This window comes from Oncorhynchus kisutch, linkage group LG2, assembly GCF_002021735.2.
Source record: "Oncorhynchus kisutch isolate 150728-3 linkage group LG2, Okis_V2, whole genome shotgun sequence".
In the NCBI taxonomy this organism is placed as follows: domain Eukaryota; kingdom Metazoa; phylum Chordata; class Actinopteri; order Salmoniformes; family Salmonidae; genus Oncorhynchus; species Oncorhynchus kisutch.
This window is the reverse complement of record NC_034175.2, coordinates 61672259-61816437: the sequence shown is the minus strand read 5'-3', so window position 1 is coordinate 61816437 and position 144179 is coordinate 61672259. Positions and strand designations below refer to the sequence as shown.

Genomic DNA, 144179 nt, shown 5'->3' with positions numbered 1-144179 from the left:
GGATGGCTATGGAGGGGAGGAGAGACATTGTCAGGGCTGAGGATGCTGCTGTTTTTCCTTCTGCTCAGAGCTCCAGGCACTCTCTCCGTGACCCGCCTTGCTCCCTGGTTGCACCCTGTCCTCCTACTCTTCTCTCTGGGCTTATGCTGGGCTCTCCCAGCCTCTTTCATGCCACTCCGCTCCGGCTTGGCTTTGGCCAACAGACGCCCGCTGTTGTAGCGGAGCACCCTGACAGTCTCCATGGTAACCTTGTTCCTGGGGTGGGCCCTGGGAGGGGGGATGTGTGTGTTTGGGCGTTGGCCATGTGAGGGGAGTTGCAGGGCTGAGATGGCGTAGTCGGCATGTTCCGGTTTGATCCTGAGAGCAGAGATGTTCCTCTTGGGATTTGGAACTCTGGCATTCCCAGAGCGGGGCGGGAGGTGCGGAGGGGGATGGCTGACTTCTTCACCCCTGACAGAACGCCTGAGATCCCTGCCGCCATAGGCCGGCCTGGACACGGGCTGCAGCAGGTCCGGTAATGCCACTTTACTGCGCATGCTCCTGTCGCTGGGTGGAAAAGGACGGGGCTGTCTGGATCTCTTCAGTCTCCTGTCCTCCATGCTGATTGGATACACAGGCTCCTTCTTTATGATCCTGTTCAAGAAGTGGGCATTGGCAGGGGTGCAGAGAGGGAGGGACAGGGGCAGCCCCCCGAACACCAGCCCCCCCAACCCCTGGGGGCGGGGTTTCCTCCGCTTAGTCAGCGAATAATTATTGACTTTCAGCTTCCGGAGCCGTTTCTTCTGCCTCCAGCCAATCAGATCCTCCGGTCTGGGGAGGAGGGACGTCCTCTGTAACCCGAGCACGCTCATCAGCCGGTACTTCTCCAGCGCTCTGAAATTATCTTTCTCATCTTCCTCCTCCACCCTCACTATGTTGGCCTCAGAGCAAGTCCTCTGTCTGGAGGAGGTGGAGGCAGGACAGGGGACTGGGGGTGGCTTTCGGCCATGAGGAGGGCTCTCTGTCCTGGGCAGCATACTCTGGACCTCCTTGGCGGCCCTGGGAGTGGAGCGGAGGAGACGGGTACATGTGTGGGGCAAGGAGGAAGAGGGGACATTTCGGGAGCGGGGGTTGGAGGGGACATTTTTTGGGGGGGAAGAGGTTATTTTACAGGAGGGGGATTTGAAGTCCATGAGCTTCATCCTGTGCATGGGGCTGAGGGGGAGTCCGTTCCGCCCTGGAGGGTGGGCGCTGGGTCTGAGGGGGCGACGGGGCGACCGTCTGGTGGGGCTCTCCTCCCCCGACTCATCGGACTGATCCAGAATCAGTCTGAAGCCATCACCCAAACCCCTCAACACTCTTCCCCCAGCCACCCTCTCCCTGCCCTCTCCAGCCAATCCCTTCTTCCTGTCCTTCTGGTGGTGGCGGAGCTCCATGGGAGACCCATGGCACTGCGATGGGAAGCCCAGGGCAGAGTGCTCCGTGTTGGGGTAGCGGGAGGTGTGATCCGCCTGCTCCCTCTGGAGGGCCGTGCAGGCCTCCACGGCAGGCCACATGCCCAGATGACGGGCCATAGTGCTGACCTCTGACAGGTCCTCCTCAGACACACACAGAGTAGAGGAGTAGGAGAAGTCCAGCAGAGATACCAGGCTAGACTCACTGAAACCTACAGGGCAGGGAGAGGGAGGTGATTAGACAGGAAGTGAAAGCTAAAAAGTTGAGAGATTGAATTTTTATCTGAGAGAGTGAGAAAGAGAGCGGGAAAGAAAGAGAGAGAGCGAGAAAAATAGATTAAATTGAGAGAATAAATATAGGCACAAACATCAGCCCTAGCCCCAAAAACAGATGCTGAGAAGATCAGAGAGATAATGAAACTGTGGAGGGAGAGGCCCAACATGGAGTGGAAAAGTGGAAAAGAAAGTGAGGTAGAAAGTGGTGTGGAGTTCATTTCAGAGGAGTAGTCGTCATGTCCCTGCCAAAACAACATGAACATTCTCAAAATGAGAGAGCAGAGCAGATAGAAGATAAAGAAACAGATGGATAAAGAAACAACCCCGTTCAGAGAGGCGTGTGTGTGTGACCGTTTCATACCTGTGAGATCAATGTCAGACCTGGCGCTAGGGGCGGAGTCCATCTCAGTGAATACTTCCTGGAAGTACTCGCTCACTGCCACCAGCACTGCCTTGTGGGCAGAGTAAGAGCGTCCGTCTGTCCTCAGAGTGATGTCACAGAACAGTCCAGCCTCTCGCTGGCTCCTCAGCTTATTCAACACGTCACGGCTGTGTGACATCATTGTCTGAGAGAGACGGCTCTCGCCCACACCCTTCTGTTGGAGAGAGTTAGCATGAGCGAGAGGAGGAAAAGAGACACCAATAATTGTGAGAACGCGATTGAAGAAAAGAGAACGTGAGAGACAGAAGTATGAAATGATTGAACATGTGAGTGAGAGAACATCACAATTCAGTATCAGTGCTGTCATGAGAATGTAAGTGGAGTTGAGCAGTCGGAAATTCCGCTCATCGCTCCAGCACTCCACATCCTTTCCAACCGCTCCTCGCTCACAGGAAAAATAAATGCCGCTCCGAATTCACTCCATTCATTCAAATCACAATGTAACCAACACCCATCTATTTCTGTGACTACCTGGACCTACCATTTGGTATTGAAACCAAACCATATGATTTCAATTAAAATGATTTGAATAATGATGAAAAGGTGAATGTAAGAAGCGCTCATCATTTCAAATAGGCCATATGTCATGTTAAACAGCATATAAACACTGTAAATAGGTCAGGAGCCAGACAGGGAGCCTAAGAAGGAACGGAAATGAATTATTTAGGCAATATTATTTCAATGCTATAGCCTACAATGAAATACCTTGTGAGGCTGGGAGCTACATAAAGCGCTCAGCATTTAAACAACATTGTATTAAATCATTATAGTCTGTAAATTGCTCATATAGGCTGTGACTTACTTAGAATTAAATAGAAAAAGTGCTCTTGGTTCTCATCTTTGTTACCTTGATTTGGCACCTGTGCGTTTTATCAGTTTCTTTATGGAAATATTTAGCCAACTCCACGACAGCAGCTAAAGCAAGGGGCTAAAGCAGCACACAAGTAGATTACAAATGCATGCTGGGCCAGGCATGCCCTGAGCTCATGAAGTGAGCGCTACTGGAGCGAAATTGTAACAGCGACGTTCCAGTCTTTGGGAATCTCGCTCCACGCTCCAGTCAAATTGAGCAGGCTCCGCTCCAGCTCCGCTCCAGCTCCGCTCCCATACTCTGGTGATGATCACCTGATGTTCTACTATTCCATCTCTTACCTCAAGTCTCTTGTTCCTCTGCTCAAGGCACTCTGGACATCCCAGGACAAAGTCTCGGATCTGAAAATACATCCCTGAGGATGAATCAATAATGTATGTTATTTCAATGATCATCATATCCAATATTTTATTCACAAAACAAACCATATTACACAAGCAGTGTTTGACCACCAAAAGGGTCCTAATGTTTTTGAACAGCAAAACAAGACATTCTTAAATGTAGTTCAACATTATCTTTCTGACTAAAAGTAGCCTTGGGGTTAAGAGTGTTGGGCCAGTAACCAAAAGGTCCCTGATTTGAATCTCCAAGCAGAATAGTTGGGGGAAAATCTGTTGACATGGCCTTGAGCAAGGCACTTACTCCTAATTGCGCCTGAAAATCACCCTGGATAAGAGCATCTGCTAAATGCCTCAAAATGTAAATGACAAATGGCCATTATAATAACACCTCTGTCTAAAGCCTGCACTTGTGATGAGAATAGAGAAATGCATTGTTTACACTAGATTATACAGAAGCAACATAGGGGAAGTCAGCCACAATAGAGAGAGAGCTTTAGATGTGTTTAAATTACAGCCTATACCAAGCCTCACAATAACATTATACTGACATATTTTGGTCTATAGGCCAGTTTGAGGAACATCCCAAGTGGTTTTTATCATTGTCCTGTGTATCAATGCCACGGAAGATCGATAATAACGAACCATCCCACGAGTCCACACTCACCCTCCCACCAGTAGTTCTCGGCCACAGATCTGTACGTGTCCTCCAGGGAGTGGTGGCGCGTGCCTGGCCGTCGCCGGTGGAAAGTGGCGATTGCCCCGAACCGTCGGTCCTCGTCAAGCACCTCCCGGTAATGGATGAAGCCTCTCTCCAACTTCTTACGGTACAGCAGTCCGTCAATCAATTCGAAGTTTGGCGAGCAACCCAAGGATTTACGCCCCGTCTGAGCACGGGCGGTGTCGGGCTCCCCCGCGAGCATCCGCACTCGGTCGGATAATTTGGATGGAGAAAATGTGTCATCATTCTCGTATTGTGTTTTATAGTTGCATTCGCCGGCCATTTTAGCCGGACTTCTTTTTTTGTATCTGCTGTAAGCTACTTTTTCCTTATTGTGTCTATCCCTCTTCCTCTCCGCCGTCCGAAAGCAAAAACAAAAGCTATGTCCCCTTGTACCGTTCTGGGGATTACGGCAGAGGGAGCCGTCTGTGCGTCACGGTTGCAAGTTTCCTCGACCCAAAAGTTGTCAAGTGTCAGGTGTTGTCAACTCCACGTGGATGCGGTGACAGCAGTGGACAGTAACAAAGGATTAAAGACGGGCCAGGAAAACATAGGATGAAATAGACCTATGAAACTTTCAAATGAACATATTGGCAACCTATTTGGAGAATCTATATATGTTGCATTCCATCGTGGTTAAAAACATTTACTGAGACAATGTGGCACGCTTAGCCACTATAATCAAAAAGTATCCAATAACAGTCTGCAGCACAATAACTATGTAGCTGATTTGTTTGAATAGGAGAAATGTCACCAGCATATTTCCATGAAGTCAGCATTTCTGGCGATCATCCATACATTCCTGGGTCATGATCATAACTCGAACAGAGCAGTCTCATCCAGAGTCAAAGTGGATATCCTACACAAACCTGGGTAATCCAACAGAGACTAAACGTGCACTTCCTTGATAAATCCAATATATTATATGATGACGATGGAGCCAATAAAAAAGTAAATACTATATTCCAGATTTTTACAATGTAGGTCTGGATAGACTATATTTCAGTGGCAAAGTTTATTTGAAAGAAAATGCATTTTGATTCTTCATTATCCCAAATGCCCATAATGAAGATGTTGGCTAATTACAATCGCGCCCACCCAATAACAAATGAGAAATATCGCATCAACCCCAGGAATAAACAAGTGATACAATGTAACCAGCTATTTATCTTCTTATTTCACATCACTGGGCGCGACAATGTATCATCGAAGTGCCAACAAGCGAAATCAACAGATGTATCCATCCTTTTCTGTTCACAATTGCAATTGTCGTGTAGCTAAATGACGACGACTCACTATTCCCCTGGTGTAACTTGTGATTTGTTTCGCTAACTCGGAAGCAACATGATGATGCAGCGATCTGTCCAGCATCGCGAGTTGGACGACCAATTCGTGAATCGAGGTGTTTCGCCGATCACCACAAATATAAAAAATGTCAAAATAATGTCTCTAAAATCAACACAAGACAAACGTATGTGCTATCCGACTCATTCCATATCTCTTCCCTTTACGCAAAACAAGTCAGATGATCAAATAATCCTTTTTAAACAAATGTTTTACTCATAACCTTCTGTTGGTTACCACATGACAACCTAACATCCTTCTAACCCTCACAGGATCTTCCCCCTCCTTCAGTCAATGCCTATTAGTAGACACTTTAAAGAGCCCCGACCATAGACAATGCGATTGGCCATTAGAACTGTCAGTCAGGGGGTGTTTTTCATGCATCAAGATAGGTTGTTGACGTCAGTATTGCCTCACTTAGTGCCCACCGTCAAATTGATTACTGAGAAATAGAATTGATACAATAATCAATTCCGCTACTTCTCTTATATCAACCAATGCCTCTGTAGGGAATTCATATTCATAGGCAAATGCTTAGATTAATCTTCTTTTGCATTCAGACCGAGAAATGCGATCAGAGGACAAAACGTCCAGGCAGTCTTCTGCAACATGCTATAAATATAAACATGTTTAGAAATGCACCCACAATGTTGGCATCTAAATTTATTCATGTGAATGCATAACGTGTTGTAGGCTGGATATGTGCCCCCAAACTGGAATGGCAGGAGTGGCAGTAATTGGTTGAATTTTATATTATTGAATGTAGAGCAGTCCCTTTCTTATAAGGATGATGGGTTTTACAATCAAATGAGTAACATGCTTCCAGTTGTATGTAGTTTAGGTAAGTCATTATCCATACTGACTGTTTGATGTAAGGCCAAAGTGAACCACCCAAGCCCTCAACCCTGCACCTGACTGTATAAACATAATCAACATCATCATCTTCATCCAAGGCATGACATGCAGCATGCAATAAAGTGATGGAGACAAAGTATACATCACTGCTCTGTCAGATTATGCCCTAAATGTACTTGTGTACATTCAACTGTGGTTGGAAAGACGATGGGATCTGTTCTAGTGGTAATTAAGGCTCTTACGGCTCTTAATTTCCCACAGGACACTGGTCTAGTGTTATGATGCTGCAAGGGGCAGTGCATTCGCACCTTTCTGCCTTATTATTGCTATTCAGATTTGTAAGTTGTCCCCTCACATATACAGTTGAAGTCGGAAGTTTACATAAAGTGGGGCAAAAAAGTATTTAGTCAGCCACCAATTGTGCAAGTTCTCCCACTTAAAAAGATGAGAGAGGCCTGTAATTTTCATCATAGGTACACTTCAACTATGACAGACAAAATGAGAAAAAAAATCCAGAAAATCACATTGTAGGATTTTTAATTAATTTATTTGCAAATTATGGTGGAAAATAAGTATTTGGTCACCAACAAACAAGCAAGATTTCTGGCTCTCACAGACCTGTAACTTCTTCTTTAAGAGGCTCCTCTGTCCTCCACTCGTTACCTGTATTAATGGCACCTGTTTGAACTTGTTATCGGTATAAAAGACACCTGTCCACAACCTCAAACAGTCACACTCCAAACTCCACTATGGCCAAGACCAAAGAGCTGTCAAAGGTCACCAGAAACAAAATTGTAGACCTGCACCAGGCTGGGAAGACTGAATCTGCAATAGGTAAGCAGCTTGGTTTGAAGAAATCAACTGTGGGAGCAATTATTAGGAAATGGAAGACATACAAGACCACTGATAATCTCCCTCGATCTGGGGCTCCACACAAGATCTCACCCCGTGGGGACAAAATGATCACAAGAACGGTGAGCAAAAATCCCAGAAATACACACGGGGGGGATCTAGTGAATGACCTGCAGAGAGCTGGGACCAAAGTAACAAAGCCTACCATCAGTAACACACTACGCCGCCAGGGACTCAAATCCTGCAGTGCCAGACGTGTCACCCTGCTTAAGCCAGTACATGTCCAGGCCCGTCTGAAGTTTGCTAGAGAGCATTTGAATGATCCAGAAGAAGATTGGGAGAATGTCATATGGTCAGATGAAACCAAAATATAACTTTTTGGTAAAAACTCAACTCGTCATGTTTGGAGGACAAAGAATGCTGAGTTGCATCCAAAGAACACCATACCTACTGTGAAGCATGGGGGTGAAAACCTCATGCTTTGGGGCTGTTTTTCTGCGAAGGGACCAGGACGACTGATCCGTGGTAAGGAAAGAATGACTGAGGCCATGTATCGTGAGATTTTGAGTGAAAACCTCCTTCCATCAGCAAGGGCATTGAAGATGAAACGTGACTGGGTCTTTCAGCATGACAATGATCCCAAACACACCGCCCGGGCAACAAAGGAGTGGCTTCGTAAGAAGCATTTCAAGGTCCTGAAGTGGCCTAGCCAGTCTCCAGATCTCAACCCCATAGAAAATCTTTGGAGGGAGTTGAAAGTCCGTGTTGCCCAGCAACAGCCCCAAAACATCACTGCTCTAGAGTAGATCTGCATGGAGGAATGGGCCAAAATACCAGAAACAGTGTGTGAAAACCTTGTGAAGACTTACAGAAAACGTTTGACATCTGTCATTGCCAACAAAGGGTATATAACAAAGTATTGAGAGAAACTTTTGTTATTGACCAAATACTTATTTTCAACCATCATTTGCAAATAAATTCATAAAAAATCCTACAATGTGATTTTCTGGATTTTTTTTCTCATTTTGTCTGTCATAGTTGAAGTGTACCTATGATGAAAATTACAGGCCTCTCTCATATTTTTAAGTGGGAGAACATGCACAATTGGTGGCTGCCTAAATACATTTTTGCCCCACTGTACACCATTTAAACTCAGTTTTTCCACAATTCCTGACATTTAATCCTAGTAAAAATCCCTGTCTTGTGCTTGTTCATGAAGGTTTGTGAATAGTTTTTCTAGGAGGCAGGTTTTTCTGGGTGGCAGGTTTTTTTTAGGTGGCAGGGTTTTCTAGGAGGCAGGTTTTTCTAGGAGGCAGGTTTTTCTAGGTGGCAGGTTTTTCTAGGTGGCAGGTTTTTCTAGGTGGCAGGCTTTTCTAGGTGGCAGGCTTTTCTAGGTGGCAGGCTTTTCCTCTGTCTGAAGTATCACCTCCAAGTGTTTCTGGGTCAACCTCTCTTTTCCCCCTGTTGGTTCCATTTCAAGGACCGCCGATTGATATTGGTGGCTGGTTTTCTTAGGGTGTGTCCAATCAAACTCCACTTTCTTCTTTTAATTTGTAGAACAACATGTATAAATTACAGTAAGTCAATTATGGTGTCATGCTAGAGCCATTCCCATCAATCTGTATATCTGGACAGTCTCGTCTCCAAAGGATGGTTACTTTGTCTCAAAGCAGTTGAGACATGCTTTCTCCATGTAAAGACTCATGTTCATGGCTAGCTTGTGTGCTTGAATTTAAAAACAGCATCCAATGAAAGTTCATAGTTGTTTAACGCTGGCAGTAGTATGATGTGTCCCTTACTGCTGGGAGTAGTAGTATAATGGGTCCCTAACCCCAAGAAGTGGTAGTATGATGGGTCCCTAACCTTGGGGAGTAGTATGATGTGGCGGCAGGTAGCATAGTGGTTAGAGCGTTGGACTAGTAACCGAAAGGTTGCAAGATCAAATCCCCGGGCTGACAAGTTAAAAATCTGTCGTTCAGCCCCTGAAAAAGGCAGTTAACCCACTATTCCTAGGCTGTCATTGAAAATAAGAATTTGTTCATAACTGAATTGCCAAGTTAAAAAAGGTAAAAAAATAAATAAAATGATGATGGGTCCCTAACCCCTGGAAGAAGAATGATGGGTCCCTAACCCCTGGGAGTAGTAGTATGATGGGTCCCTAACCCCTGGGAGTAGTAGTATGATGGGTCCTAAACCCCTGGGAGTAGCAGTATGATGGGTCCCTAACCCCTGGGAGTAGTAGTATGATGGGTCCCTAACCCCTGGGAGTAGTAGTATGATGGGTCCTTAACCCCTGGGAGTAGCAGTATGATGGGTCCCTAACCCCTGGGAGTAGTAGTATGATGGGTCCCTAACCCCTGGAAGAAGAATGATGGGTCCCTAACCCCTGGGAGTAGTAGTATGATGGGTCCCTAACCCCTGGAAGAAGAATGATGGGTCCCTAACCCCTGGGAGTAGTAGTATGATGGGTCCCTAACCCCTGGGAGTAGTAGTATGATGGGTCCTTAACCCCTGGGAAGTAGCAGTATTATGGGTCCCTAACCCCTGGGAGTAGTAGTATGATGGGTCCTTAACCCCTGGGAGTAGTAGTATGATGGGTCCCTAACCCCTGGGAGTAGTAGTATGATGGGTCCTTAACCCCTGGAAGAAGAATGATGGGTCCCTAACCCCTGGGAGTAGTAGTATGATGGGTCCCTAACCCCTGGGCTTAGTAGTTTGATGGGTCCCTAACCCCTGTGAGTAGTGTGATTAGTCCCTAACCCCTGGGAGTAGTAGTATGATGGGTCCTTAACCCCTGGGAGTAGTAGTATGATGGGTCCTTAACCCTTGGGAGTGGTAGTATGATGGGTCCTTTACCCCTGGGAGTGGTAGTATGATGGGTCCCTAACCGTGGTAGCAGTATGATGGGTCCCTAACCCCTGGGAGTAGTAGTATGATGGGTCCTTAAACACTGGGAGTAGCAGTATGATGGGTCCCTAACCCCTGGGAGTAGCAGTATGATGGGTCCTTAACCCCTGGGAGTAGTAGTATGATGGGTCCTTAACCCCTGGGAGTAGTAGTATGATGGGTCCCTAACCCCTGGGAGTAGTAGTATGATGGGTCCCTAACCCCTGGGAGTAGTAGTATGATGGCTCCCTAACCGCAGGTGGTGGTGGTAGTAGTATGATGGGTCCCTTACCGTGGTAGCAATAGTAGTATGATGGGTCCCTAACCACAGGTGGTGGTAGTAGTATGATGGGTCCCTAACCACAGGTGGTGGTAGTAGTAGTATGATGGGTCCCTAACGGCAGGTGGTGGTAGTAGTATGATGGGTCCCTAACCACAGGTGGTGGTAGTAGTATGATGGGTCCCTATCCGCAGGTGGTGGTGGTAGTAGTATGATGGGTCCCTAACCACAGGTGGTGGTAGTAGTATGATGGGTCCCTAACCACAGGTGGTGGTAGTAGTAGTATGATGGGTCCCTAACCGCAGGTGGTAGTAGTAGTACTATGATGGGTCCCTAACCACAGGTGGTGGTAGTAGTAGTATGATGGGTCCCTAACCACAGGTGGTGGTAGTAGTATGATGGGTCCCTAACCACAGGTGGTAGTAGTAGTATGATGGGTCCCTAACCACAGGTGGTAGTAGTAGTAGTATGATGGGTCCCTAACCGCAGGTGGTAGTAGTAGTAGTAGTATGATGGGTCCCTAACCACAGGTGGTAGTAGTAGTATGATGGGTCCCTAACCACAGGTGGTAGTAGTAGAAGTATGATGGGTCCCTAACCGCAGGTGGTAGTAGTAGTAGTAGTATGATGGGTCCCTAACCACAGGTGGTAGTAGTAGTATGATGGGTCCCTAACCACAGGTGGTAGTAGTAGAAGTATGATGGGTCCCTAACCGCAGGTGGTAGTAGTAGTAGTATGATGGGTCCCTAACCACAGGTGGTAGTAGTAGTATGATGGGTCCCTAACCACAGGTGGTAGTAGTAGAAGTATGATGGGTCCCTAACCGCAGGTGGTAGTAGTAGTAGTAGTATGATGGGTCCCTAACCACAGGTGGTAGTAGTAGTATGATGGGTCCCTAACCACAGGTGGTAGTAGTAGTATGATGGGTCCCTAACCACAGGTGGTAGTAGTAGTATGATGGGTCCCTAACCACAGGTGGTAGTAGTAGTATGATGGGTCCCTAACCACAGGTGGTAGTAGTAGTAGTATGATGGGTCCCTAACCACAGGTGGTGGTAGTAGTAGTATGATGGGTCCCTAACCACAGGCGGTAGTAGTAGTAGTATGGGTCCCTAACCACAGGTGGTAGTAGTAGTATGATGGGTCCCTAACCACAGGTGGTGGTAGTAGTAGTATGATGGGTCCCTAACCACAGGTGGTAGTAGTAGTAGTATGGGTCCCTAACCACAGGTGGTAGTAGTAGTATGATGGGTCCCTAACCACAGGTGGTAGTAGTAGTAGTATGATTGGTCCCTAACCACAGGTGGTAGTAGTAGTATGATGGGTCCCTAACCACAGGTGGTAGTAGTAGTAGTATGATGGGTCCCTAACCACAGGTGGTGGTAGTAGTATGATGGGTCCCTAACCACAGGTGGTAGTAGTAGTATGATGGGTCCCTAACCACAGGTGGTAGTAGTAGTAGTATGATGGGTCCCTAACCACAGGTGGTAGTAGTAGTATGATGGGTCCCTAACCGCAGGTGGTGGTAGTAGTAGTATGATTGGTCCCTAACCACAGGTGGTAGTAGTAGTATGATGGGTCCCTAACCGCAGGTGGTGGTAGTAGTAGTATGATTGGTCCCTAACCACAGGTGGTAGTAGTAGTATGATGGGTCCCTAACCGCAGGTGGTAGTAGTAGTAGTATGGGTCCCTAACCACAGGTGGTAGTAGTAGTATGATGGGTCCCTAACCACAGGTGGTAGTAGTAGTAGTATGATGGGTCCCTAACTACAGGTGGTAGTAGTAGTATGATGGGTCCCTAACCGCAGGTGGTGGTAGTAGTAGTATGATTGGTCCCTAACCACAGGTGGTAGTAGTAGTATGATGGGTCCCTAACCGCAGGTGGTGGTAGTAGTAGTATGATTGGTCCCTAACCACAGGTGGTAGTAGTAGTATGATGGGTCCCTAACCGCAGGTGGTGGTAGTAGTAGTATGATTGGTCCCTAACCACAGGTGGTAGTAGTAGTATGATGGGTCCCTAACCGCAGGTGGTAGTAGTAGTATGATGGGTCCCTAACCGCAGGTGGTAGTAGTAGTATGATGGGTCCCTAACCACAGGTGGTAGTAGTAGTATGATGGGTCCCTAACCACAGGTGGTAGTAGTAGTATGATGGGTCCCTAACCACAGGTGGTAGTAGTAGTATGATGGGTCCCTAACCACAGGTGGTGGTAGTAGTAGTATGATGGGTCCCTTACCACAGGTGGTAGTAGTAGTATGATGGGTCCCTAACCACAGGTGGTAGTAGTAGTATGATGGGTCCCTAACCACAGGTGGTAGTAGTAGTATGATGGGTCCCTAACCACAGGTGGTGGTAGTAGTAGTATGATGGGTCCCTAACCACAGGTGGTGGTAGTAGTAGTATGATGGGTCCCTAACCACAGGTGGTAGTAGTATGATGGGTCCCTAACCACAGGTGGTAGTAGTAGTATGATGGGTCCCTAACCACAGGTGGTGGTAGTAGTAGTATGATGGGTCCCTAACCACAGGTGGTAGTAGTAGTAGTATGATGGGTCCCTAACCACAGGTGGTGGTAGTAGTATGATGGGTCCCTAACCACAGGTGGTAGTAGTAGTATGATGGGTCCCTAACCACAGGTGGTGGTAGTAGTAGTATGATGGGTCCCTAACCACAGGTGGTGGTAGTAGTATGATGGGTCCCTAACCACAGGTGGTAGTAGTAGTATGATGGGCCCCTAACCACAGGTGGTGGTAGTAGTATGATGGGTCCCTAACCACAGGTGGTAGTAGTAGTATGATTGGTCCCTAACCGCAGGTGGTGGTAGTAGTAGTATGATGGGTCCCTAACCACAGGTGGTAGTAGTAGTATGATGGGTCCCTAACCACAGGTGGTAGTAGTAGTATGATGGGTCCCTAACCACAGGTGGTAGTAGTAGTATGATGGGTCCCTAACCACAGGTGGTGGTAGTAGTAGTATGATTGGTCCCTAACCGCAGGTGGTGGTAGTAGTATGATGGGTCCCTAACCACAGGTGGTAGTAGTAGTATGATGGGTCCCTAACCACAGGTGGTGGTAGTAGTAGTATGATTGGTCCCTAACCGCAGGTGGTGGTAGTAGTAGTATGATGGGTCCCTAACCACAGGTGGTAGTAGTAGTATGATGGGTCCCTAACCGCAGGTGGTGGTAGTAGTAGTATGATTGGTCCCTAACCACAGGTGGTAGTAGTAGTATGATTGGTCCCTAACCACAGGTGGTAGTAGTAGTATGATGGGTCCCTAACCACAGGTGGTAGTAGTAGTATGATGGGTCCCTAACCACAGGTGGTAGTAGTAGTATGATGGGTCCCTAACCACAGGTGGTAGTAGTAGTATGATGGGTCCCTAACCACAGGTGGTGGTAGTAGTAGTATGATGGGTCCCTAACCACAGGTGGTAGTAGTAGTATGATGGGTCCCTAACCGCAGGTGGTGGTAGTAGTAGTATGATTGGTCCCTAACCACAGGTGGTAGTAGTAGTATGATTGGTCCCTAACCACAGGTGGTAGTAGTAGTATGATGGGTCCCTAACCACAGGTGGTAGTAGTAGTATGATGGGTCCCTAACCACAGGTGGTAGTAGTAGTATGATGGGTCCCTAACCACAGGTGGTAGTAGTAGTATGATTGGTCCCTAACCACAGGTGGTAGTAGTAGTATGATTGGTCCCTAACCACAGGTGGTAGTAGTAGTATGATTGGTCCCTAACCACAGGTGGTAGTAGTAGTATGATGGGTCCCTAACCACAGGTGGTGGTAGTAGTAGTATGATGGGTCCCTAACCACAGGTGGTAGTAGTAGTATGATTGGTCCCTAACCACAGGTGGTAGTAGTAGTATGATGGGTCCCTAACCGCAGGTGGTGGTAGTAGTAGTATGATGGGTCCCTAACCACAGGTGGTGGTAGTAGTAGTATGATGGGTCCCTAACCGCAGGTGGTGGTAGTAGTAGTATGATGGGTCCCTAACCGCAGGTGGTGGTAGTAGTAGTATGATGGGTCCCTAACCACAGGTGGTGGTAGTAGTAGTATGATGGGTCCCTAACCGCAGGTGGTGGTAGTAGTAGTATGATGGGTCCCTAACCGCAGGTGGTGGTAGTAGTAGTATGATGGGTCCCTAACCGCAGGTGGTGGTAGTAGTAGTATGATGGGTCCCTAACCGCAGGTGGTGGTAGTAGTAGTATGATGGGTCCCTAACCGCAGGTGGTGGTAGTAGTAGTATGATGGGTCCCTAACCACAGGTGGTAGTAGTAGTATGATTGGTCCCTAACCGCAGGTGGTAGTAGTAGTAGTAGACTGCTTTTCATGGGAATGTTTTTAGAAAGACGCAGCCAATGTTTTATTTTTTTTAGACAAACATTGAATTGAAATGTTACCAAAATCCACAGCATTATACAGACATTCATATATAAATACATACACTACATGACCAAAAGTATGTGGACACCTGCTTGTCAAATATCTCATTCCAAAATCATGGGCATTAACATGGAGTTGGTCCCCACTTTGCTGCTATAACAGCCTTCTCTCTTCTGGGAAGGCTTTCCACTAAGATGTTGGAACATTGCTGCAGGGACTTGATTCCATTCAGCCACAAGAGCACTGATGTTGGGCTATTACGCCAGGCTCGCATTCGGCGTTCCAATTCATCCAAAAGTGTTTGATGGGGTTGAGGTCAGGGCTCTGTGCAGGCACAATGAGACGGCACACAATTGGCCAAGCGTTGTCCGGGTTAGGGGAGGGTTTGGCTGGCTGGGATGTCCTTGTCCCATCGCGCTCTAGCGACTCCTGTGGCGGGCCGGGCGCATGCACGCTGACATGGTAGCCAGTTGGATGGTGTTTCCTTCTGACACATTGGTGCTGCTGGCTTCTGGGTTGAGCGAGCAGTGTGTCAAGAAGCAGTGCGGCTTGGCAGGGTCGTGTTTCGGAGGACGCATGGCTCTCGACCTTCGCCTCTCCATACGGGAGTTGCAGCAATGGGACAAGACTAAAACTACCAATTGGATAACACAAAATTTGGGAGAAAAAGGTGGTAAAAAGTACCCCCCCCCAAAAAAAAATACAAGAAGTTATTCAACACCAATCTCAACAAACCATTTCTGTATGTCTCTTGATGTGCGCATGGGGCATTGTCATGTTGAAACATGAAAGGGCCTTCTCCAAACTGTTGCAACAGAATCGTCTAGAATGTCATTGTATGCTGTAGCGTCAACATTTCCCTTCACTGTAACTAAGGGGCCTAGTCCGAACCATGAAAAACAGCCCCAGACCATTATTCCACCACCACCAAACTTTACAGATGGCACTATGCATTCGGGCAGGTAGAGTTCTACTGGCATCTACCAAACCCAGATTTGTCTGTCGGACTGCCAGATGGTGAAGCGTGATTCATCACTCCTGAGAACGCGTTTCCACTGCTCCAGAGTCCAATGGTGGCGAACTTTACACCACTCCATTGCGCATGGTGATCTTAGGCTTGGGTGCTGCTGGTTGGCCATGGAAATCCATTTCATGAAGCGCCCAACGAACAGTTCTTCTGCTGACATTGCTTCCAGAGGCAGTTTGGAACTCTGTAGTGAGTGTTGCAACCGAGGACAGGCGATTTTTAAGCTCTTCAGCACTCCCATTCTGTTAGCTTTTGTAGCCTACCACTTCGTGGCTGAACAGTTGTTGCTCCTAGACGTTTCCACTTAACAATAACAGCACTTACAGTTGACCGAGGCAGCTCTAGCAGGGCAGAAATTTGACAAACTGACTTATTGGAAAGGTGGCATTCTATGACGGTGCCACTTTGACAGTCACTGAGCTCTTCAGTAAGGCCATTCTACTGCTAAAGTTTGTCTGTGGAATTTGCATGGCTGTGTGCTCGATTTTATACACCTATCAGCAAATGGGTGTGGCTGAAATAGCAGAAGGCATTTTACATACTTTTGTACAGTGCCTTCGGAAAGTATTCAGACCCCTTGACTTCAACATTTTGTTATGTTACAGCCTTATTCTAAAATGGCTTAAATGGTTCCCCCCCCCCTCAATCTACACACAATAGCCCATAATAACAAAGCAAAAACTGTTTCAGAAATGTTTGCTAATTTATAAAATAAAAAACTGAAATATTACATTTACATAAGTATTCAGATCCTTTACTCAGTACTTTGTTGAAGCACCTTTGGCAGTGATTACAGCCTCGAGTCGTCGTGTGTGTGATACTACAAGCTTGACACACCAGTATTTGGGGACTGACTCCCATTCTTCTCTGCAGAACCTCTCAAGCTGTCAGGTTGGATGGGGAGCGTTGCTGCATGGCTATTTTCAGGTCTCTCCAGAGATGTTTGATCGGGTTCAAGTCCGGGCTCTGGCTGGGCCACTCAAGGACATTGAGACTTATCTCGAAGCCTCTTCTACGTTGTCTTGGCTGTGTGCTTAGGGTTGTTGGAAGGTGAACCTTCAACCCAGTCTGAGGTCCTGAGTGCTCTGGAGCAGGTTTTCATCAAGGATCTCTCTGTACTTTGCTCCATTCACCTTTGCCTCAATCCTGACAAGTTTCCCAGTCCCTGCTGCTGAAAAACATCCCCACAGCATGACGTTACCACCACCATGCTTCAACGTAGGGATGGTGCCAGGTTTCCTCCAGACGTGACTCTTAGCTTTCAGGCCAAAGAGTTATTGGTTTCATCAGACCAGATAATCTTGCTTCTCATGGTCTGAGAGTTCTTTAGATGCCTTTTGGCAAACTCAGAGTGGGCTGTCATGTGCATTTTACTGAGTGGCTTCCGTCTGGCCACTCTACCATAAAGGCCTAATTGGTGAAGTGCTGCAGAGATGGTAGTCCTGGAAGGTTCTCCCATCTCCAGAGAAACTCTGGAGCTCTGTCAGTGACCATCGGGTTCTTGGTCACCTCCCTGACAAAGGCCCTTCTCCCTCAATTGCTCTGTTTGGCCAGGCAGCCAGCTATAGAAAGAGTCTTGGTGGTTCCAAACTTATTCCATTTAAGAATGAGGGACCTTCAGTGCTGCAGAATGTTTTGGTAGCCTTCTCCAGATTTGTGCCTCGACACAATCCATTCTCATAGCTCTACAGATAATTCCTTCGACCTCATGGCTTGGTTTTTTCTCTGACATGCACTGTCAACTGTGGGACCTTATCGACATGCGTGTGCCTTTCCAAATCATGTCCAATCAATTGAATTGACCACAGACTGCAATTGAGATGTAGAAACAGCTCAAGGATGATCAATGAAAACAGGATGCCCCTGAGATTGAGTCTCATAGCAAAGAGTCTGAATACTTATGTAGAAAAGGTTTGTTTTTAATAACTTTGCAAAAATATCTAAAAACATGTTTTCACTTTGTCATTATGGGGTATTGTGTGTAGATTGCTGAGGGAAATGTTTTATGTAATCCATTTTAGAATAAGACTGTCGCATAAGAAAATGTGTAACAAGTCAAGTGGTCTGAATACTTTCCAAAAGGCACTGTATATATAGTGTACTAATATAATACTTATACAGACAATAATTAATGACCATTGAGTTTCATACGTGATCTAGGCTTCTTTTAGACTGAGGTGATTATCTTAAACTTTTTGTTTCATATCCTTTATTTAAATTTCACAATAACCTGGTTATCCACCAAAAAGAGCTACAGATTGAGAACGTGAAGTTACAAAAACATACATAATAATGTTAGAAGGAAAATGCCAGTCTTCGCTCTGTGAACTTGTGTGTTTTAGCTGACAACACCAGTCTATGCAGTTCAGTAGGCTAAACTCAAAAAGTGTGTGTGTGAGTGTAGGAGGATTATATGTGAGTTGCATGTTGACACCACTCTCTGTGCTGCTCTGTACTCGTGCTTCAGTGTTCTTAGTAACGTGGGGTCCTTAGGGTTTGGGTGTTGACCCTGAGGCTGGAGCCACCCCTGTCTTGCCTGCCAGGGTGTTGGTTTTGGTCCGCTTGGACTCTGGGGGCTGGCACACAGGGTCAGTGGGGGGAGAGGGCCGTTCTGGGGAAATAAGTTGAACCAAAAGAGATGCATCAATCATAGGCAGAACACTGGACTGGATAAAACAAACAGTTCTTAGGAATAAGATTTCACATAATTTAGTATACTCAAATGATGTTTCATTAGTTGGGCTCTCAGAGGCAGACCCCATTACAAAGACCAGTAATGATAACTGTCCATAGCCAATCGCTGGTCTTGTTGTAAAGTGCTTGGCCAATCGCGTCATAAGTTGTTGCAGGATATACTGACCATGTTTGGCTTTCTCTGTGGAGGAGGGTGTGCTGAAGGTAGCTGGAGATCTGGAGATGACAGGAGTCAGAGATATCCGTCTGTAAACAAAAGGTAGAGAGAGAGAACAGTCACTTAGAAGGGGATTCTACCCGACTTGAGTAGGTGGCTGAGGAATTAGTCCTAAGACAACAGCAGAACTCAACATACAGCTACTATTCTATCAGTACAGGCCTACATAAGAAACACTTCCACCCAATTTAGGATTCATAGAGAAAAGGTAGACCTGCAAATAATAACAAATATAACTTCACTTCTGCCCATTCAATCTGTGTTCATATAGACTGATAATGTCTTACACACACAGTCCATCTATTATCTGCCGGCAGCTTCTCAGGATAATCAGTACTTGATTAACAGTGGGGAGGTCCAACAAACCCTGAATACCAGACAGGGTTTGTTCTGACAGACAGTAGCTAATGACCAAAGATGCCACAAGCACGCTCATCATTTTGTCACACAACAAATGACAAATCATCTGCAACATCTGAAAATCTAAGTTTACAAAATAATTCACAACCATTTGCAATAAATGGAAACATTAGTGGGGAAATGGCTGAATGTCCTTCCCTCCACTAGACATGCTGCCTGGCTGGTGCTCCCATCTCCCACCAGCCTCTCCCAGTCTAACTGCTCCTGTCCACCCAGTGATGTGGCAGTTATGTAGGCACCAGTCAGGCTGTCTGGCTCCACTCACCACAGGCCATTTGAATGAGAGTTTGCATACATTTACATACCGTAGTCTTGCGAGAGATAGCGAAGCAGTCCGGCTACCTCGTTTTAGCATCTAGGCTATAGCATCAAGCAGCATTACATTTACATTTTGGTCATTTAGCAGATACTCTTATCCAGGACAACTTACAGTTAGTGCATTCATCTTAAGACAGCTAGGTGGGACAACCACTTCAAAATAAGTACATCTTTCCTCAATAAAGTAGTTATCAGAAAAGTAAGTTCCAGTAGGAACAGTGAGAGCAGGATAGTTCTGAGCTTATGGACCAGGGGTAGACATTACAGCGAGAAGGGTTTCATCTATCCCTTTATGTAGTGGTGGCTCACATGATGAGTGATTCAACCAGGATCAAGATACATCAGCGTGCAAAAGCTACTCACACATGCAGACACACACTCTCATGGAATACACACACCAACTCTGACTCACAGGCAAGCATATAAACAGAGACAGGCAAAAACACAGACACACAATCTTGTATTTGTGCTCTTACCTGGGGGCAGGCCCTTTAGGGGTGGTGCTAGCTTTAGGGGTGCTGGGGCCCAGGGTTTTACCGCTGCTGCATTGGGCTTTTGGCGTGAGGCAGGGCTGGGCTATAGAGGGGGCGAGGGGGGTGTTGGGGGTAGAGAGGGTGAGGCGAGGCTGCTGAGGGGTGGAGGGTGTGCTGGTGCTGGCCGTGGTGGGGGTTTTGGGGGCACTAGCAGCAGGCGCTTTGGGGGTGCTGGGCTTGCCCCACCCCTCCAGGGTGTTGAGGGTGATCCTACGGGGCTGGGTCTTGGCCCTACCAGGGTTCTTCTTCTCCTCTCCCCCAGGGGTCAGGGGGGTGCCAGGGGAGGTGAGGGAGGAGATGGGGGTGCTTGGGGCCTCTTTAGGGGTGGGGTGAATAGGGGCGGTGCTCTCTGTTGTTTTGGGGACGGGGGACACCGTGCGAGCCGTTGCAACCTTCTTGCCCTTCTTTTCGAGCCCGTTGCCAGGGGTGACGACCTCCAGGACAGGGGGCTCCTTGAGGGGCGTGCCCAGCTCGCCAGGGGAGAAGGACAGGAAGGAGCAGTAGCCATCTGTAGACGACACCGCCAGGAAGGAACCATCCCGAGACCTACAAAAGGATATGACATCACTAAAGAGACTGGGTGAAAACACCACAGACGGGAACAATGCCACACAACAGAAGAATGCCACACAACAACTAATGAAACAGTACTTAGAGGTTACCCCTAAACACTGACACAGGATCAGATATTTTTCAGTGCAGTTTAGGATTGGGAGTAGTGGGGTCATCGGATCCTAGATCTGTGGTTAAGGCATCTTCTACCTCAAGCTCATCAAAAACAGAGCGGAATGTTTTGCTCTTAATTGTAATCAGAGGGCTGATATAAATGCTATGCTGCCAGTCTCTCTTGGCTTAGAGTTGAAGAGAGACTGACTGCATCACGTATTTTTATAAGAAACATCAATGTGTTGAAAATCCCAAATTATTTTCAGTCAACTTACACACAGCTCTGACACACACTTACCCCACCAGACATGCCACCAGGGGTCTTTCACAGTCCCCAAATCCAGAACAAATTCAAGAAAGCGTACAGTATTATATAGAGCCCTTATTGGATGGAACTTCCTCCCATCTCATATTGTTCAAATAAACAGAAAACCTGGTTTTAAAAAACAGGTAAAGCAACCTCGCGGGCACCACACCTCTCCCCGATCTGACCTAGATAGTTTGTGTGTATGCATTGATATGTAGGCTACGTGGCCATTTAAAATAAATGTATGTCGTTCTGTCCTTGAGCTGTTCTTATCTAATGATGTTCTGTATTGTGTCATTCTGTATTATGTTGCATGTTTTGTGTGGACTACCAGGTGAGGTCGCTGAGTGTGTGGTAGTGGATGTTGGAGACGTAGCCGAAAGGTAGGGTCTGCTGAGTGTCATAGAGGAAGATGGAATCCTCAGAGGCCACAGCAAACACCAGTCTGTAGGGCAAGCCAAACGTGTTGGGCAGGGGCTGGGCACTGCCATCTGGGGAGCAGAGAGGGAGTTAGCTATCCTTTTATATATTGGGTAATAGAGTTTGGTGAATAAATGAAATATATAAATGAGTAATAATCAATAGAAGAGCTGTGTCTTTACCCTCTCCCTTCTTGGTCCTCAGCTCAAAGTAGACAGGGCAACAGCGTACAGCCAGGGTGGCTTTAGCAGGGCAGGGCAGGTGAGCTATGGGCCTAGAATACAGAAAGGCAGATGAATCCAGTTTCACCCTTACTCTGATACAGCTACACACTAAGAGAGCCAGACTTATTAGAGCTGGGATGATAAACTGAAAATGATCCACACTGATCACTTATTGCAGGTATTTGGCCGATATCGTTCATTATGATAGCCTATATTAGAGAAAAGTTCTACATTTAAAAAAGTTTGCTAATATGGGTGATTGTTAATGGGACAATTAATGGGTACAACCATCAAACTAGTAGTAGTAGTTTAAGAATCAATTATTTAAAAAAAATGGTGCACATTAGTGTTATAAACCTTTCGTTCTCTCATCAATTCAGGCAATTTACCGCAATATGGATTTTTGTCCATATCCAGCTCTAAGACATACAGTAGAGCAGTGGTTCCCAACTCCAGTCCCTGGACAAGCATGCCTGATTCTACTTGTCAACTAATCATCAAGCTATCCAACAAAATGTGTGTTTGCTGGGGGTACTGTAGGATTGGAGTTGGGAAATAATGACCTAGATCAACAGACCCAGAGACAACAGCTAACTCCAGACCTGGAGAGTCTCAGTTCAATTAATCTTTATTGTCCACAAAGGGCTATTCGTTGGCAGCAGTTACCTCTTGAGGCTCTTCCTGGAGAAGACGTAGGTGGTGTTGGTGATGTTCTCCCCCGCCTCCACACACCCTGCTACAGAGACAGACACAAACAGACAGAGAGGAGAGGGACACAGAGAGGGAAAAAAGAGATGGGTTAAACAGGATGTCACCCATGACCTCTACACCATCACAGGATATGACAGCAGCACAGGACACAATTACTTCCTGTTTCAAATCACCAGATGGATGTACAGAATAAAACCTTGTTCACAATGCAGGCCTCCACGCTCAAATCAGTTTTATTTTCCATGTGTGTGTGTGTTCAGACAGCAGCCATTTGCCTACATGGCTATGCTAGTTGTCATAATAACGACAGGTGTGTGCGGTGGTGGTGCTCGTGCTTCCCATCACTCAGAAGTTATGTAACAAGCTAAGGTGACAATGCCTGCCATGGATGTTTCTCAGTAAACTCAAAATCATTGTGTAAGAACACCTTTAAAGGATAAAATGATCCAACTTTCAAAACTAGTCTTTTATGTCTAGCTACAGCAGTCAACTAGTTAGGTAACTGTTTACCTTGCTTGCACATTCACTCATTTGTTTGTAAATAATTAACAAACCAGTTAGCTAGCACATGTTCTTGTCAAACTGTCAACAGAGTAGCTAGCAACCAACAAGATACGCCAAATAACTGTCTAAATAAATCAGATTTGAACATTCACACAGGTTGCACGGGAAAGAATCCGTTTTGTATCGGACTTCAAACCACCTATGAAGGTGGTTTAAAATGTGGCTTGAGACATCTGAAGAATCCATTTGCTTTTTGGCTGTTCAGACGGCAGGAAATGAAACAGATTCGTATCAGATACGCAAAAATATTGTATTTGAATCACTTCAAACTACCAATGTGAACAAGGCGTAGCTGTTTCTGTGTGAGTGCGTGTGTGCGTTTACCTGGGGCGAGCAGGAAGGAGCCGTCCGGTGTGAAGGTGAGGCGTCTGAAGAAAGACCTCATGCTGTCGTCATGGAACATTCGGTACTGTTTCACCTGCACACAAATAAACAGACAAACACCATCACATTAAAGAGTGTTTGGTGTGTGTATGATTGTGTTTAGTGTGAGTGTAAAGTATGTGTGTGTGTATAGATAGCTGTTTAGCAACAAAACTGACACATATGGGGCAAAACAGACAGAGTTGGCTTAGTGTTGACATCATCTAAGCTATAGTTTGTCTCCTGTCAAAACACCTCAAAACAAGACATGGTATCAAGAAAAAGACAAAACTAGCTGAAACAAGTTACTTACAATTCCCCAATGGTAGCTTATTGTCATAGTTGGCAGCTTTCTGGCTATGCAGAATCAAAACACAGACTTCTACACCATTGAAGTGTGCACATTGTTTTCTTTACGTTGTCAGCTAACCCATCTATGGGAGAACATTTGTCCACTCAGCTCATACTGACCTCTCCCTCCGCAGCTGATCCAGAGCTCATCTTACTGACACTGTAGACTTTCCTCCTGCTCTGAGTACTGTACACACGCATCACCCTGAGGGAGGGGGGTGAAGACAGATCATCAATCATATAACACTGTTTAAGAAGGTTCAGATCTACAAGTCCATGTTGGTTCTTTGTTTATGTATCATGTTAGTCCCACTGATCACTGATAAAAGGAGACTAAATGTCTTCTTACAGGGGACCAGAGGCTGGGTGTGTTCCTACCTGTCACAGCTGAGTGTGGCCACATACTGGCCCAGCGGGTCCCAGGTCACTCCCTGCACATAGCTCTTATGGTCGTTAAAGATGCACAGCTTCTGACCTGAGAAAAACAACACTTATTACCGGTGTTATAACTAATTATAAACTGGGTGGTTTGAGCCCTGAATGTTGATTGGCTGGCAGCCATAGTATATCAGACCGTATACCACTGGTATGACAAAACATTTATTTTACTGCTCTAATTACATTGGTAACCAGTTTATTATAGCAATAAGGCACCTCTGGAGTTTGTCATATATGTCCAATATACCACGGCTAAGGGCTGTATCCAGGTATAAAAAGATCAAGGACATCAACCACCTGAGCCTCAGCCTGTTCACCCTGTTACCATCCAGAAGGTCAGTACAGGTGCATGAAAGCTGGGACCGAGAGACTGAAAAACAGCTTCTATCTAATCCTGAACGTTGATTGGTTAAAATCGCATTCCAGACAGTGTCTAGTACACAAGTTACCACTGGCTAAATCTATGATGTTAAAATGCCTATTTACTCTGTTCCATTTGAGTGCGCAATTCACTATCTCATCAGCCCAGACAGGGAAGTTATAAACTTGATCTCCACTATAAAAAGCAACTAGACATTATCTCACATTTCTTTAAGACTAACATTTAGTTTTCAACAGCAGAGATTTATATCAACCTTGCTGTCTGTCTCTCTGACATGTGCAACATTGTTTCAATACTCAAATTTGATCTCGATCTCCAACTGTCCCATAGTAATGATCGTGTTGGGGTATTATCCCTTACTGAATAACATCCACACACACACACACACACAGAATATAGACAACACAGAGGTATACAGTTGTGGCCAAATATATTGGCACCCTTGCAGATTTATTAAATAATTCACCCTTTTTCCCTAAAATAAGTTGAAATAAAAAAAGAACAACTTTTGGCCACCAACACCTTATTGGATTTTCAACATTACAGAAACAAATGTATTTAGCTCCAAGGTGGCAATCATTTTGTCCATGCCATGTCTTTATTTTCTAAATTAAAATAGTTTTAAAAAGTTGACAAAATACTATTTATTCCACAATGTTGAAAAGCCAATAAGGTGAGGTGACCAAATGTTTTTCTTCCATTTGAATGATTTTAGAAGACCTAGAGAATTAAAGTCCAAGGGGGCCAATATACAGTATTTGGCCGCAAATGTAACTGAATAGACATATTTAGACACACAAGCTATATGTAATCTCACACACGTCTTACCCTTTGTTACATCCCACATAATGGCAGTGTTGTCCACAGAACCAGAGACCATGAAGTTCCCATCCCGGGTCCAGCTGATATCATACACATCCTCAATATGTCCCCTACAAAACACAACACCATTTAAAACAGTGCACACACAAACAGTCACAAATGTGATTATGAAGTAATACACAGGGAAGGGACAATGTATTGTAGATAAGGGGAGTGATTAAAGGGTGTCACCGCAGGGTCTTGACCACGCTCCAGCTCTCCTTGTTGAGCTGACTATCCTCCTCCTCCTGGAACGACGGGGCCTGCTCAGGCTCCTTATTGTCATTCAGCTTCCATAGCAGGATGGCTGAATCTGTTACACAGAGTCATCAACACACAGTCATTAACACACACACTGAATATTTGTTATCAAAGCAGTCTACAACCAGCTAAATTGGCCAATGAAGTCACCAGCGATGGATTTAGTCGCACATATTTTGGGCAGCAGATACATGTCGTTTTCTCAATGTCTATCGGTGTGTGCGTCTGTGTCTGCCCAAGACAGCTCGCGAATAGATTTAAAATATTGATAAGTGACATTTGGATGTCGAGTGTGCATCGTCTCAATGCTCATTTTGACCAAAACACTTGCAGACTCGAGTAATCACTATCGAACACATCAGTAAGTGGCCAATCGATAAAGGGCTTAGGGTCCAAGTGTTCGGTTAGAGATTCTGCCTAGCTATGACTTGAACATAGTAAAGTACAAAAAAATGTATGCTCTGGATAAGTGTCCGCTAAATGACTGAAATGTAAATAGCGTATTTTTCTTCAGTCTTGGCATCAATGGGTTACAATTGGAGACACTGATCATCCTTGTTCCATTTTATTTCATATATATATATATATATTTATGGCAAAACATTTGTCATACAGATGCAGTCAAATATACTGGCACCAATGATGAATATAAACCCTGAGTTGCTGATGCTATGTATTGGCCATTGAAAGGCTTTGAAGTCACCGGTTAGCCATATTGGGACTCCTCAGTAGGAGCAGTCCTCCACAGGAATAAATATAATTCTACAGTATTTCAATTAAATGTTGCAAGGACAAAATTACATGGATTTTAATATTCTTTAGGTGTAGTGGGGACAGTAACATGAATAATGTCAAAAAATTATACATAAAAAATATATAAAACAATTTCCTTTATGTTTAGCTCACATAATATAATGTAAAAGTATGCATTAAGGTGTCTGTAATAGAACGAATGTGGCAAAGACAAATGCAGACATTAATAAATGCATTTCTATAGCTTCCAAAATATATATTTTTTTACAATGGTGGGGGAGTACCAAGATGGGGGCATGGTGGCTTCAACACAGCACCCTCGATCAGTTATCTAGTGTATACCGTATATAAATCATTTATTGGCACCCTTGCACTTTACAATGGAGAAGATTGTTTCGTTTTTTTCTTTTTAAAACTGGTTGAATGGCAATGTTTACTATGTAAGCACCTGCAAAGTATCACAGATTAGATTAATTACACAGTAAATGAGAATAATTGCCTCTAAACAAATTATTTGGAATTTTGAATAATTGTGAACAATCTCAATTTCAGTTTATATATTTTTGATCTTGGTCCTGTGCAGTGGAAATAAAACAAATACACATATAAACAAATGTTTTTTCAACTTATTTGAGAATAGTGAATCATTGCAAGGGTGTCAATATACTGTATCTAACCACATCTTTATATATTATAGCAAACTATTTTATTTGTCAATTATGCTAGTTGATATATACACGTTTGCTACATCGTGACCCACCATCTCCTCCAGAAGCGAGCAGCTCACTGTTGGGGCAGAAGCGCACCACGTTGACAGCCTTGGTGTGCCGTGCAAGGTTGGACAGGAAGTCCACCACTGCTTTCCCATCAGGCCCCATCTCCACACGCCACAACTAACCACAGGAAGTGACCTCACACGTTATAGCATCACACAGACCCACTACTCATTTGGTCATTATCTCTCTTAATAGTATATCACCATACAATACATTATTACAGTTTCCTTTACCAAGTTCTCTGTGTGTGTATGTGTGTGTGAGACAATCTGCTAATGCATACAAAGTGTTCACGTGTGTGCATATGAGAGCGAGAGAACAATAGAGACTGGTCTCAATTCCAGGTGGGACACTTGAAACAACCCCAGAGAATGAATGACTAAACAACAATAGAGGGGTTGTTTTAAACAGATAACGTCAGTAGCTAACTGTTGCTCACCCTGACAGTGGTGTCCACTCCTGCTGTGGCCAGCCTGTGTATGCGGCCCTCTGAGTTGTGCTGGAAGTCCAGACTGTAGACAGGTTCTTTGTTGTGCCACGCAATCTCACATGTTATCACCTTCATCTTGCTACTAAATACAGGCAAAGAGAGTAACGTTAACGTTAGCTAACTGAAAATGCGATGTCAGCTGGACTAGAGACAGCTAGTAACGTTAACAGTTAGTTAGCTAACTACAGCAACTAAACAAACAGCAGCTGTTGTTGACACCGATAGTCACTTGCAATACATACTGGGAAGGCAGTGGAGAAAGTTGGGCCATTAACCACTTCCAAGTGCTCTTAAAGTTAAATTAATAATAAAATTTTAAAAAAGAGTTAGCTTGGTAGCTACTGGTTTGCTTAGTTCAGCCATGGCTAAACTAGTTTATTCGATTGTTGTGTGTTGAAGTAAAACAACTTGCGAAGACACATGAACAATTATGTCATATCAAATATTGGATTATTCAAATATGCATCCAGAACAAATCCATAAATATGCATGTATCTCTGCCTACCAGTTTTTTTCCCACTGATTAACTTTTCTGCTGCGTCCCGCGCGGAGTCAAATCTACAAGCCGACAGCAGAGAGAAAACATTGGTTTCCCGCGTAGAGTTCGGAAAAAACTTCCGGTAGAGAAGTCAGCAGTGATAGGCTGAGAAGGGAAGGGGCGGGTAATACCAGAGTAGTCCAGGGGGTTCCACGAGCTTCTATATAGCCACAGATTCCACAGCGAGAAAGTCCAAATCGGCACACACACAAAAAAATTGCTTTTTGCTCGTAATTTAAATTCAGGGTTAGGTTTAAAAGGAAATGGGCGAGGTTTATGACTTGGTGTCAGGAGTTTGCCAGCTTGTAGTCCTAAAAACAGGAAATTATTTAGCTCTGGTTCTTTCAGCCATCCCTATAGGCAAAATGAATGTCGAAATAGGATTTTTGGAATACACGCCGAAAATAAGGTCCGAGGTTATTAACACAGGCTCATGAAATCTTATGTTTTGTTCTATGAGATAACATGACCTTTATGAAATATGAAGCCTTTATGCAATGTAAATGACATAAATGCTTAAAGTGATATTAGCTTATATCATAGAACGAAACGTATCAGATCTCCTAAGCCTGTGCTTAGCAGACCTTAATTTCAGCGTTTATCCAAAAACTCCAAAGGCTTCATTCAACGAACCACCGTGGTTAGTGCCTACAAAAAGACGCCATTGCTATAGTCCGCTATAGCGGACGCGTTTTTGCCGCCTTTCATTTTTCACATTGTGAATTTTACAAAATGTTCAAGTTAATTGTGTATATGTTGTAGGCTTATATTGGCATGACGTTTTGATAGCTGTGTAATTCTCTAGGACAAGGTGAGTTTTATAATTATATTTGCTTCAATTTACTCTTAAATTCACAATGCAAATGATTGATTCCAGTTAACTGCGCACATCTCTCTAGGACAAGTTATCAAAACGTCAAGCCAAGGTAAACCTACACAAAACACAGACCTTATACAGTAGGTCTAAAATTGCAGATGGAAAAATGTATGGTGAAAAAACAATTAGAACCATTTCCGGGTTTTATGACTCATACTGTGGCACCCAATTGAGTCTGGGTAATTTAAAATCTGAAAATCTGCATTCCAGAATAACATATGACATGCAAGCCATTGTAAGTGTTTGATGTAACTTCAGGTAAAAATTTAAGTTTGTTATATTGCCCAACCATTCAGCAAATATACTTTCGCTTTGAAGCTAGGTGCTCTTCTAATGACACCGAATGAATAATGTTTCAGTTTTGATGCCTTCCCAACCCAGTAAATGATCGCTGATAGTGTATGGAATTGTGAAAGTGACAGAGGATTCGTTAGTCAGTAAATGTTATTGGGATTTCAAGGTCTGTTTTTTCATTGCATACTTTTAGAAGCAATGTTGGTAATGTATCTTTTGTAGAGGCTATACATTGAAAAAAAAGTCAACGCATCGTTAGAACAGTGAAAAAAATAAATATATATTTTTAAAAGAAATAATACATCCGGGACAGTTGCATTGCTAAAAGGACAACCAAAATTCCCTCGTGTCGAGAAAACAAAGTACATTCCCAATCTCTAATCCCAATTGAGGGATGAATCACAAATCAATAAATTAACCAGTTAACTTTGATAAACATTCCAGATATAGCTGCTGATTTTCCAGTTAATTAATAAAAAGGTTCAGTTAAATATAGATCATTGAAGATATTGAGTCAGTTGCACGACCTCATTGAGTCAATCTTTCTTCATGAACTAGAAAGTTTGGAGTGGTTTGAGCTGGCTAACAATTTGATCCTGCTTTGAAATACAGTGCTTTCAGAAAGTATTCAGACCACTTGACGTTTTCCACATTTTTCTTGACATTACAGCCTTATTCTAAAATGGATTAAATAAATAATTTTCCTCAGCAATCTACACACAATACCCCATATCGACAAAGCAAAAACAGGTTGACATTTTTGCTCATTTATAAAAAATAAAAATACCTTATTTACGTAAGTATTCAGACTCTTTCGCAATGAGACATGAAATTGAGATCAGGGGCATCCGGTTTCCATTGATCATCCTTGATGTTTCAACAACTTGGGAGTCCACCTGGGGGTAAATTCATTTGATTGGACATGATTTGGAAAGGCACACACCTGTCTATAAGGTTCCACAGTTGACAGTGCCTGTCAGAGAAAAAACCAAGCCGCGAGGTCGAGGGAATTGTCCGTAGAGCTACGAGAATGGATTGTGTTGAGGCACAAACCTGGGGAAGGGTACCAAACATTTCTACAGCATTGAAGGGCCCCAAGAACACAGTGGCCTCCTCCATTCTTAAATGGAAGTTAGGATCCACCACAACTCTTCCTCAAGCTGGCTGCCTGGACAAACTGAGCAATTGGGAGAGAAAGGCCTTGGTCAGGGAGGTGACCAAGAACCCGATGGTCACTGACAGAGCTCTAGAGTTACTCTGTTGAGATGGGAGAACCTTCCAGAAAGACAAACATCTCTGCAGCACTTCACCAATCAGGCCTTTATGGTAAAGTGGCCAGATGGAAGCCACTCCTCAGTAAAAGGCACATGACAGCCCGCTTGGAGTTTGCCAAAAGGCACCTAAAGTCCATGAGAAACAAGATTATCTGGTCTGATTATCTGGTCTGATGAAACCAAGATTGAACTCCTTGGCTTGAATGGTAAGCGTCACGTCTGGAGGAAACCTGGCACCACCCCTACGGTGAAGCATGTTGGTGGCAGCATCATGATGTGGGGATGTTTTTCAGCGAGAGACTGGGAGACTAGACAGGATCAAGGGAAAGATGAACAGAGCAAAGTACAGATGAAAACCTGCTCCAGAGCACTCAGGACCTCAGACTGGGGTGAAGGTTCACCTTCAAACAGGACAATGATGCGAAGCACACAGCCAAAACAAAATAGGAGTGGCTTTGGGACAAGTCTCTGAATGCCCTTGAGTGGCCCAGTCAGAGCCCAGACTTGAACCCTTGAACCCAATCGAACATCTCTGGAGACCTGAAAATAGCTGTGCAGCAACGCTGCCCATCCAACCTGACAGAGCTTGAGAGGATCTGCAGAGAAGAATGGGAGAAACTCCGCAAATACAGGTGTGCCAAGCTTGTAATGTAAAAAAAACGAAGACTCGAGGCTGTAATCACTGCCAAAGGTGCTTCAACAAAGTTCTGAGCAAAGGGTCTGAATACTTAAATGTCATACCAGGTTTTATTTTTTATAAATTAGCAAAATTGTCAAACTGTTTTTGTTTTGTCATTATGGGGTATTGTGTGTAGCTCGATGAGGGGGGGAAAAAACTATTTAATCAATTTTAGAATAAGGATGTAACGTAACAAAATGTGGAAAAAGTCGAGGGGTCTGAATGCACTGTACCTCTCTGGACTCACCCCCCCCCCCCCCCATCTCTTGCATTACAATCTCCCGCATTTGGACCTTAACTTTTAATTAATAATTTACAATTTTGTTAGCGTCCCAGAGGTAGGAATAAGTTTGAAATCCTCTGGAGTGCAAAAACCCTGTTATTTCAAGAGAAACATCAGTCTCAGCTCAAAAGAACAGAGAGGGATTGATAGTACTCTGATAAGACAAACGTGTGACAAGAGTGAGGGGAGAGGTTATGGATATCGTACTCCTAGTTATAAAACATACAACACAAAATAAAAATATATGTTAACTCAAGATTTGGGTGAAAAAGTCTTCATTATTTCTTAGCATATAAATGAACATGAGCACATAAGAGTGAATGCAACATTGAATACTGAACTTAATCTGTCTTGATCTAGGAACGATGTAGAACTGATGGCTATGTCTGTTTTGGGAGAGAAGGGAGTCCTTCTACCAAGCCACAGAGCAGATCATGGTGGAGACTATGTCCCTTAACTCATCAAGTGAAAACTCCTCTGTTCCTGACATCATTCCAGGAAAGTTCACTGTGGTCACCTGTAATCGAAGAGAAAAACATCTTCCCGGAACACTGACATGATTCTAGAGCCTCCATCCACATTGGAGTAGTAAGTGTTTGTGAGAAGGAGAGGTTGAACTCAGTAACCCCAAAGTTTCAGTGCAAAATAGCTTACTGTTTGTTGCATCATTAAGTACCACCATGGTCATGGAACAATATAAAAGTGTTTGTACAGCAATACAAATAAATACTTTTCAGTTCATTCCCTCTTTCACTTGTAAAAAATCCATAGAAAATACATTTAAAAAGTGTAAAAACGCCGAGGTAAAAGGAGAGGCAGGAAGTCTCTGTGACCATCTCCAGGTCTGCCTCTCCTCACAGAGTTAGATGGAGGACAACCCCTCCATCCATATCCCACCCCAGGCCCTTACGCAGGCCCCAACGTCTCCACATCAGTAAGAACCTGATGGAGGATCTCGTCGATGACTGGACAGTCGTAGTTGACTTGTTCAAGGTCCAGCGCTGGGACAAACGTGACAAGGAGACGACCAATGCTCCTCCGAAGCTCCCTCAGCCTGAGAGACAGACAGACAAAGAGAAAAAGGTTGTTCATGTACAGTGCCTTCAGAAACTATTCACACCCCTTGACTTTTTCCACAATTTGTTGTGTTACAGCCTGAATTTAAAATTGATTAAATTGAGACTGTCACTGGCCTAAACACAATACCCCATTATGTCAAAGTGGAATGATGTTTTTACAAATTAATAAAAAATGAAAAGTTGAAATGTCTTGAGTCAACAAGTATTAATCCCCTTTGTTATGGTAGGCCTATATACGTTCTGGAGTAAAAATGTGCTTAACAAGTCAGGTAATAGTTTTTTTTAATGACTACCTCATCTCTGTACCCCACAGATAATATGTAAGATCCCTCAGTTGAGCAGTGCATTTCAAACACAGATTCAACCACAAAGACCAGGTTTTCCAATGCCTCGCAAAGAAGGGAACCTATTGGTAGATGGGTATAAATACATTTTTAAAAAAAACAGACATTGAATATCCATTTAAGCATGGTGAAGTTATTACACTTTGGATGGTGTATCAATACACTCATTTGCCGGAGGGGAAGGAAAATGCTCAGGGATTTCACCATGAGGCCAATGGTGACATTAAAACAGAGTTTTTTAATGACTGTGATAGGAGAAAATTGAGGATGGATCAACAACATGCTATGATTAGGGCAAATCCAACACTGAGTACCACACTTCATATTTCCAGGCATGGTGGTGGCTGCATCATGTTATGGGTATGCTTGTCCTTGGCAAAAACTAAAGAGTATTTTAGGATAAAACAGAATAGAGCTAAGCACAGGCAAAATCCTGGAGAAAAATCTGGTTCAGTCTGCATTCTAACAGACAATGGGAGACAAATGAACCTTTCAGCAGGACAATAAACTTAAAGTGTCTTGAAAATATATGGCAAGACTTACAAAGGCTGTCCAGTAATGATCAGCAACCAACTTGACAGAGTTTGAAGATTTTTTTTAAACAATCATTTGCAAATATTGTACAATCCAGGTGTGCAAAGCTCTTAGAAACTTACCCAGAAAGACTCAACTGTAATCACTGCCAAAGATTATTCTAATATGTATTGACTTGGGTGTGAATAATATGTACATTTCTGTATTTCTCTCTCCCTTGTGGCAAGGATATGTAGTACAAACACTACGGGAGATAATAATTGTGCAAAAATGTCTAAAAACATGTTTTCACTGTCATTATAGGGTATTCTGTGGGTGAGAAAGAAAAATAAATAATCCATTTTGAATTCAGGCTGTAACACAACAAATGTTGGAATAAGTCTAGGGGTATGAATACTTTCTGAACGCACTGGTGATCTGATGACCATACAGGAATACTGAAGGAAACAGAAGTGAAAATCTTATCCTCACGTCTGGGGTGCCTCCGAGGTCGAGCCATTAGCAGCACTAGTGGCCGCTACGTCTCCCCTCTCTGTCTGGGCAGCTGCAGCCTGAGCTGCTTCTCTCTCCTGTTTCTCTCTCTCCTCTTTCTCTCTCTCCCACTCTTGTTTCTCCCTCCTCAGCTCCACCACGTCCAGCTGCAGCGTCTCACACTGGGACAAGAGGTTGCCCTTCTCCTCTTTCATAGCCTCCACCTGGGGGTGGGAGAGTAGACAGGGACACAAAAGAGAATGGACGGCAGATGATTATGCGGAGGAAGATAAGAAATCACACCAGATAGACAAACTGATTCATGTTCACTTACACACAGTATGATGCATTGCCCCATCACCACCTCTTCATCCTCCACAAACCTGGTACATCAGGTTTCCATCAAACTAGCCTTTTTCACGGTATGGTAAAATATCAACAGCATACTTATAAAGGTATGGGGGATAAAATGGCCACTCACCTGGGAGCGTAGCATGTCACGTTCACAGTTGGCATTGCTGAGGTCCTGGAGCAGAGTGTCTACCTGTACAGCCAGCTGGTCACTGACCTTACTCCCCTCTGCCTGCTCTCGTTCTCCATCCCCTGCTCCAGTCTGACAGGCCAGGTGGCATTGCTCTCTCTTCACAGCGGACCGGGAATGCTCCTGCATGCTGCCCTCCAGGTCATGGAGCTGGCAGGTCAGCTTGTGGACCTGTTCCTTGAACTGGTCCCTCTCATGGGCTGCAGCCTGCATGAGCTCCAGCAGCTGATCTTGCTGCTCCTGTGCCTCTGACAGGTTACGGAAGTCAATCCGAGGAAGGTCTGATGGGTCTGGGACAGATGGGCCAGCAGAGAATGGGCCTGCAGAGGATGGGCCAGCAGAGGATGGGCCTGGTGTGGATGGGCCTGGTGTGGATGGGGCTGCAGAGGACGGGCCTGCAGAGGACGGGCCTGCAGAGGAGGGGCCTGGTGTGGAGGGGCCTGGTGTGGAGGGGCCTGGTGTGGAGGGGCCTGGTGTAGAGGGGCCTGGTGTGGAGGGGCCTGCAGAGGATGGGCCTGCAGAGGATGGGCCTGGTTCTGTTCTCTTCCTATCTCTTTCCTCCTTCTTCTTGTTGTCCTCTTCTTTGTTCTTCACTTTTGTCCAGTTCTCTATTCTCTCCTTCTCCTTTTCCACTTCCTCCTTTTTCTTTCGCTCCTCCTCTTCATCCTTCACTTCGCCCCGTATGTCTGTCTGGGTGGTGATGCTCATCTGCTCTGAGGAAGATGGTAGAGGGGAGAGGTTGGTCGCTGCGGTTCCCGTCTCCACGGAGCTTGTTCCTATGCCATTGGTCCTAACGTTGCCAGTGCCAGAAGGTGTTTCCACAGCCCTACTCTCTGACTTTACCTTGGCCATGTCAAAGGTTGCCTTCTTTGGAATAGGGGTGCTGTTGGTCTCCAAGATAACAATGTCATCGTCATCCGTGATCTCATCATCGTCATCGTCAATTGGGATGATAACTGATGGGGATGACACATTCGTCTCTGCTGTCGTTGATGCGGATCCCATAGAGGTGTTTTGGTGGAAACCGTTCACCCTGGGTCTTTTGGTGTCCCTTTCAGAGGTCATGGCCAATGTTCTCTTCATTCTACAGAGGATATGGGGGCTTATTATGCACCATTAAACAAATAACAATGATTATTGACAGAAGTTCTCTCTCCCTTTTGGCAAGGATATGTAGTACAAACACCACGGGAGAGAGACAGAGAACGAGAGAGAGCATACAAGAGAAGAGAGACTACCACTCAGACAGTGGCCCTACCTTGAAGGTGTTGAAGGGGCTGGAGGGGTTGAAAGAGAGCACACGCTAGAGATGATGGGCATGTGGTTGGAGGAAGGGCTGGTCCCTATGAAATGAGAGATACATTTATATCAACACCTACATTATCAAAAACATCCCCATCAACATAACATACGCAGTTCACAGTAGACGTACCTGATTGAGTGAGCGGAGAGATCCTGAGAGGAGATGATCTGGGCCTAGCACTGAGTGGTGATGCTGTGGTAGCCCTGGTGCTCAGTGGTGCCTTCACATTAACTCTGACTGTGGGGGGAGCAGAAGCTGGAGACATCTGTACAGCTGTCCTGAAGCTCTACAAATGACAGAGGAAAGGAAGGACATGAATAGGAGGATTGTATTGGCTGTTTTTATTCAACTAGCTAGTCCTCCTCGCCTCTGTACTAGGTGCTGCTATATGACATATCTAGACCCACCGATGTCTTTATAAGCTGCAGTTTCAGGTCCTCCTGTTGGCGCCTCAGAGCTTCGTTCTGCCGAGCCAGCGCTGCGATCCGCATCCGCTCTGCCTTCTTCTGCTCATCTTCATACTGACACACACACACACACACACACACCAGAGCCGGGCATTAGGACACACACAACAGGGTAGTTTGGGCAGGGTACACAAAATATAAGGTAGAACAAATCATGTGTAGGCATGAACGGGGTGTGACACATACATAGACAGGCAGACAGACAGAAAAAGCTAACCTGTTGTCGTTTCCACTCCTGCTGCATTTTGGTGTTCCTTTCACTGTGAAATAGAGCACAGTTTAATTTGATTCAAAATGAAAAGCCATAATTGCATTAATCTCACCTGCTGACATCATACACATTCTATGGAATCGCCTATCAGGTCCGAAATGATTGGCACCCTTGATAAAGATGAGCAAAAGGTTTTCAATGGGGTTCAAGTCAGGAGACTAATTTAGTCTTCAATTAACAATTTCTCGATTTTGATGTGTGCTTGGGGATATTGTCTTGCTGGAAGTTGCACTTGCGGCCTCCAAGTTTCAGCCTCCAAGGGGAGGCAACCAGGTTTTTGGCTAAAATGTCCTGGTATTTGGTAAAGTTAATGATGCTGTTGACCTTAACAAGTGCCCCAGGACCAGTGGAAGCAAAATAGCACCATAACATTTACATTTTAGTCAAGATCCACCACCATATTTTACAGTAGGTATGAGGTTATTTTCTGCACATGCATCCTTATTTTGTCGCCAAACCCACCACTGACTGGTGTGCATGCCCAAAGAGCTCTGTCATCTGACCATAGCACCGGTTCCAATCCAAGTGGCAATGCTGTTTATCAAACTCTAGGCATGTACATTTGTTTGTTGCTCTCAATAAAAGCTTTTTCTTGCAACCATTCCAAAGAGCCTATTGGAATGGAGGTGGCATCTAATTGTAGATTTGGAGATGTGGTGACCCGGTAATGTGACAAAGTTTTGTAATTCTCCTACTTTGGCCCTTTTATTTGCCTCCTGAACCATCTTCCTCACTGTGCGTGGAGACAAGATACACATGCGTCCAATACTAGGCAAGTTTACCACTCTTCCAACGGTTTTACACTTCTAAATTGTTGCCCTAATAGGTAGTATGTATTTGTTTTGCCATTGCCAGATTTATGAAGGTCAACAACCATGTCTCTTTTCGTTTGTGAGTTCTTTTCCTTTTCCCACTGTGATGGATGCCAGGGAATTTACATGCATGTTACCTGATGTTTATACCCCAGTGAAACAGGAAGCCACGAAAGGCCATAATACAGTTCCTTAAACTGAGATGAATTTACAAAAGTAGACTGAATTAAGAATTTTTATGAGTACAGATACTTTTGACATTATCTTTTTTAGAACAAAACATTACTTGTTAAACAAATCTCTTTCTCTAAGCAATGTATATAAAATAATAATGGACCTGACTGTACAACGTCAACTCCTTGCCTACTGTGTTGCAAAATGAAGTGAGAACTTGAACATTAATCTGTCAAGTCAACAGTCAGGTGTAATTGCTGAAGCAGTTGGCAAAAAATTTGTCAGCCACTTTAAATCTTCGACATACTTCTTGTTCTTTTGCACGCTACTCCTCTTACACCGTTTGGATTGAGTTGCTTACATACAACTTTTTAACATCTTTTATACTTTTTAAATTGTTAAGATTTTTGTCCTTATTTTTGTCTTCCATCCACTTTCATGGGATTTCCTCAACATTCTAAAAGGTCCCAGTGTGACACCACTTAACATTCCATTCACTGTAAATGCAAATTGACACAAATGAGCTACTGCTCTGCTTTTCAAATCTGAAATCGGAACAATAATATATTCTACCGATCAATCAATATAGAGGTTTTACTAACCGTGCCAAAGATATATAAACAACTGAAATTTTAAACACATGTCCAACAAGTTAGAGGGCATGACTTCTTGGTCTACTTATCTGCTATTCAAATCTGGAAACAGGGTTTTTAAATCATAATTAAATCAGGTAGATATAGTAGTCTATCAAAGTAACCAGACCAATTATATTACTAAATGTAACTGACTATATGTAACTGCGTTGCTTCTAATAGTAGATAAATGTTTTTTTACTTCTTCCACTGCCACAAAAATACTTTTAAAAGAGAAAGCAAGCCCCACAACTTTACTTCATGTAAAGTTATCATCTAGTTATAATTAGATTTCTTCCATCCACTCTAGAGCTTAAGCGATTTAAGTTATGAATACGAAACAAACTTCTAAAACCTACCGGCTGCCCCAACTTACATTGCTTGAGACATTTTTTTGATAGCATTTAAACTTTTTGTACTACAACAACATTTAAATGAGCTCTCAATGCTTTTTAATGCCAAAAAGGCCCATAGGCTTGAATGCAAAAAAAATAATCCTTTTACCGTTTAAGCTATCAACTCCAAACCAATGTTCACACGTGCAGAATTACCTAACTTAGATTTCTTGCATTCAGAATTTCGATACCATATATACTTTTTGAACTATAAGCATTTTAATTGTTAATAAAAAAGCTCCATAGGCTTGAATGGGAAGTATTTGAATTTGCCACTGCTCATTCACCGTTTAAAGGGTAGGTAGTATAAATATAACCACATGTAACATATGGATTTGCATTAGTATACACATCAAAAGTCCCAACGCAAAGTTACTTTCCATTTTTCAAGTTGAGGTATTACATAAAACCAAATCAGAATTAATGTCGGAAATTAAACCAAATCGTTTGCACTCATGACTACTGGTTTAAATGTAATTTCTTGTTACAAATCAGCTTGTATGGTTGTTAGCCCTACCAGCCTGCTAACGTTACATTAGCACTGTGTACTTCAGCCAGTTGCTATCAACCCCTAGTTACAGCTATGTTTTGAAATACATAACTGCATCTAACCAGTTATCAAATAATGTCACCGGTATAAGATGATTCCAGAGGCCGACCCAAAACAACACTGCTGGAGGAGAGGGTGCCAGAGCAGGTTTCTAGTGAGGCTACACCACCCAGAGTATATTACTCGCTAACGTCCAGTCCCTAGTAGACCAAATCAAGGCAAGAGTTGCTTTCCAAAAAGATATCCGGGATTGTAACATACTCTGTTTCACGGAAACATGGCTAGCTGGGGACATGCTGTCGGAGTCTGCACAGCCAACAGGATTTTCAGTGCATCGCGCCGAAAGGAATAAACATCTCTCCGGTAAGAAGGGCGGAGGTGTATGTTTCATGACTAATGTCTCATGGTGTAATTGTAACACACAGTAACTCAAGTCCTTTTGTTCACCTGACTTAAAAAACCTCACAAGCAAATGCCAACTGTTTTATCTCCCAAGAGAACTCTCCTAGGTTATTGTCACAGGCGTGTATATCCCCCCTCAAGCGGATACTAAGACGACCATCAAGGAACTTCACTGGACTTTATGCAAACTGGAAACCATATCTCCCGAGGCTGCATTTATTTTAGCTGGGGATTTTAACAAGGCTACCTAAATTCAAATCAACATATCAATTGCAGTACACGAGTGAATAATACGCTGGACCATTGCTACCCTAACTTCCGCGATGCATACAAGACCCTCCCCCGCCCTCCTTTTGGCAAGTCTGACCATGACTCCATCTTGTTGCTCCCTTCCTATAGACAGAAACTAAAACAGGAAGCGCCCGTGCTTAGGTCTATCCAACGCTGGTCTGACCAATCGGATTCCACGCTTCAAGAATGCTTCGATCTCGTGGACTGGGATATGTTCCGGGTAGCCTCAGACAATAACATTGATGTATACGCTGACTCGGTGAGTGAGTTTATAAGGAAGTGTATTGGAGATGTTCTACCCACTGTGACTATTAAAACCTAAAGCCGTGGATGGATGGCGGCATTCGCGCAAAACTGAAAGCACATACCACCGCATTTAATCATGGCAAGGCGACTGGAAACATAGCCGAATAAAAACAGTGTAGTTATTCCCTCCGCAAAGCGGCTGTATAGAGACAAAGTGGAGTCGCAATTCAACGGCTCAAACACGAGACGTATGTGGCAGGGTCTACAGACAATCACGGACTACAAAAAGAAAACCAGCCCCGTCCCGGAAATCGACGTCTCGCTTCCAGACAAATTAAACAACTTATTTAGTGCGCTTTGAGAACAACACAGTGCCACCGACGCAGCCCGCTACCAAAGACTGGGGGCTCTCCTTCTCCATGGCAGATGTGAGTAAAACAATGGTTTCATGCATGTCAACATTAGAAGCCTCCTCCCTAAGTTTGTTTTACTCACTGCTTTAGCACACTCTGCTAACCCTGATGTCCTTGCCGTGTCTGAATCCTGGCTCAGGAAGGCCACCAAAAATTCTGAGATTTCCATACCCAACTATAACATTTTCCGTCAAGATAGAACTGCCAAAGGGAGAGGAGTTGCAGTCTACTGCAGAGATAGCCTGCAAAGTAATGTCATACTTTCCAGGTCCATACCCAAACAGTTCGAACTACTAATTTAAAAAATGACTCTCTCCAGAAATAAGTCTCTCACTGTTGCCGCCTGCTACCGACCCCCCTCAGCTCCCAGCTGTGCCCTGGACACCATTTATGTATTGATTGCCCCCATCTAGCTTCAGAGCTTGCTCTGTTAGGTGACCTAAACTGGGATATGCTTAACACCCCCCGGCAGTCCTACAATCTAAGCTAGATGCCCTCAATCTCACACAAATCATCAAGGAACCCACCAGGTACAACCCTAACTCTGTAAACAAGGGCACCCTCATAGACGTCATCCTGACCAACTGGCCCTCCAAATACACCTCCGCTGTCTTCAACCAGGATCTCAGCGATCACTGCCTCATTGCCTGTATCCGCTACGGACCCGCAGTCAAACGACCACCCCTTATCACTGTCAAACGCTCCCTAAAACACTTCTGTGAGCAGGCCTTTCTAATCGACCTGGCCCGGGTATCCTGGAAGGACATTGACCTCATCCCGTCAGTTGAGGATGCCTGGTCATTCTTTAAAAGTAACTTCCTCACCATTTTAGATAAGCATGCTCCGTTCAAAAAATGCAGAACTAAGAACAGATATAGCCCTTGGTTCACTCCAGACCTGACTGCCCTCGACCAGCACAAAAACATCCCGTGGCGGACTGCAATAGCATCGAATAGTCCCCGTGATAGGCAACTGTTCAGGGAAGTCAGGAACCAATACACACAGTCAGTCAGGAAAGCAAAGGCCAGCTTCTTCAGGCAGAAATTTGCATCATGTAGCTCTAACTCCAAAAAGTTCTGGGACACTGTGAAGTCCATGGAGAACAAGAGCACCTCCTCCCAGCTGCCCACTGCACTGAGGCTAGGTAACATGGTCACCACCGATAAATCCATGATTATCGAACACTTCAACAAGCATTTCTCAACGGCTGGCCATGTCTTCCTCCTGGCTACTCCAACCTCGGCCAACAGCTCCACACCCCCTCAGCTACTCGCCCAAGCCTCTCCAGGTTCTCCTTTACCCAAATCCAGATAGCAGATGTTCTGAAAGAGCTGCAAAACCTGGACCCGTACAAATCAGCTGGGCTTGACAATCTGGACACTCTATTTCTGAAACTATCCGCCCCCATTGTCACAACCCCTATTACCAGCCTGTTCAACCTCTCTTTCATATCGTCTGAGATCCCCAAGGATTGGAAAGCTGCAGCAGTCATCCCCCTCTTTAAAGGGGGAGACACCCTGGACCCAAACTGTTACAGACCTATATCCATCCTGCCCTGCCTATCTAAGATCTTCGAAAGCCAAGTCAACAAACAGGTCACTGACCATCTCGAATCCCACCGTACCTTCTCCGCTGTGCAATCTGGTTTCCGAGCCGGTCACGGGGGCACCTCAGCCACGCGATAAAAGACAGTACTGTGCAGCCGTCTTCATCGACCTTGCCAAGGCTTTCGACTCTGTCAATCACCATATTCTTATCGGCAGACTCAGTAGCCTCGGTTTTTCTGATGACTGCCTTGCCTGGTTCACCAACTACTTTGCAGACAGAGTTCAGTGTGTCAAATCGGAGGGCATGCTGTCCGGTCCTCTGGCAGTCTCTATGGGGGTGCCACAGGGTTCAATCCTCGGGCCAACTCTTTTCTCTGTATATATCAATGATGTTGCTCTAGCTGCGGGCGATTCCCTGATCCACCTCTACGCAGGCGACACCATTCTGTATACTTCCGGCCCGTCCTTGGACACTGTGCTATCTAACCTCCAAACAAGCTTCAATGCCATACAGCACTCCTTCCGTGGCCTCCAACTACTCTTAAACGCTAGTAAAACCAAATGCATGCTTTTCAACCGTTCGCTGCCTGCACCCGCACGCCCGACTAGCAGCATCACCACCCTGGATGGTTCCGACCTAGAATATGTGAACATCTATAAGTACCTAGGTGTCTGGCTAGACTGTAAACTCTCATGTCAAACATCTCCAATCTAACATCAAACATCTCCAATCATCACACTGCCCTATCCCATCTGGACAAGAGGAATAACTATGTTAATTGATTATAGCTCAGCATTCAACACCATAGTACCCCGCCCTGTGCAATTGGGTCCTTGAATTCCTGACGGGCCGTCCCCAGGTGGTGAAGGTAAGAAACAACAACTCCACTCTACTGATCCTCAACACTGGAGCCTCACAAGGGTGCGTTCTCAGCTCCCACCTGTACTCCCTGTTCACCCATGACTGCGTGGCCAGGCACCGGTCCAACTCAATCATAAAGTTTGTAGACGACACTACAATGGTAGGCTTGATTACCAATAACGACGAGAAAGCCTACATTGAGGTAAGAGCGGTCGGAGTGTGGTGCCAGGAAAATAACTTGTCACTCAATGTCAGCAAAACAAGAGATTATCGTGGACTTCAGTAAACAGCAGAGGGAGCACCCCCATATCCACAGACGGGACAGTCGTGGAGAAGGTGGAAAGTTTTAAGTTCCTCTGTGTACATTTCACAGACAAACTGAAATGGTCCACCCACACAAACATTGTGGTGAAGAAGGCGCAGCAGCGCCTCTTCAACCTCAGGAGGCTGAAAAAATGTGGCTTGTCACCAAAAAAAACGCACTAACTTTTACAGGTGTACAACTGAGAGCATCCTGTCGGGCTGTATCACCGCCTGGTACAGCAACTGCACCGTCCACAACCGCAGGGCTCTCCAGAGGGTGGTGCGGTCTGCACAACGCATAACCGGGGGCAAACTACCTGCCCTCCAAGACACCTACAACACCCGATGTAACAGAAAGGCCAAAAAGATCATCAAGAACAATAACCACCGGAGCCACTGCCTGTTCACCCCACTACCATCCTGAAGGTGAGGTCAGTACAGATGCATCAAAGCTGGGACAGAGACTGAAAAACAGCTTCTATCGCAAGGCCATCAGATTGTTAAACAGCCACCACTAGCACAGAGAGGCGGCTGCCTACCTACAGACTTGATATCACCTGCGTCCAGCAAAACATTTGGTAGAATTAAAATGTTTTGAACTAGAATAAATGGCCTGGCAACTACCAAACGTTACTGTGGTGGGAAAACTCGCAGCATAATGAAAACACAAGCAACTTGTGCCACGAACCAGCATGGGAAATATGTTGCCATTATTTTGTTTCCATCAACAACTCACACAAAGCACTGTTGTCAATCTAACCGCATTTTGCGGAAGACCTAATGTTGGTTTTTCACTCCATGCATAGACAAAATAATGATGCATGTTTCAGCCTTAAGGTCAATTATCTGCAAATAGCCTAGATATACAGTTATGCATTGAAAATATCTTTAGATGCAGCATTAATTGTTCATTATAAACTGGTTGGTTCGAGCCCTGAATGCTGATTGGCTGACAGCCGTGGTATATCAGAATGTATACCACGGGTAAGACAAAACATTTTATTTATTTTTTAAACTGCTCTAATTACCATGGTAACCAGTTTATAACAGCAATAAGGCACCCTTAGCAGCTAAGGGCTGCATCCAAGCACGCTGCATTGCATCATACATAAGAACAGCCCTTAGCCGTGGTATATTGGCCATATACCACTCCCCCTCGTGCCTTATTGCTTAAGTATATGGTAGATGGTTGGGTTCTCACTGTTGCTTGTAGGTTTTCTGGTATGAAGGTTGGTCATCATCAGAGTCTTCAGGCTCTTCCTCTACCATGCAGCTCCTGGAAAGGCAGGCGATAATGAATGCCTATATACTGCCGCGGCAACGTCAACACACAGGTACACACACAAATACATACACTCCGGTAGGCAAGTAGACATGTGCACAAACAAAGACCGAGGGGGCCCAAAGGCAGGGGGAGTGTGTGTGTGTGTGTGGGGGGGGGGGGGGTCACACAACATGTTACAACACTTTATAAACATGTTCATTTACTCTAGGTGGGTTCGGGACACACCTGAATTGGGGGTCGGGATTCATGTGGCAGAACCACTTCTCTGGGAGCAGTCTGCAATCAATCCCATCTGGCAGCTTCCTCCAGCGCAGGCAGGTGTCACATTGCACCCAGTTCTGGTCCGGGCGCTTCCTATGGGGGTAGAGGTACGCAGAGGAACAAGTTAGAGGAGGGATGGAGACACAGAGGAAAGGAGAAAGGAAGATGGAGGAGTGCTTTACTTACATGGTGTCTTCCACTGGTACGGTGCTGTTAGGATCTTCTTTGTCTCTTTTAAAGCGGATCTCTTTCCAGTAGTCCTCCAGCTTAACCCCTAAGTTGTTGATGGTTTTCCTGCACAAAGAAAATAAGAAATAAACTATGACAGTTCACGTAGTGCCACTTTATCCAGCTAAATTATTAAAAGTACACCATCTTTAAAGTACGTGGGCAAATGGCTGCAAAACAGTCCGATTGTTTTGTTTCATTGAATGGAAAACGGTTCTTCAGGAAGTGTTCTTGAAGGGAGCACTCTCATCTTCACCTATATGCGGTAAGAATCCTTACCTGTATTTGTCGGTATTGTCAAAATCTTGCTTGTTGTGGGTGGGCTCCAGAAAGTTACACTCGATAACCCCAATGACCCCGAGACCTTGGATGTTGGCCTGAAGGGGGTAGAGGTGGTTATGAGTCAGTGGTGGAGGACATGAGGCACCCGATTACCACAATGGATGGCAATAATTTTTCTTATGCACAATCCACACGCCCAAACATACAAAAACACTATTTTACCTTGAGTTGAACGCCCACTCGCTCATAAGGTTTTATAAGGCGGTTCTTGTGGTACATCATGATGCCGTATTGGTCTTTGCTCTTGGTGTTGTACCCAAACGTGATGGGAATACGTCTGTTCTGGTACAGGACTTAAGGCCTCAAACAGGAAGGAGAGAAGATGACATATCCTCTTCGCTTTGTGAAAAAGACCATATTGTATCACTGTGTTGAACATGAAAATCTAGCTATGGAATGTATTGAACTAATAGTAGTTAAACACAGGTAAGTGATTATTATCGCAAGCTTATACAAGTATTGTGTCTATGGCAGTGGCTGATGGTATTTCTTGTATGTAGAGTACCCATATTTTCCTATTTCTATTTTGCCTCCAAAAGAAAACAAAATGAGTGTCTCGAGGATGTGACAACACGAACGCACAGGAAAACACAAACACGGACACACACAGTAAAGCCATCCACAGAGGCTCCTGCGTGGGGTAGGATACCACAAAGTTGGGCTTGTAATAGTCCTTAGCAATGTATGCCAGGCTCTTGGAGATGAGCTCAGTCTTCACTTTCTGCCCTCGAATGACGATCTGCATACGCGGCTTCAGGTACAGAATACTGCAGTATGCCTGAGCACACAAACAGAACATTGAGAGAATACAATAAACAATCAAAATACAACACTAGAAAAATGGGAAATAAAATTTCACACATACAAATGATAATGCACATGTCCAGTGTTTACAAACTCTGTCCTGGGGACCCCAAGGGTTGCAAATGTTGGTTTTTGCCCAAGCTTTACACAGCTGATTCAAATAATCAACTGAGAATCAAGCTTCGATTATTTTAAAATCAGCTGTGTAGTGCTAGGCAAAACCGAGTTTGGAAACACTGCAGTAGTCAAAGGATAAAGTATTTGAATCTAGCTAAAGCTACGCTCTGTCGTGAGAAATGCTGTATGGAATGTCAATATACGAATACTCACACGTAGCGAGTAGTAACTCTCTGGTTTTGTGAGCAGCTCCGACCGCCTGTATTGCTCACTGGTGCTCTCCAACACATCCAACGGGATTCTGATGTCATAACTGGATGTTGTGAAATCAAATTCTGTCTGTCCTGTTAATGTCCTGTGGACAAAAATAAACACTTACTGTATAGACTCCCACTCAACCGTTTTGAATGCTCCATACTTCAAAAAGGGCCTCTGTGCCGACCCCTAATGGTGGAATTTTAGGTTTTGATTATGTTCAAGGAGAAAACTAAAGTGAAACCTACAATTCCACCAAGGGAGAAATCTGATGGCCGAGAGAGTGGCAATTCCAAAGGAGAAGTAACATTTGAAAGTAAATTCCACGTAGTGAAACTCAATAGTTGAGGGAGAAAGAAAGAGGGGTAAATGTCCTTATACGTACTGTGTAAGAGAGGAATACCCAGGTGTGTGTGTGTGTCTGACCTGCGCAGGCTCCAGATGATGATGCGTGTTCCTGAAGAGCCCATGGAGCAGGTGGAGTTGATGGCTTTGAGCTCTGTGAGCAGCTCATTCTCCGTCTTAAAGAGAGAGTAATACAGGATGTCCTGCAGACTGGCCTTGTGCTTCTCATTCACACGGAGTGCAGAAGTCAAGGACAACACACACAGGGACAATACAACCGACAGACTATAAAATGACACCGTGTACAAGTACATCTATAGATCATCGTCCCACCTGTCCAAACTGTTTGAAGGCGATGACAGTTTAAGCACTATGACGTGTGTGTATGTGCAGTGCGTATGTGTGGTCTCTCTATAGAAGGATATACTGGTTGTGTGCAACGCGTTGGAAGGAGACAATGGGTACGATGATCTGCTCTGCTTTAATCTGTGCCAGGTAGCTCTGTGAGAGCATGCCTACATGCATGGTGTCTCCATCTAGAGACTTGGAGAACACGATGGCGTCTCGTCCCAGACGCATGGACCCCGACTTGAAACCGTTACCGTAGAGACCAATCGGGTGCTGGCCGTTTATGACTGTCTTGTCACTGTAACCGAAGCTGAGGAGGGAGAAAGATAGAGAAACATGGTGGTTTTCTATGTACATCAATCAGAAACGTGCATTCTTATAGCACAGCAGACATTCATTTGTTTTTTTACTTGTCCCTGGTTTGTTCCGGGGACGTCCCTTAGGACGTTTTCTGAACATTTGTTTTTCCAGTTGTCAAGACATTACATGATGGTCCCATGGGAATGTTCTCTGGGAGGACTTCTGTAAATTCCCTGGACGTCACGGAGGACCGAGTCAGGACGTTTTCAGGACATTCACCAGTGTCATCAGGATGTCATGTGATGGTCCCGAAGGGGGTGTTCTCTGCAGGACCTTTGTCCCGGCTTTTATCTAACCTGATTCACCCTAAAGTAGTGGTAATGGTTCAGAGAACTGTCCATACCTGAGCATCTTGTGCATCTTTTCATAGTCCAGCCCATTTCCATTGTCCATGAAGATGAGGCAGTCTTGGCCTTTGAACTGGGTCTTATCAATCCAGAACTGCTTGGCATTGACATCTGGATCATAGGCATTATCTGGGGAAAAGACATGGAAATAAAGGATTTGTAAGCAGAGGAATATGAACAGAATAAATCAGAAATGACATTTTTCCACAAATATTGATATTTCCACTGTTACTTTACAAATCACGAATCTCTTGCATAGTGTTTGCCACTATAGTAGACCACCCAAGCCATTTGCCCAATGCCAACACATCCACGCCAAACCAGCATAGGAGTACAAGCCAAATCACATTGCCATCTGTGTTGCTAATGCTGTGGAAAACTACCACACATCATCAGGGTTTTAGACACCCAATATAACGTTAAAGCTGTGTAATGTAAAGTGTGATAGATATAATATGTCCTCCTTTGTTGCTTGTGCAACACGGACCATTAGAACAGGCTGGCTTTGACAGCTGTCACAGAGGATGCAACCCCAGCCTCTGCTGTAGATGCAACATCCTCAAAACACTACTGGAACATTAGACTAACACAAACATGTGGTCTGGTCTCCCTCTCATCCCTCTATCCATCTCCTTTTCAAAATGTTCATCCCTACCATCTTTGTACTACTATCTTCTATTGTCTAGCTCCTCCGCTCTCCATTATTGTCTGGAGTAAGCTTGAATCCAAAGGCCTCTCCAAAGGCATACTGGCGGGGTGGGGTTGGCAGTGTGTGCAGATGGGAAACACTAGGCTGATGAGAGATATTGCTATAGCCTACGCCTTTGTTGCTCCAGGTACAAAGAGAGAGAAAGAGTGGGATTGGTTAGCAAAAGTGAGGGGTATTGAAGGAAATCAAGAATGTGAGATACTGCAACAGAGAAAGATGGAGATAAGAGAAGGAGAGATTGATGGTGATAGGAGGAAACTGTATCAGAGACATGCACAGAACTGTGATGGACATCTGAGACAGTATCTGGTGACAGGCTGAATACTAAACTGGGTTGGCAGACAAACTGCAGGCTGGCAGACTGCACTGCAGCAACAGAGACCTGCCTGAGAAACGGCTCACTGCCTGATAAGCAGGGCTCCAGAAGGCAACCATTTAGTTGACCCTATAACTATCTGTGCGAGTTACATTTTTAATTGGTTACACATTCTACCTGGTCACCTCAATCAACATGTCCTATTTTTGGGCCAGATAAAACATTGACTTGGTTAAACAGTAAACTGCATTATACTCATGACTCCTTTAATGAAATGGTCTGCCCTCCTGCGGTGCCTGTTTCGCTGGGGCCACCTGCTGCAATGAACAAGCCTTGACCCGTGTACCCTGAGAAATGCATTCTGATTGTAAAACATTTCAAAATGTAACTGCAGAGAAAAAACTACCTTGGAAGCAACTACTGTTGTCCATGTTAAAGAGATGGACACGGGTATAGGTAGAATTTGTTTTCTCATCTTTCTGTAGGTATTATTTGTCATTCTCAACTCTCAATGTTGAGCTCAAAGCACACAGTTATACAATCAATATATTCTGAATGTGGAGCATGTGAAATGTGCATATGCCATGGCGAGTGCACCAGGCCTCATTGGAGATGAGTAGGTAGTAGACCTATTACAAAAGTGTTTTTAGCACATTAAACTGTACTGTTTGATTAACATGGCTACTAGCAGTAGGTGTTACATTTAGAGTTAGCAATCTAGCTAATGTGTTTACAGTTTCCACTTCCTCAGGTGGTGAAAGAGCACCAATTGAATTACGCCCATATCTATATGTAATATTAGTGCATAAAGATAACGGGAAAATCATCTCTATTGAACCCAAAAAACGATGATAATCACTGGATTAGATTGCATGTCAAAATATCTTGTATCATGCATTCCTGCTTAGACATGTTAGATGTAACGTGGTTATTGAAAACGATCCCAGTAGTCTACTACACACTTCTAAATAAAGCAATGTGATTGACCTTACAATCCCTTCACAAGATGATCACTCCTATTATTTCTATTGCGTGATGAATTTCTTTGGATGGTGCGACCAAATCATGGGCTGGTACTATCAACTGTAAAAGTTTGTGGCACCAGTACCACCAGGTTAAAACGTTACCCTGGAGCCCAGTGATAAGGCCAAGGGATTAATCATCATGGAGGCTGAAAGTGCGTGTGGAAAAAGACCACCCCAGGGACAGGACTGCTGTGGGATAGGCTACAGGCCTAGCCCGAAGGATAAAGAGCCTTATCCAGACACACTACTGTAGGCTAATTGTCAGAAACTATGGTAATATGGTTCAGAAAATATAAAAGGTCTAATCACAATGACGTCATTCGAAAGCAAATCAATGAGATGCAAAGAGAAGTGAGGAAGGCGAGCCGAGGAGGGAAGGGGACCTTGAACACCCATTAAGTTATATTCCCAAACAGTCTAGGGTATCAGAGGCATTACGGAGTGTTGGCAGTCCCTCCTTTTCTGACGCTCTCAGGTAGTTTGTGTGACAGAGCAGCCTAGCAGAGGGATTATTTCTCAGCATGGGTAAAATGTTCTTACATGCAACATCTATGGCTGCCAACTTGAAGAGTGGAGAAGGGAGAAAGGTAGAGAGGAGGGGCGAGACAGGGGATTACACGGATTTAGAATGATAGTCTGAGCTTCCATTAGGTTATATTTCCACTCATTGTAGGGTTCAGAGAGCTTTAGCATTCTCTGTCCATCTTGAGTAGTTTTTGTGCCATAGCAGCCAAGAGCAATAACTTTTTATAGTAGTCTGGAGAACGGTAGTAGAAAGGTAGAGGCAGAGTGAGTATAGGAGGGGAGGGCATGGCAGGGGAAAGAAAACGGCATATTCCGTAGTATGATTTGAATTGAGAGTGATACTCACTGAACATCAATTATGTTATATTCCCACTCACTGTAGGTTCAGAGATCTTTAGCTCTTCAGTGTGTAGTCATACAGCATAGGTTTCATGTAGCATACATCAGAAAGCTACATTCCATGTTATGAAAATTCCATAATGTTTCCAAAGTCACAGGTAATTACTGGTACATTTTAAAAGTTACTGAGAATATTCCCTCCCGTTGCAACCCTACTCTGGAAAACAGACATCCCCAGGGACAGGACCGCTGTGGGTCCGTCTATAGGACTATCACCTTAAATCTGTTTCTGGGTAACCTGTGAGAATAATATTGACGAATACATGGATACGGTGACTGAGTTTAACAGGAAATGAATAGGAAATGTTGTGCCCATAGTAACTATTAAAACCTACCCAAACCCCTAACCATGGATAGATGGCAGCATTTGCGCAAAAATGAAAGAGCAAACCACCGCATTTAAAAATGGCGACTGGGAATATGACCGAATACAAACAGTGTAGTTATTCCCTCTGTAATGCAAACAAACATGTAAAATGTCAGTACAGAGACAAAGTGGAGTCGCAATTCAGTGGCTCAGACACGAGACGTATGTGGCAGGGTCTACAGACAATCACGGACTACAAAGAGAAAACTAGCCATGTCGTGGACACCGACGTCCTGCAACCAGCCGGCACCAGACAGCATCTCTAGCCGCGTCCTCAGCGCATCTCTAGCCACGTCCTCAGTGCATGCGTCCTCAGTGCGTCCTCAGTGCATGCGTCCTCAGTGCACCAGACATATTCAATCTCTCCCTATCCCAATCTGCTGTCCCCACAAGCTTTAAGATATCCACCATTGCTTTTTTAGGTACAGGAACTATGGTAACTGAACCTTACACGTTAACCTTACACCTTAGACTAGAGGTCGAACAATTAATTGGAATGACAGATTAATTAGGGCAGATTTCAAGTTTTCATAACAATCGGAAATCTGTATATTTAACTAGGCAAGTCAGTTTTATTTAACTAGGCAAGTCAGTTAAGAACACATTCTTATTTTCAATGACAGCCTAGGAACGGTAGGTTAACTGACTCGTTCAGGGGCAGAACGACCGATTTTCACCATGTCCGCTCCAATCTTGCAACCTTAGAGTTAACTAGTCCAACGCTATAACCAGCTGCCTCTCATTGCACTCCACAAGGAGACTGCCTGTTACGCAAATGCAGTAAGTCAGGGTAAGTTGCTAGCTAGCATTAAACTTATCTTGTAAAAAACAATCAATCAATTATAAACACTAGTTAACTACACATGGTTCATGATATTACTAGTTTATCTATCATGTCCTGTGTTGCATATAATCTGACTGAGCATACAAGCATACAAGTATCTGACTGAGCGGTGGTAGGCAGCAGCAGGCTCATAAGCATTCATTCAAACATTACTTTTGTGCGTTTTGCCAGCAGCTCTTCGTTGTGCGTCAAGCATTGCGCTGTTTATGACTTCAAGCCTATCAACTCCCGAGATGAGGCTGGTGTAACCAAAGCGAAATGGCTAGCGGGGTGCACGCTAATAGCGTTTCAAACGTCACTCGCTCTGAGACTTGGAGTGGTTGTTCCCCTTGCTCTGCATGGGTAATGCTGCTTTGAGGGTGGCTGTTGTCGTTGTGTTCCTGGTTCGAGCCCAGGGAGGAGCGAGGAGAGGGACGGAAGCTATACTGTTACACTGGCAATACTAAAGTGCCTATAAGAACATCCAATAGTCAAAGGTTAATGAATTACAAATGGCATAGAGGGAAATAGTCCTATAATTCCTATAATAACTACAACCTAAAACTTTTTACCTGGGAATATTGAAGACATGTTAAAAGGAACCACCAGCTTTCATATGTTCTCATGTTCTGAGCAAGGAACTTAAACGTTAGCTTTCTTACATGGCACATATTGCACTTTTACTTTCTTCTCCAACACTTTGTTTTTGCCTTATTTAAACCAAATTGAACATGTTTCATTATTTATTTGAGGCTAAATTTATTTTTATCGATGTATTATATGAAGTTAAAATAAGTGTTCATTCAATTTTGTTGTAATTGTCATTATTACAAATACATTTATTTGAATCGGCCGATTAATCGGTATCTGCTTTTTTGGTCCTCCAATAATCGGTATCGGCGTTGAAAAATCACAATCTGTCGACCTCTACCCTAGACCCACTTAAATTTGCTTACTGCCCCAATAGATCCACAGATGATGCAATCGCCATCGCACTGCACGCTGCCCTATCCCATCTGGACAAGAGGATGTAAGAATGCTATAGCTCAGCATTCAACACCATAGTACCCGCCAAGCTCATCATTAAGCTTGGGGCCCTGGGTCTGAACCCTGCCCTGTGCAACTGGGTCCCCACAAGGGTGCGTGCTCAGCCCCCTCATGTACTCCCTGTTCACCCATGACTGCGTGGCCACGCACACCTCCAACTCAATCATCAAGTTTGCAGTTGACAACAGTAGTAGGCCTTAATTACCAACAATGATGAGACAGCCTACGGGGAGGAGGGTGAGGGCCCTGGGAGTGTGGTGCCAGGAAAATACCCTCTCACTCAACGTCAACAAAAGAAGCTGATCGTGGACTTCAGGAAACAGCAGGAGGGAGCACCACCCTATCCACATCAACAGGACCGCAATGGAGAAGGTGGAAAGCTTCAAGTTCTTCGGTGTTACACATCACAGACAAACTGAAATGATCCACCCACACAGACAGTGTGGTTAAAAAGGTGCAACAGCGCCTCTTCAAGCTCAGGAGGCTGAAGAAATGTGGCTTGGCACCAACTTCTACAGATGCACAATTGAGAGCATCCTATCGAGCTGTATCACCGCCTGGTACAGCAACTGCACCGCGCACAACCGCAGGGCTCTCCAGAGGGTGGTGAAGTCTGCCCAATGCATCACCGGGGGCAAACTACCTGCCCTCCAGGGCACCTACAGCACCTGATGTCACAGGAAGGCCAAAAAGATAATCATGGAAAACAACCACCTGAGCCACTGCCTGTTCACCCCACTATTATCCAGAAGGAGAGGTCAGTACAGGTGCATCAAAGCTGGGACAGAGACTGAAAAACAGCTTCTATCTCAAGGCCATCGGAATGTTAAATAGTCACCACAAGCACCTTAGAGGCTGCTGCCCTATATACGTATACTTGGATTCACTGGCCACTTTAATAATGTTTACATATTTTGCATTACTCATCTCATATGTATATACTGTATTCTATTGAATTCTATTCTACTGTCTCTTAGTCTATGCTGCTCCGACAATGCTCGCCCAAATATTTGTATATTTTCTTCATTCCTTTACTTTAGATTTGTGTATGTTGTTGTGAAATTGTTAGATATTACTTGTTAGTTACTGAACTGTTGGAGCTAGAAACACAAGCAATTCGCAACACCCGCAATAACATCTGCTAAATGTGTATGTGACCAATACAATTTGATTTATAGGTCTACCCCAAGGGGAAAAAGAAGACTCATCCATTAACACTGTGGTTATGGGAAAAGAATCCCATCCAAAAATGAGACACTCAGCAGGATAAAATAGGTCACAAAATGAGCGCAGAACATTGCCACAGAGTAGCCATTTTAACACCATGATGCTCAGTGATTGGATAGTAATGATTTAATGACTCACAGTTGGACACAACGATTGGACAAATATGACAGGTAACTTGGCGACTGGACAGTAGGACTGATGATGACTCACCTATTAATTCAGCGATCGCGCTGAAGGGCCAGGTGTGGCTGGTGGAGTTTGTGTGGAGGAACTTGGGACAGAGCTGTTAAGGGAGGAGTAGAGTTAGCCTATGTTGATGACATTAAATGGATAAAATGTTGTATATTACCACCTCCTTCAGGAAGCATTATGTTAGGGCTACTCCATTCTCAAATGACTGACAACCCTTGATGTCCTGACTAACTAACCTACATGTGTCCATCCCCACATCATGTGAGTTTAAAGTGTGAAAAGCACACCCAATACTCACTGCCTTTACTCATCTCACACAAACCTCTCTCCATCTTCTTCACACACAAACCTCTCTCCATCTTAATACACCCCCCTGCCCCCCTCCTCCTGTCAAACACACAGGCCTGTAGATTCAGAAGCTTCCCCAAGCACAGCCCAGGGCACATGGAGAGGATAGTCTTAAAGGATCGTCTTAAATTAGATAAGATGCATGTCCGGGTCAATATGGTCATTCTTGGCTATATGGTGGAGAAGTTAAGCTATACATCTCGCACTTCTGACCTGTGCAAGGATGAAAATAGACACTATTTCCCCCATTTGAATGGCATAGGATAATTGGATGCAGCAACAGCAACCATACTGTGACCGAGGAGTGGAATCACTGGGGTATATATTATAGCTATGAACTGGAGACAGCGTCCAAGATGGCCGACCGTTGTTTTCAACGTAATCTACTCACGTTCGCATACGCTGTTTCGTGGTGGTTGCCATCTGCTTTACAACGCCGTGAAAACACGCCCGTTAGGCAATCTGGCGCTTTGATTTGAACACAATTCAATCTCCCGGATTTCCGAATCTCTCGACGCAACTCGTTTTTGACAATAGTGGATGAGCGCCATTGGGCTACTCCGTGTGTGACACTGAAAAATATTGCACGTCACCACAACAACACCGCATGACATTAGATGAGGAGAAACGCCTCTACAAAGTATCTATTTTCCCCAAGTTCAGAAATAGTTATGTATTTATCTAGCAAACGACAAGATAGAAATATCCAGCTCCGCTGGTCAAAAGATGTTCCATTTTGCATGGGGACTGGGGGTTATCAATATCGCACGCGCTAACGGCAATCAACATTCCCAAAGGATATTGGCTAGCTAGCTAACGTTAGCTAGCTCCAAAACACACATTACATTATGCGATTGAACCAACAAGACTATCACCATACTTCTAAGTTTACTGCACAGCAATTTACGTCTAGATACAAATTCCAACAGATTACAGATACTGTAAAATATCATAATATGCTTACCGCACTTAGAGGCACTCCTCTCTGTACTTGCGACGCCATCTTCTCCGAAATGCAGAAGGGGCGTGGTCAACATGCACAAGTCCAGCGCGAGGGCACCGCCCAGCGGGACATGACCCCGCCCATAACATGCTGTTGGTGTGATAAGAATAACTTAATGTATCTGTTTAATCACGAACCAATTGATATACATTTTAAAGAAAGATACTGGCATCTTAGTACGGTTGACACCTAACTCTCGAAGTCCTCCTGACTTCAGAGTCTGGAATGGTTCTTTGATGTTGTCGGCACAATGCGTCGATAATGAAGGAGGCTGTGCTATTACTGGTTGGCTCTCCACTGTGTCTTTCTCAGTCAAAGACCCACACGACACAGCCCCAAGCCCCACCCTTCCATTACAACTGTTGGATTTCAAATATTTGTTTGTATTATTATGTTTTATTGCATTACAGGAACATGGTACAAAACTATATACAAATATCACACGTAACAGAAAAGTAAATAATAAACAAAACCAGAGAGACACAGTAAAAGTATATTAAAGACAAGTTACATTTGGACAAATTCTGTAGACACTTATTTGATCATTTGGTATTTATATATTTTAAATCAAATAAAATTGTATTGGTCACATACACATGTTTAGCATATGTTGTTGCGGGTGTGGCGAAATGCTTGTTATATAATATTGTAAATCAATCAGAAAAATATTGAAACTTATTGTCTTACCATAATAATTTTTTACCCTCTTTTTCTCCCCAATTTCGATCTTGTCTCATCGCTGCAACTCCCCAACAGGCTCGGGAGGTGAAGGTTGAGTCATGCGTCCTCCGAAACATGACCAGCCAGCCCACGCTAAGGATAGGACCCTTTTTCTCAATTTTCGCCTAAAATGACATACCCAAATCTAACTGCCTGTAGCTCAGGCATTGAAGCAACGATATGCATATTCTTGATACCATTTGAAAGGAAACACTTTGAAGGCTGTGGAAATGTGAAATGAATGTAGGAGAATATAACACATTAGATCTGGTTAAAGAAAATACAAAGAAAAAATAATCATTTTTTTTTGTATTTTTTTGTTCCATCATTTTTTAAATGCAAGAGAGAGGCCCTAATGTATTATTCCAGCCCAGGCGCAATTTGGATTTTGACCACTAGATGGCAGCAGTGTATGTGCAAAGTCTTCGACTGATCCAATACATTTTTGTTCAAAGACTGCCCAAATGTGCCAAATCGGTTTATTAATAACTTTCAAGTTCATAACTGTGCACTCTCCTCAAACAATAGCATGGTATTCCTTCACTGTAATAGCTACTGTACATTGGACAGTGCAGTTAGATTAACAAGAATTTAAGCTTTCTGACAAAATCAGATATGTCTATGTCCTGGGAAAGGTTCTTCTTACTTACAACCTCATGCTATTCGCATTAGCCTACGTTAGCTCAACTGTCCCATGGGGGACACACCGATCCTGAAGAAAACACCCGCCCGCTTAACCTGGAAGCCAGCAGCACCAAGGTTAGCCTGCAGGTGCCCGACCCGCCACAAGGAGTCACTAGAGTTCAATGATCCAAGTAAAGCCCCCCTGGCCATACCCTCCCCTAACACAGATGACGCTGAGCCAATTGTGCGCCGCTCTATGGGACTCCCGATCACGGCCAGTTGTGATACAGCCCGGGATCGAACCAGGGGCTGTAGTGATGCTGCACCAATCCCCAGCCCCCATGAACTTCATGTTATGGATAAAAAATTCTCCCAATAAAATGAACAAATTCACAATGTATTGGCAGTCACTGTGCATGTATGTCAAATAAAAAATCATATGAAATTTGAAAATACTATATATTTTCATATCTGTCCAAAATATTTCACTATGCAAGTAATCTCAAAATAAATGCTCTATAGTCTAATTTTCCCATTTTCAAAAGCTACATTCTTTTTCTACATGAATTACATATATAGAAATACGACTATTACAAGGATAACATCTGTGAAGGATCTTGTTAGAGACGTATCTTACATTATTAGTTATCAAATATTTATATAAATTAGTCCACCAATTCACATCAAATGAAAATGCCCATTTGGATTTTCAAATCCAAACTATGAGTATGGTTGTATTCCCACAGCTAGGGATTGCCTAAATAGGTATCTCCCCTGACGAGGGCCTGTCTTCAATACAGACTCCTTTTGTCATACTGTATTCCATATGAAGCATCTAGACCTTATGAAAGTTGTACAGTATACTCTTAATATTGTAATAAATAAAATCTAGTAATACATAACTTGACATTGTGGGAGTATAAACAACTTACCAATTAATGGCAATGCATTTCTTAGACGTTCTAAATGCTTGGTTACACTGTTTCTTCAGATAACAGTTTGCAGTATCAACATTTCCAAACAAATAAAAACAGGAAGAAGGGAGAATCTGTAGACACCCAGAGAAAAAGAGAGGGATTGAGTACAAAGAACACACTCTTTGCCAGAATTCAGCCAGCCTTCACAAGACCATAACAAATCCAAATACAGTTGAAGTCGGAAGTTTATATACACTTAGGTTGGAGTCATTAAAACTCATTTTTCAACGACTCCACAAATGTCTTGTTAACAAACTATAGTTTGGCAAGTCGGTTAGGACATCTACTTTGTGCATGACACAAGTCATTTTTCCAACAATACAAAAAGATTATTTCACTTACAATTCACTGTATCACAATTCCAGTGGGAGAAGTTTACATACACTAAGTTGACTGTGCCTTTAAACAGCTTGCAAAATTCCAGAAAATGATGTTATGGCTTTAGAAGCTTCTGATAGGCTCATTGACATCATTTGAGTCAATTGGAGGTGTACCTGTGGATGTATTTCAAGGCATACATTCAAACTCAGTGCCTCTTCGCTTGACATCATGGGAAAATCAAAAGAAATCAGCCAAGATCTCAGAAAAAAATTGTAGACCTCCACAAGTCTGCTTCATCCTTGGGAGCAATTTCCAAATGCCCGAAGGTACCACGTTCATCTGTACAAACAATAGTACGCAAGTATAAACACCATGGGACCACGCAGCCATCATACTGCTCAGGAAGGAGACGCGTTCTGTCTCCTAGTGATGAACGTACTTTGGTGCAAAAAGTGCAAATCAATCCCAGAACAACAGCAAAGGACCTTGTGAAGATGCTGGAGGAAACAGGTAAAAAGTATCTATATCCACAGTAAAACGAGTCCTATATCGACATAACGTGAAAGGCCGCTCAGCAAGGAAGAAACCAACACTCCAAAACCACCATGAAAAAAGCCAGACTACGGTTTGCAACTGCACATGGGGACAAAGATTGTACTTTTTTGGAGAAATGTCGTCTGGTCTGATGAAACAATAATATAACTGTTTGGCGGAGAATGTTTGGAGGAGAAAGGGGGATGCTTGCAAGGTGAAGAACACCATCCCAACTGTGAAGCACGGGGGTGGCAGCATCATGTTGTGGGGGTGCTCTGCTGCAGGAGGGACTGGTGTACTTCACAAAATAGATGGCATCATGATGGAGTAAAATTATGGATATATTGAACCAACATCTCAAGACATCAGTCAGGAAGTTAAAGCTTGGTCGCAAATGGGTCTTCCAAATGGACAATGACCCCAAGCATACTTCCAAAGTTGTGGCAAAATGGCTTAAGGACAACAAAGTCAAGGTATTGGAGTGGCCATCACAAAGTCCTGACCTCAATCCTATAGAAAATGTGTGGGCAGAACTGAAAAGCGTGTGCGAGCAAGGAGGCCTACAAACCTGACTCAGTTACACCAACTCTGTCAGGAGGAATGGGCCAAAATTCACCCAACTTAATGTGGGAAGCTTGTGGAAGTCTACCTGAAACGTTTGACCCAAGTTAAACCATTTAAAGGCAATGCTACCAAATACTAATTGAGTGTATGTAAACTTCTGACCCACTGGGAATGTGATGAAATAAATAAAATCTGAAATAAATCATTCTCTCTACTATTATTCTGACATTTCACATTCTTAAAATAAAGTGGTGATCCTAACTGACCTAAGACAGTGAATTTTTACTCTGATTAAATGTCAGGAATTGTGAAAAACTGAGTTTACATGTATTTGGCTGAGGTGTTTGCAAACTTCTGACTTCAACTGTATGTCCCCTTTTGTGTTTTAAACCTCCAGCAGAGGAATGATTTTTGTGTGCATGTTATTCAGTTTCACTGGAATATAGTAGGTTCTATGGATGGTCTTAAACTACAGCAATGTATGTCTGAGATGATATGAACATGACTGGGCATTCAAACATATCTGGACCTATTCATCATCATCAATAGCTTCTACCAGGTCTTCCTCACATTTTTTTTGACATGTTTTGTGTCACCAGGAAAAGTTTCTATCAACCCTTGATACTGTTTGGAAATCAACTTTGGAGGTTTGTCAGACTGTCTTAAAATAGCATCTGGCTTGACCAGTGTTTGCTGCCCAGAGAGAATAAAGTGCTGTATCAAAAATTCACCTCACCTCCATCACAGACTTCCCTGGCTGCCTAACCCTGCTGAGACCCCTGTCACCATCTGATCCTCCTACAGTAAAGCATGACAAAGAATGGCCTTATACATTATATTATCCAAGAATAAAATCAATGGTTCAATATTGGAAATGACCATTATTCCCAGATCTCAGACTGAAGCTTTAATCTTAAACTGCTGTACTGTAGCTACTGTAGGTCTACCCATCAATTCAATAACTTTGTATCATTCAATGATATTGTTAATAAACTGCTAAATTTACCTGAGCTCAGTATACTGGTCTTCCCTGGCTGTCTGATCCAGCTGGGAACCCTGTCACCGTCTGATCCTGCTAAGGCATGATGAGCATAGTGTTGTGCCTACTGACTGCACTAGAAGGCTGCATCCCGGCGGGATCCCTACGAGATGCTGTGGACAGGAGTGGGCGGTCAGACAGAGATCATTGTGACACGGTCAGGGCGGACGGTCAGACAGAGATCATTGTGACACGGTCAGGGCGGACGGTCAGACAGAGACCATTGTGACACGGTCAGCATTTTCAATGCTGTGGACAGGGGAGGGCGGTCAGACAGAGATCATTGTGACACGGTCAGGGCGGACGGTCAGACAGAGATCATTGTGGCACGGTCAGCATTTTCAATGCTGTGGACAGGGGAGGGCGGTCAGACAGAAATCATTGTGACACGGTCAGGGCGGACGGTCAGACAGAGATCATTGTGGCACGGTCAGCATTTTCAATGCTGTGGACAGGGGAGGGCGGTCAGACAGAGATCATTGTGGCACACTTGTGGACTTTGGGATGAAAATATTTTTGTTGTAAATCAGATTATTTTGAAACTGTCCTCTTTCTGCTTTGCATGTGTTGGCCTACATATTGTATTAAAAACACATATTTTTTTGCATTATTCACACACTCAGAATTCACTGCTTCAACTTCAGTATCCTACCTCTCCTAGTTGGACATGAGAGTTCAAGTACGCCTAGCATGTGTGGTCTCAATGAAATAGAGTAGGCTGCCTACACGGACGTAGAATCCCATAGCAGTTAACTTGAATATGAAATTAACTTAAATATGATTTTACTATAGTTTACTACTGCGTGTGTAAATACATTTTGATAATGGAAAGAAGTGAAGGGCGCTCAACCAACGTGAGTCGAAGTACAAAATAAATAAATAATCATAATTGAAATTGAAAAGGCACAACACATAGGTTGGGCTACTATGGTGAGCGAGCGTCGCCCCTTTTCGTTTTCAATAAGTATTGATTACCCATTTATAGGTCTCTGCCTGCAAATCGTCCTTCAAGGTAGGCAATATCCAATAGACCTATGCAAAACTTAGCAAGTGTAGCTGTCTTCGTTCTTGCTGCTTCTAAGTGGTGACTCACTTTTTAATCAAAACATAAACAATTTCAGTTTTGTGTTATGTTGGCATTAATACGTGTCAAATATCAGTTTGAAAACAATGTAAAAAAATATATAATAATTAACCTCTTGGGGCAAGGGGGCAGAATTTTCACTTTTGGATAAATAGCATGCCCAATTTCAACTTCCTGCTACTCATGCCAAGAATATGAGACATGCATGCATATTATTCATAGATTTGGATAGAAAACACTCTGAAGTTTCATAGCAAAAAATAAACAATTTCAGTTTTGTGTTATGTTGGCATTAATACGTGTCAAATATCAGTTTGAAAACACTGTAAAAAAAAATCTAATAATCATTGAGTTAATAAAGCCTCATACAAACATGGTCTCTTTTTTTTCTTTCTTGAGTAAGGCAGCTCCAAAATGTTGAAGTTCCAGCCTAGCTCAGTGCTTTCTGTGGTGGTGGGGCAACCAGTGGAAAATACAGAGGGTAGGAGTTGGTAATGTTCTTTAGTTCCGCCATGATTGGCTCAGTGTTCTGTCACTCATGGGGACACTACATCACTGCAAAATCTACTGGGAGAGCTCGGAAATTCAAGCCCGTTGGGTGCTGCCACAGAGTTACATTAGAAGTGCCACTCCAAGAAGGCTCAAGGTCTTTGGCCACAGATAAATTAACGTCAAATCACGTTATATCTACCGTAGCCTTGATTGAACTGACGGGAGGAAACATTAGCTAACGTTGCATGTCAGTTGCAATACTAGCTCAGCACTGTGAATAAACACTAGTTTAATTTTATTCTGTTAAGTTAAACAGCAGTTACCTTGCCAGCAACATCAGTCAACTAATCAACACAATCAACGGGGGGGCCACGAAAGGCCAGGGCTCCTGGGCACGTGCCCTGCATGCCTAGTTGACATGCACGTTTAGATAGCTGGCTTAACTAAATACCAATCGAAAAATAGTTAGCTGGCATGGCTAATTGAGTGACTGACATAAGAAACCAAATTTGGAAATTGCACCAGGTCTATTCTACTATTCTTACAGTCAATAGTAAGTTGAGACCCTGACTGAGTTACAAAACAAACATATTTTTGGTGGGTTGGAGGCCCTAAGCGAACGCTTATGTCGCTTATGCCTTGAATTGCCATACTCTGCCTACTTCCATAATCACTTTAATATATAATTATTAGTGTGCATGTAAACTTACTCAAACCAAGATGGCAAAAAAACTAACATTTGAGAGAACCAAACCCATTGCACAATTTCCGATCAAATATTGCAATAACGGCCTCCTTTCCAGACCAGCATGGTTAAAGCTGTTCCTGCGCAGTAAGTCACTTGGGCCTCATCAGCCAGGTGACATGCATCTACCCAGAACACAAATCCCTGCCTCCCCAGATAAAGCTATAACACCTGCATACTTATGTTATTGACTCTTAGGGTTAGGTCTCTGAGATTATCAAGCAAACATTCACAATCTAAAATTTGAGCTCCATTTATTGAATCATTCTTTAATATTGGTTTTTATTTACAGACCATAATATATTAATTCTGATATTAAACAGTTCTAATTTTCAGGAGGCCAGACATTCACATAATTTAGTAGAACAAATCGATGATGAGCGGTAAGTCCAAACATTCCCCAAAACACTTAAAAACAGACAGAAGTCGAAGAGTTCCCTTGAATAAAATACCAAATTGACCCGCATGTTATTTTATTATATATCTAGAGGTTTTGCCATGTACACAAATCACATTCAATAATTTACCCACAAATAAAACTGCAACATCATGATTGATGACAAGCAGAGCTTTTGAAACATTTAAAACCAAACATCCTGTACTAAGAGTTCCCATAGTCACTGACCAGCAGGTATACTAACCTACTCCTGTCTCATTGGAATACATTACAGTCTGGCAGTCAGACAGACACAACTTGCTAATAGGAGGGAGGAGGTTTATGGTAAGCTTTGTAGAGCGATGGAATGGAATCAGCAGTCAGTACTGCTGTCACTCCCTTTGTTACAGTGGTACTTATTTTACAACCAGTATCACCTCTAAAAGCTACTGTAGTTAGCATCAGTATTACTTTAACTTTAAGTCAGCACATTCAGACTTGTACTCAGAGAGCCCAATAACTACCACTCCGTTCCAGTTTGTGTCAGTTAATTCTAGATTATTTTAGAGTACCGATATCTCAAATGTAGAATATCCCATATAGACATGGAGTGTTCAGATTCAACCAAGTAAAGTAAACAATTCATCATTCAAAAGAACATCCCAAAAGACTGCCATTTAGCTGGCATACGCCTATAATAAAACATCGCTTTCAGCAGTTGCGGCCATTCTACAACATTCAATTGCTATAGTTCCAGTTCTCATTTCCTCAGCGTTCTAAGCTCTAGAACCTTGGTGGAGATCTAACTCTCCATGGAGTCCAGGAACTCTCCCTCAGTGATGTGCTCCAGTCGCTTCAGGACTTGGTGGGCGCTGGCTGTGGGGTAGTCTGCCACAGGGTAGTCTGCAGGGCTGCTGGGTGGTGTGCCCTGGAAGGAACAGCAGAGTGTATGGAGGAAGGGAACCAGCTGGGTGATGGAGGAGAGAGAGCGATGGGTGAGGAGGGGGATCTCCAGACGCTCCGTAGACGACTCGTCACTCAGCGCCTGGAATTATAGGACATGACATCAACAGAATGGGATGAGCAGATCGCACGATTGAGTCATGTTATCATGGTGACTATAAGAACACGAGTTCTCATGCTCTATAGTGGTGTTTGCATTCTCTTACCCCGTAGCGTTGGTGTAGAGCTTCTAGTACTTTGACAACATGGGGTTTGCACTCCAGCTCTCCCTCCAGGAGACCATTCTCTGGGCCACTATAGCGGCTCATATCCACCTCTGGAACAAAGGCCCAGCGATACCTTGACACACACGCACAGACATGAGCAGAGAACATTTCATTGTAATCATGCTAAGCACAGCCTATACAGATGCTAAGCAGATATTAAGCAGGGTGAGGCACTCACATCTGAAAGAGGGGCATCTTCTCTGGGGGGAAGGCCAGGGCGGTGTCCAGGAACTTGCAGGCAGACAGGTACATGTCCAACTCTGGCTGGGGGAATGTCAATGGCCCAATCCCCATGGACCCACGTACCACTTTAGTCAGCCTGACAGAGAGAGGAAAAGAGGAAGAAGAATAAAGAAAGGGTGGTGATAGTTACATAAGAGACTGTCTCCTACATATTAGATAGATGGACAGATATATTGATGCGTCTACAGTAGACTGAGTGATCATGGACTCACTTTGACACCTCTTTTTCTTCCGACAAGGCTTTCTCCAGACGAACAAATGTGTGAATCTGACAAACAAAGATCAAAGACACCATTAGAAGACAGGACTGACAAACACTACCAAATACTTTCTTTTGACATGCCACCTCCCTGCTGAAAACAATGTACATCGCTACAGTGTATACATGCATTGAAATGAGAAAATTAGGGCTGTGACGATATTTTCCATGGCAAAAAATAAAACACGAAGCAGACAAAACTCTTTGGTTGTTTAAAAACCTGCTGTATGTAAAATATTGTGTGATATAGCTTTGAAGATAAGCAAATGTGAATGAATGACAACATAATGATGTTTGTTTCAAACACTAGGGCTGTTTTCCTAAAGGAGTTAAATGCGCTTCGTGATTTGTTTCCTTTCCATGATATACTAATGAGTATCTTGATACTGGTTCCTTCCGGCCCTACAGGAAATCAACAGTGACAGGAAGTGATGTCATCAGGGTGGGGGTTGTTCCTCACCAGTTCTGTGACCATAATGGGCCAGAGGGAGGTGAGGTGCTGGGGGGAGATCCGCAGCATAAGAACACGGAACGTCAGAAACATCTGGGCAGAAACGGAGGGCGTTTGACCAATACGCAGAGCCTCTGTCAGCCGCTCTGAGGGAGAGGGGAGGAGGAGGAGAGAGGATAGGATACCCGCATTACATTATACTGTATATTAATAATTAATATTGGCCTTATAAAATGTTAATGTCACACACACTCTCATTATCCATATCAAATGTGATGGTCTACACCAGTATTTCTAAATCCTGGCGCTCACACACTTCATTCAACTAATCAGATCCTCATCAATCAGGTGTGTGAGTGCTAAGGCAAAAACAAACAAAGTGCACCCATTTGGGACCCCATGAATGAGAAACTGGTCTACACACTTTGTCAATACACACAAATAAATGCCCAGAATACACAGAAAGCACACCCACCTTGGATGAGGGGCAGGTAGAGGTGGTACTGGTCTAACTCTCCACTGAACATGGCAAAGGCCTGACGCTTCAGTAACATGGGCTTCTGCTCTGCACTGGGGAACAGCTTCAGAGAACTGCTCTGCATGCCTGCAATACACACACACACAGTTAACACACGCACAAATGCACTCACACGGATGCACACACACACCTACTCTACTTACTCATGAGGTCTTTGAACATGGTCTTCTCATGGGTCAGCAGGTGGTCGATGATGGCCCTCCAGCTAAAGAAACAGAGGTCAAACACAGTCATTTTCTTTTAACAATTTATTTGATAATATTGATTTGTCAATATTTACATGGCATGCACACACTTAAACACAAGCACAAACACAATCTTACTGGGGGGCACAGGAGACATCCATGGTGAAGAACAGAGGATCCATGTAGAGTTCGAAGGCCTCTTTTTTCCAGGCCCTCTTGGTGTAGGCGTACCCACTCAGATTGCTCAGGAGCTGGGCACCTGCCCCGAAACTAGGCATGTTGTAGGCACTGTGGTTCTTCAGGTAGGGAAAGACGTAGTACATGAGGCGAGAGATGAGAGGGACGGCTTTCTCCTTCTCATCACTGCGATACACCATGTCCAGAAGAGGGGCTAGAACCTGCAGAGGAGGAGGGTCTGTCAGAAATAGAAACACATACATAGGCATGAGAGCAATAGGTGCACAGATCCACACACGGACACACCTACCTCTGCCAATAGCGCAAGGGCTTGTACACTGTACACAGAGGGGGCTGAGGAAGACACCATAGTGCTGGCCTGAGCTTCAGAGTCTGGAGAAAAGAGAGGAAAGGAAAGAAGGAGATGGGAACAGAAGGGAGTTGTTAATCATGAATATGTATGACTTTCTTCTCCAGTGCCCGCCCTGAGGGCCGACCCAAGGCTTAACCTCCTCATGGTAGCGGGAAGGATCTCCATCTCATCCTTCAGGCCACATCCTGGGTGCACTGCTCCCAGTGACGCAGCAGGGCACTTAGTTCCACTACTGGGGACCGGTTGACATGGGTAACACCAGAGGAGAGGCACTTTTGTGAGAATAGTGTCCTCTTTCCTCACTGGACCATTACACTGGGGGACATAATGTCGTGAGGAAGTGCCGTGTTTCCATGGTTACAGTATAAGTCTGTGGTCTCTCTCAGTCCACTCTAATGTAGACCTGAAGAGAACAGAGGAGAGGATGGAGAGGAGACTGTTGGTCGAGGTGGGCCCTCTTGCGTTTCTCAACTAATGATGTAGAACGTGCACTCGGTGCCGGGGTTTGGCTGCCATGGTTACCGAGGAGCATGTCCTGAGGGTTAAGGAAAGGGGTGTCAAACTCATTCCATGGAGGGTTTAGTGTCTGCGGGTTTTTGGTATTTCCTTTCAATTAAGACCTAGATAACCAGGTGTGGGGAGTTATTTACTAATTACTGACCTTAATTCACCAATTAAATACAAGTGAGGAGTGAAAACCCGCAGACCAGAGCTTCCCAAACTCAGTCCTCGTGAACCCAAGGGGTGCATGCTTAGTTTTTTGCCCCAATACTAGACTACTGATTCAAACCATCAAAGCTTGATGATTATTTGAATCAGCTGGGTAGTGCTAGGACTTAAACCAAAACGTGCACCCCTTGGGGTCCTGAGGATAGAGTTTGGGAAGCCCTGCCGCAGACACTAGGCCCTCCATGGAATGAGTTTGACACGTGGTTAAGGAGATTAGCAGCTCTGATGTCAGAGTCTATCTAAAAGATAGCAAAGGAGTCAGGCGCAGGACACAGATAAGAGTAACAATCACTGATTTACTCAATCCAAAACGTAACAAAATCACATTCCAAACAAGGACAAAACAGGACTCAAAGAACACACCGGAATACACGAAAGACAATCACGCACAAAACAGAAAGGGAAACCAGAGGGTTAAATAAGGAACATAATTATGAGATGGGAACCAGGTGTGTAAAACAGACAAAACAAAAGGAAAAATGAAACATGGATCGGTGGCGGCTAGAAAGCCGGTAACGTCAACCGCCGAACGCCGCCCGAACAAGGAGAGGGAACAACTTCGGTGGAAGTCGTGACATCTGACCCATTTTAAAGCCTAATGTACACCTTCCACTTCAAAATAACGTCAATTGAACATCCGCTTCCATCCGCAGCTCCTTGGAAAAGTGTCCTGGAAAAGTGCAAACATATACGGACAGGAGTGGACGTTCGATATTGCATTTTTAGAGCGAACCTAGCATATGGTGCGGAAGCACAAGGTGGAAATTAGGCTTCAGTCTGTTCCTGATAGAAGCCAGGGATGTCTCCAGGTGTGTGTGTGTGTGTGTTTGGTTACCATAGAGGTCCAGGTTCAGTTCGATGGATGGCTCCTCGGTCTCAGGACACACCTGTGGCTGGTTCTTGACCTCCAGATTGCGGCTGAGCCAGCTGGTCTGTTCCAGAGATGACCCCGCCACCCCGCCCACCGCTTCCAGGATCTTCTGGGTCACTTCCTACAGGATATCAACATGGTAACCATCATTATCATGCATCTCACACTGTACCCTCTCAATCTTTCGTTTTAATGAAACGTCCGGTCCTGTCCACACATTGCGGTGTGGACATGGGGGGACATGGGCGGACAGGAGCGGACGTTCGATATTGCATAATTTCATTCAATCGGACCTAGTGGATGGCGTGGAAGAGGAAGGTGTACATTAGGCTACAGCTAGGGCTGTGCTACTGTGCTCCATGTCTTACCTGCATGTCTCTAGTGTCCTTCTTATTGTCCAGGTTGGAGAGTCGGTTTACAAAGTCATTGAGGATCCTGTAGTAGGAGAGGAGAAAGATGCCTGTACAGCTATGGAGAAGTAGACTAGAGTGCAATAATATCTTGTTGATTCTGATACAGTAGCAAACCAAAGCATGTCTATTGATGTGGGGATGTCCTACTTATGTTTGGAAATAACATTCACATTGTTTCAAACAGAGTGTGTTACGCTGGGAACAATGTCTACAGTAACAAATCAGTATGACCACAGATGTATGCACGCATGACTGTAAGGTGAGTTATTTGTGAATCGAGTGCTGACGTCATTTCCTGTCACAACTTGTGGACTTGTTTACGTGCTGCTGTGCGTTTTGTTGCTAGTGTAACTTTGCTACCTGCCAACTTTACGTATTTTTTAAATTACCGTTTTATATTTTAATTTTTTCCCCTCGTTCAACTTTTTTCATTCAACTTTTTTACCCTGGACATGGTTCTACAGGACCTCCACTAGCTGAAGCTAAGTAGTAATATTAGCATTATGCCTTCTAATTGCAGTCGCTGTACTCATAATATACAGGAGAACAAATCGCCTTATGGTGAGGATAGCCGTGCTGCAAGCCCAGCTTCAGACGCAATAGTTAGGTAAGGGTAATTTGCCCCCATAGGCAAGGCTCTAACTCCTCTAGCTCCACAAGGAGATAGGGTGCAGGCCAGGCAGCAGGCTGTGCCACCAATAAGTACAGATAGTAGTATAAATCCTCTCGCACAGTCCCCGCAGCCGGACAATTTTGTCATGGCTTCTGGAGGGAAATGCTGTAGGAATGCTCAACTGGTGTCGCTCATTCAGCCGACAGAAACTTTCAACCGGTTCTGCCATTAAGCAACGAGTCGGAGTCAGAGGCCGAGCCTTCTCTGGTCTCTCCTCCACCCATTACGGGGTCTGAGACGCGGAAGCCTCCCAACATTAGCTCTGACAAATTGAAAACCCCTAGTTATTGGCGACTCCATTACCCGTAGTATTAGATTTAAAAAGAATCATCCAGCGATCATACACTGTTTACCAGGGGGCAGGGCTACCGACATTAAGGCTAATCTGAAGATGGTGCTGGCTAAGGCTAAAACTGGTGAGTGTAGAGAGTATAGGGATATTGTTATCCACGTCGGCACCAACGATGTTAGGATGAAACAATCAGCGGTCACCAAGCGCAACATAGCTTCAACCTGTAAATCAGCTGAAAGATGTGTTGACATCAAGTAATTGTCTCTGGCCCCCTCCCAGTTAGGGGGAGTGATGAGCTCTACAGCTGAGTCTCACAACTCAATCGCTGGTTGAAAACGTTTTTCTGCCCCTCCCAAAAGATAGAATTTGTAGATAAATTGGCCCCTTTTCTGGGACTCACCTACAAACAGGACCAAGCCTGGCCTGCTGAGGAGTGACAGACTCCATCCTAGCTGGAGTGGTGTTCTCATCTTATCTATGAACATAGACAGGGCTGTAACTCCTCTAGCTCCACAATGAGATAGGGTGCAGGCCAGGCACCAAGCTGTTAGCCATCTTGCCAGCTTAGTGGAGTCTGCCACTAGCACAGTCAGTGTAGTCAGCTCAACTATCCCCATTGAGACCGTGTCTGTGCCTCGATCTAGGTTGGGCAAAACTAAACATGGCGGTGTTCGCCTTAGCAATCTCACTGGAATAAAGACCTCCTCCATTCCTGTCATTATTGAAAGAGATTGTGATACATAACATCTCAAAATAGGGCTACTTAAAATTATATCCCTCACTTCCTAGGAAGTTTTAGGCAATTAACTAAATCACTGATCATAATCTTAATGTGGTTGGCCTGACTGAAGCATGGCTTAAGCCTGATGAATTTACTGTGTTAAATGAGGCTTCTCCTCCTGGATACACTAGTGACCATATCCCCCGCGCATCCCGCAAAGGCGGAGGTGTTGCTAACATTTACGATACCAAATTTCAATTTACAAAAAAAAGAAAAGAAACAGACTACGTTTTCGTCTTTTGAGCTTCTAGTCATGAAATCTATGCAGCCTACTCAATCACGTTTATAGCTACTGTTTACAGGCCTCCTGGGCCGTATACAGCGTTCCTTTCCGAGTTCTCTGAATTCCTATCGGACCTTGCAGTCATGGAAGATAATATTCAAATTTTTGGTTAATTTAATAATCACATGTATAAGTCCACAGACCCACTCCAAAAGGCTTTCGGAGCCTTTCCTCATAATCCTGGACTATCAGACCACCATTTTATTACGTTTGCAATCGCAACAAATAATCTGCTCAGACACCAGCCAAGGATAATCAAAAACCTTGCTATAAATTCTGGGACAACCCAAAGATTCCTAGATGCCCTTCCACTCCCTCCACCTACCCAAGGACGTCGGCGTACAACAAACTGAGGAACTTCATTTAACCTTTATTATAGTTATACCCTAGAAGCAGTCGCACCCCTAAAAACAAAAAACATTTGTCATAAGAAACTAGCTCCCTGGTATGCAGAAAATACAAGAGCCCTGAAGCAAGCTTCCAGAAAATTGTAACGGAAATGGCGCTACACCAAACTGGAAGTCTTCCGATTTAACTTGGAAAGACAGAGTAGCAGTGAGGGTACTATCATCCTATTTTCCCATCTTAATTGAGGAGAATAAGAACAATCCTAAATGCATTTTTGATACTGTCGCAAAGCTAACTAAAAAGCAGCATTCCCCAAGAGAGGATGGCTTTCACTTCAGCAGTGATACATTTATGAACTTCTTTGACAAAAAGATCATGATCATAAGAAAGCAAACTACGGACTCCTCTTAAAATCTGCCTATTCCTCCCAACCTCAGTTGTCCTGAGTCTGCTAGGACCTAGGATCAAGGGAAACACTCAAGTTTTTTAATACTATATCTCTTGACACATTGATGAAAATAGTCATGGCCGCTAAACCTTCAAGCTTCATACTGGACCCTATTTCAACTAAACTACTGAAAGAGCTGCTTCCTGTGCTTGGCCCTCCAATGTTGAACATAATAAACAGCTCCCTATCCACCAGATGTGTACCAAACTCACTAAAACTGGCAGTAATAAAGCCTCTTGAAAAAGCCAAACCTTGACCAAGAAAATATTTTTAAAAAACTACAAATCGGACTATATCGAATCTCCCATTCCTCTCAAACATTTTAGAAAAAGCAGTTGCCCAGCAACTCACTGCCTTCCAGAAGACAAATAATGTATACAAACACTTCAGTCTGGTTTTAGACCCCATCATAGCACTGAGATCGCACTCGTGAAGGTGGTAAATTACCTTCTAATGGCGTCAGACCAGACCATCTGTCCTCGGGCTCCTAGACCTTAGTGCTGCTTTTGATACCATCGATCACCACATTCTTTTGGAGAGATTGTAAAACCCAAATTGGTCTACACGGACAAATTCTGGCCTGGTTTAGATCTTATCTGTCAGAAAGATATCAGTTTGTCTCTGTGGATGGTTTGTCCTCTGACAAATCAACTGTAAGTTTCAGTGTTTCTCAAGGTTCTGTTTTTAGGACCACTATTGTTTTCACTATATATTTTACCTCTTGGTGATGTCATTCGGAAACATAATGTTAACTTTCACTGCTATGTGGACGATACACAGCTGTACATTTCGATGAAACATGGTGAAGCCCCAAAATTGCCCTCCCTGGAAGCCTGTGTTTCAGACATAAGGAAGGTGATGGCGGCAAATGTTTTACTTTTAAACTCGTACAAAACAGAGATGCTAGTTCTAAGTCCCAATAAACAAAGACCCTGATCTCTTTTGACAAACATATCAAGACTATTTCCATCTACGTAACATTGCAAAAATCAGAAACTTTGTCCAAAAATGCAGAAAAATTTATCCATGCTTTTGCCACTTCTAGATTAGACTACTGCAATGCTCTACTTTCCGGCTACCCGGATAAAGCACTAAATAAACTTCAGTTAGTGCAAAACACAGCTGCTAGAATCTTGACTAGAACCAAGACATTTGATCACTTAAGGCTAGGGCTGATTTCAAGGTTTTACTGCTAACCTACAAAGCATTACATGGGCTTGCGCCAATCTATCTTTCTGAGTTGGTCCTGCCATACATACCTACACGTACACTACGGTCACAAGATGCAAGGCTCCTTATTGTCCCTAGCAAACAGCTGGAGGCAGAGCTTTCTCCTATAGAGCTCAATTTTTATGGAATGGTCTGCCTATCCATGTGAGAGACGCAGACTCGGTCTCGACCTTTAAGTCTTCATTGAAGACTCATCTCTTCAGTAGGTCCTATGACTGAGTGTAGTCTGGCTCAGGTGTGTGAAGGTGAATGGAAAGGACAGTTCCCCTCTCTCCACTGTGATTCTCTGCCTCTAACTCTATTATGGGGGCTGAGTAACTGGCTTACTGGTGCTCTTTCATGCTGTCCCTAGGAGGGGTGCGTCACTTGAGTGGGTTGAGGCACTGACGTGATCTTCCTGTCCGGGTTGGCGCCCCCCTCGGGTTCGTGCCGTGGGGGAGATCTGGCCCTGTCCAGGGGTATAGTCGGACAGGGCCACAGTGTCTCCTGACACCTCCCGTCTCAGCCTCCAGTATTTATGCTGCAGTAGTTTATGTGTCGGGGGGCTAGGGTCAGTCTGTTATATCTGGAGTATTTCTCCTGTCTTATCCGGTGTTCTGTCTTCTCTCTCAGCCCTAGCACCATGCCTGATGACTCCTTGCTGTCCGTAGTCCACCTGGTCGTGCTGCTGCTCCAGTTTCAACTGCCTGCGGCTATGAAACCCTGACCTGTTCACCGGACGTGCTACCTTGTCCCAGACACACACACGCTCACTCGCTGTCTCTAACTCTGAATGATCGGCTATGAAAAGCCAACTGACATTTACTCTTGAGGTGCTGACCTGTTGCACCCTCTACAACCACTGTGATTATTATTATTTGACCCTGCTGGTCATCTTTGAACATTTGAACATCTTTGCCATGTACTGTTATAATCCCTACCCGGCACAGCCAGAAGAGGACTGGCCACCCCTCAGAGCCTGGTTCCTCTCTAGGTCTCTTCCTAGGTTCCTGCCTTTCTTGGGAGTTTTTACTAGCCACCGTGCTTCTACATCTGCATTGCTTGCGGTTTGGAGTTTTAGGCTGGGTTTCTGAATAGCACTTTGTGACATCGGTTGATGTAAAAAGGGCTTCATAAAATCATGTCATTGATTGATTAGTCGCTTCGGATTTTAAAAAAGTCTGCTAAATGGCATATGTTGTGTGATCAATAACTGAGACCGGTTTCTGGACATCAAGTGAACATTTTAGTACATGTGTCAGACGGATAAGAAGTTGACGACTAACCCCAGCAGCAGGAAGTGTCCGGGCGGAGCCAGGTTGAGCTGCACAGACTCTCTGAGGAGACTGAGGAGGGGTGCCACATTCTCCTGGAGCGCCTGAGCTGGAATACTACCACAGAGACAGACAGACAAACACGAACACACAGACAGACAGACAGACAGACACAAACAGACAGACAGAGACAGGAGGGTGGTGAAACATTGTTCAATAATATCACATGTAGTTAGTAATACACTTCAGTTCTTGCCTACATGGCAGTATGTAGTTGTTTGTTACCTCTGGGTGTAGGCATAGCTGAACTGTAGCATGGGGATGTCTACCAGGGTGGACTTCTGCCATACAGACGAAGGAGAGACAGAAGGGAGTTGCATCAACTATGACCTTCAGATGACCACTATACCACCATGTCATTTCTCTCTGGGTTTAACAGTCAATTCTTTGTGTGTGTGTGTATACCTGGTCTCCTTTGATCTGGTGGGGTTTCTTTACCACCTCTTTGACCATCTGCAGGATGTTGTCTGTATGGAGCGTTCCCAGGGACTTCACCAGATCCACAATGGTCAGATGAGACTCACTGGACACAGGTAATATCTACAGAGATATGGAGAGAGAGAGAAAGAGAGAGGAGGAGATAGAGAGAGGGGGGGAATACTTTGTGTGTCACCCTCTTGTTGTGATGGAAGGTGTGTGTGTGTGTGTGTGTATGTATGTGTCACCCTCTTGTTGTGATGGAAGGTGTGTGTGTGTGTATGTATGTATGTATGTATGTGTCACCCTCTTGTTGTGATGGAAGGTGTGTGTGTGTGTATTGTGACGGCCCTGAATTTTTCTGAACCGTCTCAGTGCTTCTCCTTCCAATAGGGTGGTTTCCCTTTAATTCCCAATAAATAGCCAGCATCAGCTGCACAAAAGTGGGGTTGTGATGGAGACGTGAATGAGGATGTGTTCAACCCTCAGTTCCGAAGCTTCTCTATTCCGTTTGTTTTGTTGCCGTTAAACGTGTGTTTTGTAGCCTAATAGAGTTTACACAGGATCGGATCCACTCTTTGCATCCGTGGACTACACCTCTCTGTTGTTCGTGGCCTTTCTCCGCTGGAGATCTGTTGGCGGATTGGATTGTCTGACTGACCGACTGACCACAACCTTTTTGTATACGGTATTTAATTTGTTTTGATGTGAGGTATACTGTGATGATTTAGGTAGTTAGTTGTAGTTGAGGACTTAGTAAGAGTTGATACAATTATTTTACCACAGAACTTTAAAGCGTATGTTTAATACTGGGTTTACGCTACACGGAATGAACGGACAAACATTGCGTAACAAAAGTCACTTGAGTTCACTGAACTCCTTTACCGGGCTGGACTCTTTTTAGGCCCGAGGTACAGGACATTTCTAGAAGAACCAGAACTCATTGTGATATTATTATATGTGTGTGTAATCATTGATGTTGCTAATACAACCCACGCAAAAGAATATAGTTGTTTTTGAAGTTCTTTCCAATGTTTTAAGGGTTTATGAAAAGTTTATTTCCATCCTGACTTTTACATAAGTCCTTTGTATTGGTGTAGACTTGACGGACCAGATGGGACTCATTCCCTCCCAAACCAAAAGGAGAAACCAATGTTTTCTCTGGTAGGCACAACCTACCTGGCACCCCTATAAATAATAACCTCAAGTCAAAACCGTTACAGTATGTATGTGTCACCCTCTTGTTGTGATGCGAGTTGTGTGTATGTATGTGTCACCCTCTTGTTGTGATGGAAGGTGTGTATATGTATGTGTCACCCTCTTGTTGTGATGGAAGGTGTGTGTGTGTGTATGTATGTATGTGTCATCCTCTTGTTGTGATGGAAGGTGTGTGTGTGTGTGTGTGTGTGTGTGTGGTGTGTGTGTGTGTGTGTGTATGTATGTATGTGTCACCCTCTTGTTGTGATGGAAGGTGTGTGTATGTATGTGTCACTCTCTTGTTGTGATGGAAGGTGTGTGTATGTATGTGTCACTCTCTTGTTGTGATGGAAGGTGTGTGTATGTATGTGTCACTCTCTTGTTGTGATGGGAGGTGTGTGTATGTATGTGTCACCCTCTTGTTGTGATGGAAGGTGTATGTATGTATGTATGTATGTATGTATGTATGTATGTATGTATGTATGTATGTATGTATGTATGTATCACCCTCTTGTTGTAATGGAAGGTGTGTATATGTATGTGTCACCCTCTTGTTGTGATGGAAGGTGTGTGTATGTATGTGTCAGCCTCTTGTTGTGATGGAAGGTGTGTATGTATGTATGTATGTATGTATGTATGTATGTATGTATGTATGTATGTATGTATGTATGTATGTATGTATGTATGTATGTATGTATGTATGTGTCACTCTCTTGTTGTGATGGAAGGTGTGTGTATGTATGTGTCACCCTCTTGTTGTGATGGAAGGTGTGTGTATGTATGTGTCAGCCTCTTGTTGTGATGGAAGGTGTATGTATGTATGTATGTATGTATGTATGTATGTATGTATGTATGTATGTATGTATGTATGTATGTATGTATGTATGTGTCACTCTCTTGTTGTGATGGAAGGTGTGTATGTATGTATGTATGTGTCACTCTCTTGTTGTGATGGAAGGTGTGTGTATGTATGTGTCACTCTCTTGTTGTGATGGAAGGTGTGTGTATGTATGTGTCACTCTCTTGTTGTGATGGGAGGTGTGTGTATGTATGTGTCACCCTCTTGTTGTGATGGAAGGTGTATGTATGTATGTATGTATGTATGTATGTATGTATGTATGTATGTATGTATGTATGTATGTATGTATGTATGTATGTATGTGTCACCCTCTTGTTGTAATGGAAGGTGTGTATATGTATGTGTCACCCTCTTGTTGTGATGGAAGGTGTGTGTATGTATGTGTCAGCCTCTTGTTGTGATGGAAGGTGTGTATGTATGTATGTATGTATGTATGTATGTGTCACTCTCTTGTTGTGATGGAAGGTGTGTGTATGTATGTGTCACCCTCTTGTTGTGATGGAAGGTGTGTGTATGTATGTGTCAGCCTCTTGTTGTGATGGAAGGTGTATGTATGTATGTATGTATGTATGTATGTATGTATGTATGTATGTATGTATGTATGTATGTATGTATGTATGTATGTATGTATGTATGTATGTATGTATGTATGTGTCACTCTCTTGTTGTGATGGAAGGTGTGTATGTATGTATGTATGTGTCACCCTCTTGTTGTGATGGGAGGTGTGTGTATGTATATGTATGTGTCACCCTCTTGTTGTGATGGAAGGTGTGTATGTATGTATGTATGTGTCACCCTCTTGTTGTGATGGGAGGTGTGTGTATGTATATGTATGTGTCACCCTCTTGTTGTGATGGAAGGTGTGTATGTATGTATGTATGTATGTATGTATGTGTCACCCTCTTGTTGTGATGGGAGGTGTGTGTATGTATGTATCACCCTCTTGTTGTGATGGAAGGTGTGTGAGTGTATGTATGTGTCACTCTCTTGTTGTGATGGAAGGTGTGTGAGTGTATGTATGTGTCACTCTCTTGTTGTGATGGAAGGTGTGTGAGTGTATGTATGTGTCACTCTCTTGTTGTGATGGAAGGTGTGTGAGTGTATGTATGTGTCACTCTCTTGTTGTGATGGAAGGTGTGTGAGTGTATGTATCACCCTCTTGTTGTGATGGAAGGTGTGTGTATGTATGTGTCACTCTCTTGTTGTGATGGAAGGTGTGTGAGTGTATGTGTCACCCTCTTGTTGTGATGGAAGGTGTGTGTATGTATGTGTCACTCTCTTGTTGTGATGGAAGGTGTGTGAGTGTATGTATCACCCTCTTGTTGTGATGGAAGGTGTGTGTATGTATGTGTCACTCTCTTGTTGTGATGGAAGGTGTGTGAGTGTATGTATGTGTCATCCTCTTGTTGTGATGGAAGGTGTGTGTATGTATGTGTCACCCTCTTGTTGTGATGGAAGGTGTGTGAGTGTATGTATCACTCTCTTGTTGTGATGGAAGGTGTGTGAGTGTATGTATGTATCACCCTCTTGTTGTGATGGAAGGTGTGTGAGTGTATGTATGTGTCACTCTCTTGTTGTGATGGAAGGTGTGTGAGTGTATGTATGTGTCACTCTCTTGTTGTGATGGAAGGTGTGTGAGTGTATGTATGTGTCACTCTCTTGTTGTGATGGAAGGTGTGTGAGTGTATGTATGTGTCACTCTCTTGTTGTGATGGAAGGTGTGTGAGTGTATGTATGTGTCACTCTCTTGTTGTGATGGAAGGTGTGTGAGTGTATGTATCACCCTCTTGTTGTGATGGAAGGTGTGTGTATGTATGTGTCACTCTCTTGTTGTGATGGAAGGTGTGTGAGTGTATGTGTCACCCTCTTGTTGTGATGGAAGGTGTGTGTATGTATGTGTCACTCTCTTGTTGTGATGGAAGGTGTGTGAGTGTATGTATCACCCTCTTGTTGTGATGGAAGGTGTGTGTATGTATGTGTCACTCTCTTGTTGTGATGGAAGGTGTGTGAGTGTATGTATGTGTCATCCACTTGTTGTGATGGAAGGTGTGTGTATGTATGTATGTGTCATCCACTTGTTGTGATGGAAGGTGTGTGTATGTATGTGTCATCCTCTTGTTGTGATGGAAGGTGTGTGTATGTATGTGTCATCCTCTTGTTGTGATGGAAGGTGTGTGTATGTATGTGTCACCCTCTTGTTGTGATGGAAGGTGTGTGAGTGTATGTATCACTCTCTTGTTGTGATGGAAGGTGTGTGAGTGTATGTATGTATCACCCTCTTGTTGTGATGGAAGGTGTGTGAGTGTATGTATCACCCTCTTGTTGTGATGGAAGGTGTGTGAGTGTATGTATCACCCTCTTGTTGTGGTGGAAGGTGTGTGAGTGTATGTATGTATCACCCTCTTGTTGTGATGGAAGGTGTGTGAGTGTATGTATGTATCACTCTCTTGTTGTGATGGAAGGTGTGTGAGTGTATGTATGTATCACCCTCTTGTTGTGATGGAAGGTGTGTGAGTGTATGTATCACCCTCTTGTTGTGATGGAAGGTGTGTGAGTGTATGTATGTATCACCCTCTTGTTGTGATGGAAGGTGTGTGAGTGTATGTATGCGTCACCCTCTTGTTGTGATGGAAGGTGTGTGAGTGTATGTATGCGTCACCCTCTTGTTGTGATGGAAGGTGTGTGAGTGTATGTATCACCCTCTTGTTGTGATGGAAGGTGTGTGAGTGTATGTATGTATCACTCTCTTGTTGTGATGGAAGGTGTGTGAGTGTATGTATGTATCACTCTCTTGTTGTGATGGAAGGTGTGTGAGTGTATGTATGTATCACTCTCTTGTTGTGATGGAAGGTGTGTGAGTGTATGTATGTATCACTCTCTTGTTGTGATGGAAGGTGTGTGAGTGTATGTATGTGTCACTCTCTTGTTGTGATGGAAGGTGTGTGAGTGTATGTATGTGTCACTCTCTTGTTGTGATGGAAGGTGTGTGAGTATGTATGTATCACTCTCTTGTTGTGATGGAAGGTGTGTGAGTGTATGTATGTGTCACTCTCTTGTTGTGATGGAAGGTGTGTGAGTGTATGTATGTGTCACTCTCTTGTTGTGATGGAAGGTGTGTGTATGTATGTATCACTCTCTTGTTGTGATGGAAGGTGTGTGAGTGTATGTATGTATCACTCTCTTGTTGTGATGGAAGGTGTGTGAGTGTATGTATGTGTCACTCTCTTGTTGTGATGGAAGGTGTGTGTATGTATGTATCACTCTCTTGTTGTGATGGAATGTGTGTGAGTGTATGTATGTGTCACTCTCTTGTTGTGATGGAAGGTGTGTGAGTGTATGTATGTATCACTCTCTTGTTGTGATGGAAGGTGTGTGAGTGTATGTATGTATCACTCTCTTGTTGTGATGGAAGGTGTGTGAGTGTATGTATGTATCACTCTCTTGTTGTGATGGAAGGTGTGTGAGTGTATGTATGTATCACTCTCTTGTTGTGATGGAAGGTGTGTGAGTGTATGTATGTATCACTCTCTTGTTGTGATGGAAGGTGTGTGAGTGTATGTATCACTCTCTTGTTGTGATGGAAGGTGTGTGAGTGTATGTATCACTCTCTTGTTGTGATGGAAGGTGTTTGAGTGTATGTATGTATCACTCTCTTGTTGTGATGGAAGGTGTGTGAGTGTATGTGTGTATCACCCTCTTGTTGTGATGGAAGGTGTGTGAGTGTATGTGTGTATCACCCTCTTGTTGTGATGGAAGGTGTGTGAGTGTATGTATGTATCACTCTCTTGTTGTGATGGAAGGTGTGTGAGTGTATGTATGTATCACTCTCTTGTTGTGATGGAAGGTGTGTGAGTGTATGTATGTGTCACTCTCTTGTTGTGATGGAAGGTGTGTGAGTGTATGTATGTATCACTCTCTTGTTGTGATGGAAGGTGTGTGAGTGTATGTATGTGTCACCCTCTTGTTGTGATGGAAGGTGTGTGAGTGTATGTATCACTCTCTTGTTGTGATGGAAGGTGTGTGAGTGTATGTATCACCCTCTTGTTGTGATGGAAGGTGTGTGAGTGTATGTATGTGTCACCCTCTTGTTGTGATGGAAGGTGTGTGAGTGTATGTATGTATCACTCTCTTGTTGTGATGGAAGGTGTGTGAGTGTATGTATGTATCACCCTCTTGTTGTGATGGAAGGTGTGTGAGTGTATGTATGTATCACCCTCTTGTTGTGATGGAAGGTGTGTGAGTGTATGTATGTATCACCCTCTTGTTGTGATGGAAGGTGTGTGAGTGTATGTATGTGTCACCCTCTTGTTGTGATGGAAGGTGTGTGAGTGTATGTATGTGTCACTCTCTTGTTGTGATGGAAGGTGTGTGAGTGTATGTATCACTCTCTTGTTGTGATGGAAGGTGTGTGAGTGTATGTGTGTATCACCCTCTTGTTGTGATGGAAGGTGTGTGAGTGTATGTATGTGTCACTCTCTTGTTGTGATGGAAGGTGTGTGAGTGTATGTATGTATCACTCTCTTGTTGTGATGGAAGGTGTGTGAGTGTATGTATCACCCTCTTGTTGTGATGGAAGGTGTGTGAGTGTATGTATGTATCACTCTCTTGTTGTGATGGAAGGTGTGTGAGTGTATGTATGTATCACCCTCTTGTTGTGATGGAAGGTGTGTGAGTGTATGTATGTGTCACTCTCTTGTTGTGATGGAAGGTGTGTGAGTGTATGTATGTGTCACTCTCTTGTTGTGATGGAAGGTGTGTGAGTGTATGTATGTATCACTCTCTTGTTGTGATGGAAGGTGTGTGAGTGTATGTATGTATCACCCTCTTGTTGTGATGGAAGGTGTGTGAGTGTATGTATGTATCACCCTCTTGTTGTGATGGAAGGTGTGTGAGTGTATGTATGTATCACTCTCTTGTTGTGATGGAAGGTGTGTGAGTGTATGTATGTATCACTCTCTTGTTGTGATGGAAGGTGTGTGAGTGTATGTATGTGTCACCCTCTTGTTGTGATGGAAGGTGTGTGAGTGTATGTATCACTCTCTTGTTGTGATGGAAGGTGTGTGAGTGTATGTATGTATCACTCTCTTGTTGTGATGGAAGGTGTGTGAGTGTATGTATGTATCACTCTCTTGTTGTGATGGAAGGTGTGTGAGTGTATGTATGTATCACTCTCTTGTTGTGATGGAAGGTGTGTGAGTGTATGTATGTATCACTCTCTTGTTGTGATGGAAGGTGTGTGAGTGTATGTATGTATCACCCTCTTGTTGTGATGGAAGGTGTGTGAGTATATGTATGTATCACTCTCTTGTTGTGATGGAAGGTGTGTGAGTGTATGTATGTGTCACCCTCTTGTTGTGATGGAAGGTGTGTGAGTGTATGTATGTATCACTCTCTTGTTGTGATGGAAGGTGTGTGAGTGTATGTATGTGTCACCCTCTTGTTGTGATGGAAGGTGTGTGAGTGTATGTATCACTCTCTTGTTGTGATGGAAGGTGTGTGAGTGTATGTATGTATCACTCTCTTGTTGTGATGGAAGGTGTGTGAGTGTATGTATGTATCACCCTCTTGTTGTGATGGAAGGTGTGTGAGTGTATGTATGTATCACCCTCTTGTTGTGATGGAAGGTGTGTGAGTGTATGTATGTATCACTCTCTTGTTGTGATGGAAGGTGTGTGAGTGTATGTATGTATCACCCTCTTGTTGTGATGGAAGGTGTGTGAGTGTATGTATGTATCACCCTCTTGTTGTGATGGAAGGTGTGTGAGTGTATGTATGTATCACCCTCTTGTTGTGATGGAAGGTGTGTGAGTGTATGTATGTGTCACCCTCTTGTTGTGATGGAAGGTGTGTGAGTATGTATGTGTCACTCTCTTGTTGTGATGGAAGGTGTGTGAGTGTATGTATCACTCTCTTGTTGTGATGGAAGGTGTGTGAGTGTATGTATGTATCACCCTCTTGTTGTGATGGAAGGTGTGTGAGTGTATGTATGTGTCAATCTCTTGTTGTGATGGAAGGTGTGTGAGTGTATGTATGTATCACTCTCTTGTTGTGATGGAAGGTGTGTGAGTGTATGTATCACCCTCTTGTTGTGATGGAAGGTGTGTGAGTGTATGTATGTATCACTCTCTTGTTGTGATGGAAGGTGTGTGAGTGTATGTATGTATCACCCTCTTGTTGTGATGGAAGGTGTGTGAGTGTATGTATGTGTCACTCTCTTGTTGTGATGGAAGGTGTGTGAGTGTATGTATGTGTCACTCTCTTGTTGTGATGGAAGGTGTGTGAGTGTATGTATGTATCACTCTCTTGTTGTGATGGAATGTGTGTGAGTGTATGTATGTGTCACTCTCTTGTTGTGATGGAAGGTGTGTGAGTGTATGTATGTATCACTCTCTTGTTGTGATGGAAGGTGTGTGAGTGTATGTATGTATCACTCTCTTGTTGTGATGGAAGGTGTGTGAGTGTATGTATGTATCACTCTCTTGTTGTGATGGAAGGTGTGTGAGTGTATGTATGTATCACTCTCTTGTTGTGATGGAAGGTGTGTGAGTGTATGTATGTATCACTCTCTTGTTGTGATGGAAGGTGTGTGAGTGTATGTATCACTCTCTTGTTGTGATGGAAGGTGTGTGAGTGTATGTATCACTCTCTTGTTGTGATGGAAGGTGTTTGAGTGTATGTATGTATCACTCTCTTGTTGTGATGGAAGGTGTGTGAGTGTATGTGTGTATCAACCTCTTGTTGTGATGGAAGGTGTGTGAGTGTATGTGTGTATCACCCTCTTGTTGTGATGGAAGGTGTGTGAGTGTATGTATGTATCACTCTCTTGTTGTGATGGAAGGTGTGTGAGTGTATGTATGTATCACTCTCTTGTTGTGATGGAAGGTGTGTGAGTGTATGTATGTGTCACTCTCTTGTTGTGATGGAAGGTGTGTGAGTGTATGTATGTATCACTCTCTTGTTGTGATGGAAGGTGTGTGAGTGTATGTATCACTCTCTTGTTGTGATGGAAGGTGTGTGAGTGTATGTATCACCCTCTTGTTGTGATGGAAGGTGTGTGAGTGTATGTATGTGTCACCCTCTTGTTGTGATGGAAGGTGTGTGAGTGTATGTATGTATCACTCTCTTGTTGTGATGGAAGGTGTGTGAGTGTATGTATGTATCACCCTCTTGTTGTGATGGAAGGTGTGTGAGTGTATGTATGTATCACCCTCTTGTTGTGATGGAAGGTGTGTGAGTGTATGTATGTGTCACTCTCTTGTTGTGATGGAAGGTGTGTGAGTGTATGTATCACCCTCTTGTTGTGATGGAAGGTGTGTGTATGTATGTGTCACTCTCTTGTTGTGATGGAAGGTGTGTGAGTGTATGTATGTGTCATCCTCTTGTTGTGATGGAAGGTGTGTGTATGTATGTGTCACCCTCTTGTTGTGATGGAAGGTGTGTGAGTGTATGTATCACTCTCTTGTTGTGATGGAAGGTGTGTGAGTGTATGTATGTATCACCCTCTTGTTGTGATGGAAGGTGTGTGAGTGTATGTATGTGTCACTCTCTTGTTGTGATGGAAGGTGTGTGAGTGTATGTATGTGTCACTCTCTTGTTGTGATGGAAGGTGTGTGAGTGTATGTATGTGTCACTCTCTTGTTGTGATGGAAGGTGTGTGAGTGTATGTATGTGTCACTCTCTTGTTGTGATGGAAGGTGTGTGAGTGTATGTATGTGTCACTCTCTTGTTGTGATGGAAGGTGTGTGAGTGTATGTATCACCCTCTTGTTGTGATGGAAGGTGTGTGTATGTATGTGTCACTCTCTTGTTGTGATGGAAGGTGTGTGAGTGTATGTGTCACCCTCTTGTTGTGATGGAAGGTGTGTGTATGTATGTGTCACTCTCTTGTTGTGATGGAAGGTGTGTGAGTGTATGTATCACCCTCTTGTTGTGATGGAAGGTGTGTGTATGTATGTGTCACTCTCTTGTTGTGATGGAAGGTGTGTGAGTGTATGTATGTGTCATCCACTTGTTGTGATGGAAGGTGTGTGTATGTATGTATGTGTCATCCACTTGTTGTGATGGAAGGTGTGTGTATGTATGTGTCATCCTCTTGTTGTGATGGAAGGTGTGTGTATGTATGTGTCATCCTCTTGTTGTGATGGAAGGTGTGTGTATGTATGTGTCACCCTCTTGTTGTGATGGAAGGTGTGTGAGTGTATGTATCACTCTCTTGTTGTGATGGAAGGTGTGTGAGTGTATGTATGTATCACCCTCTTGTTGTGATGGAAGGTGTGTGAGTGTATGTATCACCCTCTTGTTGTGATGGAAGGTGTGTGAGTGTATGTATCACCCTCTTGTTGTGGTGGAAGGTGTGTGAGTGTATGTATGTATCACCCTCTTGTTGTGATGGAAGGTGTGTGAGTGTATGTATGTATCACTCTCTTGTTGTGATGGAAGGTGTGTGAGTGTATGTATGTATCACCCTCTTGTTGTGATGGAAGGTGTGTGAGTGTATGTATCACCCTCTTGTTGTGATGGAAGGTGTGTGAGTGTATGTATGTATCACCCTCTTGTTGTGATGGAAGGTGTGTGAGTGTATGTATGCGTCACCCTCTTGTTGTGATGGAAGGTGTGTGAGTGTATGTATGCGTCACCCTCTTGTTGTGATGGAAGGTGTGTGAGTGTATGTATCACCCTCTTGTTGTGATGGAAGGTGTGTGAGTGTATGTATGTATCACTCTCTTGTTGTGATGGAAGGTGTGTGAGTGTATGTATGTATCACTCTCTTGTTGTGATGGAAGGTGTGTGAGTGTATGTATGTATCACTCTCTTGTTGTGATGGAAGGTGTGTGAGTGTATGTATGTATCACTCTCTTGTTGTGATGGAAGGTGTGTGAGTGTATGTATGTGTCACTCTCTTGTTGTGATGGAAGGTGTGTGAGTGTATGTATGTGTCACTCTCTTGTTGTGATGGAAGGTGTGTGAGTGTATGTATGTATCACTCTCTTGTTGTGATGGAAGGTGTGTGAGTGTATGTATGTGTCACTCTCTTGTTGTGATGGAAGGTGTGTGAGTGTATGTATGTGTCACTCTCTTGTTGTGATGGAAGGTGTGTGAGTGTATGTATGTATCACTCTCTTGTTGTGATGGAAGGTGTGTGAGTGTATGTATGTGTCACTCTCTTGTTGTGATGGAAGGTGTGTGTATGTATGTATCACTCTCTTGTTGTGATGGAATGTGTGTGAGTGTATGTATGTGTCACTCTCTTGTTGTGATGGAAGGTGTGTGAGTGTATGTATGTATCACTCTCTTGTTGTGATGGAAGGTGTGTGAGTGTATGTATGTATCACTCTCTTGTTGTGATGGAAGGTGTGTGAGTGTATGTATGTATCACTCTCTTGTTGTGATGGAAGGTGTGTGAGTGTATGTATGTATCACTCTCTTGTTGTGATGGAAGGTGTGTGAGTGTATGTATGTATCACTCTCTTGTTGTGATGGAAGGTGTGTGAGTGTATGTATCACTCTCTTGTTGTGATGGAAGGTGTGTGAGTGTATGTATCACTCTCTTGTTGTGATGGAAGGTGTTTGAGTGTATGTATGTATCACTCTCTTGTTGTGATGGAAGGTGTGTGAGTGTATGTGTGTATCACCCTCTTGTTGTGATGGAAGGTGTGTGAGTGTATGTGTGTATCACCCTCTTGTTGTGATGGAAGGTGTGTGAGTGTATGTATGTATCACTCTCTTGTTGTGATGGAAGGTGTGTGAGTGTATGTATGTATCACTCTCTTGTTGTGATGGAAGGTGTGTGAGTGTATGTATGTGTCACTCTCTTGTTGTGATGGAAGGTGTGTGAGTGTATGTATGTATCACTCTCTTGTTGTGATGGAAGGTGTGTGAGTGTATGTATGTGTCACCCTCTTGTTGTGATGGAAGGTGTGTGAGTGTATGTATCACTCTCTTGTTGTGATGGAAGGTGTGTGAGTGTATGTATCACCCTCTTGTTGTGATGGAAGGTGTGTGAGTGTATGTATGTGTCACCCTCTTGTTGTGATGGAAGGTGTGTGAGTGTATGTATGTATCACTCTCTTGTTGTGATGGAAGGTGTGTGAGTGTATGTATGTATCACCCTCTTGTTGTGATGGAAGGTGTGTGAGTGTATGTATGTATCACCCTCTTGTTGTGATGGAAGGTGTGTGAGTGTATGTATGTATCACCCTCTTGTTGTGATGGAAGGTGTGTGAGTGTATGTATGTGTCACCCTCTTGTTGTGATGGAAGGTGTGTGAGTGTATGTATGTGTCACTCTCTTGTTGTGATGGAAGGTGTGTGAGTGTATGTGTGTATCACCCTCTTGTTGTGATGGAAGGTGTGTGAGTGTATGTATGTGTCACTCTCTTGTTGTGATGGAAGGTGTGTGAGTGTATGTATGTATCACTCTCTTGTTGTGATGGAAGGTGTGTGAGTGTATGTATCACCCTCTTGTTGTGATGGAAGGTGTGTGAGTGTATGTATGTATCACTCTCTTGTTGTGATGGAAGGTGTGTGAGTGTATGTATGTATCACCCTCTTGTTGTGATGGAAGGTGTGTGAGTGTATGTATGTGTCACTCTCTTGTTGTGATGGAAGGTGTGTGAGTGTATGTATGTGTCACTCTCTTGTTGTGATGGAAGGTGTGTGAGTGTATGTATGTATCACTCTCTTGTTGTGATGGAAGGTGTGTGAGTGTATGTATGTGTCACTCTCTTGTTGTGATGGAAGGTGTGTGAGTGTATGTATGTATCACTCTCTTGTTGTGATGGAAGGTGTGTGAGTGTATGTATGTATCACTCTCTTGTTGTGATGGAAGGTGTGTGAGTGTATGTATGTATCACCCTCTTGTTGTGATGGAAGGTGTGTGAGTGTATGTATGTATCACCCTCTTGTTGTGATGGAAGGTGTGTGAGTGTATGTATGTATCACTCTCTTGTTGTGATGGAAGGTGTGTGAGTGTATGTATGTATCACTCTCTTGTTGTGATGGAAGGTGTGTGAGTGTATGTATGTGTCACCCTCTTGTTGTGATGGAAGGTGTGTGAGTGTATGTATCACTCTCTTGTTGTGATGGAAGGTGTGTGAGTGTATGTATGTATCACTCTCTTGTTGTGATGGAAGGTGTGTGAGTGTATGTATGTATCACTCTCTTGTTGTGATGGAAGGTGTGTGAGTGTATGTATGTATCACTCTCTTGTTGTGATGGAAGGTGTGTGAGTGTATGTATGTATCACTCTCTTGTTGTGATGGAAGGTGTGTGAGTGTATGTATGTATCACCCTCTTGTTGTGATGGAAGGTGTGTGAGTATATGTATGTATCACTCTCTTGTTGTGATGGAAGGTGTGTGAGTGTATGTATGTGTCACCCTCTTGTTGTGATGGAAGGTGTGTGAGTGTATGTATGTATCACTCTCTTGTTGTGATGGAAGGTGTGTGAGTGTATGTATGTGTCACCCTCTTGTTGTGATGGAAGGTGTGTGAGTGTATGTATCACTCTCTTGTTGTGATGGAAGGTGTGTGAGTGTATGTATGTATCACTCTCTTGTTGTGATGGAAGGTGTGTGAGTGTATGTATGTATCACCCTCTTGTTGTGATGGAAGGTGTGTGAGTGTATGTATGTATCACCCTCTTGTTGTGATGGAAGGTGTGTGAGTGTATGTATGTATCACTCTCTTGTTGTGATGGAAGGTGTGTGAGTGTATGTATGTATCACCCTCTTGTTGTGATGGAAGGTGTGTGAGTGTATGTATGTATCACCCTCTTGTTGTGATGGAAGGTGTGTGAGTGTATGTATGTATCACCCTCTTGTTGTGATGGAAGGTGTGTGAGTGTATGTATGTGTCACCCTCTTGTTGTGATGGAAGGTGTGTGAGTGTATGTATGTGTCACTCTCTTGTTGTGATGGAAGGTGTGTGAGTGTATGTATCACTCTCTTGTTGTGATGGAAGGTGTGTGAGTGTATGTATGTATCACCCTCTTGTTGTGATGGAAGGTGTGTGAGTGTATGTATGTGTCACTCTCTTGTTGTGATGGAAGGTGTGTGAGTGTATGTATGTATCACTCTCTTGTTGTGATGGAAGGTGTGTGAGTGTATGTATCACCCTCTTGTTGTGATGGAAGGTGTGTGAGTGTATGTATGTATCACTCTCTTGTTGTGATGGAAGGTGTGTGAGTGTATGTATGTATCACCCTCTTGTTGTGATGGAAGGTGTGTGAGTGTATGTATGTGTCACTCTCTTGTTGTGATGGAAGGTGTGTGAGTGTATGTATGTGTCACTCTCTTGTTGTGATGGAAGGTGTGTGAGTGTATGTATGTATCACTCTCTTGTTGTGATGGAATGTGTGTGAGTGTATGTATGTGTCACTCTCTTGTTGTGATGGAAGGTGTGTGAGTGTATGTATGTATCACTCTCTTGTTGTGATGGAAGGTGTGTGAGTGTATGTATGTATCACTCTCTTGTTGTGATGGAAGGTGTGTGAGTGTATGTATGTATCACTCTCTTGTTGTGATGGAAGGTGTGTGAGTGTATGTATGTATCACTCTCTTGTTGTGATGGAAGGTGTGTGAGTGTATGTATGTATCACTCTCTTGTTGTGATGGAAGGTGTGTGAGTGTATGTATCACTCTCTTGTTGTGATGGAAGGTGTGTGAGTGTATGTATCACTCTCTTGTTGTGATGGAAGGTGTTTGAGTGTATGTATGTATCACTCTCTTGTTGTGATGGAAGGTGTGTGAGTGTATGTGTGTATCACCCTCTTGTTGTGATGGAAGGTGTGTGAGTGTATGTGTGTATCACCCTCTTGTTGTGATGGAAGGTGTGTGAGTGTATGTATGTATCACTCTCTTGTTGTGATGGAAGGTGTGTGAGTGTATGTATGTATCACTCTCTTGTTGTGATGGAAGGTGTGTGAGTGTATGTATGTGTCACTCTCTTGTTGTGATGGAAGGTGTGTGAGTGTATGTATGTATCACTCTCTTGTTGTGATGGAAGGTGTGTGAGTGTATGTATGTGTCACCCTCTTGTTGTGATGGAAGGTGTGTGAGTGTATGTATCACTCTCTTGTTGTGATGGAAGGTGTGTGAGTGTATGTATCACCCTCTTGTTGTGATGGAAGGTGTGTGAGTGTATGTATGTGTCACCCTCTTGTTGTGATGGAAGGTGTGTGAGTGTATGTATGTATCACTCTCTTGTTGTGATGGAAGGTGTGTGAGTGTATGTATGTATCACCCTCTTGTTGTGATGGAAGGTGTGTGAGTGTATGTATGTATCACCCTCTTGTTGTGATGGAAGGTGTGTGAGTGTATGTATGTATCACCCTCTTGTTGTGATGGAAGGTGTGTGAGTGTATGTATGTATCACCCTCTTGTTGTGATGGAAGGTGTGTGAGTGTATGTATGTGTCACTCTCTTGTTGTGATGGAAGGTGTGTGAGTGTATGTATGTGTCACTCTCTTGTTGTGATGGAAGGTGTGTGAGTGTATGTATGTATCACTCTCTTGTTGTGATGGAAGGTGTGTGAGTGTATGTATGTGTCACTCTCTTGTTGTGATGGAAGGTGTGTGAGTGTATGTATGTATCACTCTCTTGTTGTGATGGAAGGTGTGTGAGTGTATGTATGTATCACTCTCTTGTTGTGATGGAAGGTGTGTGAGTGTATGTATGTATCACTCTCTTGTTGTGATGGAAGGTGTGTGAGTGTATGTATGTATCACCCTCTTGTTGTGATGGAAGGTGTGTGAGTGTATGTATGTATCACTCTCTTGTTGTGATGGAAGGTGTGTGAGTGTATGTATGTATCACTCTCTTGTTGTGATGGAAGGTGTGTGAGTGTATGTATGTGTCACCCTCTTGTTGTGATGGAAGGTGTGTGAGTGTATGTATCACTCTCTTGTTGTGATGGAAGGTGTGTGAGTGTATGTATGTATCACTCTCTTGTTGTGATGGAAGGTGTGTGAGTGTATGTATGTATCACTCTCTTGTTGTGATGGAAGGTGTGTGAGTGTATGTATGTATCACTCTCTTGTTGTGATGGAAGGTGTGTGAGTGTATGTATGTATCACTCTCTTGTTGTGATGGAAGGTGTGTGAGTGTATGTATGTATCACCCTCTTGTTGTGATGGAAGGTGTGTGAGTATATGTATGTATCACTCTCTTGTTGTGATGGAAGGTGTGTGAGTGTATGTATGTGTCACCCTCTTGTTGTGATGGAAGGTGTGTGAGTGTATGTATGTATCACTCTCTTGTTGTGATGGAAGGTGTGTGAGTGTATGTATGTGTCACCCTCTTGTTGTGATGGAAGGTGTGTGAGTGTATGTATCACTCTCTTGTTGTGATGGAAGGTGTGTGAGTGTATGTATGTATCACTCTCTTGTTGTGATGGAAGGTGTGTGAGTGTATGTATGTATCACCCTCTTGTTGTGATGGAAGGTGTGTGAGTGTATGTATGTATCACCCTCTTGTTGTGATGGAAGGTGTGTGAGTGTATGTATGTATCACTCTCTTGTTGTGATGGAAGGTGTGTGAGTGTATGTATGTATCACCCTCTTGTTGTGATGGAAGGTGTGTGAGTGTATGTATGTATCACCCTCTTGTTGTGATGGAAGGTGTGTGAGTGTATGTATGTATCACCCTCTTGTTGTGATGGAAGGTGTGTGAGTGTATGTATGTGTCACCCTCTTGTTGTGATGGAAGGTGTGTGAGTGTATGTATGTGTCACTCTCTTGTTGTGATGGAAGGTGTGTGAGTGTATGTATCACTCTCTTGTTGTGATGGAAGGTGTGTGAGTGTATGTATGTATCACCCTCTTGTTGTGATGGAAGGTGTGTGAGTGTATGTATGTGTCACTCTCTTGTTGTGATGGAAGGTGTGTGAGTGTATGTATGTATCACTCTCTTGTTGTGATGGAAGGTGTGTGAGTGTATGTATCACCCTCTTGTTGTGATGGAAGGTGTGTGAGTGTATGTATGTATCACTCTCTTGTTGTGATGGAAGGTGTGTGAGTGTATGTATGTATCACCCTCTTGTTGTGATGGAAGGTGTGTGAGTGTATGTATGTGTCACTCTCTTGTTGTGATGGAAGGTGTGTGAGTGTATGTATGTGTCACTCTCTTGTTGTGATGGAAGGTGTGTGAGTGTATGTATGTATCACTCTCTTGTTGTGATGGAAGGTGTGTGAGTGTATGTATGTGTCACTCTCTTGTTGTGATGGAAGGTGTGTGAGTGTATGTATGTATCACTCTCTTGTTGTGATGGAAGGTGTGTGAGTGTATGTATGTATCACTCTCTTGTTGTGATGGAAGGTGTGTGAGTGTATGTATGTATCACTCTCTTGTTGTGATGGAAGGTGTGTGAGTGTATGTATGTATCACCCTCTTGTTGTGATGGAAGGTGTGTGAGTGTATGTATGTATCACTCTCTTGTTGTGATGGAAGGTGTGTGAGTGTATGTATGTGTCACCCTCTTGTTGTGATGGAAGGTGTGTGAGTGTATGTATGTATCACTCTCTTGTTGTGATGGAAGGTGTGTGAGTGTATGTATGTGTCACCCTCTTGTTGTGATGGAAGGTGTGTGAGTGTATGTATCACTCTCTTGTTGTGATGGAAGGTGTGTGAGTGTATGTATGTATCACTCTCTTGTTGTGATGGAAGGTGTGTGAGTGTATGTATGTGTCATCCACTTGTTGCAAAAATAAATACTAATAATTTTAAAACGCTCACTTTGTTTGTGGTGTGTCTCTTGCTCCTCCGGCTGCTCCACACTGCTCCCACTGAGGCCATGAGCTGCACCCCATACTGTCCAGTCAGAGGAGTCAGAAACTCCAACACACGCTGCCTCAGGATCTACACACACACACACACACACACACGTACCATCTGAGTGACACACAAATTCACATGCAGTACAAATCAAATCAAATTTTACGTCACATACACATGGTTAGCAGATGTTAATGCGAGTGTAGCGAAATGCTTGTGCTTCTAGTTCCGACAATGCAGTAATAATCCAACAAGTAATCTAACTAACAATTTTAAAAAAAAACTACTGTCTTGAAAAACTACTGTCTTGTTGTGATGGGAGGTGTGTGTATGTATGTGTCACCCTCTTGTTGTGATGGAAGGTGTGTGTATGTGATGTGATGGAAGGTGTGTGTGTACATATCATAGCACTACTTACTTCCCATACAAACACACTCCCACGCAAACATAAACACAGGCATACCTTGGAGCTCCTGAAGTAGACGGATGTGGAGGGGTGTCTGGTGGTCTGGGCGGAGTCTGAGCCCCTCCTCTGGGACTCCTCTCTCTTGACCACACCCCACAGCAGAGCCATACTACTGAGCATGTGTGGCAGCTCCTTGATCACAGCATTGCGTGCGTTCCGGACATCTGCAGGGTCACAGGCCACCAGGGACTGAGAGGGACAGATGGAAACATGAAACAATTGTTTTCTGCATTCAACTCTGTGTGTCTGAGTGGGTAGCAGAGTGATCCACCTACATGTTGCCAAATCAGTAGCGTGTGTGTGCGCGCGCGCGACTCACCTTCTTGTTGTCCAGTAGACAGTGGTGAGTGAGTGTGGTCAGTCCCTCCAGTAGGGTGAGAGGGTAATCAGGAGCAACGTTCTCCTTCCTGCTACTCTGTGTAGCCTTCCCCCCGTCGTGATCGTACTGTTTGACCAGCTCATCCAGGTTCCTGCAGATCTGGGTGATGAGCGGAGCAACGATGATGCCCAGCGAGCGCCCGAGGTAGGGCAGAGACGAGCACAGCAGAGCCACCCAGTGGGGGTGCATGGCATAGCCGTACTGCGGCTGCAGAGCCCGGGCTGCAGCAGACACAAACATCCCCTGGGCTGTGATGGGCTGGGTCTGGACATACTGAGCTGCCTTGATGGACTGTTGGAACAGAACCCCTGTCTGCCATTCCTGCTTCATGGCTGAGGAGGCAGGGGTAGCTACAGGTGTGTCACGGGGCTCATCGGGGTGCGGGGTTGAACCAGACCCCCCTGGCCACACGTAGTACTCCAGGACGATGAGGGCCTGTAGGAGCTTGAGCAGCTCCATCTGTAAGGGGTATTGCTCCTGCCCCCCTTCCCCTCCAAGATTCACCAGGCTCTCCTCAGACAGGCCCACCTGTTCATCGAACAGATTCAGACCCCCCAAGGCAGAGTCCTTCTCCACCCCTTTCTGGCTGATGTACATGGAGGCTGAGAGGGTGAGAAGGGCGTACTGCTGCACCTTACACCTAGCCAGCAGCTTGCGGATGGCCTCTGGGCCGACCCCAGCCTCCTGCAGGGTGGAGCTGTCCCTCTGACCCCACACCACACACCCCAGCTGCGTCACCAGGCGGGTCAGCACCCCCACGCTCTTCACCTGGACCTCCCTGTTCCCCTGCAGCTCCCTGGGACCCAGGGTGAGGTAGGACGGGTAGTGGGAATGTAGGAACCTCAGGCACAGCGATACCAGCAGCTCGATGAGCAGGGAAGGGGGAATGGAGGGCGAGGAGGTGGGCGAGAGCAGGCGTCCATGGAAGCCTCTTCCGTCCTGGGCCTGCTGGTGGCGCTGGAGAAGGTTGGAGACCAGGTTGAGGTGGGCGGCTGAGCTGGTGTCCAAGGAGGTGGAGGAGAGGGCGTCCACTAGAGGGCGCTGTGCGCTGCTCCTCAACAGACTGTCCAACAGGGCCAGGCCGTGGAGCAGGCGGGGCCAGCCGCCGGGCATAGAGTACAGCAGAACATGGCGGAACAGAGAGTCAATGACTTCACGCTTCTCACGCTCCTGTTTGAGGAGACGCGACTGAGCCATGGCTTCACGCTCCAGGTCATCCTCCTCACTCGACAGCGAATCGGACACCTGCGTGTGTTCCGATTCCACCCTCCTCAGGCAGCTGACCACACCTCCTTCCTCTACGCTACAACCGTAAGTGGCGGAGCTGGAGTTCTCTGTGGAGACCTGGGCACCACTGGTGTCAGCTGACTCGGTGTGTTCGCTCTCTTCCTCCTCCTCTTCCTCCAGCTCGTCTTCCCCCTCTGTGGCTTCGCTCTCACTGCAAGACACCCCCGTGGAGTCAGCCGCTGGATTGGTCGTCTCTGGGTCACGCTCTAGCTCCCCCCACAGGGCCTCCCGGTCCACCAGGATCATGTGACCCAGTGTACCCTCATCTGGTTGGGTGCTGGTTGCCATGGCGCCCGTGGAGCCCTTGGTGGTGCTTCGACTTCTGCTGTTTAAATCTTTCAGATTACCTACAGAGAGAAAGAGGTCTACCAAAACATATACACACTAGGAGAGTAACATCCCTAAACACTCCAACAATCACCACTTAACACTCCAGAACACACACAAAACACACGCACGTACCTGCGGTGAGGTTCTGTTTGACACTCTGGATGGTGCAGCGCTGGGTGGAGGGGTGGAGCAGCAGCAGCAGAACAGGCTCCAGGATGCGGACTACGTCCTGCAGGGAGAGAGCCCTGACCAGCCAGCACTGGGCTGCAGCACTCACAGAACCATCTGGGCTGTTCAGACAGTCCACCACCACGCACAGAGACCTGGGACAGAGATACACAGAGTCAGTCATAGGGAGATGAGGGACAGACATGCAATCTTAAATAGTGCTCAGACCAGACAGACACACAGACAAAGAGTCCATCTCAGTGATCTGAGGAAAGCAGAACAGGTTCACTACAGTAGTACAGTTGTGGCCTAAAGTTGAGAATGACACAAATATACATTTTCATCAAGTTTGCTGCTTCAGTGTCTTCAGATATTTTTGTCAAGATGTTACTATGGAATATTGAAGTATAATTACAAGCATTTCATAAGTGTCAAAGCCTTTTATTGACAATTACATGAAGTTGATGCCAAGAGTCAATATTTGCAGTGTTAACCCTTCTTTTCAAGAGCTCTGCAATCCACCCTGGCATGCTGTCAATCAACTTCGGGCCACACTGATGGCAGCCCATTCTTGCATAATCATAATCAGAGTTTGTCAGAATTTGTGGGTTCTCAATGGGATTAAGGTCTAGGGAGTTTCCTGGCCATGGACCCAAAATATCGATGTTTTGTTCCCCAAGGCACTTAGTTATCACTTTTGCCTTATGGCAAGGTGCTCTATCATGCTGGAAAAGGCATTGTTCGTCACCAAACTGTTCTTGGATGGTTGGGGGAAGTTGCTCTCGGAGGATGTGTTGGTACCATTCTTTATTCATGGCTGTGTTCTTAGGCAAAATTGTGAGTGAGCCCACTCCCTTGGCTGAGAAGCAACCCCACACATGAATGGTCTCAGGATGCTTTTCTGTTGGTGTTAGAGGAATTCTAAATTCCTATATGTTTTGTAGCCAAAACCAAATTCGCACTCTCTCTATTTCATTAATGAGTCGTAAATTCATTAATTATGCATGAAATAGATCGAGACCAGTCTTAAAAGTCAGGTAACAGCGTTTATTGCAAGAGAGTACTGAAGCAAAATACAAAGAACCTTACATTTTAAAGAGACAACATAAAATGACATCATCGGTTTCTCACACCCTCTCCTATCCACACAATAGCGCAGTGTCTTCAGTTCTGGAGATCTTCTTCTACTCCCCTCATAAAACAAACATTCCAATCTGTCTAAAAGACATCTTCTCCTCCACTAATGGAACATCAAAGACCATTCTTATCTGTCTGAAAAGATATATCATCCCTCTCCCTTAAACTTCCCGCAAGGTACAGACAATTAATTTGTTTTACTTACATTTTCAGTAACAGCTTAACCAAGAACCCATACATTTCATACCATAACATAATAGCATTAGAATAAATGGTTTTAATTGAAATGTATACATTATTAATCATTTCAACTATAATTTCCTCCAACAGTTGGCATGACACAGGACTAATGGTAGCGCTCACCTTGTCTTCTCCGGACAAGCTTTTTTCCCAGATGCCCCAAACAATCGAAAAGGGGATTCATCAGAGAAAATGAATTTACCCCAGTCCTCAGCAGTCCAATCCCTGTTCCTTTTGCAGAATATCAGTCTGTCCCTGATGTTTTTCCTGGAGAGAAGTGGCTTCATTGCTGCTCATCTTGACACCAGGCCATCCCTCAAAAGGTCTTCGCCTCACTATGCGTGCAGATGCACTCACACCTGCCTGCTGCCATTCCTGAGCAATTTCTGTACAGGTGGTTCCCCGATCCCGCAGCTGAATCAACTTCAGGAGACGGACCTCGCGCTTGCTGGACTTTCTTGGGCGCACTGAAGCCTTCTTCACAACAATTGAACCGCTCTCCTTGAAGTTCTGATGATCCGATAAATGGTTGATTTAGGTGCAATCTTACCAGCAACAATATCCTTGCCTGTGAAGCCCTTTTTGTGCAAAGCAATGATGACGGCACATGTTTCCTTGCAGGTAACCATGGTTGACAGAAGAAGAACAATGATTCCAAGCACCACCCTCTTTTTGAAGCTTCCAGTCTGTTATTCGAACTCAATCAGCATGACAGAGTGATCTCCAGCCTTGTCCTCGTCAACACTCACACCTGTGTTAATGAGAGAATCACTGACATGATGTCAGCTGGTCCTTTTGTGGCAGGGCTGAAACGCAGTGGAAATGTTTTTTGGGGATTCAGCTCATTTGCATGGCAAAGAGGGAATTTGAAATTAATTGCAATCATCTGATCACTCTTTATAACATTCTGGAGTATATGCAAACTGCCAGCATACAAACTGAGGCAGCAAACTTTGTGAAAATTAATATGTGTGTCATTCTCAAAACTTTTGGCCACGACTGTAGAGTCACGAAACAGAATACACTGGGGACCACAGCACAAACTGCTGTTGGATCCAGAGACCAACCACTGACCATACTTCAAGCTCTGTACTCACCGGTCAAACGAGCGGTTCAAAGACATGGTCCGGTTTGACTGGTTCTCCCTGGTCAGGTGCCACAGCACTGAGAACCTATGTAGGGCCTCCAATCGTACAGCCTGATGGAATACACAAAAAACATACAGTGGGGAGAACAAGTATTTGATAACCTGAAAATCGGCAGTGTTTCCTCCTTACAAAGCATGTAGAGGTCTGTCATTTTTCATCATAGGTACACTTCAACTGTGAGAGACGGAATCTAAAGCAAAAATCCAGAAAATCACATTGTATGATTTTTAAGTAATTCATTTGCATTTTATTGCATGACATAAGTATTTGATACATCAGAAAATCAGAACTTAATATTTGGTACAGAAACCTTTGGTTTGCAATTACAGAGATCATACGTTTCCTGTAGTTCTTGACCAGGTTTGCACACACTGCAGCAGGGATTTTGGCCCACTCCTCCATACAGACCTTCTCCAGATCCTTCAGGTTTGGGGCTGTCGCTGGACAATACGGACTTTCAGCTCCCTCCAAAGATTTTCTATTGGGTTCAGGTCTGGAGACTGGCTAGGCCACTCCAGGACTTTGAGATGCTTCTTACAGAGCCACTCCTTAGTTGCCCTGGCTGTGTGTTTCGGGTTGTTGTCATGCTGGAAGACCCAGCCATGAACCATCTTCAATGCTCTTACTGAGGGAAGGAGGTTGTTGGCCAAGATCTCGCGATACATGGCCCCATCCATCCTCCCCTCAATAAGGTGCAGTCGCAGAAAAGCATCCCCAAAGAATTATGTTTACACCTCCATGCTTCACGGTTGGGATGGTGATCTTGGGGCTGTACTCCATCCTTCTTCTTCCTCCAAACACGGCAGGTGGAGTTTAGACCAAAAAGCTTTATTTTTGTCTCATCAGACCACATGACCTTCTCTCATTCCTCCTCTGGATCATCCAGATGGTCACTGGCAAACTTCAGACGGGCCTGGACATGCGCTGGCTTGAGCAGGGGGACTTTGCGTTTGCTACAGGATTTTAATACATGACTGCGTAGTGTGTTACTAATGGTTTTCTTTGAGACTGTGGTCCTAGCTCTCTTCAGGTCATTGACCAGGTCCTGCCGTGTAGTTCTGGGCTGATCCCTCACCTTCCTCATGATCATTGATGCCCCACGGGGTGAGATCTTGCATGGAGCCCCAGACCGAGGGTGATTGGCCGTCATCTTGAACTTCTTCCATTTTCTAATAATTGCGCCAACAGTTGTTGCCTTCTCACCAAGCTGCTTGCCTATTGTCCTGTAGCCCATCCCAGCCTTGTGCAGGTCTACAATTTTATCCCTGATGTCCTTACACAGCTCTCTGGTCTTGGCCATTGTGGAGAGGTTGGAGTCTGTTTGATTGAGTGTGTGGACAGGTGCAGTTAATACAGGTAATGAGTGGAGAACAGGAGGGCTTCTTAAAGAAAAACTAACAGGTCTGTGAGAGCCGGAATTCTTACTGGTTGGTAGGTGATCAAATACTTATGTCATGCAATAAAATGAAAATGAATTACTTAAAAATCATACAATGTGATTTTCTGGATTTTTGTTTTAGATTCCGTCTCTCACAGTTGAAGTGTACCTATGATAAAAATTACAGACCTCTACATGCTTTGTAGTAGGAAAACCTGCAAAATCGGCAGTGTATCAAATACTTGTTCTCCCCACTGTAACTGACATGTTAGTTAAACACAGAGGATGACTTACTGTTTGTTTTATCACATGAGTTTAGGCTGGAGTATTTGTTCATATGTTAGGTGGCTATATGTAAAACCTCAGTGCTGTTTAAATGCGTTAGGTGTATTGGATGGCTCTTTGCTGTAGGCGTCTAGTGTCTTGATATTACAGTAGAATCTTGTTAGTGTGTGTATGTGTTCTGTACCTTATCTCTGTGCAGTAAAGCCTGGCAGACGATGTCCTCACAGATGGATGCGGACGGGGCCAGGCAGTGGAGCCGATAGAAGAGCGCCACACAGGAGGTGTGCTGCTCTCGACGCTCCACATCCAGCTGACCCCACAGCACCTGGGCCACCCGCTGCATGGGATCAGAAAGATGAAAGGTGAAATGTTAGAGGTGATGATGATCGGTGTTCATTTGAATCAACTTAACGCAGCAGCATCAGATTACTAATGATCCTGATTTGGTTAGGTAATAGGCAGCAGAAATGAAAAAAGTGATGATGCTGTTGGACATAGAGTTACAGATGACACATTCACTAAGGAAATGTACACATTTCATCATATTATAGAGTAACACGTCAGACCAGCTAGGACTACTCATTATGTTCCCTCTTTATGTAGCAGTAATACAAGCCCCCTGCCATGGTAGACCATGATTTCCTGACCTGGTAGAAATCTGTACTCTGCTCGATGGCGCTGAGCAGGCCTGGGTAGATGGGGGGTACAGTGACCATCTGCAGCCGTCCGCTCAGGGGGTTGGCGTTGCTGGCCTGGTAGCGCCTGGTCTTGTCCTGGATGACCAGGGCCAGGGACTGGGAGTGGTTGATGAGCTCCAGAAGAGAGGACACAGCCGTGTGCTGCACCTGGTAGTCCCTCGACAGGCAACACAGGGTCATCAAGGACCTCAGCCACAAAGGCAGGCAGCCCACGTCACTATCTGAAGAGAAAAAAACAAAACAATATTTTGGTTACTTCCCATTCAATGAGTTCAAATTAGTCAAGATCATGAAAGCATATCAGTATACTGACTTGAACCAACATAAAGTGGTCAATTCAGCCCTGTTAGTAAGCCATGTTAGGAGTAGGAGTACACACTAAAGCTTAAGCTTTTCATTTGAATAGACAAACCAGCACTCCAGTAAACCTTTTGGTTAAGAGTAGAGTTGTAGAGTTATACAAATTCCCCTATGTGGACTCAATTGTGTGAGTCTGACATGCAAGACTACTGGTTGGCTAACTAACTACAGTAAGTTTGTGTAGAGCTGTATAGACTGACCTGTATGGGTAAACAACCATTATTGTGTAAAAGTGTATACTGTCACCTGTATGGTGGAACATGTCGCTGTAGAGCACCTGGCTCTCCTCCTCACTCAGGTACAGGGGGAAGGTGGTACACTCCAACAGCAGGTGGCATGCTGCCGTGAATGCCTGGCGGCACTCCTCTGAAATCTCCGCCCTGCCCCGGGGCATGTACCCTGCCCCCCAGTCCACCCCTCCTCCCGTGCCCACTCGCCCTTTCTTCTTCTCTGTAGGTGGGACAGGGAGGTCTGGGACAGGGGGGTCCGAGATAGAGCGTGGTTTGTGTTTGTTGGGGGTGAAGAGCTCGGCTAGCTTGTCTTTGATCTGGGTCGTGGTGATCTGAGGGCCCTCCTGGAACGAGGTTTTCCCACCAGGGGAGAGGGCAGCGGGGTCCGGCTGTACAGCCTCCTCCTGCCCCCTGACGTCCTCCACCTGAACCAGCAGGTACCTGGGAGGGGAGAGGAGGGAGAGAGAGATGGGGAGAGAGAGAGAGTTGATCAAGTCGTTTTGATTGATGCATGTTGTGCTTGATGACTGTGTGTTACATGTTTTCCAGATGTGATCATGTTCTCTACCAGGTGGTTATGAAGGTCAGTATATCCAGCAGACACTGGGTCATGGTCTCCACATTGCCCCCCTTCCTCCACACACCCTGGCACTCTTTCACGATCCCCACCCCCTCGGGGCTCAGTCCCACCCCTGGTAAGAGGTGCAGTTCCGAGGGTGAGGCGCTGATGCCCAATCCGCTGTCTTCAGACCGAAGGAGTGGGAAGGGGCTTTCTCCCTCTACCGGGCCAGTCTCCTGCTCCACAACCCCATTCAGCTCTTCCTCTGGTTCTGCGTTGTCATGATTAACGTTGACCCGACTGCCCTCTTCCCCCTCCTCGACCCTTTCCTTCTCCATATCCTGCATCTAAGGGGAGAAAATGTATGATCCCACCAGAATACCACCAATGAGGGAGTGGGTAGTATGACCTTAAAAGGACAGTTAAAGAACTGTTTCCTTGTCCTTCAACTCAAAAAATATTTTCTAATTTTCCCCCTAAAATTTTAGAGAAATCCAATCGTGATCCAGTATCTGACTGAAAGAAGCTAAAGATCAGTGTAAGCTGTGTTTATGTGACAGACAGACAGGCCAGTGTTACAGCTGGACTTCAGACCTTGTTTATATCTGCAGGGAGAGTGAAATTAGAAGATTGGTTGGCCTGTGTAGTCTGGATCTACCATCAAGACAAGAGGAGTACAGTACATGAGAGACAGCCTGACAAGGGGCTAACCCTGCCAGGAATGTTATCCATCAGTCAGACAGGTCACCTACCAGACAGTTCATCCTGAGAGCATGACCATTCTTAAGTACCTCAGTAGTGCTGCATCCCTAACTCCCATTTTCCTTCTACTCTCCATACGCATGCCAGTTTCTCTGAACCACTGCACACACTCACACAGCCACTGACCGGAACAAATTGTAAGCTCTCCTCCTGTGTCGGTGACTTCACTTTCTGTGACTGTGACTCTGACTCCACCTCCATGTCCATATAAGTCACGGGCATCTGGATCTTACTGAGCACCTTGAAGCAGGTGCGCAGGCCCTGTGTGAGCTCCGATAGGTCCAGACAGGTCATGTGGGTACGGAGTGCATGCAGCATGCGGCCAAGCATCTGGGGCAGGAACTGAGACTGGATGTCAGCATGGAGCTCCTATTGGACCAGACCAATCAGATAGGGTTAGAGAGAGCAAGAAAGAGAGGGAAAGAGAGAGAAAGAGGAAAAATAGATAGAAGCATGTGTGTGTGTGTGTACCAGAGGGATGACATCCAGTAGGAAAATGATGAGAGTGGAGATCTCTGTGACAGAGGGAGCAGGAGAGTCACTGTGATACTGCAGAGGGGGTGGCGGCAGGTCAGCTGGGTCGCTATGGAGACAGAGACACAGAGAGAGATCAGCTAAACAACATAAAAGACATTTGAGTTGGAGAAAGATGCTTTATAACAGCAAAGCTACAGTGACTATTCCAGAGGAGGTACAGTAGGTGCTAGTAGAGGCGTTACCTACCTGAGGCAGGTGCAGAAGTGGCAGGTAATGTAGTCCCACAGGAACTCACTGTTCATGGAGCTCACCAGCATGTTCACCGTCTTTATGATTTCTGATGCATTCTTGTTCTCTTTTATTTTACTGCACAGACAACACAGGCAGTCACTATCATGTCGATCTCTTTTTAGGAAACTTCCCAATAAATATCATTCATCTATATTAGTTCATTCTCCACTCGTCCCATCCTCTCACCTGGCTAGCTGGTTGCCTGTCAGGCCAGTGCTGGTGATAGACTCCTCCCCCAACATCTCTCTGCAGTAGCTGTAGAATGCTCTCACCACCTCCAATAACACACTGCCCACTATCAGAGGACCTGAGAGAGACCACCATCATTATAATCACATACTGTCCACTATCAGAGGACCTGAGAGAGAACAGCATCATTATCATCATACACTGTCCACTATCAGAGGACCTGAGAGAGACAACCATCATCATCACACACTGCCCACTATCAGAGGACCTGAGAGAGAACAGCATCATTATCATCATCATTATCACAAACTGCCCACTACCAGAGGACCTGATTGAGACCACCATCATCATAATCATCAAACTGCACACTATCAGAGGACCTGAGAGTGACCGCTATCCTCACACACTGCCCACTATGAGGACCTGAGAGAGACCACCATCATCAACCTCATTATCATCACACAATGCCCACTACCAGAGGACCTGAGAGAGACCTCAATCATCATCACACACTGCCCACTACCAGAGGACCTGAGAGAGACCACCATCATTATCACACACTGCCCAATATCAGAGGACCTGAGAGAGACCACCATCATCATCACACACTGCCCACTACCAGAGGACCTGAGAGAGACCAGCATCATTATCATAAACTGCCCACTATCAGAGGACCTGAGAGAGACCACCATCATCACACACTGCCCACTATCAGAGGCCCTGAGAGAGATGAACATCATCACCACTACACCCTACTTACCAGCAGAGGGCTTAAGACAGCTGGAGAGAGTGAGAAGGGGAGGGGAGGGGTGGGAGAGATGAGGCCTGAAGTAGGGGAGGTGTGTGTTTACCTATCTCTGGCTTATCTATAAGGCTGATGATGACGCGGAAGGGTCGTAGATAACCAATCACGCTCTCCGGGTCCGCCTCCACATCCTTCTGATTCAAGATGCTGATCAAAGCCTAAGGACAGAGACACAGAGGACACACACGGTTACACCACTGGGTATTTACTGAATTCAAGTTCACCTTGTTTTCATGGTTTCATATTAAAATGAATGACTTGCATTTAAGGGCAGGTGCTTTAAGTCCTTCATGAGGTTTAATAATCTGTAACAATATGATTTATATACTGCCACTGATCAACAGTAGTGTTAGCTAGTGTGTCCAACCTGCACTAAGAGTTCCCTGGAGTGGGTGTTGAAGTAGAAGGCTGTGTGTTCTTCCATGGAGATGAAGAGGTCAGGGTCTGCAGCAACCATACCCCCCTTAATATCTGTGCCTGGGGAACAGCAACACACACGGATACAGTTATTCACATATAATATCAAGGCATACATTTTATTCTCTGAAAGGAGAGATGCAAACAATTGAGGCTACATGGATAAATGTATTAGGTAGACCTTAACGACATTAGCTAAAACTACATTTATTAGCTACATAGTGAAGTATATTCAGGCCTACTGCTAGACTACAACTCAAAGCCATAACTTCATTTTGTGTATGTGTGTGTGTGAACATGGCCGTGGTGCATGTCTATCCACACTAGACTACCTAGCAGCCAGGCGTAGAGGCGTCTGTTGAGGGACATGTCTCTGCGGAGCAGCGTGAGGGAAGCAGCAGACACCACTCTGATCGTGTCCTCCCTAGTCATAGGAATACTGCCTTGGGTTGGGTCCTGAGGTAATAAACAGGGACAGTTACACATGGGGCACAGGGAAAGGGGAGAGGATGAAGATAGAGGCAAAGAAGGAAGAGTTGGAAGAGGAGATGAAAGAGGATTAAGGGAAGAGCAGGACAGAGTATACAAGGAGGAGGAGGTGAGGAGGAAGAGGAGAGGAGGAGGTGTGAAGGAGGTGAGAGAGGAGAAAAAGGAATAGGAGGAGGTGGTGGTGGAGGAAGAGGAGGTAAACCTCTAACCTCTGAGAAAAACATTGACGCTTGCAAGGACACGGTGACTGAGTTCATCGGGAAGTGTACAGGGGATGTTATTCCAATGGTGACTATTAAAACCTACCCAAACCAGAAACCGTGGATAGATAGCAGCATTCGCACAAAACCGAAAGCGCAAACGACCGCATTTAACCATGGCAAGGTGACTGGGAATATACAAAGTGTAGTTATTCCCTCTGTAATGCAAACAAACATGTAAAATGTCAGTACAGAGACAAAGTGGAGTCGCAATTCAGTGGCTCATACAAGACTTATGTGGCAGGGTCTACAGACAATCACGAAAAGTGAAAACCAGACACCGACGTCTTGCTCCGAGACAAGCTAAACACCTTCTTTGCCCTCTTTGAGGAGAACACAGTGCCACCGAAGCGGCCGGCTCTCAAGGACTGTGGGCTCCCGTTCTCCGTGGCCGACGTGAGTAAGACATTTAAACGTGTTAACCCTTGCAAGGCCCAGACGGCATTCCTAGCCGCGTCCTAAGAGCATGTGCAGAACAGCTAGCTGTAGTGTTTACTGACATATTCAATCTCTCCCTATCAAAGTCTGCTGTCCCCACTTGCTTCAAGATGTCTACCATTGTTCATGTACCCAACAAAGCAAAGGTAACTGAACTAAATGACTATCGCCCTGTAGCACTCACTTCTGTCATCATGACCTCTACCTTACCTGACACCCTAGACCCTCGTCAATTTGCATACCGCCCCAATAGATCCACAGACGATGCAATTTCCATTGTGCTGCACACTGCCCTATCTCATCTGGACAAGAGGAATACCTACGTCAGAATGCTGTTGATTGACTATAGCTCAGCCTTCAACACCATAGTACCCTCCAAGCTCATCGTTAAGCTCAGGGCCCTGTGTCTGAACCCCGCTGTATGCAACTTGGTACTGGACATCCAGAAGGGCTGCCTCCAGGTGGCGAAGGTAGGAAACAACAACTCCACTTCGATGATCATCAACACAGGGGCCCCACGTGGGTGCGTGCTCAGCCCATTCCTGTACTCCCTGTTCACCCATAACTGCATGGCCATTCACACCTCCAACTCAATCATCAAGTTTTCAGTCGACACAACAGTAGTAGATACCAACAATGACGAGACAGCCTACAGGGAGGAGGTGAGGGACCTGGCAGGGTGGGGCCAGGAAAATAACCTCTCACTCAACGTCTACAATACAAAGAAACTGATCGTGGACTTCAGGAAACAGCATGCCCTTATACACATCGACGGGACAGCAATCGAGAAGGTGGAAGGAAAGCTTCAAGTTCCTCGGTGTACACATCACTCACAATCTGAAATGGTCCACCCACACGTAGACAGTGTTGTGAAGAAGGCGCAACAGTGCCTCTTCAACCTCAGGAGGCTGAAGAAATTCGGCTTGGCCCCTAAAACCCTCACAAACTTTTACAGATGCACAATTGAGAGCATCCTGTTGGGCTGTATCACCGCCTGGTAAGTCAACTGCACCACCCAACCACAGAGCTCTCCAGAGGGTGGTACTGTCTGCACAACGCATCACCGGGGGCACACTGCCTGCCCTCCAGGACACCTACAGCACCTGATGTCACAGGTAGGCCAAAAAGATCAAAGGACATCAACCACCCGAGCCGCGGCCTGTTCACCCTGCTACCATCAAGAAGGCGAGGTCAGTACAGGTACATCAAAGCTGGGACCGAGAGACAAAAAAACTGCTTCTATCTCAAGGCCATCAGACTGTTAAATAGCCATCACTAGCCAGGTCCCACCCGGCTACTCATCCCTACAACCTTACGATGGGTGCTGCCCTATATACATTGAATTACTGGCCACTTTAAATAATAGAAGACTATTCACTTAAATAATGTTTACATACTGCTTTACGCATATCATACAGTGGCAAGAAAAAGTATGTGAACCCTTTGGAATTACCTGGATTTCTGCATGCATTTGTCATAAAATGTGATCTGATCTTCATCTAAGTCACAGCAACAGACAAACACAGTCGGCTTAAACTAATAACGCACAAACAATTATACGTTTTCATGTCTTTATTGAACAGACTGTGTAAACATTCACAGTGCAGGGTGGAAAAACTACATGAACCCTTGGATTTAATAACTGTTTGACCCTCCTTTTTGCAGCAATAACCTCAACCAAACATTTTCTGTAATTGCGGATCAGACCTGCACAACGGTCAGGAGGAATTTAGAAAAAATCCTCTTTACAAACTGTATCAGTTCAGCAATATTCTTGGGATGTCTGGTGTGAACCGGTCTTTTGAGGTCATACCACAGCATCTCAAATCGGTTTGAGGTCAGGAACCTGACTTGGCCACTCCAGAAGGCGTATTTTCGTCTGTTGAAGCCATTCGGTTGTTGATTTACTTCTGTGTTTTTTTTGTCGTTGTCCTGTTGTATCACCCAACTTCTGTTGAGCTTCACTTGGTGGACAGATAGCCTAACATTCTCCTGCAAAATGTCTTGATAAACTTGGGAATTCATTTTTCCGTCGATGATAGCAAGCTGTCCAGACCCTAAGCAAAGCAGCCCCAAACCACGATGCTCCCTCCACAATAACATTTGCTAAATATGTGTATGTGACCAATAAAATTTTATTTTAACGTTACTTACCAGGCAGGTGGCCAAGGAGAAGAAGAAGAGCAGGATCTCCAGCATGTTCCTCTGCACCAGAACATTTGAGTCCTGCAGAGACAGACACAACGCCTTCACCTGGGAGAGAGAGAGACAGACAGACAAACAGGTTATCCAACATGGCCAACACAACCCTACACTCGCTCACACTAACACACAATAACTCACCACCAGGCGGTTGTCATAGCCCAGCATGCGTGTTTGCTGGTGCGGGGGGGTTAAGCGGTCAAAGTGTGTGACGATGAAGAGAGAGGCGGGCAACCGGACTAGAGGGCTGACCAACACACTGCCCCACAGAGCCCCATAGAACACCTGCTGGCCCACCAACATAGACAGTCTCAGTAGCAATGCATCCGTCCTGGAGAGTGGGGAGAGGGGGAAGAGGATTCGTAATATCATGAAATTATCTATGCAAAAGAAAATACACTGAGTGGGCCTCCCGGGAGGCAGTGGTTAAGGGCGCTGTACTGCAGCGCCAGCTGTGACACCAGAGACTCTGGGTTCGCGCCCAGGCTCTGTCGTAACCGGCCACGACCAGGAGGTCCGTGGGGCGACGCACAATTGGCCTAGCGTCGTCCGGGTTAGGGAGGGTTTGGCCAGTAGGGATATCCTTGTCTCATCGCGCACCAGCAACTCCTGTGGCGGGCCGGGCACAGTGCGCGCTAACCAAGGTTGCCAGGTGCACGGTGTTTCCTCCGAGACATTGGTGCGGCTGGCTTCCGGGTTGGATGCGCGCTGTGTTAAGAAGCAGTGCGGCTTGGTTGGGTTGTGTATCGGAGGACACATGACTTTCAACCTTCGTCTCTCCCGAGCCCGTACGGGAGTTGTAGCGATGAGACAAAACAATTGGATACCACGAAATTGGGGAGAAAAAGGGGTAAAAAAAAAAACTAAAATAGAAAATACACAGAGTGTACAAACCATTAGGAACACCTAATATTGAGTTTCACTTTTTTTTCCGTCAGAACAGCCTCAATTCATCGAGGCATGGATTCTACAAGGTGTCGAAAGCGTTCCACAGGGATGCTGGCCCATGCTTGACTCCAATGCTTCCCACAGTTGTGTCAAGTTGGCTGCATGTCCTTTGGTCCATTCTTTATACACAGAAGAAAATGTTGAGCGTGGAAAACCCAGCAGTGTTGCAGTTCTCAAACTGGTGCACCTGGCAACTATTATCATACCCCGTTCAAAGGCACTTCAATCTTTTGTCTTGCCCATTCACCCTTAATGGCACACATACACAATCCATGTCTCAATTGTGTCAAGGCTTTCCTCTTCATCTACACTGATTAAAGTGGAATTAACAAGTGACATCAATAAGGGATCATAGCTTTCACCTGGTCAGTCTATGTCATGTTTTGTACACTCAGTGTATATTGCAATATATATTGCAATTTTGCAGGTGTGTGTGCGTGCGCGTACCTGTCATAAACCTCAGCCCCCTCCTCCAGGCCAGGCAGTAGTCCAGTGATGAAGGCCTGTAGGCTGGGCAGTAGGGCCCTCTGTAGGGGGAGGTAGTAGCGCTCATACAGCGTCAACAGGGCTGGCTTCACTGCCATTGCAGCATGGCCCAGCAACGGGAACAGCCCAGAGCTAACACACACACAAAGATAGAGATCAATACAACACATTAACTTACACACACATCAGTACAGGAGAATACATGTCTTTTTTTACACCTTTATTTAAATAGGCAAGTCAGTTAAGAACACATTCTTATTTTCAATGACGGCCTAGGAATGGTGGGTTAACTGCCTTGTTCAGGGGCAGAATGACAGATTTTTACCTCGTCAGCTCGGGGATTCAATCTTGCAACCTTACAATTAACTAGTCAACGCTTTAACCACCTGCCTCACATTGCCTGTTACGCGAATGCAGTAAGAAGCCACGGTAAGTTTCTAGCTAGCATTAAACTTCTTATAAACAATCAATCAATCATAATCACTAGTTAACTACACATGGTTGATGATATTACATCAGTACAGGAGAACACACAATCCATTAACACGTGGACAGGTCAACAGGCCTACAACACCTCAGGACAGACAATACAGACGGACGGACACATCCTATGGGTTAGCATGAGTCCTACACCTGTAGATGAAGAGGTCCTTGGCCAGCCATTTGGTGCCGATGATCTTGAAGATGACCTCATAGGTCTCCAGGGCCTTGATGTGCACTCCGCTGGGCAGGGCCGGGTGCAGACACTGGGCCAGACGCTTCCCAATGATTAGCCTCTTGGGCAGCAGAGAGTAGCGCAGGTTACTCTGCAGGGCCTGGGGAGGGAGGATTAGAGAGAGGGAGAGAGGTGATGAAGGGGGGTAACTACCTGGTACCAAATGGTGCTTGTGGTGGTAGTTAGTGGTGTGTGTTGTAATGAATACCAAAGAAAAAAACAATTCATGGGTAATTATTGTGTATCTAATATGTAATTTGTCTGGGCTATTGACAAAAAAATAGGTCATGCAGTACTGACACTGTCAACATAACCAAATAGATGAGCAGGAACTGGAAGTGTTGCTTTGTTTACATGACATATTAAAGTGGCCTGAAGGGATCCTCACTCATTCTCACATAGCCCCTAGACACACACAGATCAACACACACTGGCATTCTACCATAACACTCTGAAGCAAACATCCTTCTTGCTAAGTGTGTCACAAGCAGTGACCTACTAGTGTCCAAAGTCCCCTAGGGTGGAACAAGAGACAGAGTTAGGCCATGTATTCTGGGTAGAGGTCGACCGATTATGATTTTTCAACGCCGATACCGATTATTGGAGGTCCAAAAAAAACCGATACCGATTAAAATCAGCCGATTCTTTTATTTGTAATAATGACAATTACAAGAAATCTGAATGAACACCTATTTTAACTTAATATAATACATCAATAAAATCAATTTAGCCTCAAGTAAATAATGAAACATGTTCAATTTGGTTTAAATAATGCAAAAACAAAGTGTTGGAGAAGAAAGTAAAAGTGCAATATGTGCCATGTAAGTTCCTTGCTCAGAACATGAGAACATATGAAAGCTGGTGGTTCCTTTCAAGATGAACTTCAATATTACCAGGTAAGAGGTTTTAGGTTGTAGTTAATATAGTATTTATAGGACTATTTCTCTCTGTACCATTTGTATTTCATTAACCTTTGACGATTGGATGTACGAGATTGCTGCTGCCTACCATCGCTCAGTCAGACTGCTCTATCAAATCATAAGACTTAATTATAACATAATAACACACAGAAATACGAGCCTTAGGTCATTAATATGGTCGAATCTGGAAACTATCATTTCGAAAGCAAAGCGTTTATTATTTCAGTGAAATACGGAACCGTTACGTATTTTATCTAACAGGTGGCATCCCTAAGTCTAAATATTGAATCTTATGAATATTCAGACATGAATCATAAATTCAGACATTAATCTTTTTTTGACAATTTTGGTCTGCCTGGTAACATTCATGAGCTTGGGTCCCAGGAAAACACTGAACTTCTCATTTTGGTCCCAGGCTGAAAACGTTTAAGAACCCCTGGTCTAGAGTGGCTTCATGTCTGAATATATTGTACCAGCCATGTCAACCGTACCTTGTTGAGTTTACCCAGAGAGGAGATGAGGTCGGCCCATTCACTGGATGACTCAAAGTTCCGCAGGGCCTTCTCGATGACTGCCGCGTAACTACGGTAACGGTAGTCATTCTGCAGCTCCTGCTCCTCGGGATCCATAATGCCTGACTCACGTCCCAGCATGCTCAGCGTGTGTCTGAGGAAAGGGGGAGGAGAACGGGAAACAGAGAGGAGATGGGGCGACAGAACAGATATTTGTTGTCAGACATCAATCCCTACATCAGGGTCATGTCCACAAGGCTCAAATTGGAAGAAAACAGAGTGAAAAGTGGAGCCTGGTACTAGCCTACATGTACCTGAAATTGAATTGTTTTGATACGGTGTCCCCTAATGAACACAACCCAGATTTCTGTTTGTAACATTGAGCTATGTTGCAGAGGGTTTTCTCCTGCACACACAAATTGATATGGTCACAGTGACACATGCGGTCACACACATGCGCACACACACAGGAATCACAATGAGCTCATTCATGATTGGGTCTGCTCTGTGCTGGTCTGCCTGACCTGGCTTGAATTTTGAAAATAGTCTAACAGACAACTGGAATTTAGGACACAGGGCAACTCATTCCTGTTGAACACATCTACACATGCTCCCAGAGGAACAAACATCAGTGCCCCTATTCACAAAGTGTCTCAGCGTAGAAGTGCTGATCTAGGATGAGTTTTACCTTTTAAAGACAGAATCCGCAGTAGTGGGAAACATCGCCATTTGCAGCCACACCACCGTTGTTATTGTTTTTGTTGCCGAGCTGAGGAGCATCGAGCAGAATGGTAAAAAAAATCATATCCAGTTCTCTATCACGCGTGGCTGTTTCACCATTAAGGATCAATAAGATGGGAGCACACTTACTCAGATGATTTGTTACATGCGTAGAATACAACAGTGAAATCGTTACTTACAAGCCCTTAAACAACACAGTTAAGAAAAATCTGTGTTAAGTAAAAAAGAAGAAATAAAAGTAACAAATAATTAAAGAGCAGCAGTAAAATAACAATAGCGAGGCTATATACTGTGGGTACCGATACAGAGTCAATGTGCGGGGGCACCGGTTAGTCGAGGTAATATGTACATGTAGGTAGAGTGCGGTAGCAGAGAGAACCGTCTATGACTAGGGTGGCTGGAGTCTGAGAATTTTTAGGGCCTTCCTCTGACACTGCCTGGTATAGAGGTGGCAGGAAGCTTGGCCCCAGTGATGTACTGGGCTGCAAGCACTACCCTCTGTAGTGCCTTGCGGTCGGAGGCCGGGCAGTTGCCATACCAGGCAGTGATGCAACCATGCTCTCGATGGTGCAGCTGTAGAACCTTTTGAGGATCTGAAGACCCATGCCAAATCTTTTCAGTCTCCTGAGGGGGAATAGGTTTTGCCGTGCCCTCTTCACAACTGTCTTAGTGTGCATGGACCATGGTAGCTTATTGGTGATGTGGACACCAAGGAACTTGAAGCTCTCAACCTGCTCCACTACAACCCTGTCATGAGAATGGGGCATGCTCGGTCCTCCTTTTCCTGTAGTCCACAATCACCTCCTTTGTCTTGATCACATTGAAGGAGAGGTTGTTATCCTGGTACCACACGGCCAGGTCTCCGACCTCTTTCCTATAGGCTGTCTCGTCGTTGTCAGTGATCAGGCCTACCATTGTTGTGTCATCAGCAAACTTAATGATGGTGTTGGAGTCATGCCTGGCCATGCAGTCATGAGAGAACAGGGAGTACAAGAGGGGACTGAGCACGCACCCAAGGGGCCCCCGTGTTGAGGATCAGCGTGGCGGATGTGTTGTTACCAACCCCTAACCACCTGGTGGCAGCCCGTCAGGAAGTCCAGGATCCAGTTGCAGAGGGAGGTTTTTAGTCCCAGGGTCCTTAGCTTAGTGATGAGCTTTGAGAGCACTATGGTGTTGAACACTGAGCTGTCGTCAATGAATAGCGTTCTCACATAGGTGTTCCTTTTGTCCAGGTGGGCCAGGGCAGTGCGGAGTGCAAAAGTGATTGCATCACCTGTTGATCTGTTGGGGTGGTATGCAAATTAGAGTGGGTCTAGGGTTTCTGGGATAATTGTGTTGATGTGGGCCATGACCAGCCTTTCAAAGCACTTCATGGCTACAGATGTGAGTGGTACGGGTCGGTAGTCATTTAGGAAGGTTACCTTAGAGTTCTTGGGCACAGGGACTATGGTAGTCTGCTTGAAACATGTTGGTATTACAGACTCAGACAGGGAGAGGTTGAAAATGTCAGTGGAGACACTTGCCAGTTGATCAGTGCATGCTCAGAGTACACGTCCTGGTAATCCGTCTGGCCCTGCAGCCTTGTGAATGTTGACCTGTTTAAAAGTACTACACGCTCAAGGTACTAAACGATATCATAACCACCATCGATAAAAGACAGTACTGTGCAGCCGTCTTCATCGACCTTGCCAAGGCTTTCGACTCTGTCAATCACCATATTCTTATCGGCAGACTCAGTAGCCTCGGTTTTTCGGATGACTGCCTTGCCTGGTTCACCAATTACTTTGCAGACAGAGTTCAGTGTGTCAAATCGGAGGGCATGCTGTCCGGTCCTCTGGCAGTCTCTATGGGGGTGCCACAGGGTTCAATCCTCGGGCCAACTCTTTTCTCTGTATATATCAATGATGTTGCTCTTGCTGCGGGCGATTCCCTGATCCACCTCTACGCAGACGACACCATTCTATATACTTCCGGCCCGTCCTTGGACACTGTGCTAACTAACCTCCAAACGAGCTTCAATGCCATACAACACTCCTTCCGTGGCCTCCAACTGCTCTTAAACGCTAGTAAAACCAAATGCATGCTTTTCAACCGTTCACTGCCTGCACCCGCACGCCTGACCAGCATCACCACCCTGGATGGTTCCGACCTTGAATATGTGGACATCTATAAGTACCTAGGTGTCTGGCTAGACTGTAAACTCTCCTTCCAGACTCATATCAAACATCTCCAATCGAAAATCAAATCTAGAGTCGGCTTTCTATTCCGCAACAAAGCCTCCTTCACTCACGCCGCCAAACTTACCCTAGTAAAACTGACTATCCTACCAATACTCGACTTCGGCGATGTCATCTACAAAATTGCTTCCAACACTCTACTCAGCAAACTGGATGCAGTTTATCACAGTGCCATCCGTTTTGTCACTAAAGCACCTTATACCACCCACCACTGCGACTTGTATGCTCTAGTCGGCTGGCCCGAGCTACATATTCGTCGCCAGACCCACTGGCTCCAGGTCATCTACAAGTCCATGCTAGGTAAAGCTCCGCCTTATCTCAGTTCACTGGTCACGATGGCAACACCCATCCGTAGCACTCGCTCCAGCAGGTGTATCTCACTGATCATCCCTAAAGCCAACACCTCATTTGGCCGCCTTTCGTTCCAGTTCTCTGCTGCCTGTGACTGGAACGAATTGCAAAAAATAAAAATAATAAAAATAATAATAAAAAATATATAAAAATAAATAAAAACATTTTTTAAATAAAATAAAAATTCACTTAAATTGGAGACTTTTATCTCCCTCACCAACTTCAAACATCTGCTATCTGAGCAGCTAACCGATCGCTGCAGCTGTACATAGTCTATCAGTAAATAGCCCACCCATTTTTACCTACCTCATCCCCATACTGTTTTTATTTATTTACTTCTCTGCTCTTTTGCACACCAATATCTCTACCTGTACATGACCATCTGATCATTTATCACTCCAGTGTTAATCTGCAAAATTGTAATTATTCGCCTACCTCCTCATGCCTTTTGCACACAATGTATATAGACTCCCCTTTTTTTCTACTGTGTTATTGACTTGTTAATTGTTTACTCCATGTGTAACTCTGTGTTGTCTGTTCACACTGCTATGCTTTATCTTGGCCAGGTCGCAGTTGCAAATGAGAACTTGTTCTCAACTAGCCTACCCGGTTAAATAAAGGTGAAAAAAATAAAAAAATATATTTAAAAAAAAACTCGCACCAGCTACAGAGAGCGTGATAACACAGTCGTCCGAAACAGCTGATGCGCTAATGCATTTTTCAGTGTTACTTGCTTCGAAGCGAGCATAGAAGTCATTTGGCTCCTTTGGTAGGCTTGTGTCACTGGGTAGCTCACGGATGTGCTTCCCTTTGTAGTCGCTAATAGTTTGCAAGCCCTGCCACATCCAACGAGTGACTACCTGTTATGTGAGTGCAGCAAGGAGCCAAGGAAATTGCTAGATAGCATTAAACTTATAATAAAACAATCAATCTTAACATAATCACAAGTTAACTACACATGATTGATGATATTACTTGTTTATCTAGCTTGTCCTGCGTTGCATATAATCAATGTGATGCCTGTTAATTTATCATCGAATCACAGCCTACTTCGCCAAACGGGTGATGATTTAGCAAGCGCATTTGTGAAAAAAGCACTGTCGTTGCACCAATGTGTACCTAACCATAAACATCAATGCCTTTCTTAAAATCAATACACACGTATATATTTTTTAAACCTGCATATTTAGTTTATATTGCCTGCTCACATCAATTTCTTTTAACTAGGGAAATTGTGTCACTTCTCTTGCGTTCTGTGCAAGCAGAGTCAGGGTATATGCAGCAGTTTGGGCTGCCTGGCTCATTGCGAACTGTGTGAAGACCATTTCTTCCACACAAATTTGCCAGAATTGTACATAATTATGACATAACATTGAAGGTTGTGTAATGTTACAGCAATATTTAGACTTAGGGATGCCATCTGTTAGATAAAATACGAAACGGTTCCGTATTTCACTGAAAGAAAAAACGTTTTCTTTTCGAAAAGATAGTTTCCAGATTTGACCATATTAATGACCTAAGGCTCGTATTTCTGTGTGTTATTATATTATAATTAAGTCTATGATTTGATATTTGATAGAGCAGTCTGACTGAGCGGTGGTAGGCAGCAGCAGGCTCGTAAGCATTCATTCAAACAGCACTTTCCTGCATTTGCCAGCAGCTCGTCTCTGTGCTTCAAGCATTGTGCTGTTTATGACTGCAAAACTCCCGAGATTAGGCTGGCAATATTATAGTGCCTATAAGATTTTCCAATAGTCAAAGCCATATGAAATACAAATGGTATAGAGAGAAATAGTCCTATAATAACTACAACCTAAAACTTCTTAGCTGGGAATATTGAAGACTCATGTTAAAAGGAACCACCAGCTTTCATATGTTCTCATGTTCTGAGCAAGGAACTTAAACATTAGCTTTCTTACATGGCACATATTGCACTTTTACTTTCTTCACCAACACTTTGTTTTTGCATTATTTAAACCAAATGTTTACTTAACCTGGAAGGGCTCATTGAGATTTAAAATCTATTTTTCCAAGAGCGTCCTGGCCAAGATAGGCAGCACCAAGTCATTAAAAAAATTACAGACAAACAACATGAAGAACTACAAGTAATCTAGTAAAACCCATAGAATTCAGAAGAGTATAACAAAATCAAAAACAGCAAATTAAAAACATTGACAGGTCAGGGAATCAGTCAAATTGAACCGGTTTCATTATTTATTTGAGGCTAAATTTATTTATTATATTAAGTTAAAAACAAGTGTTCATTCAGTATTATTGTATATATATATATTACACACACACACACACACACACACACACACACACACACACACACAGTGGGGAGAACAAGTATTTGATAACCTGCAAAATTGGCAGTGTTTCCTACTTACAAAGCATGTAGAGATCTGTAATTTTTATCACTTCAACTGTGAGAGACTGAATCTAAAACGGAATCTAAAACAAAAATCCAGAAAATCACATTGTAGGATTTTTAAGTAATTCATTTGCATTTTATTGCATGACATAAGTATTTGATACATCAGAAAAGCAGAACTTAATATTTGGTAGAGAGCCTTTGTTTGCAATTACAGAGATCATACGTTTCCTGTAGTTCTTGACCAGGTTTGCACACACTGCAGCAGGGATTTTGGCCCACTCCTCCATACAGACCTTCTCCAGATCCTTCAGGTTTCGGGGCTGTCGCTGGGCAATACGAACTTTCAGCTCCCTCCAAAGATTTTCTATTGGGTTCAGGTCTGGAGACTGGCTAGGCCACTCCAGAACCTTGAGATGCTTCTTACGGAGCCACTCCTTAGCTGCCCTGGCTGTGTGTTTCGGGTCATTGTCATGCTGGAAAACCCAGCCACGACCCATCTTCAATGCTCTTACTGAGGGAAGGAGGTTGTTGGCCAAGATCTCGCGATACATGACCCCATCCATCCTCCCCTCAATCCGGTGCAGTCGTCCTTTCCCCTTTGCAGAAAAGCATCCCCAAAGAATGATGTTTCCACCTCCATGCTTCACGGTTGGGATGGTGTTCTTGGGGTTGTACTCATCCTTCTTCTTCCTCCAAACACGGCGAGTGGAGTTTAGACCAAAAAGCTCTATTTTTATCTCATCAGACCACATGACCTTCTCCCATTCCTCCTCTGGATCAACCAGATGGTAATTGGCAAACTTCAGACGGGCCTGGACATGCTCTGGCTTGAGCAGGGGGACCTTGCATGTGCTGCAGGATTTTAATCCATGACGTCATAGTGTGTTACTAATGGTTTTCTTTGAGACTGTGGTCCTAGCTCTCTTCAGGTCATTGACCAGGTCCTGCGGTGTAGTTCTGGGCTGATCCCTCACCTTCCTCATGATCATTGATGCCCCACGAGGTGAGATCTTGCATGGAGCCCCAGACTGAGGGTGATTGACCGTCATCTTGAACTTCTTCAATTTTCTAATAATTGCGCCAACAGTTATTGCCTTCTCACCAAGCCGCTTGCCTATTGTCCTGTAGCCCATCCTAGCCTTGTGCAGGTCTACAATTTTATCCCTGATGTACTTACACAGCTCTCTGGTCTTGGCCATTGTGGAGAGGTTGCAGTCTGTTTGATTGAGTGTGTGGACAGGTATCTTTTATACAGGTAACGAGTTCAAACAGGTGCAGTTAATACAGGTAATGAGTGCAGAACAGGAGGGCTTCTTAAAGAAAAACTAACAGGTGAATGAGAGCCAGAATTCTTACTGGTTGGTAGGTGATCAAATACTTATGTCATGCATAAAATGCTAATTAATTACTTAAAAATCATACAATGTGATTTTCTGGATTTTTGTTTTAGATTCCGTCTCTCACAGTTGAAGTGTACCTATGATAAAAATTAGACCTCTACATGCTTTGTAAGTAGTAAAAACCTGCAAAATCAGCAGTGTATCAAATACTTGTTCTCCCCACTGTATATAAAAAAAATTGGCAGATTAAATCGGTATCAGCTTTTTTGGGTCCTCCAATAAATCGGCATTGAAAAATCATAATCGGTCGACCTCTAGTAAGTACAGTCACTGTGGGGCCGATGTCAACGATGCACTTATTGATGAAGCCAGTGACTGATGTGGTGTAGTCCTCAATGCCATCGGAAGAATCCCAGAACATATGCCAGTCTGTACTAGCAAAACAGTCTTGTAGATTATCATCTGACAACTTTTTTATTGACCGAGTCACTGGTGCTTCCTGCTTTAGTTTTCCCTTGTAAGCAGGAATCAGGAGGATGGAATTATGGTCAGATTTGCCAAATGGAGAGCGAGGGAAAGCTTTGCACGTGTCTGTGTGTGGAGTAAAGGTGGTCTAGTTTTTTCCCCTCTTGTTGAACATTTAACATGCTGGTGGAAATGAGGTAAAACGGATTTAAGTTACCCTGCATTGAAGTCCCCGGCTACTAGGAACACCGCCTCTGGATGAGCGTTTCCTGTTTGCTTATGGCCATATACAGCTCATTGAGTGCGGACTTAGTGCCATAATCAGTTTGTGGTGGTAAATAGACAGCGACGAAGAATATAGATAAACTCTTTTGGTAAATAGTGTGGTCTACAGCTTATCATGAGAAACTACCTCAGACGAGCAAACCATTGAGACTTCCTTAGATATTGTGCACCAGCTGTTGTTTACAAATATACATAGACAGCCACCCCTTGTCTTATCAGAGGCTACTGTTCCACCCTGCCGATACAGTGTATAACCCGCTAGCTGTATGTTATTCATGTCGTCGTTCAGCCATGACTTGGTGAAACATAAGATAAGTTTCATCGAGTCCAAGTACTGGCCCAAGTAACGCACATATATGGTTGCTGTGACAACCAATGGGATGACAAGAGTAATTTGGAATGGAGACAATCCTAGATATGCAATAAACTATTTTATTTAGCTCTGAAAAATAATTATCACTGACAGAAGGTTTAACTGTATATGTTCAATTGATCTCCTGCCTGAGGAAAGGTTGTTTTGTGTGTGTGTGTGTGTGTGTGTGTACACACAGTACACTCTGTAAATGTAATAGAGCAGAGAGACATGGAGCAGAGAGACATGGAGCAGAGAGAGAGAAACAAAAACATGGAGAGAGAGGGAGACGGACTAACAAAAACATATAGAGAGAGAGAAGAGAGAGAGCGAGACTAACATATGGTGAGAGAGAGGGCAGGATTAGAGCAACAGAGACATCTGGACTCACTGTGGGAGAGAGAGGCTTTAACTAACATAGGCAAGCCTGCACAACACAGACACAAACAATATTATGCGTAGAAACACAGGCTTTCCCTGGCTGTTTCGTTAAAGACGCGAGGAGTCTCATTCTGGTCACTCCACGACAGTACTCGAGAAGGTCAGTTTCCCTCTGGAAATAATTTCTCCATTAACAGAACACTGAGTAAGTAATATAAAACTTAAACCCTTAATCCATGGAAACAGGAGAGAACATGGTGCTGCTGAGCAACACTAACATGGCAGCCCCTAACCAAGTCAGAGTACATGTCAATGAAAATGCCTTGATCGCACCTACAGTGTCATTGCGCAAAATGGTACGCAGCATCATCTGGATGTGTGTGCAACAAAAGGTCAACATTCACCTTCTGCTACTGTTTCTGTCAAGCTGTCTATGCATACAGTTTGATGCATTTGTTCGATAAATCCAACGTATGCGCCACACAAAACGCACTGCAACTGCCTCTGCAATGGAATGCTGCAAGGCAAACACAGCGTTCCATTGAAAATGAATGTACTTCTGGTGTACCAAAATGCAATGACGCTGTCGGTGTAATCGAGGCGTGATACTGGTATACCGGTCACCTGCCTACCCATAACCCCCTGCTCACATCCCAAGCTCAGGCCTCTTGTCCCTCCCCTCTATATGTGTAATAGCCTAGCCCTCTGCGTCTCTTTGTGTCTGTGTGTTCGAGGCTGTGTGTGGATGGTGAGATCACAGTAAGTTCAACCAGCTGATTAAATAGGGCCATCTCTAATGTTCTAGCTAGGGGCTGCTTGCTTGTTAGATATCCCTATAATTCTTTATCGATTTGTCTCCTCTACAACATTGATGTCTGTCAGTGTGTTGAAATCCTGGAAACAAGCTGAGCAGACAAACACAGATTGATTTCTGTCTCTGTGCATTTATCTCAAACAAGTTTAGGGATTTGGAGACAGAATGCAAGACGGGAATCAGAGTTGGGCGGACGGACGGACAGACGAGAAGCATAGGGAGCAGAGTCATATAACGGAGAGGGGGACCATAAAATGGCATGGGAGAGGATGGCTGACATTTTACATGCTCCTAACCAACTGTGAAATTTTGTCCCCAAAAAATGGTGTTGTTTGTAACTTATTTTGTACATAATATTGCTGCTACCGTCTCTTATGACCAAAAATAACTTCTGGACCTGGATTACTCACCAAGAACTGGTAGAAGCTTTTTCCTTTAACTTCTTGGTGACAGGCCAAACACAGCGTGAGTAGCTTGGATGAATAAGGTGCCCAGAGCAAACTGCCTGCTACTCTGTCCCAGATGCTAATATATGCATATTATTAGTAGTAGTGGATAGAAAACACTGAAGTTTCTAAAACTGTTTGAATGATGTCTGTGAGAATAACAGAACTCACATGGCAGGCGAAAACCTGAGAAAAATCCAACCAGGAAGTGGGAAATCTGAGGATTGTTGTCTGAATGCTGTACTCAGATTATTGCATGGTTCGCTTTTTCCGTAAAGTTTTTTTTTAAAATCTGACACAGCGGTTGCATTAATGAGTCTGACGTGGAGGATTAACTGCTTTCCTGGGAACAGGCCCGAATCCCCGTCATTTGCATGAAGAGAAGACGGAGAAAAAGGGGGCGGAGGTCGGGCTGCCTTCTGAGAATTCGTAGGCAAGCAAGTAAATCCCCACTACCAGACGTTCTATTGGCCAACGTGAAATCATTGGAAAATAAAATAGATGACCTATGAGCAAGATTAAATTACCAACAGGATATTAAAAACGGTAATATCTTATGTTTCGCTGAGTCGTGCCTGAACAACGACATGAACAACATAAAGCTGGCGGGTTTTACACTGTATCGGCAGGATAGAACAGCAGCCTCTGGTAAGACAATGGGTGGCGGTCTTTGTATAATTGTAAACAAAAGCTTGAGCACGATATCTAAGGAAGTCTCAAGGTTATGTTCTCCTGAGGAAGAGTATCTCATGATAAGCTGCAGACCACACAATCTACCGAGAGACTATTCATCTGTATTTTTTGTAGCCGTCTACATACCACCACAAACCGATGCTGGCACTAAGACCGCACTCAATGAGCTGTATATGGTCATAAGCAAACAGGAAAACGCTCATCCAGAGGCGGTGTGCCTAGTGGCCCGGGGACTTCAATGCAGGGAAACTTAAATCTGTTATACCGAATTTCCACCAGCATGTTAAATGTGCAACCAGACTGAAAAAAAAACACTAGACCACCTTTACTCCACACACAGTCGCCCTCCATTTGGCAAATCTGACCATAATTCTATCCTCCTGATTCCTGCTTACAAGCCAAAACTAAATCAGAAAGCACTAGTGACTCGGTCAATAAAAAAGTTAAATGAAGTCGGATGCTAAGCTACAGGACTGTTGTGCTAGCACAGACTGGAATATGTGCCAGGATTCTTCCGATGGCATTGAGGAGTACACCACATCAGGCACTGGCTTTATCAATAACTGCATCGATGATGTCGTTCCCACAGTGACTGTACGTACATACCCCAACCAGAAGCCATGGACTACAAGCAACATCCACACTGAGCTAAAGGGTAGAGTTTCCTCTTTCAAGGTGCGGTACTCTTAGCCTGAAACTTATAAGAAATCCTGCTATGCCCTCCGATGAACCATCAAACAGTCAAAGCATCAATACAGGACTAAGATCGAATCATACTACACCGGCTCCGATGCTCTTTGGATGTGGCAGGGCTTGCAAACTATTACAGACTACAAAGGGGAGCACAGCCAAGAGCTGCCAGTGACACGAGCGTAGCAGTAGGATTGCAAAGGGTCAAAAACTTTCTGGTAAATTTCCAGATTTTTTCAGAAAAATTTTCATGGGAACTTAAGCCCGGGAATTTTGTTTAAAAATCATCAATTTTTTTTTGCTTATAACAGTGAACCTTTTATGTGGGATACACAAGGCAATTCTAGGTCTTGTGGCATATTTTGTTAAAATTATCCCCAATTCAGTGGAATTGAAACCCTCTGCATGCACAGTGCATTCTTCCATCACATGTACAGCTGATTATCAAGACCTTGCACACTAATGAGATGCTATTGAGGCCATACTACTACACTGTCTGAGCCAAGGACTACATGCTTTCTGGTAAGTTTGGATAACAATACTGGGTGGGGTGAAAATATTTGCGACATACATGATTTTTTGTTAACTAGTGAATAGTAGCCTATAGCAAAGTGTGTTTAAATAATTTCTAACTTGTTAACAAGTTCTTTTTTGCTACCATGTGGGTTTTAGCTTGCTTGAGCCTGCTAACTGAGGAGTGTTAATTCACCTGTTTCCATATATGTTTCATTTTTAAACGTTTATCTTACAAATTAGTTGTTTCATCTAACTGGAATTGTATTTTGGGTTTTTTACTATTTTTTCCCCTCATCATCTATACAGGAAAATGCCACGGGCACTATCTGATTTGTAGAGACATTTCACTGCAGCTAATGTAAAAGGAAAAGCTGTGTACATTTGTAAATACTGTGCTAAATTATATGTGAAGAGTGCAACAAAGAAGCAGAATCCTCTGGCCAAGTGCATAAAGTTCCCTCAATGGTCACAACAAGCAACCTCTGATAAAAGTCCCCCTACTTCTATTCGCGGTGAAAATAATGAATTAGCCACCTTATCAATAGCAACAGCTCATGGTCCTCCTGGAATCACACGTTTTTTGAGTCAATGGAGTAGAGGTCGACCGATTTTGATTTTTCAACGCCGATACCGATTATTGGAGGACCAAAAAAGCCGATACCGATTAAATCGGACGAATCTTTTATTTTTTTATTTGTAATAATGACAATTACAACCATACTGAATGAACACTTATTATAACTTAATATAATACATCAATAAAATAAATGTAGCCTAAAGTAAATAATGAAACATGTTCAATTTGGTTTAAATAATGCAAAAACAAAGTGTTGGAGAAGAAAGTAAAAGTGCAATATGTGTTATGTAAGAAAGCTAACGTTTCAGTTCATCATGTCATCATGTTTGACAGTCTCCTGGAGGGGAAGGAGTCACTCCAAGAAATGGCCATGTCACAGTCTGCCGATATGTACAGCCCCATCAAAAGGATCTTCCTGGATGATGTATTTTGGGAGAGTGGTAAGCAGCCTGAAACCCCTGAAACCTAAAGCAGTAGCCATTGCACAGAATGAGGGAGACAATGCCATCCTGTCTGATGTTCAGACTCTGCTTGCAGTTAGAGAAGAAATCCGAACTGCCCTGCCCACTTCACTGTTGCTCCAAGCAGAGAGAACTGCAGTCCTGAAATAAATCCAAAAGCGTGAAGGCTTCTGCCAGAAGCCCATACACGCTGCAGTGTACATGTTGGACCCTAAGTATGCTGGCAAGAGCATCCTGTCTGGTGCAGAGATCAACAAGGCCTATGGTGTCATCACTATCGTGTCTCGCCACCTTGGCCTGGATGAGGGCGAGGTTCTTGGCAGTCTGGCGAAGTACACTTCCAAGCCAGGGCTTTGGGAAGGAGATGCAATACGGCAGTCATGCCAACATATCTCATCAGCCACCTGACGGAAGGGACTTTGTGGATCTGAGACTCTTCCCCCTGTTGCCTCCATCATCCTCCAAATCCCACCAACATCAGCGGTCTTAGTGTGCAACTGGTCCTTGTTTGGGAACACACACGCACAACAGGCTGACCAATACAAGGGTTGAAAAATTGGTGGCCATCCGGGCAAATTTGAGGATTTTGGAGCCTGACAACGAGCCATCCTCAATAAGGTTGGAAAGTGACAGTGAAGATGAGGCCTCAGAGTCTGATGTTCAAGAGGTGGACATATACAGTGGGGCAAAAAAGTATTTAGTCAGCCACCAATTGTGCAAGTTCTGCCACTTAAAAAGATGAGAGGCCTGTCATTTTCATCATAGGTACACTTCAACTATGACAGACAAAATGAGAAAAAAAATCCAGAAAATCCCATTGTAGGATTTTTAATGAATTTATTTGCAAATTATGGTGGAAAATAAGTATTTGGTCTATAACAAAAGTTTCTCATTTATGTTGAAGAATAGCCATAGGCGGCCACATTGCGTAAGTGGTCACATGGTGGCTCCGAGAGAGATTCTCGCGTAAAATACAGAGGTAGCCATTACTCCAATCGGTCCTACTGAAAAACGAATTGTCCCGACGGATATATTATTGAATAGATATTAGAAAAACACCTTGAGGATTGATTATAAACAACGTTTGCCATGTTTCTGTCGATATTATGGAGCTAATTTGGAATATTTTTAGCCGTTTTCGTGACTGCAATTTCTGGGCGATTTCTCAGCCTAACGTGAAGAACAAACGGAGCTATTTCGCCTACAAAAATAATATTTTGGGAAAAAATGAACTTTGACTATCTACCTGGGAGTCTTGTGAGTGAAAACATCCTAAGTTCAAAGGTAAACGATTTCATTTGATTGCTTCTGATTTGTGACAAGGTTGCCTGCTGCTAGCAAGGCATAATGCTATGCTAGGCTATCGATAAACTTACACAAATGCTTGTCTAGCTTTGGCTGTAAAGCATATTTTGAAAATCTGAGATGACAGGGTGATTCAAATATGGCTAAGCTGTGTCTCAATATTTAATTTGTGATTTTCATGAATAGGAATATTTTCTAGGGATATTTATGTCCGTAGCGTTATGCTAATTAGTGTCAGGCGATGATTACGCTCCCGGATCCGGGATGGGGAGTCACAATTGGTAATTTTTATTTTTTATTTTATTCAATTGGAAGGATTTAAATAATTTGCAATTATGTTTACTTCTTATAAGGTAAAATGTTTATGTCTCTATATGATATGGTAAATATATCCAATGCAAAAAACATCAACTTTTAAATGGTATTAATATTAATTTGCATATATTTCCATTAATTCCCATATATTCCCGTTAATTCCCATATATTCCCCACGGAAAGTTTCCACCTCTGAATATTCCCCAAAACGTGCAACCCTACGTACCAGACAAGCTAATTTACTTCTATGCTCGCTTCGAAGCAAGTAACACTGAAACATGCATGAGAGCATCAGCTGTTCCGGACGACTGTGTGATCACGCTCCCCGCAGCCGATGCGAGTAAGACCTTTAAACAGGTCAACATTCACAATGCAACAGGGCCAGACGGATTACCAAGACATGTACTCCGAGCATGTGCTGACCAACTGGCAAGTGTCTTCACTTTTCAACCTCTCCCGGTCTGAGTCTAATACCAACATGTTTCAAGCAGACCACCATAGTCCCTGTGCCCAAGAACACTAAGGTAACCTGCCTAAATGACTACCGACCCGTAGCACTCACATCTGTAGCCATGAAGTGGTTTGAAAGGCTGGTCATGGCTCACATGCACACCATTATCCCAGAAACCCTAGACCCACTCCAATTTGCATACCACCCTAACAGATCAACAGGTGATGCAATCTCTTTTGCACTCCGCACTGCCCTTTCCCACCTGCACAAAAGGAACACCTACGTGAGAATGCCATTCATTGATTACAGCTCAGCGTTCAACACAATAGTGCCCTCAAAGCTCATCACTAAGCTAAGGACCCTGGGACTAAAAAATTCCCTCTGCAACTGGCAACTGGATCCTGGACTTCCTTACGGGCCGCCCCCAGGTGGTACGGGTAGGGAACATCACATCACATCATACCAGGCAGTCATGTCCACATCGCCAGCAAACATGGTCCAAGCACACCAAGACAGTCATGAAGAGGTCATGTCAAAACCTATTCCCCCCCAGGAGACTTAAAGGATTTGACATGGGTCCTCAGATCCTCAAAAGGTTCTAAAGCTCCACCATCAAGAGCCTCATGACTGGATGTATCACTGCCTGGTAAGGCAACTGCTCGGCAAGGCAACTGCTCGGCCTCCGATTGCAAGACACATTCGAGGGTAGTGCGTACGGCCCAGCACATCACTGGGGCCAAGCTTCCTGCCATCCAGGACCTCTATACCAGGCGGTGCCAGAGGAAGGCCCTAAAAATTGTCAAAGAATTCAGCCACCCAAGTCATAGACGGTTCTCTCTGCAACCACATGGCAAGCAGTACCGGAGCACCAAGTGTAGGTCCAAGAGGCTTCTAAACAGCTTCTACCCCCAACCCATAAGACTCCTTCCTGTACATCTAATCAAATGGCTACCCAGACTAAAACGATTACCCTGGCTGTTTCGTTAAAGACACTGCCACATGTGCGGAGTCTCATTCTGGTCACTCCAGGACAGTAGTAGGTGAGCTTCCCTTTGGAAATAATTCCTTCAATAACAGAACAACAGTGAGGAAGCACTATAAAACTAAATCCATTGATCCATGGAAACAGGAGAGAACATTGTGCTGCTGAGCAACACTAACACGGCAGCCCCTAACCAAGTCAGAATAAGTGTCAATGACAAAGTACTCTGTCTGGGGTATACCGGTTACCTGCCTACCCGTAACCGCCTGCTCACATCCCAATCCCCATGTCCCTCCCATCTATATGTGTAATAGCCTAGCTCTCTGTGTCTCTTTGTGTCTGTGTTAAAGGCTGTGTGTGGATGGTGAGATCAGAGTACGCTCAACCAGTTGATTAATTAGGGCAATCTCATGTCAACATCTCTAATTGACAGGAGTTAGCTAGGGACTGCTTGCTTGTTTGTTGGAGAATTATGGGCAAGGCTATCTGTGTCTCCTCGACAACATTGATCGTTAGTGTGTTGAAATCCTGGAAACAAGCTGAACAGACACACACACATGGATTGATGTCTGTCTCTGTTTGTCTCTATACCTTTATCTCAGACAAGCTCAGGGATGTGGAGACAGAATGGAAGACAAAGAGACAGACGGGAATCCGAGTAGGAAGAAAGAGAGACTAAGATAACCATAGGGAGCAGAATTATATCACTGAGGGGAATCCAAACTGATGAGTAAGCAGTGGCGTTGACAGCCTTACATCCCTTCCTCTTCGGGACCTAGCCGACAATGCCTAACACACTCAGCCACTAAATCCTGCAAATCACTGCCAAACGCAATGCATTACACAGATTAATTGCAATTTACTGCTGTGGTACACACATACATGCACAAAGCAGTCATTTCGGTATGACTGTGACTACCTCATAAAGCTGGTTGAGAGAATGCCAAGAGTGTGCAATGCTATCATCAAGGCAAAGGGTGGCTACTTTGAAGAATCTCAAATATAAAATATATTTTGATTTGTTTAACACTTTTTTGGTTACTACATGATTCCATATGTGTTATTTCATAGTTTAGATGTCGTCGCTATTATTATACAATGTAGAAAATATATTTTTAAATAAAGAAACACCCTGGAATGAGTAGGTGTGTCCAAGCTTTTGACTGGTCCTGTACATATAGATTTGGATTACTGTTACGTTCTTGATTTCTTTATGTTGTACTTTTTATTTATTTATATTTATTTTACATCTGAATTATTTGTGTACTTGTTTGACATTTTACTGCATTGTTAGGCGCTAGTAACATAAGCATTTCACTGCACCAGCTATAACATCTTCTAAACTGTGTACTCGACCAATAAATTGATTTGATTTTGACACAAAGACACACACACACAAAACACAGTAATATCAGTATGACTGAACTGATTGAATAGCCTAGTCTGTCTAGCCCTGGACAGAAAATATGTGAATGGACCATTCTCTCACACAGCACTAGCCATTAGAACTACCTTTAATACAAGGTACGCTTTAATACAGATCATGGATCAGAACCTCTACTTTAAAAAAGGTTAGGTCAGTACTTTGCCTTTAAGACACAACTTACTGAAAAGGCTAGTCTCAGAACAGTTGCTGACGCATCCACAGATCCACACAGTCAGATTCTCTCTTCTTTCCTTTCTGTCGCTCTTCCAATTTCTGCTAATGTTGTAAGTTCTCTCCTGACAAACAAGTAGGTAGGCAATGTGAACAGGTCAGGTTAGGTGCAGAAATACAGGAGGATTTGCATATAGGACAACCTCAAGCCTGTCAAGTGATCTACTAACCCTATGCAAACATCACTGTGTGGATACACAAATATCTTTCAAAAAATTGGTTTTAAATATATTTTCCTGGAATTTGATCGAATCACAAAATGTCTGTTTGAATTCAAACAAGGAAATGTCAATATTTAGGCCTGGAGCTACATCGTGTAGATACTCAAATACATTGTAGTTTATCCCAAAGTTGAACTTCAACACTGAATAAAGCCTCGAGCAGCCCGTCAAACACTCATTCTCCGTGTCATGAACATGCTGATAGGGAGCAGCGAGCACTCCAGTAAGCAACGTTTGCTCCTGCAGAGGGGGGGGGGCTGTGTGTTTAGAGGGTGGACTCACAAAGAGCAAAGAGATATTCATTACCAGATTATGAAACTGACTGTAATATAGCACTATTGCATAAGACTATGCCTTGTGAGACTTCTAATATGAATTGGACAGGCCAGAACTGCTAGGATGGGACAGACACTGCTGTTAAAGACTCAGTCATGGCAGAGCTCAGTCATGGCAGAGCCTTTGAATGTGACTCTATAGACCAGACAGCATTATGTAAGATGGCATGGCTATGGAGAGTGTGAAAGCAAATCAGGGATTTCCGTCTGTGTGTGTGAGTGAGCGAGAAGAGGATTTCATCCAATCAGATGTTATTGGCAATGTATTAGGCAAGCTCCTGCTCTTCCAGCTAAATACAGTCTGTCTCTCGCTCAGCATCTTTGACAGGATCTAAAGGATCCGGAACTCTCATGACATCATCATCTACATGCTCTGTTGAAAATAACTCCTCAAATTCCACCACTTCCTCATCTTTCCTGTGGTGTTTATTTTTTTTGTTTATTTATTTCCATCCCCATTAGATTTTGCAGAAGCAGCATCTACTCTTCCTGGGGTCCACAAAAAAACATGACAAGTAACAAAACACTGATACACAAGGACAGTCCCAGAAATGCAAAATACAACAAAACACTGATACACAAGGACAGTCCCAGAAATGCAAAATACAACAAAACACTGATACACAAGGACAGTCCCAGAAATGCAAAATACAACAAAACACTGATACACAAGGACAGTCCCAGAAATGCAAAATACAACAAAACACAAAAAATTATTAGCGTGTTAGAGTGTGTCCCCTTACAGTCCCCACCATTCCATGAGATGTTGTTTAATCCGATTTTTAAAGGTAATTTTGCTGTTTGCTTGAGGAATTGGAGATGAAAGAGAGTTCCATGGATGGCTCTGTATACTGTGCAATACAGTGAATTCGTTTTGGACTTGGGGACTGTGAAGAGACCCCTACTGGCATGTCTTGTGGGATATATATGGGTGTCTAAGTTGAATGTTATTTGATCATGGAGACAATCTGGAACTTTCATCACAGTATTATTTCTCATAAAAACTAGAAGCAGTTCATCTCTCGTCAACCCTCAACCAGGAAAGACTGGCATGCATGTTGTTGATGAAACAGTGCAAAGCAACAATTTTAAAATAATTGAAATTGGATGTTTGTTGATGTTTCAGATTAAAAGGTAGGTCTGATAGAGTTGCCCACTCAGTCCATACAGCTGATTATGACAGCGGGTTTCAATCGCCACAAGACATGGCCCAAACTACCACGGTACATCATGTCCCTTTGGACCAACGAGTCAAATGAATTTGTATAGTAGGCTACAATGCACCATATTTAGATCATATTGATTCACAACAGGAAAACGTGAACTAGGGAGAAAACAGCTAATTAAAATGGGAAAAATGTTGTATCAACGTGTTATCACGTGGTGCGGTAAACAATAAAACACAAGGTGTATCATATGGGTTCATCAATGACTCACCAACTGCAAAATAAGCTCCGGTTTAAGCTCTCAAATGTCCCTCAACCCCGGCAAAACGGTGATGGTTAACAGGTCTGGATGTAGCGTCCGTTCTGCTTGAAGAAACCGCCAACCAACCGTTATGTCTAGAGTGCGTTTCCCATTACCCAAATTTGCCTTGAGCAGATCCTGCTAAACCCAAAGGGGTGGCATCCCCAAACTCAGCTGATTCAATGCACACGAACGGAGCTAGGAGAGTGCACTTCCTGCTCTTAGGGGAAGGGGGGTGAATAGCTACGACCGCTTAGGAGCAGTATTTATCTTCACAAGCTATAAAAGCCCCTCACAAGGTCACTTAAACGTCTTCATGAATAAACGAGTCAACCGTGGTGGGTAAACCTGTTTCTTGCATTCAGTGTTAAAATCTGAAAGTATTATTCTCTCTTGTCTCACTGCCACCCCCGGCTTTGGTACATTCCGGGATGTGCGATGTTTAGAAACCTCCGGAGTCACTGTCAGGTATTGGTCAAAGCTGGGGCGAAGAGGACTGACAAAATAACTGCAAACAAGCTGCATGTTTAATATGTTTACTTTTTATCAGCCAATCGTTTTCATTACATGTTTACAGAGACAATTAAGTAACGTGTTTAACTATTCCGTGCACATCAACCTATCCCCTGGCTCGTTTTCATTACATTTTTACAGTCATTTTTGAGACAATGAAGTGACGTGTTTAACTATTCAGTGGACATCAACCATATCCTCTGGCTCTGCAAACACTTCACAGTGCAGTAGATAAACTGCAAATAAAAGACAAATTACAATGTTTTTTAAATTGCTCTTTACTGATGTGCTTATTAAATGGTTATTATACACCAATACATTATGGTTAATTCACACACACATGTGTATATATATATATATATATATATATATATATATATATATATATATATATATATATAACCGCCAAAATAATGGAAACACGAGTTGATGAGGGAAGGCCTACAAAGTATATTGAAAGCACTTCCACTCAGGTGTGGCTTCTCAGTTAATCAAGCAATGAACATTCTATCATGCTTAGGGTCATGTATAAAATGCTGTCCAGGCCATTATTTTGGCTATAGGATGACAATGCCTCCATCCAGTGGCGTAGGCAGAAATCTGTTGATGGCACATAATAAACCATAGACCTATTAGACTAGAACATGATGCCCTGATATAGTCTAGTGGTTAAGAGCATGATTTCTGAAAGTGTTGAATGAAAACATTGTTGTAGTGCTGATCGTTGTCTCTGAATGTACTGAAAATCTCTTTAAGGCCCTTGATTAGACCAATGCAATCAGTGATTGATACAGGGGGACTGGCCGGCCTTCATGGCAAAATCACTGATATCAAATAACTTGGCAAATTCTCCAACATCCTCTTCTATGCACGGTCTCTTTTAAAAAATGTACACTGAGCTTTGTTTGGCCATTTTACTTGTTTTTGCTAGCTAAGTTGACTAGTGAGTCTTAGCTAGCTAACAGTGAGTAGCCTACACAGTGTAGCCTAGCCAACACAGCAATAGCTACGGTTTACAGCACATGGTATCAGTATGAAGTGACACAAGCCAGAACCCACCCTTTATTTAGAAATTAATAAGCTGATTGTTAGTTTTTTTTAAATTAGTTTAACAGTAAATAATCAATAATAATTCAAATTCATTATATAGGCCTAAATTAAAATAGATTTTAGTACAGCACTCGATTTTATGTAAGATGTCATTGAGTGTCCTGAAAAGCATCTGCCAAATAAAATGTATTATTATTAATATAAATATCCCTTTCGATGTCCCACCCCCTCCCTACTGCTTGCTATGAATTCTATCTGATGGTGTATGCATGTTTAGACCAGTGCTAGACTTGGACTGAAATATGTGCCGGTAGTCATTTTGGGTGCCGGTAGTCATTTTGGGTGCCGGTAGTCATTTTGGGTGCCGGTAGTCATTTTGGGTGCCGGTAGTCATTTTGGGTGCCGGTAGTCATTTTGGGTGCCGGTAGTCATTTTGGGTGCCGGTAGTCATTTTGGGTGCCGGTAGTCATTTTGGGTGCCGGTACTATTTATATTTAAGTGAACTCAAATAATTTTGTGCTAATATTCTATAGGAGGTGAAGGAACTCAAGCAGAAGAACATTTGAGGTGCCGGGTACTCATTTCCGGTGAACTCCTGCCCAGGTCAAGTACTGTTCTTAGGTAAAAATAAAAATAATGTCCCATTTGGAAAATATTAGAATAATTTTTTGCTCAATCTGATTGGGTGGACTTGCGGGCAGGAGTGGTCACTTAATGGTTTGATGAGTGTGAAAACGATGTAAACCATTTGCCATCTCAGTCACCAGATCTCAACCCAATTGAACACTTATGGGAGATTCTGGAGTGGCGCCTGAGAGCGTTTTCCATCACCTTCAACAAAGCACAAAATAATGGAATTTCTCGAGGAAGAATGGTGTCGCACACCTCCGATATAGTTCCAGACACTTGTAGAATCTATGCCAAGGTGCATTGAAGCTGTTCTGACTCACCCTAGGCCTACATCCTATTAAGACACTTTATGTTGCTGTTTCCTTTATTTTGGCAGTTACTTGTATATATTATAGCAGCAGATGAAAGGGTCCTGAGTTAGGGTCCCTCATCAATTGTTGCACCTGTTGGTGACCCCGCCCAAACCTGTACCTGTCTATCCACTACAAACTCCCCCTGGGGCTCTAGTGTTGCTGGAGGCAACAGCGCCAGGTACACAGGTGTGTCAGCCCCCTCCGCAGGCGTCTTGGTCCCATTGGGATAGGTCATGTCAGACTTCACCCAGCCCGGGCAGCAGGAGTTTATCAGAATCCCTCTCTGGGGCATCTCTCTTCTTAGCCTGCGGGCCTGGATCCGGGTAAGGGCCATCAGGCCTATTTTGGACACCCCATAGACTGAATTTGGCCAGCCCTTGTTGATGTGGTCTCCAGCTTTGGCCTCGGCAACAAAGCGCTTCATCAGAGCCACTAGCTCCTCCTCTGTGATGTCATCACTGCAGAGCCTGGCCTGGAGGTCCGGAGAACACATATAGAGGGTGATATAGCCCACGATGCTGGCAACATTCACTATCCTCCCTATAACAGACAGACATACAGTTAAGGTAAAGGAAACATAATATGTAGATTAATTAAGTGATTTGGCATGGGTGTTGTTAGGCCCAAAACGAAGTCAAGATAATGTCTAGATGCTTTTTATAGTGGAGATCACGTTTATAAAGTGCCTGGCTGGGCTGATGAGACAGTGGATTGGATTGCGCAGTCAGATGGAACAGAGTAAATAAACATTTTAACGTCATAGATTTAGACGGCGGTAACTTGTGTAATAGACACCGACTGGAATGCGTTTTTAACCAATCAGCATTCAGTATTAGACCCACCCATTGTATAATTATGTAATAATGGCCGAGAAGTCGGTATTTCGAGGATATATTGGCACGGGTGTTGTTCGTCTCAGGCCGGCAAACCGCGCCAATATATTCTCCAAACAACGGCTTCGAGGGCATTATCACTTTATTACAACGGGTTAGCAATACATTCAAATAATGATTGACATATTTTAATTAAAACGTTTTTTTTATTAATTTATTCATACTATTTCATCCTTCCACAAGATATAGTCCTGACACAAATCTAGGCTTGCTACCAAGCCGGCCGGTCGTTCGTTCTATTGGTTCGGTTGCCAGAGATGCAACCAAGTCGTTCCGTCTTATTGTTCTGTATCGTTCTAAATGTTCTATTACCATACTGGCTGGCAACATTCGTATGCCTTGCTTGCTATCTAACTAACTACGGCTAATTTACAGTCACGTCAAAAAGTAGAGCCAGAATAACAGCAAAGTAGCCGCATTTGTTTAAACTGTTTTCCAGTGGCATTTATTTGGATACATCCATAACAATGAGCTAATAAGGCGCGATTTCGGCTGGCATAGAAAATGTGCTCAATTTGAATATTGAAACAATGTTTCAAATGTCGGAGAGACAGTGGGTTGAGCAGTCAGATGGAACAGATACATGGGCATTTTAAGGTAATATATTTCAGATTTAGCCTTTGGAATCTTGTGGAATAGACACCAACTGGAATGCAGTTTTAACCAATCAGTATTCAGGATTAGACCCACCCATCGTATAATACAAAATAATCACTGGGTACACTACCAAATCAGTGATAGTTTTCCCCCATGAAACAAGGGTTTACCATCTTTCTTCAGGAGAGGGAGAAATTCATTGCACATGTCTCTGGTGGCGAAGAAGTTGGTTTGGAGAATGCGCTCTGCTTGGCTGCCAAAGGATGCAGGGTCACCTCCTGGACACAGAGGGAGCTATTAGTTCACTTTAAATGGCACTGCATCCCATGCCAGCTAACACACAATACTCTTATTGCAGGGTTTCCCAAACTCGGTCCTGTGGCTAGTTTAGTTTTTTGCCCGAGCACTACACAGCTGATTCAAATAACCAACTCATCATTAAGCTTTGATTATTTGAATCAGCTGTGTATTGCTAGTGTGTCATAGACTTATGGTGTGTGTTTGTGTAACATTAATGTGTAGTTACGTTTTGGGGCGATGCCTGCGTTGTTGATCAGCACATCCAGACCCCCATACTCCTTCATGAAATGCTGCCGGGCCGCCTGGATGCTGACCGGGTCTGTGATGTCCAGCTGGAGGAGTCTGGGCTTGAGTCCCTCCCTCTGCAGATCCTCGACAACCATGGCCCCCCTCGGGACGTCCCGGGCACTCAGATACACATCCCCTTTAAAGCCCTGGCACAACGCCTGCACTATGGCTAACCCCAGGCCACGTGTGGAGCCAGTGACAAGAACCACCTGTGGACCAGACATCACCTCAGAGAGAGAAAAATCAAAAGCTATAGATTCAGAAAGTTATAGAGCAGGGGTATTCAAATCTTACCCTACGAGGTCTGGAGAACTGCAGTTTTTCTGTTCTACTTGATCATGAATTGCACACAACTGGTTTCCCAGGTCTAAACCAGTCCCTGATTAGAGTGGAAGAATAAAATAAAAACATCTATGGAACTGGCTTCAAGGTCCAGATTTGAATTTGAGGGCTAGTCTGAGCTACCGGTAAACATACAATTCACAATACATTAACATGTGTTTAACATGTTGCCGATATAAATTAAAGGTATGTTGCTCCTGCACAGGGCTAGCATGCCTAATTCAACTCATCAAGGTTGATTTGGTAGATTAATCAGTTGTTTTAGTGCTGGTATAGAACATTAGCTGGCACACCGTAAAATAGATTTGAAAAAAATCCATCATATCCACATAATCTAAAGATACATAGAAATGTAACTCCCTGAGCAATTTAAACAGTGCAGATTATAATTAATTTACACCAGTGAATAAATAATAATTTATATTCAGATGTATCACTTACCAGTGTGAATGTATAAACTGTTACAATGTAGTATGGAGCACACCACCGTCTTTGCAGCTAACACAGTATGGATTGATACACCTAGAAGTGGCAGAGAATATTCTCTTGAATTAGCGGAGAGGTCTAGAATGTGACAAAATGTCACCGTACTTTTTCAGCTAACTAGCTCGCACTGTTTCTCCCTCTTATCTCCCCCTAATCTTCTTCCTCATTCCCACCCACCCACCCCCACCCGATTCCCTTCCCCCTCCATTCCCAAACTCTCTTATAAACACAAAGTGGGAGTTTTATCTCAAAAGTGGGAGTTTTATCTAAAAAGAAAGATACATTAATAATCCATTTTGAACAGCAACTTACAGTATCATTCAACACAATAACGGTCAGAGAAGTAGAAGCCCTGCCCGAGCATTCGATTTCTTCAAGGTTCTTGTCATGACAGGAAGGAACAACTGAGATCAAGATTCAAGACATAACATGCAACATACAGTACAAGTGAAAAGTTTGGACACACCTATTCTTTCAAGGTTTTCTCTTTATTTTGACTATTTTCTACATTGTAGAATAATAGCGAAGTAACCAAAAAAGTGTTAAACAAAACAAAATATATTTTATATTTGAGATTCTTCAAAGTAGCTACCCTTTGCCTTGATGATAGCATTGCACACTCTAGGCATTTCTTTATTTTGACTATTTTCTACATTGTAGAATAACAATGAAGACATCAACACTATGAAATAACATAGTTATTATATAATAACATAGAAATTATGTATTTACCAAAAAAGTGTTAAACAAATCAAAATATATTTTATATTTGTGATTCTTCAATGTTGCCTTGATGACAGCTTTGCACACACTTGGCATTGCATAGTCCACAATGCATAGTAGAAGCTGTTAAGAAGTATTTTGGTCCGAGACATTGCGCTCCTGCTTGCTGTGTGGTAGCAGAGTGAACAGTCTATGATTGGGGTGGCTGGAGTCTTTGACAATTTTTAGGGCCTTCCTCTGACATCGCCTGGTATAGAGGTCCTGGATGGCAGGCAGCTTAGCCCCAGTGATGTACTGGGCCGTACGCACTACCCTCTGTAGTATCTTGCGATCAAAGGCCGAGCAGTTGCCATACCAGGCAGTGATGCAACCAGTCGGGATAATCTCGATGTTGCAGCTGTAGAACCTTTTGAGGATCTGAGGACCCATGTCAAATCTTTTTAGTTTCCTGAGGGGCAATAGGCTTTGTCGTGCCCTCTTCACGACTGTCTTGGTGTTTGGACCAATCTAGCTGGTTGGTAATGTGGACACCAAGGAACTTGAAGCTCTCAACCTGCTCATCTACAGCCCCATGCATGAGAATGGGTGTGTGCTCAGTCCTCCTTTTACTGTAGTCAACAATCATCTCCTTTGTCTTGATTACGCTGAGGGAGAGGTTGATATCCTGGCACCACACCTCCAGGTCTCTAACCTCGGCATTGTCAGTGATCAAGCCTACCACTGTTGTGTCATCTGCAAACTTAATGATGGTGTTGGAGTCGTGCCTGGCCAAGCAGTCAAATCAAATCAAATGTATTTATATAGCCCTTCGTACATCAGCTGATATCTCAAAGTGCTGTACAGAAACCCAGCCTAAAACCCCAAACAGCAAGCAATGCAGGTGTAGAAGCACGTTGGCTAGGAAAAACTCCCTAGAAAGTCCAAAACCTAGGAAGAAACCTAGAGAGGAACCAGGCTATGTGGGGTGGCCAGTCCTCTTCTGGCTGTGCCGGGTGGAGATTATAACAGAACATGGCCAAGATGTTCAAATGTTCATAAATGACCAGCATGGTCCAATAATAATAAGGCAGAACAGTTGAAACTGGAGCAGCAGCACAGCCAGGTGGACTGGGGACAGCAAGGAGTCATCATGTCAGGTAGTCCTGAGGCATGGTCCTAGGGCTCAGGTCCTCCGAGAGAGAGAAAGAAAGAGAGAAAGAAAGAGAAAATTAGAGAGAGCACACTTAAATTCACACAGGACACCAAATAGGACAGGAGAAGTACTCCAGATATAACAAACTGACCCTAGCCCCCCGACACATAAACTACTGCAGCATAAATACTGGAGGCTGAGACAGGAGGGGTCAGGAGACACTGTGGCCCCATCCGAGGACACCCCCGTACAGGGCCAAACAGGAAGGATATAACCCCACCCACTTTGCCAAAGCACAGCCCCCACACCACTAGAGGGATATCTTCAACTACCAACTTACCATCCTGAGACAAGGCTGAGTATAGCCCACAAAGATCTCCGCCACGGCACAACCCAAGGAGGGGGCGCCAACCCAGACAGGATGACCACATCAGTGACTCAACCCACTCAGGTGACGCACCCCTCCCAGGGACGGTATGAGAGAGCCCCAGTAAGCCAGTGACTCAGCCCCTGTAATAGGGTTAGAGGCAGAGAATCCCAGTGGAAAGAGGGGAACTGGCCAGGCAGAGACAGCAAGGGCGGTTCGTTGCTCCAGAGCCTTTCCGTTCACCTTCCCACTCCTGGGCCAGACTACACTCAATCATATGACCCACTGAAGAGGTGAGTCTTCAGTAAAGACTTAAAGGTTGAGACCGAGTTTGCGTCTCTGACATGGGTAGGCAGACTGTTCCATAAAAATGGAGCTCTATAGGAGAAAGCCCTGCCTCCAGCTGTTTGCTTAGAAATTCTAGGGACAATTAGGAGGCCTGCGTCTTGTGACCGTAGCGTACGTGTAGGTATGTACGGCAGGACCAAATCAGAGAGATAGGTAGGAGCAAGCCCATGTAATGCTTTGTAGGTTAGCAGTAAAACCTTGAAATCAGCCCTTGCTTTGACAGGAAGCCAGTGTAGGGAGGCTAGCACTGGAGTAATATGATCAAATTTTTTGGTTCTAGTCAGGATTCTAGCAGCCATATTTAGCACTAATTGAAGTTTATTTAGTGCTTTATCCGGGTAGCCGGAAAGTAGAGCATTGCAGTAGTCTAACCTAGAAGTGACAAAAGCATGGATACATTTTTCTGCATCATTTTTGGACAGAAAGTTTATGATTTTTGCAATGTTACGTAGATGGAAAAAAGCTGTCCTTGAAATGGTCTTGATATGTTCTTCAAAAGAGAGATCAGGGTCCAGAGAAACGCTTGAGGTCCTTCACAGTTTTATTTGAGTACAACCATTAAGATTAATTGTCAGATTCAACAGAAGATCTCTTTGTTTCTTGGGACCTAGAACAAGCATCTCTGTTTTGTCCGAGTTTAAAAGTAGAAAGTTTGCAGCCATCCACTTCCTTATGTCTGAAACACATGCTTCTAGCGAGGGCAATTTTGGGGCTTCACCATGTTTCATTGAAATGTACAGCTGTGTGTCATCCGCATAGCAGTGAAAGTTAACATTATGTTTTCGAATGACATCCCCAAGAGGTAAAATATATAGTGAAAACAATAGTGGTCCTAAAACGGAACCTTGAGGAACACCGAAATTTACAGTTGATTTGTCAGAGGACAAACCATTCACAGAGACAAACTGATATCTTTCCGACAGTCGTAAGTGAACAGCGAGTACAGGAGGGGACTGAGCACGCATCCCTGAGGGGATACAGTGTTGAGGATCAGCATGGCAGATGTGTTGTTACCTACCCTTACCACCTGGGGGCGGCCCGTCAGAAAGTCCAGGATCCAGCTGCAGAGGGAGGTGTTTAGTCCCAGGATCCTTAGCTTAGTGATGAGCTGTGAGAGCACTATGGTGTTGAACGCTGAGATGTAGTCAATGAAGAGCATTCTCACGTAAGTGGTCCTTTTGTCCAGGTGTGAAAGGGCAGTTTGGAGTGCAATAGAGATTGTAGCCACTACTTCCGGCGCCGACAGAGATGGCCGCTTCGCTTCGCGTTCCTAGGAAACTATGCAGTATTTAGTTTTTTTACGTGTTATTTCATACATTGGTACCTCAGGTAATCTTAGGTTTTATTACATACAGTCGGGAGGAACTACTGGATATAAGAGCAACGTCAACTCACCTTCATTACGACCAGGAATACGACTTTCCCGAAACGGATCCTCTGTTTTGCCCACCACCCAGGACAATGGATCAGATCCCCAGCCGGCGAACCAAAACAACGACGCCGTAAAAGGGGCAGACGAAGCGGTCTTCTGGTCAGGCTCCGGAGATGGGCACATCGCGCACCGCTCATACTACTCTCCAATGTCCAGTCTCTTGACAACAAGGTTGATGAAATCCGAGCAAGGGTAGCATTGCAGAGAGACATAAGAGACTAACATTCTTTGCTTTATGATAAACGAGATGTAGTGTGATCATAACAACATACAGGAACTCAAGTCCTTCTGTTCACCTGACTTAGAATTCCTCACAATCAAATCTCGACTGCATTATCTACCAAGAGAATTCTCTTCGATTATAATCACAGCCGCATATATTCCCCCCCAAGTAGACACATCGATGGCCCTGAACAAACTTTATTTGACACTATGTAAACTGGAAACCACATATCCTGAGACTGCATTCATTGTAGCTGGGGATTTTAACAAGACTAATCTGAAAACAAGACTCCCTAAATTCTATCAGCATATCGATTGTGCTACCAGAGCTGGTAAAACCCTGGATCATTGTTATTCTAACTTCCGCGACGCATATAAGGCCCTCCCCCACCCACCTTTCGGAAAAACTGACCACGACTCCATTTTGTTGCTCCCTGCCTATAGACAGAGACTAAAACAGGAAGCTCCCGCGCTCAGGTCTGTTCAACGCTGGTCCGACCAATCTGATTCCACGCTTCAAGATTGCTTCGATCTCGTGGACTGGGATATGTTCCGCATTGCGTCAAACAACAACATTGACGAATACGCTGATTCGGTGAGCGAGTTTATTAGCAAGTGCATCGGCGATGTCGTACCCACCGCAACTATTAAAACATTCCCAAACAAGAAACCGTGGATTGATGGAAGCATTTGCGCAAAACTGAAAGCGCAAACCACTGCTTTTAACCAGGGCAAGGTCACCGGAAACATGACCGAATACAAACAGTGTAGCTCTTCCCTCCGCAAGGCAATCAAACAAGCTAAGCGTCAGTATAGAGACAAAGTAGAGTCGCAATTCAACGGCTCAGACACAAGAGGTATGTGGCAGGGTCTACAGACAATCATGGATTACAAAAAGAAAACCAGCCCCGTAGTGTACCAGGATGTCTTGCTCCCAGACAGACTAAACAACTTCTTTGCTCGCTTTGAGGACAATACAGTGCCACTGACACGGCCCTCTACCAAAACCTGCGGACTCTCCGTCACTGCAGCCGACTTTAGTAAAACATTTCAACGTGTTAACCCTCGCAAGGCTGTTCCCACATGCTTCAAGAGGGCCACCATTGTTACTGTTCCCACGACTGTTCCCATGACTACCGCCCCGTAGCACTCACTTCCGTCATCATGAAGTGCTTTGAGAGACTAGTCAAGGACCATATCACCTCCACCCTACCTGAGACCCTCGACCCACTCCAATAGGTGCACAGATGATGCAATCGCAATCACACTGCACACTGCCCTAACCCATCTGGACAAGAGGAATACCTATGTGAGAATGCTGTTCATCGACTACAGCTCAGCATTTAGACCCTGGGTCTCGACCCTGCCCTGTGCAACTGGGTACTGGACTTCCTGACGGGCGGCCCCCAGGTGGTGAGGGTAGGTAACAACATCTCCACCCCGCTGATCCTCAACACTGGGGCCCCACAAGGGTGCGTTCTGAGCCCTCTGCTGTACTCCCTGTTCATCCACGACTGCGTGGCCATGTATGCATCCAACTCAATCATCAAGTTTGCAGACGACACTACAGTGGTAGGCTTGATTACAAACCACGACGAGACGGCCTACAGGGAGGAGGTGAGGGCCCTCGGAGTGTGGTGTCAGGAAAATAACCTCACACTCAACTTCAACAAAACAAAGGAGATGATTGTGGACTTCAGGAAACAGCAGAGGGAGCACCCCCCTATCCACATCGACGGGACAGTAGTGGAGAGGGTAGAAAGTTTTAAGTTCCTCAGCGTACACATCACGGTCAAACTAAATTGGTCCACCCACACAGACAGCGTGGTGAAGAAGGCACAGCAGCGCCTCTTCAACCTCAGGAGGCTGAAGAAATTCGGCTTGTCACCAAAAGCACTCACAAACTTTTACAGATGCACAATCGAGAGCATCCTGTCAGGCTGTATCACCGCCTGGTACGGCAACTGCTCCACCCACAACCGTAAGGCTCCCTAGAGGGTAGTGAGGTCTGCACAACGCACCACCGGGGGGGCAAACTACCTGCCCTCCAGGACACCTACACCACCCGATGTAACAGGAAGGCCATAAAGATCATCAAGGACAACAACCACCCGAGCCACTGCCTGTACACCCGCTATCATCCAGAAGGCGAGGTCAGTACAGGTGCATCAAAGCAGGGACTGAGAGACTGAAAAACAGCTTCTATCTCAAGGCCATCAGACTGTTAAACAGCCACCACTAACATTGAGTGGCTGCTACCAACATACTGACTCAACTCCAACCACTTTAATAATGGAAAGATTGATGTAAAAAATGTATCACTAGCCACTTTAAACAATGCCACTTAATATAATGTTTACATACCCTACATTACTCATCTCATATGTATATACTTTACTCCAAACCATCTACTGCATCTTGCCGTCTTTATGTAATACATGTATCACTAGGCACTTTAAACAATGCAACTTTTATATGCTTACATACCCTACATTACTCATCTCATATGTATATACTGTACTCGATACCGTCTACTGCATCTTCCCTATGCCGTTCTGTACCATCACTCATTCATATATTTTAATGTACATATTCTTCATCCCTTTACACTTGTGTGTGTATAAGGTAGTTGTTGTGAAATTGTAAGGTTAGATTACTCGTTGGTTATTACTGCATTGTCGGAACTAGAAACACAAGCATTTCGCTACACTCGCATTAACATCTGCTAACCATGTGTGTGACAAATCAAATTTGATTTGATCATCTGTGGATCTGTTTGGGCAGTATGCAAAGTGGGTCTAGGGTTTCTAGGATAATGAGGTGCATGTGAGCCATGACCAGCCTTTCAAAGCACTTCATGGCTATGGACGTGGGTGCTACCAGTCTGTAGTCATTTAGGCAGGTTACCTTAGTGTTCTTGGGCACAGGGACTATGGTGATCTGCTTGAAACATGCTGGTATTACAGACTCACTCAGGGACATGTTGAAAATGTCAGTGAAGACACCTGCCAGTTGGCCAGCACATGCCCGGAGCACATGTCCTGGTAACCCGTCTGGCCCATTGGCCTTGTGAATGTTTAAAGGTCTTACTTACGTCGGCTACAGAGAGCGTGATCACACAGACGTCCAGAACAGCTGATGCTCTCATGCATGTCTCAGTGTTGCTTGCCTCAAAGCAAGCATAGAAGTTATTTAGCTCATCTGGTAGACTTGTGTCACTGGGCAGCTCGCAACTGTGCTTCCCTTCCCCACATCCGACGAGCATCGGAGCCGGTGTAGTACGTTTCAATCTTAGTCCTGTATTGGTGCTTTGCCTGTTTGATGGTTCGTCTGAGGGTGTAGCGGGATTTCTTATAAGTGTCCGGGTTAGAGTTCCACTCCTTGAAGGCGGCAGATCAGTGCCGATGTTGCCAGTGATCCATGGATTCTGGTTGGGGTATGTACGTAAAGTCACTGTGGGGACGACGCCATCGATGCACTTATTGATGAAGCCAGTGACTGTTGTGGTGTATTCCTCAATGCCATCGGAGGAATCCCGGAACATATTCCAGTCTGTGCTAGCAAAACAGTCCTGTAGCTTAGCATCTGCGTCATCGGACCACTTTTTTTTATTGATCGAGTCACTGGTGCTTCCTACTTTAGTTTTTGCTTGTAAGCAGGAATCAGGACATTGGAATTATGGTCAGATTTGCTGAAAGGGGGGGCGAGGGAGAGCTTTGTACCCGTCTCTGTTTGTGGAGTAAAGGTGATATAGATTTTTTTTCCCCTCTGGTTGCACATTTAACATGTGGATAGAAATTAGGCAAGACTGATTTCAAATTCCTTGCATTAAAGTCCCAGGCCACTAGGAGTGCCGCCTCTGGGTGGGCGTTTTCAAGTTTGCCGAGTGCGATCTTAGTGCCAGCATCCATCTGTGGTTGTAAATAAACAGTCATGAAAAATATAGATGAAAACTCTCCTGGCAGATAGTGTGGTCTACAGCTTATAATGAGATACTCTACTTCAGGCGAGCAAAATCTAGAGACTTCCTTAGATTTTGTGCACCAACTGTTTATAAACATACACAGACTGCCCCCCCTCTTCTTACCGGAGTGTGCTATTCTATCTAGCTGGTGCAGCTTATATCCCGCCAGCTGAATGTTATCCATGTCGTCAGTCAGCCACGATTCGGTGAAACATAAGATATTACAGTTTTTGATGTCCCG

At 44.2% G+C, this 144179-nt stretch overlaps 5 protein-coding genes across 10 annotated transcripts in view; all 5 read right to left on the bottom strand.

The window, feature by feature from the left end:
- The window catches only part of LOC109869622 (uncharacterized), an 11461-nt gene extending 5755 nt beyond the window's left edge, over positions 1-5706 (bottom strand). The window contains exons 1-4 of one of the 2 annotated variants that reach the window (XM_020459884.2): positions 4028-5706; positions 3304-3377; positions 2071-2305; positions 1-1645 (exon numbers count right to left, since the gene is read on the bottom strand). The exon at positions 1-1645 is cut by the window's left edge and continues 454 nt beyond it. In XM_020459884.2, the coding sequence (XP_020315473.1) occupies positions 1-1645; positions 2071-2305; positions 3304-3377; positions 4028-4364 (2291 nt within the window). In that variant the 5' untranslated portion in view covers positions 4365-5706. The remainder of the gene's footprint in view (positions 1646-2070; positions 2306-3303; positions 3378-4027) is intronic. The other variant, XM_031799520.1, reaches the window with a different exon arrangement.
- An 11899-nt stretch (positions 5707-17605) lies between these two features.
- Positions 17606-28123, bottom strand: chaf1b (chromatin assembly factor 1, subunit B). Of its 2 annotated transcripts, none has more exons than XM_020459872.2 (14): positions 27962-28123; positions 27406-27535; positions 26951-27083; positions 25369-25489; positions 25144-25247; positions 23874-23970; positions 23616-23700; positions 23106-23199; positions 22173-22242; positions 21465-21556; positions 21194-21353; positions 19833-20435; positions 18568-18647; positions 17606-18318 (listed from the first exon to the last, which is right to left on the bottom strand). In XM_020459872.2, exons 2-14 carry the CDS (start codon positions 27529-27531, stop codon positions 18197-18199), a joined length of 1887 nt encoding a protein of 628 aa, XP_020315461.1. In that variant the 5' UTR covers positions 27532-27535; positions 27962-28123; the 3' UTR covers positions 17606-18196. The 2 variants fall into 2 exon arrangements, with proteins under 2 accessions (XP_020315461.1, XP_020315452.1); XM_020459863.2 differs by having other exon boundaries at positions 27406-27538; positions 27962-28122.
- A 1301-nt stretch (positions 28124-29424) lies between these two features.
- On the bottom strand, positions 29425-55792 carry LOC109869605 (MORC family CW-type zinc finger protein 3). The gene is made up of 19 exons (XM_020459848.2): positions 55673-55792; positions 54379-54451; positions 47727-47859; positions 47101-47333; positions 46757-46913; positions 46289-46430; positions 45804-45932; positions 45317-45436; positions 45092-45189; positions 44771-44878; positions 44549-44677; positions 44240-44314; positions 36358-36400; positions 36081-36194; positions 35803-35959; positions 35629-35713; positions 34311-35454; positions 33830-34053; positions 29425-32455 (listed from the first exon to the last, which is right to left on the bottom strand). Exons 1-19 carry the CDS (start codon positions 55709-55711, stop codon positions 32308-32310), a joined length of 3351 nt encoding a protein of 1116 aa, XP_020315437.1. The 5' UTR covers positions 55712-55792; the 3' UTR covers positions 29425-32307.
- Positions 55793-63048: 7256 nt separating this feature from the next.
- On the bottom strand, positions 63049-130651 carry LOC109869596 (protein dopey-2-like). 3 transcript variants are annotated; one of them, XM_031799486.1, is made up of 37 exons: positions 130269-130651; positions 128226-128340; positions 110819-110993; positions 109326-109507; positions 108654-108824; positions 107400-107589; positions 107211-107309; positions 104202-104325; positions 103820-103929; positions 103499-103610; positions 102645-102765; positions 102414-102533; positions 102162-102273; positions 101805-102059; positions 100938-101275; positions 100386-100810; positions 99729-100000; positions 99266-99418; positions 97368-97468; positions 94858-95048; positions 93049-94742; positions 92727-92918; positions 92225-92347; positions 74429-74563; positions 74249-74304; positions 73976-74080; positions 68611-68677; positions 68207-68363; positions 66580-66662; positions 66231-66490; positions 66051-66112; positions 65845-65973; positions 65379-65515; positions 64872-64927; positions 64595-64735; positions 64357-64489; positions 63049-64232 (listed from the first exon to the last, which is right to left on the bottom strand). In XM_031799486.1, the coding sequence occupies exons 3-37, from the start codon at positions 110978-110980 to the stop codon at positions 63990-63992; spliced, it is 7011 nt and encodes a 2336-aa protein (XP_031655346.1). In that variant the 5' UTR covers positions 110981-110993; positions 128226-128340; positions 130269-130651; the 3' UTR covers positions 63049-63989. The 3 variants fall into 3 exon arrangements, with proteins under 3 accessions (XP_031655346.1, XP_031655342.1, XP_031655352.1); XM_031799482.1 differs by lacking the exon at positions 128226-128340 and having other exon boundaries at positions 130269-130650; XM_031799492.1 differs by lacking the exon at positions 128226-128340 and having other exon boundaries at positions 101817-102059; positions 130269-130649.
- A 167-nt stretch (positions 130652-130818) lies between these two features.
- Positions 130819-136235, bottom strand: LOC109903150 (carbonyl reductase [NADPH] 1). 2 transcript variants are annotated; one of them, XM_020499792.2, is made up of 5 exons: positions 136063-136235; positions 135706-135786; positions 134861-135149; positions 134505-134612; positions 130819-133384 (listed from the first exon to the last, which is right to left on the bottom strand). In XM_020499792.2, exons 3-5 carry the CDS (start codon positions 135144-135146, stop codon positions 132909-132911), a joined length of 870 nt encoding a protein of 289 aa, XP_020355381.1. In that variant the 5' UTR covers positions 135147-135149; positions 135706-135786; positions 136063-136235; the 3' UTR covers positions 130819-132908. The 2 variants fall into 2 exon arrangements, with proteins under 2 accessions (XP_020355381.1, XP_020355379.1); XM_020499790.2 differs by lacking the exon at positions 136063-136235 and having other exon boundaries at positions 135706-135899.
- Between the last annotated feature and the right edge of the window lie 7944 nt (positions 136236-144179).

Bases quoted from the DNA above. Each gene is read 5' to 3' on its own strand.
- chaf1b (XM_020459872.2), bottom strand. From the start codon at position 27,531: ATGAAGGTGATAACATGTGAGATTGCGTGGCACAACAAAGAACCTGTC. The intron at 23,971-25,143 runs GTAAGACGTGTG...TGTTTTTCTCAG, and splicing joins TATGTGGGATGTAACAAAGG to GTCAGAAGCTGTGCATCTTT. The intron at 21,557-22,172 runs GTAACTGCTGCC...TCTGTATTCTAG, and splicing joins TCCAGGAAGAGCCTCAAGAG to GCCCATAGCTCACCTGCCCT.
- LOC109869605 (XM_020459848.2), bottom strand. From the start codon at position 55,711: ATGGCGTCGCAAGTACAGAGAGGAGTGCCTCTAAGTGCG. The intron at 35,960-36,080 runs GTGGGTCTAGAT...TGTCATTTGTAG, and splicing joins TGCAGCTTATAAAGACATCG to AGCTTCAGGACAGCTGTACA. The intron at 32,456-33,829 runs GTGAGGATAAGA...TCTGTCTCTCAG, and splicing joins ACCTCGGAGGCACCCCAGAC to GCTGAGGGAGCTTCGGAGGA.
- LOC109869596 (XM_031799486.1), bottom strand. From the start codon at position 110,980: ATGCTGGGACGTGAGTCAGGCATTATGGATCCCGAGGAGCAGGAGCTG. The intron at 102,060-102,161 runs GTACACACACAC...CTGGTCCAATAG, and splicing joins TACTGGATGTCATCCCTCTG to GAGCTCCATGCTGACATCCA. The intron at 65,516-65,844 runs GTGGGTGTGCTT...CCTCTCCCTCAG, and splicing joins CTACCTGCCCCTCATCCAAG to AGCGGCTGACAGAGGCTCTG.
- LOC109903150 (XM_020499792.2), bottom strand. From the start codon at position 135,146: ATGTCTGGTCCACAGGTGGTTCTTGTCACTGGCTCCACACGTGGCCTG. The intron at 134,613-134,860 runs GTAACTACACAT...CTCTGTGTCCAG, and splicing joins CGCAGGCATCGCCCCAAAAC to GAGGTGACCCTGCATCCTTT. The intron at 133,385-134,504 runs GTAAACCCTTGT...TGTCTGTTATAG, and splicing joins CCCTCTCCTGAAGAAAGATG to GGAGGATAGTGAATGTTGCC.